This window comes from Diplotaxodon limnothrissa, linkage group LG20, assembly GCF_057381915.1.
Source record: "Diplotaxodon limnothrissa isolate DT_005_m linkage group LG20, D_limnothrissa_male_GT1.1, whole genome shotgun sequence".
Taxonomy (NCBI): Eukaryota; Metazoa; Chordata; class Actinopteri; order Cichliformes; family Cichlidae; genus Diplotaxodon; species Diplotaxodon limnothrissa.
The window spans coordinates 8336769-8479350 of NC_140615.1; the positions used below are offsets into that span (position 1 = coordinate 8336769).

Genomic DNA, 142582 nt, shown 5'->3' on the forward strand with positions numbered 1-142582 from the left:
TCTTCTTTGAGCAACAGTCTGTAAACATCTGGGAACTAAGGGGGAAAAAGCTGCTGAACATCTGGGAAAGCAGTGTTGTCCCAGTCTTGTCTGATATAGTGTTTTAGGTTCTCAGGAGTCCTGTGTCTACTTTGTCATGCTTATCATTTCATGATGCTCCAAATGTTTTCCATTAGTGAAAAGTCTGGACTGCAGGCAGGATAGTTCAGCACCTGGACTCTTCAAGTACAAAGCCATTCTGTTGTAATAGATGCTGCATGTGGTAAGGCATTGTCTTGCTGAAATATGTGAAGCCTTCCTTAAAGAAGGCTTCTTCTGGATTGGAGAATATGTTGCTCTAGAGCTTGCATGTACATCTTTCACAACTGATGGTGCCTTTCCAGATGCACAGTGCACTCTTATACCATCATCAGCATTATGCAGGCTTTTGAAATGAGTACTGATAACAAGCTGGATAGATTTCAAATTCAGATTTGTCTGACCACAGAAGAGTTTTCTACTTTGCCGGAGTTAATTTTAAATGAGGTTCAACTCAGAGAAGATGGCAGCATTTCTGGATTATGTTCTTTGCATAGCTTCTTCTTGCATCATTAAGCTTTAATATGCACATTTGTGGATAGCACAGTGAATTGTCAATTAACTAGAACTGGTTTTATTCAAGTGCCATATACACAGATATGATGAATAATGCTTTCAGCTTTAAGAGATGAGCACTTTCCTTTGGTTTGTGTGTCTGGTTTACATGTTTTGACATTTTTAAAATCCTGGTTGCATAACTACTGTCTGATGTAATCAGAGATCCTTCAGATTGTGTGTTTGGGTTTCTTGTTAAAAGAAAGTTTTTCAACCCAATTTCAATAGAGTTGAATTCAACTGAAAAGGCTCATATTTTCCATTCAACATATTGTTATGAAAAAACTTCAGAGCCCTAGCTTACACACTGCTTCTTATCACCACCAACTTGTAGTAAGTAAGTAAGTAAGTAAGTAAAATTTATTTATATAGCACATTTCACAGATAAAAATCACAAAGTGCTTCACAGTAAAATCAGAAATAGAAATAAAATAATATAATATAAAGCAGTGAAAAAATCAATTAAAAGCTCTTTTGTATAAAAATGTCTTCAGCTGCTTTTTAAAGGAGTCAGTGGAGTCCAGACAGCGTAAATACAACGGCAGAGAGTTCCACAACCTTGGTGCCAGTGCCTGAAAAGCCCAATCCCCACGTGTTTTAAACCTAGTACGTGGGACCACCAGTAACCTCTGACCTGATGATCTAAGTGCTCGAGATGAAGCATGAGGTTTCAACAGGTCAGAGATATATTGGGGAGCTTCACCGTGCCGAGCTCTAAAAGTTACAACTAAAATTTTAAAATGAACCCTAAAATTTACTGGCAACCAATGAAGAGAAGCCAAAGCTGGAGTAATGTGTGAGCTCTTGTTTGTGCCAGTTAAAAGTTTTGCCGCAGCATTCTGTACGGTCTGAAGGCGATCCAGAGCTGATTTATTGAGACCAGTAAAAAGACTATTACAATATGCCAAACGAGAAGAGATAAAAGCATGAGTAATCATCTCAAGTTCTGCCTTTGACACCAGTAGTCTGAGTTTAGAAATGTTTCTTAGATGATAAAAACAGTTCCGGACAAGTTGTTTAAAGTGTTTCTCAAGAGACATTGAACTGTCAAATATAACACCTAAGTTTCTGAGACTCGGCTGAAATGAAGGGTCTAAAAAACTGATATGCTGCTTAATTTCTGAGAGCATGTGATCAGGTGCAATAATCAAGGTTTCTGTTTTATCTGCATTTAACTGGAGGAAACTGTCATTTAACCATTGTTTGATTTCTGACAGACAATTATTTAAACACGACAATTTGTAAAACTCAGAAGTTTTGAAAGAACAGTATAACTGAATGTCATCAGCATAGAGATGATAAGAAATATTATTGTGATGTCTGATAATTTGGCCTAGAGGGAGTATATACAGCAAAAAAAGAGAATCGGACCTAAAACAGATCTTTGAGGTACCCCAGAAGGCAGAACTAATGTTTCAGACAACACATGATTCATACAAACAGTAAAAGATCTCTCAGATAGATACGACATAAATCATTTTAAAACAACACCAGTAATCCCAAACAAGTCCTTCAGCCTATTTATCATGATGCTGTGATCAACAGTATCAAAAGCAGAGGTGAGATCCAACATAACCAGAACGGAGTACTCTCCAAAGTCTGCTGCCATCAGAATGTCACTAGACTCTTTAAGTAAAGCAGGTTCAGTGGAGAGCGGAAAATGTCCAGAACATTGTTCTTTTCCAAAAAGTTGTTAAGTTGTTCTGCAACTGTTTTTTCCAATATCTTTGACACCAATGGTAATTTTGATATTGGCCTGTAACTGCTTGGAAGAGATGGGTCCAAATTTGTTTTCTTTAATATTGATTCAACAATAGCTTGTTTAAAATAGCTGGGAACTGAGCCAGTATAAAGAGAAGTATTAATAATTTCCAGAATACAGTGGCCAATAGAGTCAAACACACTAATGAAAAATGATGGAGAAAGTACATCAAGGTGGCTTGAAGTCAGTTTCATATGACCAAGAAAGCACTGATGTCCTGTAAGGTAACGGGAGTAAAAGAGGACCAGGTATCAGAGGTAAGCAAAGTGTCAGTGTGATACTGGGAGGATGATGGAGAAATATTTGACCTGACGGCAGTGACCTTATTAACAAAATAATTTAAAAAGTCATTACAGATTTAGTATAGACTGGTACATGAGGAATATCAGGAGAGAAAATGTTCTTAATTGTATCAAACTGCCCCTCCTTGAGCCTGGAGGTTTCTTCTTGTTAAAAAGGTGTTTTTCCTTCCCAGTGTCACCAAGTGCTTTTTCATAGGGGTTCATCTGATAGTTGAGTTTTCTCTGTATTTCTTTTTCTCTGTATCATTGTAGGGTCTTTACCACACAATATAAAGCACCTTGAAGCAACCATTGTTTTAATTTGGTGCTATATAAATGAAATTGAATTGAATTGAATTGAATTGAATTGAATTGAATTGAATTGAATTGAATTGGAGTTCATAAGTCCTCTCGTCTAATACGTGGAACACTGAATAAAAGCTTTATTTTAAAGTCTCACTTTACTGCAAATTTTTGAAATCCTATCAAATCGAAGATAAAAAAAATATGATATTCAAGAAACAATTTGAGTTTTACCGATGGAATCTTAATATTGTATCACTTGGGCTTCCTTGGCCATAAAATGTGGACACAGTAATGCCTGTCATTTTGAAAAGAAAGGGCTCTGTTTGCCCAACCCCCACAAATGTGGCATCAATACAAAGCCCAAGATGTCCTAGTGACTCTACAGTAGGACTAAGATATATTGCATAAATTCTATTTGATGTAGAAGTTTCAGACTCATGTCCTTCATAGAGGAGAAGAATGAATTCTGGGGTCTTGGGAGAATATACAGTATGTAATCTTTGAGAAGCTGACAAAGTAAAGTCAAGACTTTACAAAAATGAGAAATCCAACAGTCTCCCCTTGATGGCTGGTTGAGTGTAAAATCCCCTAGACATAGTGTGCCTGGGTCTCTCTCTCAAGTGGTGTAGATGAAAAGACTGCAAAATAATTACATTTAGAAAATATCTGACATCCTAACGTGTTTGTATAGTACACGCTGCATCGATTTCTAAGAAATGGCATCCTGGGTATAAATCAAAAGAGGCATCTCCCAAAACCAAAACCAATTCCTGGAAGGAATCTTGTGTCTTTTTTTTTTAGTTCAACAACATGGTAGACAGCAAGACAGCAACATGGTCACTGATCTCCAAAGAACAGAGCAGACCAGGACGTGAGATTCAACAACTTTGAGATGTTGCAAGGGTATCCTTTTTTTTGGTACTTTTTCTGATACTGCTAATGTCCACATTGCTGAAATGTGTAAAATAAAAACATTTGACAGGTTAAAGCTATGGTTTGGTGTCTGATTCTGTCTGTGCATTCATCAATCCAGACCTGACAATCCATAACACATTGCTCTTTGTGTGTGGAAAAAGCATTTTCTTTAATTTATTTTTTTTATTATTTTTGCATATATCACGTTTCAGATCATCAAATACATAAACCATCCAAACTTCCTTGCCCCTATTTCATCTTCAAAGCAGACACAAACAGAAAAGGAAATTATACTAAGATCATTATTAGATTATATTAGAGTATACTAAAGTCTCATTTCACTTTGTTAATCGGTCTGTGTGTCCCTCCACAAATAGTAAACAGCTTTGTTTGTGTAATAAAAGAAATGACGCTTTTTTAGCATCAGATGTGGGGACAGTGCGCGTAATGTGCGTATGCTAATGTTTTTACATAGCACCAGCGTTATTTTTATACATGTCGTCAAAGCACTGATGTCACATTTTATCATCTGGGGACGCAAACAAACACGTATTACAATGTACCAAAAAGCTCCCCACGCTTAAACCAACGCCGTTTTCATAAGGCATCTGCGGATTGGGGAAAATCCAAACTTTTTTTTTTTTTTTTACCATGCACGACGACCATTTGACGTCACTGAATCTGTCCCCTGAGCGTCCCCCCAGGTCACGTGCTATAGGAGACAAAAGGTGGATATTCTTATATTTTTATTTGAACTTAAACTAACCTGTCTAATTAAAACACCACTATCAAATAATAAGAAATCAGCCCCATCAAACTGTTATATTGGCTCTTTATTTATTTCAGATGTTAACTGTGAATATCAAAATCTACAATTAAACATGACAATAAATCATTTGAGCTATTTTCTAGTCAAATATTATGCTATGAGCGTTATTTTATTGCTGTTGCCACTGTTATCAGTGCACAGAATGTATTATTTTTTTACACAATGGAATCATGGTTAAAACTGTGTTTGCACATAAGAATAAGTCCATAATGTTATGTTGCTTCACTCCTGACAAAAGACAAAAGGATGAAATATAAATAAACCAACTGAATGAAAGAGCAGCTATGATTGCATTGAGGCAGTAGTTAATGTCGATTTATTAACTGTAACGACTTATTTATTAATTTATTTTATTATTATTATTTAGCTGTGCCCTCTTTAAAATGAAATCTATTGCAGTGCCAAACAGCAAGCCTAGCGTCTTTCGTTTCAGAGGCGGGGAGATATTTTCGTGTAATTGCGCATTGCCCAAACCAAATGGATGGCTCAGACAGGATTTGAATATCCAAAGAAGCCTAACAAAGCCAAAAGCCAAGCTCCAAGCACACATCTGGTGACGCACATTTGTTTTGCTCTTCAAAGTTGACATAGGTAAACTTACAGCGTCTCATTGGCTTCTCCGCCAATAGCTGACGTTTCCAGCTCTGACACACTTTTCTTTCTCTCACTTCAATGCACCAGCACACAAAAACTCGATTGTGCGTCAGTGACATGTCATATGTATGTCCTATAGTATATAGAAGACCTAGCTGTAACTTAAAGACTGTGTCTTTCTTAATTCTTTAGTAAATAGTGAAGTATAGTGTGGATAAGAAACGCCAGCAGCTTCGAGGCAGGCATTGGACAGGCAGGACATGCGGCGTGGTGGCGGGGTTTTTGAATATTGGATTTCTGATTGAGGGAATCCATTGTGCAGCCGTATCAGGGGCACGAGAACAGCACGAGCCAAGAGAACAAAGGCACCAGATGGCTTCCTGCTTCGATACATTATTTTTGAAGTTACACAGACACAGGGGCCATTAAGAGCTGCCCAAAGGGAAATCTAGCAGTGGGCAGTTAATCACGAGAAAAAACGTAGAAAAAAAAAACATTTTTACTACAGCAGTTCCCAAAATAGAGAAGTGGTCTTTACGAGGGGTTTCTTTATGTTCTTTAAAGTCTTTATTTGATTTGCCATTTATAATTTCCGCAGAAAATAATAAACCAGAAAAAATAGCTTAAAAAATAACAACAAAAGGCGAAAACGCTAGAAACGATTCTTCTGCGTTTCTTTATTTTCAGAATGAAAAAGCAAATTAGTACACAATTGAAATGCTGCCCTTATAGTCAAACTGATGAGACTTTAGCTCGTAGTCCAGCGCAGAACATTAAAACCAAACTGGGTTCAACTTCAGAGAGCTTTAAAACATTTAATCTTGTTGCTGTTTTCTATTTTTATTTCATTTCATTTTATTTTATATTATTTTTCTGTACTATTATAAGTTCCTGCACAGTCCTTCAACCAGTGAGTGGGCGTGGTCTGCAGGGGTGCCCGCCCACAGACAGAAGCGTCTCTGTCACTGAGCCTCCAAATCTCGTGTTCTAAAAGGGCGCTCAATACAACCTTAGCCATCAGACTGACTACACGGGACTTGATCCACGAGCACAGGATCGGCGTGTCACACGTGGTATGTTTTTCACTTTTAATTTAAACGGCATCATACCCTTTCTGATTACAAAATATATAGATAAAAGTTAGATACAGTGTAGTAGTGTTGCTTTTTGTAGGAGAGTTTAGCTATTTATAATAACATTTGTCTGCTGTTCTTTTATTTTAATGGATGTATATATTTGAGATATTTGGTGTCACAATTTGAAGTAGACTATGTTGTTTGCGCTGTAGTGATATGACACCTATAACTAAAACTGCTATAACACGTGACCATGGGGTTTTACAGTATTGTACATTATCTTTAACAATGCTTACAAAGGGAACACTGGGAGTCCATCTTTTGAGTTAGTCCAATTATGTTTATCTGCAGCAGAATAATATAGCTGAGCTTAACTTTGAAAATAAGCTTGTCTTTTTATTCGACTCACTAGAGCATCAGAGTGCTGCCAAGGCCTTTTTGAATTTTTTTGCTGCAGGTGTTGCATCGTTAAAACGCCTGTCTTGTCAAATTAGTTGTCCTGTTTCTGTCCGGCACTAATGACCCTGAGTGTGAGAAACTCTGACCGCAGATATTCTCACTGCAGCTCACGGATGACTGGGTCGCTGTGGAGCAGACATCACGGCTGCAGGGTAAGTTCAAGGGGGCACAAGACGTCTACGTTTTGTCTCAAAGGCTGTGAGAACAACAGTAAAGGAAGTTTAAAGAAAGAAACTTTAGCAATATGATGGTAGGACTTGTCAATAATGCCGTATGCTTAATATTTCTAAAAGTGCATTGTTTCAGGTATCATACTGTAATAATGCAAATTATTCAATAACTATTACTATAATAAAAAATGCAGATTATCTTTTAGGGTGTTACAAGCCTGGAGTTTATTAGTCTGAGAGGAAAAAGGTATAATTTTACACAAAATCTGCGCTCAACCGCAGATGTTAAAAAGTAAAAACTCATTTATATATGTTCAAACTGTAGGTGCACTCATATTTAGATTAAAAAATAGGAACATTATAGAAGAATTACATACTTTATGTCTTTAGAGCACAAATGTTCATATTTTCTAAATATATGTTGTCATACCGACTTAAGCTGCAGAAAACTGAATTTTTTATTAGGCCTATACAAAAAACGTGCAGCTACAAATACAAAAGGGTTGTTGTTCATTTAAATATCTGGAGTATGCTCTATTCCGCATTACAATAGTAATTCAATCTATGCATTGTATCAATTTCAAGAATATGCCAGTCAAACCGAAAAGAAAGAAAGAAAGAAAGAAAGAAAGAAAGAAAGAAAGAAAGAAAGAAAGAAAGAAAGAAAGAAAGAAAGAAAGAAGGCATTTGGGGATGGGAGAATGGAAAAGAATAAAGTATTTTCCTCGCTTTGTGTGTTGGTCTTCTTTCAGCAAATAAAGTTTATTTTTGGTGTCTGGTGTCTTTTTTATGATCAGTAATCTTACCACAGTCCTTTCGTGGGTTTTTTTTTTAATATTACATAATTACGTTGTTTGTTTGGGAATTTTAGATTTGACACGATGATGATAAAGACACACCTGTGTTTATGGTTGAGTATGCCCTGCTGCACACCGGAGGAACCTTCCCTGCACGCGCCCGAGTTTACCCAATCCAAAGCAATTCCTCTGTGGCACGCGCCGACCAGCAGGCTGGACAGGGAGCTATTACTCTGGCATATAGCCTAGAAACGGGTTTTCAAAACTGTGCCTCCTCACACGATAAACTGAGACTGGAAACTGAATGAATATATGGTGGCTTTAATAAAGATGATAACGCATTTATCGTCAGTAGGTTAAAATGGTCAAGCTAAAGTTACAATTTCCAGTATTTATTGAGGATTCTCCCTCTTTTTTAATAAAAAACAAAAAACAAAAAAACAAGTGTACTATTTGTGGCAGTCATTGACCACAGTAAACTCTCACGTCTAGGTTATTTTGGGATCTTATTGTGTCAGAAATACTGAATTTTACAGTTGTTGGGTTACAAGAGGTTGGTTTGAACTTGGTAGAGAATATCTCATTTAAATGTTCCCGCGCGGCAGCAGATGTGAACACACAATAGGTTAGATGGGGCCCACGCTCTAAATAATCGAGTCCAATTTGAATAACTGTCGCACTTCTGACGCGTGCAAGAAATATCCCAGCTTTCCCAGGCTCTGAAGGAGGGGGAAACTGTTGGCAGCTTCTTTCCAGTTCAATGGGGATTTGGCTCCTCACTGGTTGAGGTTGTTGGAATGTCTTTTAACAGTCTGGGAAAAGACTCCACAATTTCCTACACTTGATTAAACCCTGTGTTAGACCGATCATCAAAAGCTACAGCTGCAGCACAAAAGTACCCCGTCTTTCACGTCTAGAGTCCACATACCAAAGTGGGAAATAATAAGCCCAAAACAAGGAGATGGGATTAGTGTGGCAGTCAAATAATCTATACCGTATTTAATAAACGGACAATCCAATTTTAGTGAGTAGCTGGAAGTTGAATACTCTACTATAAAAAGGTCGACAGTTTTTGAAATTGTGGGTCTCGTGATAAATAAAAAATAAACTTTATTCAGATTCAGCTGAGGTTATATTCAGTTGAAGGTCATTTTTTCCTGCGAGTCAGGGCAGTGTGTCTGAAAATAAACAAACAGTGCTAGCGTATGGAAATGTGCGAAGATTTAATAGTGCCCATAAAACGACCACAATGTGCTTTGCTTCCGAGCTAACGGACTTGTTCCACATATATGTACTTTAGACTGAGCTAAAAAATCTTCTAGGTTAAATGACCTCTCCTCCCCCCTCGTTTATCTCCAGCCTTTTTGAGAGCTATTACTGTCCATTTCCTCTGGGGAATTGTAGTTAGCACGCTCGTGGGAATTCCCCCCTCCTCCCTCAAATTGGCGCGCGGTGTCCATGACAGTTGGACCTGTGAGACAGATGGGCGGAAGAGGCACGCGCCGAGCACGAGACTCGCTCATACCCCGCCCCCCGCCACCACCTCCTCCAAATACTCAGGAGTGAATCTACCCGCATACTGCAGAAATTGGCTGAGCGGAAAAACCAATCGAGTTAGTCTGGCAGAAAGTTAACCTGGTGTGAAGCTTCATTATTTTTCAAAATTTGCCCCACATCTAATCATTTAAATACCCTAGTCTTAGGCTGTAACTATAGAATAGTCTTGTTTAAATCCGGCAGTGTATACCAAGACTGTATGTTTACAAAGCAGTTAGGGGAGCATATTGCTGAGTTTTGCTTATTTTTTTTAGATAAAAATGAAGACTTTCAAATTTGTCGTTTTTAAGACATGTTATCTGACTCTTCCGGTGTGCAAGCTTATTTAAATTTGTCATTTTTCAAATAACTTGAGGTATCATCACCTGTTCCAGGTGGAGATAAGCTGCAGAATACGAGGCTTTCCTGCCACCGTTTGGTGGTGAAATGTATTACAGTTCTTTGCAATATGTTCATGAAAATACAGACAGCCTATCTGCATCATTTGCATTGAAACTTGACCTTTGAAACTTTTGTTAAAACTGTCAGTAAGGCCACATAGAAGATAATGCTCACCAACATGTGCTTCTATACCTTCCGCAGGTATAGCTGCTAAACGTTTAAAGTAGGTAGCTTTTGCACTATATGGACAAGAGTACTGAACATCTATACATTACACCTACAGGAGCTGCTCAGCCCATGCCGGAGAAGGTTCGCAGCCCTGCAGTTATTGGGTTAGAGCTTTGGAGACTTTTACTCAATGTGCGCCTCAGTACTCGGCGACCCTGCTCCATAACTTTACTTGGTCTGAAACTTTGTCTTAGTTGCTGAAGTTCGGTCAAATTTTCAGCAAAACCACTTACAATTAGTTGATCGTGGAACATCATAGGGGGAAACATCAAGACATTTCAATGGCATCCTGTCACTAATCGTGCTCCAGAAAGCCCCATTGTTTCACAAATATTTGCAAAGTCAGAGTGCGGCGAGGTGGTTGATTAGACACTGAACACATGAATTCAAAGGCTCAGTGGGTTTTCTCCATAAAGTGCACATAGGTTGGACTTCAGTATCGCTGGAAGACCAATTTGCTGTCTTATATGTAATGCAAAAAAAATAAAAAAATAAAAATCATAAAACTGCTTTTGCAATCTTGCACTATGAATATTTACTTTCTCCAAATGTAAAAGATGAAACTTTTTTTTTTAAGAGTCTTGCTGTTGGATAGCTTGCAAGCAGCATTTTGTTGTGGTTGATTAAGGGAATGTTAATTTAAGCTATTTTATTTCATGTCTGGCACCCAAACAATGAAACACACACCACTGGCGTAAATGCACTAAAATGCATAAACGATCATTGGGCAGGACTACTTCTCATGATTTATCCGGTTTCAACATCAAGTTTTTATTCCTCAGAAATAACTTGTTCATCTTTTAATCTGGCATCATTTAAGATGTATAACTATTTCCAATTGACGTATTAACATGCGGTCTATAATAACAATCAATATAGTTATAGTTATTTTTTTTGTTTTGTTTTGGGGGTTTTTTTTTGGGGGGGGGGGGGTTACACTCCCCTGAAATGCCACTAGATGGACCTCTGTAGTGTGCAAAAGTGCTCGGATCCTGTGATGCTGATTTCACTGCTACATGTAATATTAATGCTGTTTGCAAACAGGATCTGGGGTGTGTTCAAAAAGTTCATTGCTGAATTAATGTTTCCTTGTGAGTCTATCTTGACTGGCAGCGACGAGCACCTTCACCCCAGCAGCATAATTAATGTATATCCAGAGTTGTAAGTAGCATGTACGTACTGCTCCTTTAATTTCTGAGCCGATTTCCAGAAAGCAGCAACCTGTAACAGGCTCAGTGATCCTCCCCCTGATGGATTATTTAACAGGCGCTGAGTCCCATGTCGCCATCTGCTATAGGAAGAAAAACACAGCGGAATATTCCCTGGGGCGCATGATACGCGATAGTTATTCAACAGCAAAAAAAGGTTAATAAACTAATTTGGGGGGGAAATATAGTTTAGACCGTCTGGTAACCCAGAACACAACTTGTGCAACAGGTGGATGCTATTGGAGACAGACAGCGGATAACCTACTGAGCTACAACGTCGGGCCAGACAAAGCCTAAGAAAGAGGTTAGTTTGTCAGTCGGGTATGAAGTTTTATTTCAGCATGTAAATATTGCACTACCTGGAAAACAAAAACTTATGAACGATAAAGGGATCTTTCATTTGAACAGCGCTTTGGGAAGACCCATGGAGCGATAACCAAGCGTCTCTCCCACCAACACCCCACCCCAAAATTAACCCGGCTACTGACATGATCCACTCATTTATAAATACAACTCTGACCCTATCCGCACTATCTGCACGGTGATCGGGTCAACGGAGGCAACCAAAGGAAGGAAGGAGTCGCGCAATCTGCAGCAGTCATGGTGGTGGAGGGTGACAAGACCCTGCTGGCCGCAAGGCAGGGGGACATGCAGACTTTAAAAGTGCAATTAGCGGCAAATGCGCTGACCAGCGACGTCAAGGATGCGCTGGGAGCTTCGCCCGTCCACCACGCAGCCCGGGCGGGGAAGTTAGCCTGCCTGCGGTTTTTGGTGGAGGAGGCAGGGCTGCCGGGCGATTGTGTGGCAAATAACGGGGCAAGCGCGGCGCACGACGCAGCAGCAACAGGCAACCTGGCATGCCTACAGTGGCTACTGACCCAAGGTGGATGTCGGCCAGAGGTGAGTTACTACAGTTGTAGCTGGATCGGTCTAAAAGTGTAGCAGACAGTAGCCTAACTCTGCTTCATCCGACTTGGCTGTCATTTCTCATCTGTGGAGCCTACTCCAACCCCCATTTGAATCAGCTCTCCTCCTTAAAGCACATTATATCTATTTTAGTGCCTTAAACCTACACGTTTTTCCTAACATACACATTAAAATCCTTCTCCTTAGGAATAAAGTCTTTAAGCTTTTATTTTAACATAACTTTCTGTGGGGTTTGCGGGTTGTTTTGTGTCACTGTCAGGTATTTTGCTCCCAAGTCCATTTGGTGTGCTCTAAATGTCCTGATGATGTTGTTAATTCTCTTGTAATCTTTAAGGTTTTGACTATAAAAGCAGAAGGTTTAAAAACCCACTGGTCTTTTTCAAAAAGGGACCTTCCTCTTTCACAAGGCCCTGAAAGTTGTTTTCATATTGTTTTGGTAAGACAGTGAAATGCAACAAATTCAAACACTGTTGTAGGTATGAAAGAAATTACATTAAATACCAGAAGTAAAGTAAGTACACAGAAAATTATACTTTTTAAAAAAAAAATTTAATTTAAGGCTAAAAACCTGGTTTTCAGTGTTATGTCATGTTTCTATGGTAATAAAGTATGCAAAACTGGATTTGCAAATCCAATATCTCCTGTACAATAAAAACAGTGACTCACAAAAGGCACAAAAAGAAACACATAATGACAGTGTAGTTTGATATTATAATGAGGGGTGGTGTTTGGTGCTGTAAGGATTGTGGTTGAAGTTTCACATGATGAAATAAATCTTATTAACCTTTTCGACCTTTTATTGTTCCTATTTGTGCACAATGCGTTTTTTCACCTGGGAAGGAGTCATAGTAAATGCTCCAACACAATAACATAATCCATACCATAAGTATTCAGTGGGTTTCTCGTTTTATTAGGTAATACATTAAATCTCTCAGCTTTAATTTGTGGAGGTTTACATCAATACTCAAAGGCCTGTTTGAGGAATTTTCTATCCCTCTTAACACATTTCTTGGGCAGCTGTGTGTCTTTTTAGTGCTCATGCACATAAGAACTGGTGGCAACTAGTGAGTTGACATTTAGACTCAGGAGTTGTCTGCTGATATTAAGAGTAAAGTGTTGACAGTGTCACTAAAGAAACCACTGGACCAACAAAACGATGAGACTCAAAAAGCACAACTCTATCAAAGAGGTATCAAAGATGCCTTGCAAAAATAAAAATTAGACCTCTATTATTAAAAAAAAAATGAAAACAGGAGCAGAAAACTTGTGAGGATGTGCAAAATCCACTCGAGAATGATCTTAGGGCATATTTTCGCTTTATTTGAATCTCAGATGATTCTTAAATCGATTTGCCTTTTACTATTTAAATCCCAAAATGTGGACACCTTGTAAAGGTTATTCTATGTTGATATAAGTCTTTTCAAATTGAAGCTGAACTTTGCCTTATGTATAATTTCTCATGAAATACAGATATCAAGATACAGTTTTACAGTTTAGCGTGGCCCCAATTTACAACACTTAAATGTATAAACACATAAAAGTTATTCTTGTATATATTTATTTGTAGTATACTGCATATTCCAGCATATTCCAGAAAGATACACAGATGTGCATCATTTGTGCCCTTAAAAGGAAATTCAGATTTAGAGTTTACCTATGTAACCAATATGATAATGAGGAGGAGGAGGAGCTTTGCTTTGACTCACCCACATGGGTCTCATTTATCTTCACCTTCTTGAGCAGAGGTAAAAGTGAAACTGACAAAGTGACAAATTCATATTATGTTATTATGAGTACAACACAGTCCTACAACCCTGCAGTATTAAGTTATCCACGTGAAGAACAGTCATAAGCATTCCATCTTCAAGTGACAAAGAGTGCCCACAGATGAAGTGGTAACATGGCTGGTATGTAGTCAAAACTCTCAGTACACTTGAGTGCTTAATGCTTGCTTTCACCTTTGTTTTCTTTTTTTCTTGTTTGTGTTACGAAACTGTGATCATGAGTCTATTTGATGCTAACACCATTAGTCTGTAGCAGTGCACTACCTCAGACCTAAGCATCTGTGTTAGTAAGATGTTAACAGATGACATGTCTGTTCAAGGACCACACAAGTTTGGTCTTTTAGGTTTTCTGTGTTAGCTATTAGTCTGCCTCTTGTTAAAGCTAATTGTTTTATAGCACTGAGATAAATTCTGTGCTTTATATTCTTGCTACTGTGGTAAGTTATGAAGGTTTTTTTACTTATTTCAGAAAATAAAAATTGATTCCCCTTCCCATAACAGTGAACAGGGTGATCGTGGCTCAAGAGTGGCAGTTTGTCTTGTGATCGGAAGGTTGCCGGTTCGAGCCCCGGCTCTGACAGTCTTGGTCGTTGTGTCCTTGGGCAAGACACTTCACCAACCGCCTACTGGTGATGGCCAGAGGGGCCGATGGCGCCATATGGCAGCCTCGCTTCTGTCAGTCTGCCCCAGGGCAGCTATGGCAACAATTGTAGCTTGCCTCCACCAGTGTGTGAATGAATAGTGGCATTGTAAAGTGCTTTGAAGGTCTCGAAAAGTGCTATATAAATGCAATCCATTATTATTATTAACAGTACAATATACTTTGTAGCCAGTAAAAGTGGCTAGAAAAAAGTATGGGTATCAATTATTTTCTGGAGGTTATTGTTTTCTGGAAAAACAAGTAACCAGTTCAAATTAAATTAGTTATCAAATCATCATTTTATAATGCAAAGTCAGGCTGACAGTTGGTCACAGTTATTTTAAAAGGAGGGATTACAGGACTCCCTAGTTCAACATGTTCCTTATTTGTTTGCTTTACAGGCCAGGGACAGTTCTGGTGCCACTGTTCTTCATCTCGCATCCCGCTTCAGTCACCATGAGATCACCGATTGGCTGCTGAAGAATGGTGAGGTAGACCCTGGGACCCCCACCAATACAGGTGCCCTGCCTGTTCACTATGCTGCTGCCAAGGGAGACTTGCCCTCTCTCCGACTGTTATTGGGGCACAGCCCAAAGTAAGACCAACATGATATTGTCTCCACAATTTTGTCTTTATCCTGCTGTTGATTGATAGTCATATATTTTGGTAACTTGTAGGATTTCAGTTGATGTTTTGAGCAGGAACTACAGATGCTCTTTATTTAGAACATAATCTCTAAAAGCAAGTCGGGTGCCACCACCTACATTTTAAAATGCTCAACAAAAATTCTATAATATTGTATTTCAATTGGGGAGGGGCATATGAACTGCGATATGTATACAAATTGCAGTCCACTTTCTTAACTGCATATCCAATCAAATGTTTAAGAATATAAAACAGAAAATTAATGCATAGGGCTGTTGTTTCTGAAATATGTAACAGTAGATCAATTCCACAGATTCAGGTTTCAGACTCAGTAAGACCACTTAGAAAGTCTGACGCTGACAAATGAAGTACTGTGATTTACTAAGGTTAGCGCATCAACTCTTATTTCTTTTCCGAGGTTTAAAATGTTTAAATCTGCTACAGAAATAGCCGAAAACACCAACTTTCACTCGTAGTCTGTAGAGTACAACTTGGCACTAGGGTGAAGTAAGTTGAACTTAAAGATTTAATTTGATACCTGATACTAAATGCTACCTATTACAATGTAAATGCTCATATATTGTTTTGAAAACAAAGGAAAAAAACTCTTGGTGGTTTAACTTTCCCAAAATACTGCACACTACTGCATCATTAATGCTGATTAAGTAATAATGCTGATATTGGTCTGTATAGCTGCATTTTAAGTATATATTGTATATTGTACATATTTAAAAAAAAATTGGTAAACTGTAAGAAAAAACGTGTTTTGATAATGAATTAATCATCAGGTTATTTACTTGATTAATCAATTAACAACACCAGTGCAAAAGTCCTAAATATTGGATTTCCTAATACCTGAAGTCTAAGAAAAACAGCAAATTTGTGAATATGTAACTAGCATTAACTTATATTAATATTTTAAATGTTGTTTTATTTAACAAGACAAGTCCTACTGAGGTAAGACATGGACAGCACCATTACAGGTTTTAAATGCAACACCAGCCTATAGAACAGTTAATTGACCAGTAATTGTAAGATATGTGTGCATATGTGCATGGGTGATTGCCTCCTAATGAATGTTACCCTAATCAATGCAGTGTCAGACCCATCTGTGCCAGAGATAATATTTGTTCATACTCATAACCACTGTATTAGTGCCATGATGAGGGAGTCATTGGTTGAGTTCTTTGCAGCAGCAAAACCAGATAAAATCTTTTATACATGTTGAGATATATATATATCTCAACCAAAGAACTCAACCAATGACTCCCTCACCTATATATATATATAGGTATTGCCCGTAGTGCTGCATTAACATTAACATCATGAGCGGGACACAGAAAGGAATTGGCAAGAATACCAGAGGCGCAAAACACCAGCTACTGGTGGACAGAACAGTCAGCCGAGACTGCAAGACCAGACTGACCAACCTGTGCACTGCCTGGATTGATTAGAAGAAGGCCTATGACTCAATGCCCCACAGCTGGATACTGGAATGCCTAGAATTGTACAAGATCAATGGGACCCTAAGAGCCTTCATCAGGAACTCAATGGGGATGTGGCGTACAACACTAGAGGCCAACTCCAAGCCCATAGCACAAGTCACCATCAAGTGCGGGATCTACCAAGGAGATGCTCTGTCCCCACTGCTGTTCTGCATAGGCCTGAACCCCCTCAGTGAGATCATTAACAAGACTGGCTACGGATACTGACTACGGAACGGAGCAGTTGTCAGCCACCTCCTGTACATGGATGACATCAAGCTGTATGCCAAGAGTGAACGAGACATCAATTCACTGATCCACACTACCAGGCTATACAGCAATGACATTGGAATGTCGTTCGGACTGGAGAAGTGTAGTCGGATGGTAACAAAGAGAGGGAAGGTAGTCAGAACTGAGGGGATTGAACTACCAGAAGGCAACATTGCAGACATAGAGGACAGTTACAAGTACCTGGGGATCCCGCAGGTGAATGGGAACCATGAAGAGGCCGCTAGAAAAGCTGAAACCACCAAGTACCTGCAGAGGGTCAGGCAAGTCCTGAGGAGTCAGCTGAATGGTAAGAACAAGATCCGGGCCATCAACACGTACGCCCACGTACGTGATCAGGTACCCTGCTGGGGTAATAGGCTGGCCAAAGGAGGAGATAGAAGCCACTGACATAAAGACAAGAAAGCTCCTTACCATGCATGGAGGGTTTCACCCCAAGTCCAGCACCCTGAGGCTGTACGCTAAGCGGAAGGAAGGGGGCCGGGGACTGGTGAGTGTCAGCACCACAGTCCAGGATGAGACAACGAACATCCAAGAATACATTGGGAAGATGGCCCCAACTGACCGAGTGCTCAGTGAATACCTCAGGCAGCAGAAACCCAAGAAAGAGGAGGGAGACGAGGAACCATCATGGAAGGACAGGCCCCTGCACGGTATGTACCACCGGCAGATAGAGGAGGTGGCTGATATCCAGAAATCCTACCAGTGGCTGGACAAAGCTGGACTGAAAGACAGCACAGAGGCACTAATCATGGCAGCACAAGAACAAGCTCTGAGCACAAGATCCATAGAGGCTGGGGTCTATCACACCAGGCAAGACCCCAGGTGCAGGCTGTGTAAAGATGCCCCAGAGACAATCCAGCACATAACAGCAGGGTGCAACATGCTACCAGGCAAGGCATACATGGAACGCCATAACCAAGTGGCCGGCATAGTGTACAGGAACATCTGTGCCAAGTATAACCTGGAAGTCCCGAGGTCAAAATGGGAGATGCCCCCAAGGGTGGTGGAGAATGACCGAGCTAAGATCCTGTGGGACTTCCAGATACAGACGGACATAGTGGTGGTAGACAAACAGAAGCAGACGGCCGTAGTGATCGATGTAGCGGTTCCGAATGACAGCAATATCAGGAAGAAGGAACACGAGAAGCTGGAGAAATACCAAGGGCTCAGAGAAGAGCTCGAGAGGATGTGGAGGGTGCAGGTAACGGTGGTCCCCGTGGTAATCGGAGCACTAGGTGCGGTGACTCCCAAGCTAGGCGAGTGGCTCCAGCAGATCCCGGGAACAACATCGGAGATCTCTGTCCAGAAGAGCGCAGTCCTGGGAACAGCTAAGATACTGCGCAGGACCCTCAAGCTCCCAGGCCTCTGGTAGAGGACCCGAGCTTGAAGGATAAACCGCCCGCAGGGGCGTGCTGGGTGTTTTTTTTTTATAGATATATATATATAGATATATAGATATATAGATATAGATATATAGTTTCTACCTCTTCTACTTTCTACCTCTTCTTCTTTTAAAGAAACCAGTCGTCATTTTACAATCAAAGTTTGCCTTAGCACTCATGTCAGATGCATTTAGCTAACACGTACGGCTGTTAGTTAACATGTCCCAGAGCCACATGCATGGATTAGGTGCTCAATCACGTGGCTGTTGTTTGGTTTGTTTATTGCTGTAGCCATCACTAGCTCTATTATTACTTGACATACTATAAAAGTTATAAAACAGAAAACATTAACTGCTCAGTGAAAGGATATTCTTTGTGCTTGTATCTGAACAACTATCAGTAAGAATTACATACTGCTACCATAAAGAAACAGAAATGAAATAATGGCTCAGTCTTTAACCCAAACTCTGTTCTAGAACTAGACTGACTTAAAATGACAAGCATGAGCCTTGTGCATTGACCCTTCAATATTGTGTGTTTGCACCCCAGATGGACGCATACCATCTGAAATTTTAATGAGTCTCGTGGACATGTTAGCTCCCCGATAGCTGGGCTTCATTCACTCTTCTCCACCACCCCTCCCACTGTTGCTGTTTACCACCATCACCATGGTGACACACAGTAGCTCCAACTGGTGATAAGATAATGAGGAAAACAAATCCATCTGAAAAGACAAGCTGCTCTCTAAGCAGTAGCCTCGGGCATTGTTTAGATTGCAATTTTGCAGCCGAGAGATAAAATGGTCGTTTCGGGGTTTATTACAAGCTGCAAATTTGTATTAATGAGTTTTAAGAGGCAAAAAATCACCAGGACTTTTTACTCTCACAGCATTGTTCATCAGTATAAACCAATGGGTTTAAGGTTTAGGAAAGAACTCCTTATACATCATCAAAAGAGTGAATATGTTTATACAAGACCTCATAGAGTATTTCCCCCTATACTTAGTAGTCTTGAGCTACACCTCATTTCTTGGTACTTTGCCTCCAAGGAGTTGCAAGCAATAGTCTTTGAGGCTTTCTGAGCAACCTTTATTTTTACTTTGGAGATTGGCTGCTTTTTTGTTTTGTAAGACACTTAACACTGAAAAATGAATCATTCAAGTATCAAAGCTGTACATAACTCAAGAGATGAACCATTTTTGTGTCTACACATAACAAACAACTTAGCAAAGGAGCAGTTTTTAATTGTATCTTTAAGCACTTTGTTAGTAGTTTCCTGTCACATTATTTGTTCCTATTTCTAGTTGAATCTATGAAAAATAACAAACGTAACACAGTTTGACAGGGATAAATTAGTATTTCTGCACCAGAAAGGCAATTCTCAAAGAGCTTTTAACTGAAAATGCAACAAGTCCTGAAAAAATTTGAGGAAACCAGACAAGTGAAAGACATAAGAAGAAGTGCCAGGCCTTAAAAACTACATACAACTGATGAACAGAAACTAAAAATCATATCCCTGATGAACAGGAAGTAGTTTAAGGAACTGACACAGGGACCTTCAGTTAATCCATCTACTGTCCACTAAACCCTCATCAGAAATGGTCTCTGTGTAGCTCCCGTTAGCCACCACGCGGACAAGTTCTTGTTTACAGATGATTTATTCAATGTTCGGCGACAAGATCACTCAGCGTCGTCATCATCATCATCATCGTGAGAACTACCCAAAGAAAACGATTGCAATAAGCAACATGTTTACAATAACTCTTATCACAGTAAATCCAAACAATAAAGGTATAGACACATAAATGCCCTTTTATGGCACTTTCATTGAAACTGAAATTAACAGAGGCACCCTGAACACACCTCATTGCCTGCTGTAGCCAAACGGGAGAAAGTCCGTTCTTCGCGCGAGCCGCTACTCCTCTCAACGGTGAGTCCACAATTGGGTTTAATTTAACTTAACTTAACTTATGTGTTCTTTAAAACTTAAGTCCAGTTTAAAGCAGTAGGACGATGCAGCTGAACTCACAGAGCGCCATGCTTCTCTGCTCTAGTGTCACCACAAACTCAGTCCGTGCTGCACGTTACTTCCGCTACCACCAATTACAAAACAAAGTTCCACAATTAAAGGAAACTTACAAATATAAACACAAGAAAAACATTGGAACACTTCACTGTTAGTTACACTCCCACCAAATCACCTGTGATTTTCCCATAAAACGTAACATGTATGGATATAACAAGAAATCACATTTAACATTAATTGAACTTGTGGATTGGCAAAGTGACTCTTCAATTAGCCTCCAGTAGAGTTACAGTCTTTTGAATAGGTCTCTCCAGATAGGTTGGTTTTGTGGTGCGCCTTCCTCTAGCATCTAGAGTTGAGTCACTGATCAACAACCTCACACTTCTCACCTTTCCATCCTGTCCCAGATAGACATCTATGATCCTTCCCATCTTCCATTGACTACGTGGAGCAGAATCATCCTTGAGAAGCACAATATCATTGACTTTCGCATTTCGTCTTGCTCTGTTCCATTTTTGTCTGCTCTGAAGATTCAACAGATATTCCCTTTTCCACCGTTCCCAGAAGCTGTTGGCTAAGAACTGTACTCTGCGCCATCGTTTTTGCAGGTACACATCTTCCTTGATAAACTTTCCAGGAGGTGGGGGAATAATGCTTGACTTCATTGTCAGAATGTGGTTAGGTGTCAAGGGTTCTGGACCAGATGGATTGTGCAAATGCTCTGATGTTAATGGCCTGCTATTCACAATTGCCATAACTTCGTAGAGGAAGGTTCTTAACGAACTGCTGTCGAGCCTTTTAACTGCTTGGTCGAGAACGGATGCCAGAACATTACGCACGGTGCGTATTTGGCGTTCCCAAACCCCACCTTTATGACTTGCAGATGGTGTGTTCATAACAAACTCACATCCAATTTTCTTGAGGTTCTCTCCATCCATCTCCTTCATGGCTTCAGCGAACTCGTGCCTTGCACCAATGAAATTGCTGCCTTGATCACATCGAATTTGCCTGACACTTCCACGCAATGCAATAAACGAACGCAAGGCATTGATGAATGCATCAGTTGTTAAGTCCTCAAGCATCTCAATATGTATGGCTCTTGAGCACATGCATGTGAGTAAAAGCCCATAACGCTTAAGCTCCTTTCTGCCATCCTTGACATAGATAGGCCCGAAGCAGTCCATCCCACAATATGTGAAGGGTGGAGACAACTCCGTGCGTTCTTGTGGGAGGTTCGCCATCCTTTGTCCTTCAGTGTTCCGTCTAAACTTCCTGCATTTTGTGCAGTTGTAAATATGAGAGGAGACTGCCTTACTGCATCCAAGAATCCAAACACCATTGGCTCGCAGCTCGTTAACAGTCATACCTCGACCTTGGTGCTGCACCTTTTCATGATGATGCTTGATGAGCAGTGTTGCCAAATGGCTTCCTTTAGGAAGGATAGCTGGGTGTTTCACATGGGGGTGAAGACTGGACATTGTTAAGCGCCCTCCAACCCTGAGTACACCCTGCTCATCAAGGAATGGGTTTAATTTGTGCAATTTATTTGCCTTGTCAATTGCCTTGATTTGCCCATTAAGCTTGAGACTCTTCATGGTTTCAGCAAGGTGTGTTGCTTGAACCAGTTTGATGAGAAAAACTTCTGCCTCCTTACGCTCCTGCAAAGTGGTGGGTTCACTAAACCTTGGTTTGTGGCCTTTAGCTGCCCTTGCTCTGCGTTTCAGTATGGCTACAGCTTGTACTGCTCTTGCCCAATCTGAAAACCTTTCAAGACGATCTAGCAGTGACCTCTCTTCCCTTGAGTGAATTTTGTGGACATGAGTCTTTCGTAACTCTGGGTCATCTTCTGATATTTCTCCCACTGTGAACACACTACTTGGGAGGTTTAGCTGCCACAGAAAATTTGGACCTCTAAACCAGTTAGATGCCTTGAGCTGTTCTGCTGTCTGTCCCCTAGAAGAGTGGTCAGCGGGGTTGTCTTCTGAAGCAATGTAGTTCCATTGGTCAGGATGTGTGCTCTGCTTGATACGTTGGACACGGTTTGCTACAAAAACATGAAATCTCCTTGCATCATTGTTGATGTAGCCAAGGACAACCCTTGAATCAGTCCAAAAGTATTCCTGCAGGCCTTCCATTTCAAGCTCTCTCTGGAGCATGTCACTTGTGCGCACTGCCACCACTGCTGCAGAGAGCTCAAGTCTTGGTATAGTTGTTACCTTTGAAGGAGCTACCCTTGCTTTCCCCATCACAAGGGAACAGTGCACTTCTCCCGATGCGCTTATTACTCTCAGGTATGAGCACTCTCCATAACCTGAGGCACTGGCATCTGAAAAATGATGCAGCTCGTATTTCACAACTTTGCCAAAGCTTCCTGGTAGGTAGCATCGTTGTACCTTTATGGTTGCTAGATCTTGCAGTCCTCTCAACCAGGATTCCCACTGGGGCAGCAGATGGTCTGGAAGAGGATCATCCCAACTAACTCTCTCGAGACACATTTGCTGGAGGATTTTCTTTCCTAAAAGGATGAAAGGTGCGACAAAGCCAAGCGGATCAAACACCGAGGCCACGGTGGACAATACCCCTCTTCTGCTCATGGGTTTTTCTTTCACCACCACTCTAAACTGGAAATCATCTGATGTGACACACCATTGTACACCAAGGGCTCTCTCCATGTGTGGTTCATGAAGAGCCATATCCAAGTTGTTGGCTCCTCCAGCACACTCTTCCTTTGGGATTGATGACAACACCTGCTTACTGTTGGAAATGAACTTATGCAACCTTAAGTTGCCAGTGTTGCAAAGCTCCCTTGCTTCATTCACTAGCTGGATTCCCTTTGCTTCGGTGGATACACTAGTCAAACCGTCATCAACATAAAAGTTTCTGTCTATGAAGCGGACGGATGCTTCGCTGAAATTCCCCCTTGCCATTGCAGCAAGATGTTTGAGGCCATAATTAGCACAGCCTGGAGACGAAGCAGCTCCAAACAAATGGACTCTCATGCGATAGACTGCTGGCTGTGCTTCTAAATCTCCATTCTCCCACCAGAGAAAGCGGAGGTAATCTTGGTCTTCTGCCCTCACGTGAAATTGGTGGAACATACGTTCTATGTCACACATGATTGCAACCTTTTCCTTGCGAAACCGACACAAGACACCAACAAGGGAATTTGTCAGCTCTGGACCAGTCAATAGATGATCATTTAAAGATGTCCCCTGAAACCGGGCTGAACAGTCAAAAACAATGCGGATTTTCCCAGGCTTTTGCGGGTGATAAACACCATGGTGTGGGATGTACCACACTGGGTGTTTGTGGAGATCAGCCTTGGGGATCTTCTCAGCATCTCCACGCGCTATGGTCTCTTCCATGAAGGTTTTGTAGTCCTGGTAATATCTGCTGTTTCTCCTTAATTTCCTTTCTAGGTGCTTAAGGCGATGGATAGCACACACCATATTGTCTGGCAAGCTCGGCCTTTCTCGTTTAAATGGAAGAGGCATCTCAATATGACCATCTTCTTTGTGTTTGATTCCTTGTTTCAATTTCGACAAAAACTGGAGGTCATCTTGAGAGAAGTGATTGTCCTCAGCAACTCTCTCATTAAAGTCACATTCAAGCGCTTTAATTATGTCAGATGAGATGACTTCCTTGATCTGTGTTCTGCATACATAGTGAACTTTCTGTTTGGGACTTGATGGAAGCTGAAGTTCCGGTGTCACTTGCCTTGTGATGACTTGATGACTCACTCCAATAGTGTCTCCACAGTCTACGTATGGGCTGCCATGTCCAATAATGCTCCATCCCAAGTCTGTTCTCTGTGCAAATGGTTGATTTTCTTCACCGCACACCACCTCTCTAGGAAGAAGTGCCTGAGAACAGTTGTAGCCAATTAGTAGACCAACATCACACCCTTGACGAGGAGCAATCCTATCTGCAATCTGCTCAAGATGGGGCCATGCCATTGCTGTCTCTGGTGTGGGTATGTGGTCTCTGTTCGCCGGAATGAACTTTCTTGTGTAGGTTGTAGGAAGAGTTATTTTCTTCTCTGAGTTGAATCCTCTAACTTGCAACCCAGAGATCCTTTGGCAAGCTACAACTTTGTTTGTAGAGGCCATAGTAGATAACTTTAGCTTGACCTGTTCCCCCTTTGCATTTAGAGAATCTGCTGCCTCCTCAAGAATGAAAGTTGTGTCACTTTGCGTATCAAGGAGAGCATACACAAGTGTTTCTCTGTCAGGCTCTTTCATCATTGAAACCCACACAGGAATGATTGTAGATGTCTGAATGTTGGTGTTGTCATGCTGAACTCTGTTGGATGTTGCTTCACTTATTGCTATAGCTTCTCTTTCTTCTAGCTGTTCATTGCTTTGTTCTCTGTGTCTAGCTTCCTGCCTTATTCCTTCAGTCTTTCGTGTCTTTTGTTCTCTTTGATCATCGTGTAAGCAAGTTGGATGCCTTTTCTGGCATGTACTGCAAGTGCTTCTGTACTTACAGTCTCTCGAGTGATGTCCAGGCTTTAAGCAACCAAAGCATAGCTTATTATCTTGAACAAACCTGTGTCGTTCCAATATTGGTCGTTCCAAAAATTTTCTACATTTGTACAGACTGTGGCCTGGTCTTTCACAAAACAGACAACTGCTGGCAGCAATCTTCTCATCAGTGTTTGTTGTTAGAACTTTAGCTGCAGGAGTCTGGTTTCGTTGTGGCTTGACCTTTTCTCCATCGCACTGTTTCAAGGCATGGAGTGAAGTCACAGGATTGCATGCGATCCTGGCTTCCCTTATGAGAAACTGCACAAACTGGCTAAAGCTTGGAAATCTGCCAGTCTCCTCCTCTATCGTCAACACTTTCCTATTCCACCTTGATGTCAACCAATCGGGGAGCTTGGAGAGGATTTTTTGATTCTCATTGCAATCATTAAGAACCTCTAGACCTTTAATCTGGCTTTCCGCAGCTTCACAGCTCCGTAGAAAGTCCACAAATTCCTGAAGTTCCAGACTGTCCTTGGAGCCAATTCTGGGCCATGCACTGAGTTTGTCTCTGAAGGCTTTGGCAATAAGGAAGGAGTTTCCAAATCTCTCATCTAATACTTCCCATGCTGCCTTATAAGCAGCCTCAGTGCCTAACAGGAAATAGTTTTCAACAGCCTTCTTAGCTGGTCCACTAACGTACTTGCACAAATAGTAGATTTTCTCAGAGGCTGGTATGTTTTTTCTTTCGATTAAAGTTTGAAAGGCAGCCTTCCAGTTCTTATATTTTAGCGGGTCACCACTGAATGTTGTCGGCTCTGGCATAGGAAGACGACTGGCACTAATAGAATCTGCTAATAACATGGCAAGTGCTGCAATGCCACCATCATGCTGTGGATGTATAACAGCTTGTTGTGGTAAGTGTAACTCTGGTGAGTTATGTATGTGACTTGTGTGCTGAAATCGGTCCCCTTCCCTTTGGCTTTCAGTTTTACATCCATGCAGTAACTGCTTAATTTCTTCTTCTGAATCTTCATCTTGCTCTTGCTCATACACTTGCATGGTTGCCTTAGCCACCCTTAACTGTTTGAGTGCTTCCAATCGTTCCAGTTCCTTGCGTTTGTCTTCCAAAAGCTTTCGCCTGGCAGCATTTTCAACCTCAAGTTTTGCTTGTAACTGTGCTTCTTCTTCCTCCATTCTTAAACGTCGTCTGCAGGCTTCAGCTGTTTGTTCTGCAATCTGTCTTTTATCTTCAGCCTCCAGCTGCAGAAGCTCTGCTTGCTGACACTGTTGTTCATGAAGGATTTCCAGTGTTGCTTGGGCTGCAGCCATTTTAGCAGCAGCTTCTTGTCTGCTCATGGATGACGCACTGGAGGACTTAGAAGCGACTCTTGATGCAACGTGTGACTGTTTGTATTGACTGGAAACCTGTGAGTGCTTACTGACGCCATATGATTTCTCAGACATTAAAAAAGATTCATCTACATTAAACTGTGGTTTGACTGGTGCCTTTCCTCTCAAACGTCTTTGTGCAGTCTTAATAACAGTTCTTGTTACCTCCTCGCAAGTATCAATTCTGCGGCGTGCATTGTTATCAGGAATGTCCACCTGACGCCAGTTTTCATATGCTGTGTTTAGTTCGCTGGAAGCAGTATTAATATTGTTTATTATTGCTTGCAGCTCTTCATCTGAACAATTGTCAGAAATTGAATGGTTAGCATCCTTTGCTAGAACCTTCCACTTTTCGTACTTGATCTTAAAACTTTGCTCCAACTCCTTAATCCTTTGGTTTAACATTCCTCTTCCCTTTTCAGTTAAGGTTCTTGACCTCTGGCTTTTACGAGGTGGGTTTTGAATTTTTTGTTGCGCACACTTACTTGTTGATGGATGAACATCTGATGTTACTCGAACTTCTTGTGGACCATCTGTATTTTGCAGAGGAGAACTGCACAGTGGAGGGTTTTGCTGAGGCCTGGTCACAGTCTCTGCCTCAGGATTGTCACTCAGTTTAGAGAGATTTGTGACTGACATGTTAGGCTAAGTAAAGGAGTCTGATAACATAAAATAACACTGCTTATAGCTTGTAACAAACTTGGTTACTTCCTTTGAATAAAACCTTGCATAAAATCCAGGACTGCTTTAGTAGCTTATTCTTATAACCCTTAAACACATGTCTGAAATCACTAACAACCCTTAAAGACACATATTTTTCAAACTCATGATCAATTGTAAACTTGAACCTTCTTGCTTGCAGCTACAATGAAGCCACTTCAGGACACCCTTATTAACACTTTAAAGCATCCAAACTTGCAAATGGTCTTCAGGTTAATTTTCTGCAGCACACTTGAGAAGATCAATATGTCCTTTCTTTGAATTGTTAGGATGAGCAAACCCGTTCTTGGCTTCTGGCAGGAGCTTGGGGACCCTTGTAGACACGCTAGAGATGACTTATGTTCCTTTCTTTCTCGCCCACTCACAAGGAGCAGATGAGTTCTCACTGTAGCTCCCGTTAGCCACCACGCGGACAAGTTCTTGTTTACAGATGATTTATTCAATGTTCGGCGACAAGATCACTCAGCGTCGTCATCATCATCATCATCGTGAGAACTACCCAAAGAAAACGATTGCAATAAGCAACATGTTTACAATAACTCTTATCACAGTAAATCCAAACAATAAAGGTATAGACACATAAATGCCCTTTTATGGCACTTTCATTGAAACTGAAATTAACAGAGGCACCCTGAACACACCTCATTGCCTGCTGTAGCCAAACGGGAGAAAGTCCGTTCTTCGCGCGAGCCGCTACTCCTCTCAACGGTGAGTCCACAATTGGGTTTAATTTAACTTAACTTAACTTATGTGTTCTTTAAAACTTAAGTCCAGTTTAAAGCAGTAGGACGATGCAGCTGAACTCACAGAGCGCCATGCTTCTCTGCTCTAGTGTCACCACAAACTCAGTCCGTGCTGCACGTTACTTCCGCTACCACCAATTACAAAACAAAGTTCCACAATTAAAGGAAACTTACAAATATAAACACAAGAAAAACATTGGAACACTTCACTGTTAGTTACACTCTGTGGCTGCCAATAAGCTGTTCTTAAGGAAGGCAAACAGGGAGAAAAGGCTGAGGTATGGCATATTACACAAGAACTAGACTGCAAATTAGTGACAACACGTCTTATGAATCCAAATTTGGAATTTCTTTTTTAAAATCGTCATCATTATTTATGGAGGTTATTTGGTAGTTTCAGGGCCTAACGCCAGTTGCAAACTACAAAATACTGTTCATCAGTTGTCTGTAGTATCCCCCAAAAGACAAATTATCAGCAACCGACCGATGTGGATATGGTTTGATAAATAGTGTGTTTTTGGTTATTCATCCGTATAAATAAAACATTTAGCTTAAATCTTTAAAAAAAAATCAGCTTGATACGCATGAACTCATGAAAGCAAGAACACACCCCTTTGAATGGTAACAAACATCATTGTTTGGGTGCGCAATCAGACCGGGACGCATTAGTGTCTTTACTTCCAGGGTGTCTGTTGGGTTTCAAATACACCTCTAAATTGGTAGTTCACCCCCACCCACGTCCCAGTAAACCAAAACGAAAACCCTCCTGGGCTGTGTCTCTGCTGATAGCCTCAGTACACAAAAGAGTGAATGAATGTAAGATGGTGAAGGAGGGAGTGAGCGTGAGAGGCTACAGACAGGTTATGCAATCTATTAGTGCAGCTTAAGATCTTTGGTCGTGCCACAGTTTCTTCATGCAGTCGAAAAGGTTGCACTTCTGCATTAAGATAATCCAGAAAAGTGGCCGCCTTAACCTCCTCTGGAAACATGCAGAAGGAACAAGCATCAAATATTTGATTACTTTCATCAAATCAGCTTGTTCATTTCTTGCTTTTCACAGATTTGTTGCGTAGCAGTTGCTGAAACAGGAGTGGTTATGACTGAAATGGTTAGCGAAATCCAGAATGTAAACCCATTTCTATTAACAAAGCATGTCCTCTCCCTCCAAGAAGTAACCTTGTGTTGGGTCGGGTGTCGCTCATGTCTCTGATCTGAGCATCAAGAGCACGGGAAAACCTCCCTGCTGAAAAACATAAGAAAAGACAGAACATTATAGCTAGTTTAAACATTTATTTAGACCATAGTACTTAATAAGATTATTGAACATTAAGTGTGTTTTCTAAAGATGTGTACGCTCTCTCATTTTTCTCTGAAAAACACATTTGTTATAGTCCAACAGGTGTAGCAGCTCAAAACTGGTGTTTATTCTGTCTCTGACTTGTTTATATATAATGTTGTTTGAATTCGTGATCAGATACACGGAAAGTAAAGGGTAAACAGGCCAGTGGAGTTTTTTAGTCAGCCTGTGGCTTAGCTGCACTTTTTTTTTTTTTAAATCTTCTTAATAACGTCTTGGTACATGTTGAGTAGACCCACTTTCTGCTCTCTTTAATAAAAACAGGTTTAAACTGAGGGGCAGTAATGTAAACAGGCTGCATTTTTGTAGTGCTTTTCTAGTCTTAGTGACCGCTCAAAGTGCTTAAATTACAGCCCACACTCACTTTCTCATTCACAGATGATAAAAACAAATCAGGTACCCGGTGTCACGTCATCTCACAGACTGCAGTTGGGGATCAAACCTTCAGATTAGTGGGCAACTGAGCCACAGCTTTCTTTGTCAGGCTTCTTTCTTTATCAAGTAGGTAGCACACCTGCCATCAGGATAACATCTGTGCAGTGTGTTTCTTAAAGTGAATCAATAAATACTTTCACAGATTTCAACATGAATGATGTTTGGTTACGAAGCCAAACAAAGTATATTTTATTCAGTTTTCATCATGCACAGTGTCAGTTAGAGATGTAAGCCAGAAGTGTTGCTTATATGTAGAACCACATCAGACATCCCTGTATGTTCCCGCTGGTTTATATCGCTGTTTCAGTTATACCTTTGTGGCTGTGCTGTCAATTACTGTATATAGAAAAGGTGCAGATTAGAGCTAAGTATTGTGCCATCAGATTTCCATTGTGAAATATGTAAAAACATACAATTTCATACAAAGAACTCACAGGTTGGGAAGCTAAATAAATCATATGATATTTTTCATTATTCAGATGGGAAAAACCACTGAGCGGGTAACAAGCTTTTATCAAGCAAGAAGGCCATTAGTGTGACATCAATTACTTTACTAGTAATGAAGACAACCTTGGTCTTTGTTACCGTGTACATGAGTGGCTGACGAGGTAGCGTCCCTTGTGCCACTTGCTAGCTGTGTTGTCACACAAGGCTAAGCACTTTCTTAGCTCTTTGAAATCTACACCAGTTCTCCACTTCTTTGGTAGAGAGAATTCAAGCCTATTCACTTTGAAGAGTTGTGACAAAGGGAGACTGTGCTTTGTTAGCCTGGTAACCATCAAGATTTTCAGCTATGATTAATGATAAATAGACATGGCTGCGTGCAGATAAAATTGTTCCCACTTTTGTTACACTCATGAATAAATAACTTGACTGCCCATTTCCTGATGACAGGAATGCAGATTACTTCCCCTTCTTATTTTGAAATATTTAGTATGTACTTCTGCTTGGAGCTTTTTTCTCAGTCACCCAATAGGCCCTCCTTTTTTTGATCTTCAAAGGTTAAGTTATTCCTTAGCATATACTCTTCCTGTCTCAGAATAGGACCTGACTGATTGTCATTCACATGTGGCGTTAAGTGAGGCAAATCCTTTTAAGGGAAAGCACGACAGGTTTGTGTTTGACTCTGCAGGAACCAACCATCCACTTAAGCTCTGCCTCTCAGTTTACTCAACTTCTGTTGCTCTCTGGCTACTCAGTTTGTCTTTTCTACTTGCACTGTTGGACGAGCACAAAGCAAGCCAGGTAAAGCCAGTGGAGTGATAATCCTCTTAAGAGACTCCTTGCTCATTTGTCAGAGTCCAAATAAAGCACTACCTTATAGGATTTAGTGGAGATATTTTTGTTCACTCTCTGACCTCCCATTGTGACTATAAAGATCTGGGACAAGAAGGGATACAAGCATCAGATGAGGTTTTGCATTGAAGGCGGAGCCAAGGGTAATAAAGGTGAGCAGGATCTGGCTGTGCATCACTGCTGTCTGTTCTCAAAATAGCTGCATGTTGATGCTGACAAGTGTATCTTTTCCTGTCCCAGCTAATTGTTAACTACAGCTTACACTTTCAGTTTTTTTAGATTAATACCATTGCTTACATATGAAGATTTAAAAAGATAAGGCTTATGTTGTTTCAGGTTATTTTCATAGAGTGCTCTGTGCACACATGACGAAACTGATGTTTTGGCTGGCAAATAACGTGCACACCCATCATCTTGTAAGGAGCAGACACAGCCAGGTTTCTTCTCTTCAGTATAAAGACTGCCATCTTTTGTCAGAATTGCCACAAAGAGATTTTTTTTTTGTTTCGTTTTTTGCCTTTGTGACAATTGAAATATAATTTAAAATGAAAAATCAGCAAATCTACAACAGAATGTATTGGTCAGTCATTAACACCTGACTGAAATATGGTGGTGGGACCTTAAGAGAGCTGTGTACAATCAAATACCCACAAATCTCAATGAACTAAAGCAATACTGTAAATAAGAGTGGGGCAAAGTTCCTTCACAACAATGTCAGAAAACCATCACTTCATGTCACTTTTGCTAAAAGCTACTGAATCATGTGGTGTACTTGGCTTTTCTCACACTGCTTCTGAAGTTTGGACTTTTTTTGTTACACAAATAACGTCAAATATCACATGTTGTTGCTCTGCAGCGGTTGTTTTAAACCAATTTAGAACCTGGTATGAACCAGATTATTTTTCTTTCATGATACATTAAAGCATAACATTGAAACAGGGTTTTACAGGTCTGTATTATCACCAATTTGGTTTTTATTTTTCTTATTATGCAGAAGTCTTTCATTTTCCTTACTGATTCACTTTCCTACAGCCTTGTCAACTCCCAAACAAAAAATGGTGCCACACCACTCTACCTGGCCTGCCAGGAAGGCCATCTGGAGGTTGTCCAATACCTGGTCAAAGACTGTGGAGCGGATCCGAGCATTCGAGCCAATGATGGGATGACACCTCTGCATGCTGCTTCCCAGATGGGCCATAACACTGTCATTGTCTGGCTGGTGCGTTGGACTATCAGAACACTGTAGATCATGTCTTAATAATGGAATAGTTTTTCTCCGCCAATTGTGGGGGTTTTTTTTAAACGGAACAAGTGAAGGTACAATACTGATATTTATGATCAAGCAAATTACTTAATATTAGTAGTATTAGTATAATATGCTTGTGATATCTAAAATAGCTTGTGATATCACCAGAAGTCACATCATAATTGAACTTTTAACCAAAATTTTCCTACATCATTTACTTGAAAAATGTGCCAAAGCCACCGTTTACTACTGGAGTCACAAAAATTGGACCAAAAGCAGCTGAAATCTTTCTGATGACTGCTAAGCATTAACCTCCATCTCGTTTCCTGCAGATGAGTTTCACCGAGATCAGCCTGACAGACAGAGATGGTGACGGAGCCACGACGATGCATTTTGCAGCCAGTCGTGGTCACGCAAAGGTCCTCAGCTGGCTTCTGCTGCATGGTGGGGAGATCGTCACTGACAACTGGGGAGGGACCCCCCTCCATGATGCTGCAGAGAATGGTGAACTTGAGGTGTGTGTTAGGTCTTATTGGATCAGCACAGTAGCAGAATATGTGTAAAGAAGCGCTCTTTCAAGAATTGTTGAAGTATATAGAGAAAACTATGTTTTTCATGATTATGTTTTTTTTCTTTTTTTACAAAAGAGTTGATCAGTGTGGACTTTTAAGAAGCTCACTGAAACACAAGTCAATAGGGCAGAACAAAGGTTGCTCAGTCTGAGAACAACAAGCTTATTCCAGCTTCCACTGGTGCTTGGTAGAAAGCTTGTTAAATTCATGCTTTAAACTATTTCCAAGTTTCTGTAGACTTTGAAACAGAAACTTTTTCATGAGAGAGAGAAAAATGAATGATAACTAAGAGAAGATCAAAGAAAAGCATGATACTGCTACATTAAGTATTTTGCTTTTAGCTAGGACATTTACATTAATTAGTTGATCAGTGAGGGAGTGTGGTGATATAATATGGTGTTTTTCTGGTCTGATGCAGTGTGAAACAAAACACAATTTATGTTAACATGTACTCTAAGCCTTGCATTTATCCACTCAATATGTCAAACATTTTACATGTTGAGAGTCTGTCACACTGAACTGAGTGGAGTGTAAACAGTTTTTATCGTTGCTAATTGAAGATGAGTCTAAGCAGCCTGTTTCACAAACACTGACATCAATCCACTCTGGAACTTTCTCTGTCTGCTTTTCAGTGCTGTCAGATCCTTGTTGTTAATGGAGTTGACCTGGGCATAAGGGACCAGGATGGCTTCACTGCAGCAGACTTGGCCGAATACAATGGCCACTCCCAGTGTGCCAAGTATCTGCACACTGTGGAGAACATGGTAAGAGTACATGTCTAAAAAAAATGTAAATGTTGGATGGATGGTTGGATGGATGGATGGATGGATGGATGGATGGATGGATGGATGGATGGATGGAAGTCAGCATAAAGTCATATGTTTTATACACACACACGCATGCACACACCCACAGATAGACAGACAGACAGACAGACAGACAGACAGACAGACAGATAGATAGATAGATAGATAGATAGATAGATAGATAGATAGATAGATAGATAGATAGATAGATAGATAGATAGAATGAATGAATAATGGAGATATTTCAATAATGTTTAGCTTTCTATGAACCTGCCTCCCATGACAGACTTCAGACTCAGATAATTAGTCAAGCTACCTGACACACAGTGCTCTCCATGGCCTTAACCCTCTGAAGTTCCTGAGTGGCCAGGGGAATAATTCTTTCTCACAGAGCTCGTTTGGCATCGATGACATATTTCTCTCTTCTTGTGCTCTTTCTCATGGGGCGCATTCAGCCAATTGAGTCCTGCATTGTGGGAAAAGCAAAAAGATCCCCAGAGCCATTCTCACTAGCTGTGAGGTGTTTCATTAGTGTGCCTGTAATGCTGTTCTTCTCCTCGTTAAGTCACCAGGGACTGAGTAGCAGTGAGATTTAACAGCTGATGAATGCACATGTAGATTTTAATAAGAGACAAATTTATGAGCCTGCCATAATGACCCTGTATCTTTCTAAATCTAAAAATTAATGAACCAGATGTGTTTTATTAATGATTAATAAAGAATTAATTGATGTACAAATGCTTTTTGCTTTGTTTTAGTAATGTGGAAATGATATCTATATATCAGACAACCAAGTAGAATAAATTGAACAATCGTGAAAATTGAATGTTCATAAAACTCGTCCCCTCGCAGAGTGTGGAGCACCGCGTTTTGTCCCGGGATCCCTCGACGGACCTTGAGTACAAGCAGCCAGACTCTGGCCTGTCCTCCCCAAACACCACCATGCCTCCTTCCGCCCAGGCAGCACACTTTGACATCGGTTCACCATCCAGCTCCCTGTCCAACTACGACTCAGCCAACTCCAGTCAGTCCAGCACTGGGGAGAAGAGGAGCAGCTTGACAACGTCACGAGGCCCACCTGCTCAGCTGAGCGCAGTTGCACACACAGGTCTGCTGCTCTTTACACATTAAGGATATAATGTGTATCTTTTTCAAGCATTTCAGAATGACAAATGCCGATCAGATCAACAGCTACATATACTTTTAATCACATCATAATAAGAATGTTGCATGAAAGGCTTGCTTCAGTCTATATCATGACTCTACTATTATGGCATTTCAGCAATAATACAAGGAGTGCAGAATTTTTTGGCAAATGAGTATTTTGTCCACATCATCCTCTTCATGCATGTTGTCTTACTCCAAGCTGTACAGGCTCGAAAGCCTACTACCAATTAAGCATATTAGGTGATGTGCATCTCTGTAATGAGAAGGGGTGTGGTCTAATGACATCAACACCCTATATCAGGTGTGCATAATTATTAGGCAACGTCCTTTCCTTTGGCAAAATGGGTCAAAAGAAGGACTTGACAGGCTCAGAAAAGTCAAAAATAGTGATGCAGCAATCTCAAAATTGCAAAGCTTCTGAAGCGTGATCATCGAATAATCAAGCGTTTCATTCAAAATAGTCAACAGAGGTTTATTTCAGAGCTGCAACATCACTGGAGTGCCCAAAAGCACAAGGTGTGCAATACTCAGAGACATGGCCAAGGTAAGAAAGGCTGAAAGACGACCACCACTGAACAAGACACACAAGCTGAAACGTCAAGACTGGGCCAAGAAATATCTCAAGACTGATTTTTCTAAGGTTTTATGGACTGATGAAATGAGAGTGAGTCTTGATGGGCCAGATGGATGGGCCCGTGGCTGGATTGGTAAAGGGCAGAGAGCTCCAGTCCAACACAGACGCCAGCAAGGTGGAGGTGGAGTACTGGTTTGGGCTGGTATCATCAAAGATGAGCTTGTGGGGCCTTTTCGGGTTGAGGATGGAGTCAAGCTCAACTCCCAGTCCTACTGCCAGTTCCTGGAAGACACCTTCTTCAAGCAGTGGTACAGGAAGAAGTCTGCATCCTTCAAGAAAAACATGATTTTCATGCAGGACAATGCTCCATCACACGCGTCCAAGTACTCCACAGCATGGCTGGCAAGAAAGGGTATAAAAGAAGAAAAACTAATGACATGGCCACCTTGTTCACCTGATCTGAACCCCATTGAGAACCTGTGGTCCATCATCAAATGTGAGATTTACAAGGAGGGAAAACAGTACACCTCTCTGAACAGTGTCTGGGAGGCTGTGGTTGCTGCTGCATGCAATGTTGATGGTGAACAAATCAAAACACTGACAGAATCCATGGATGGCAGGCTTTTGAGTGTCCTTGCAAAGAAAGGTGGCTATATTGGTCGCTGATTTGTTTTTGTTTTGTTTTTGAATGTCAGAAATGTATATTTGTGAATGTGGAGATGTTATATTGGTTTCACTGGTAAAAATAAATAATTGAAATGGGTATATATTTGTTTTTTGTTAAGTTGCCTAATAATTATGCACAGTAATAGTCACCTGCACACACAGATATCCCCCTAAAATAGCTAAAACTAAAAACAAACTAAAAACTACTTCCAAAAACATTCAGCTTTGATATTAATGAGTGTTTGGGTTCATTGAGAACATGGTTGTTGTTCAATAATAAAATTATTCCTCAAAAATACAACTTGCCTAATAATTCTGCACTCCCTGTACAGTCAGCAAAGCGCAGGAAACAGCACGGAGCAGTTTTCTTGCTGTCGCTTGATGTCAAAGGTGCCATACTAGTGCTGCACCCTAGTGGCTTGTGTGCAGACGTCATTAGTGTGACATTCATGTTTCTCATTCATCTCTCAGTTGTGTAATCAGATGTAGACTGGAGGGAATGTTTTACAAATGCACACATTTTCCTTCCTGTAACAGGCTGTTGTTTTCACAGGTGCACCAGAGACAGCCATTTCAGACATGCAGGCATACATGGATATGCTAAACCCAGACATCAGCTCCGATACGCACAAGAAGAATGAGGAACCTGATGATGGAGCCTCCAAGCTTCCGCCACCACCGCCCCCCTTTCCCCCACCGCCTCCCCCAGAGTCTCCTCCGACACCCCCTCCACCCCCCAGCTACCCAGCTCCACAGCCTCCACAAGAGCCATTGGCAGCCGAGTTCCTTAAAGTCAAAAGCAACTTGCGCCGTGTGGACAACAAATCCCAAAAAAAAGAGACGCTGGTAAGCTCCCGGTTCAGCTGAGGAAAAGCTGTTTGTCGGAAGTGCCATGAGGTTGTGCAAATATTTTCTCTCTATGGAGGAAAATCTGACAGAAAAATGAAAGCAACCATATTTATATAAATTAGTGTTTGTGCATTTATCTCAGCAGGGATAGGGTTTCACAGCCTGGCTTATTTATATCGCAAGACCAGCAGAAGATTTCTTTAATGTGACTTCACACAACATCAGCTTCAACATGCTCACTTTTAGTTAAACTTCAGATGTCATTAATTTTGGGAAAGCACCAAAAGTGACATGATGTGACCAAGACTAGAAACAGAAGGAGCGGGATGGGGGGGGAATAAACTAGCCATTAGCTGTTATTTTCCCTTGTGCCTAATCAGTGAGCTATAACTCTTATGTAACAATGTGCCTTGTCTTATACCCACAATGATGTTATTGTGTTAGCATTGCTAACAAGGGCAAAGAATATGCTCATTACCGTAGCAGGGCTCTGGCTTGACGCACAAACAATGGTTGATGGGTTTGATCTTAATGCCAGTAATTAATCTGGCCCAAGATCACTCAAAAATGTTGTTGACAAGAAGCAGCCATTAGGACTGGCATAAACATTAGTGTCTGCAACACTGCAGTACATGTGAATTTATTTAATATATGAGTCTCTCTCCAGTTACAAGTTTACTTGACTTTCACAAAACACTCAAACCAAGCATATATATTAAACAAAAAAATCAATTGTTCAGACAGGGGCCGTGTGTATGGTTGTTGTTCGCTGTCATCAAGTCCACAGTTAGTGAAAGTGTCCTTTCGCCATAGATCATCTCCATGGTGAGTTCTGTGTGTATTTGTATCTAGGAGCATGTGCCGTCAGCCATGTGGAGCTTTTAATTAGTACCCCCACCCGTCCCTCCCTTCTTTGTACCCAGGTGACCGGCCCTGGGCGGCCATCATTAACATTTAACAATGAAAGCACACATAAGATCATTGTGCGCAACATACGTCGGAAAGAAAACAAATTACCTTGAAACAGTGAATGGTGCCATTTCATAATCTAGTAAAGGAACTTCATGTGCAAAAAATTATTTTAAAAGCTTACTAAAAGATATTTTAGGAGGGGGGGGGGGGGGGTGCATCTGCAGTCCTTCTGGAAAAATTTGGACTTTGAACTCTCACTTACATGAGATCTTTGCTGCTAATTCTGGGCCCTGAAAGCTAGAAAATTCTCATAATCCTAAAGCCTGGGAGATTTGCATGTGACTGACCACGGTCAGGGAAACACATGGGTGTTGGTGTTTTGCATAAGAGGAAACGGGCAGAGTTGAGGAGTGGTTGGTCTACGGGTTAGTGGTGACATCACTGCCAGCATTGTGGCCGGCCCAATAGGTTATTGATGAGACCTGTAGGTAAATTGAGAGGGCAGGTAAAGTGACAGGCATAGCACTGAGGAGAGAGGAGGTGAAGCTCTGGATCTGGTGACAGCTACCTTCTTTGCTCTGCTGGGTTTTTGTGGATGAGACTCTGTCTGTACTGGAGGAGAGCTATAAGAGAGGACTCTCAGCGCTGAGGTAAGGTGTTAACAGGAAAAAGTGCTGTCACGTAGTGGAAAAAAATGAAGAAAAAAGATGCTACAAATTGTTTCACATATTATCTCCAGGTTCAGGTTGGAGCAGTTTAAGCCGCTGTATGAACGATGAGTGTGTTGCATAAAAAGTCATGCTTGAATTTTAGAGTTGGATTTACTTTACTTTTTAAAAGGTTATTTGAGTAGTTTGCTTTTAACTTTTAAAGGATGTCAAAATATTTTAATACGACCGTGCCTTTTGCAAGGCTACATGCAAATGTGCTAAACATCTTCAACAACAAACAGGTTAAACAACCTTCAGTAGTCAGGCATACTGACCATCTATCTATCTATCTATCTATCTATCTATCTATCTATCTATCTATCTATCTATCTATCTGTGGGTGTGTGCGTGCGTGTGTGCGTGCGTGTGTATAAAACATATGACTTTATGCTGAGAGATAGATCTATATAATGGGAAGAAAGGTTGTCTGTGTGTATGCTTCTCTGTGGCTGATGGGAGCGGGGGGCAGCTATAATGCTTTGTACAATTGCTATTGTTGACCCACCTCCCTGGAGGATGACAAACCATCTGTAGCACTCCCCAGCTCACATTACTCTCCTACTTGATGAGTGCTCAGGGACCATTTCTGTGACAGCAGACATGAGTCAACAAAGTTAAATAGGCTTATAAAAACTCAGAACATGACACCACAGAGGAGGAGAGGTCAGGGGTCAGCTGTCAATTATTGGTTATGTTAAACACTGTGCTCTTGTCTGGATTTTGTGCGAAGCCATGACCTATGCACGCATTACAATGTAAATGACCGCAAGTCTGTTGCCTAGCCCTGGATTTGAAAGGCAAAGTAATTGTATTTTTTTTCCGTCAACGACTCTCGCACGCTTGTAGCTGAAAGCTTTTAAGGTTCATTTTTGACATTAAACATTAAAAATGTGCTGTGTTGTCTTTTACACACATTTTGTAGTGTACACTTTTGAAAATCAATCATTTCAATTTTAAAAAGTTTTCATTGAACATGATTTGAGTTGAGTAAATGCAAATTTGAGGCTTTTTGCATTAGTAAAATCTGTCCACAGAAAGACTGGAAAAGCATGTTAGTCATAATGCAATGTGATCGCATCCATCGCTACTGTCCAGTAACCTGGTAACTCTCATGTATATGCACGCTTTAACCCACACAGTTTCTTTTAACACCAGCTTTGATATCCTGGCTTTACAGCTCCAATTGTTGGATAGATGTCGGAGTGGAAAGTGAGAGCCCATAACTAAAGGTTCAAGTTAGTGACCTCTGACCTTGCTCTTAAAGAACGGTCTCCCTTACGCTGGTGTAAAAGTTGCATTGCATGTGAACCATTATGTCCTATAGCTCCACAAATTTAGCATGAAATATCAATGACTATTGAACCAAACTAAAGCCTTGTTGTGAAGTGTTGTGAGTGAATAAAGCCACTTTGGTCACAAGAGAAGGCTAATCTGGGAATAAAAGATGGTAAATATGTTGTACATAGCATCGCAGAATGAAAGGTTCACTCCCAAAGCATTGACAATGATTATAAGTCACAATAAAATAATTCAATGCAATTCAGCACAACATAAATGATTATACATTTTTGCATCCAATTCCAATAATCAGTCTATCGATAGCAATCATTCATTGACTGGTTTTACATGCACTTCAAACTAAAAAAAAAAGCGTTAATGTACTCCTGTGAAAGTCGGTGGGTTAAACAACATAAATTATATTTCTCCTTTCTCTCTCTTGTTTGAATCTCTTAATCAGTTGACTCTTGGAGAGAGCCACGACAAATTGTGCCGTGTGGATTCAAACAGGAAGTCAAGGAGTTTCAACAAGCAGCCCAGCACTGGGGACTACTACAAAACCCTGGGGAGCGACACGGCCGAGCCTTGTGGGAGCAAAATCATGGCACCCAACGAGGAGGTGAGCCCGAGCTCTGCCGTTTCTGCAAACTATACATGGTTAAAAATGATAATAATATGTCTGCCTCTTTATATGTTTGTTGTATTATAGGTTCTTATTTTAATGTATGTACTTGTCTATATGTTTCTGGAAATGTGTGTGAAAAATGCTTTTTTGCCCTGGTATGTTTGCTTTTATTTCTTTATGTGACATACCTTTTTTAACACAAGGCAGCTTAATATTGTGTGCATTATACAAAAATATAAAAATAAATATTACTTTGTTATAATTCAGTTATCTCACTATTTTTGGTGACATTGAAAGTCAGTACATGAGCTGATGTCTGATGGATGTAAGGTTAGTAGTGGGTTGACATAGTGTGCCCTGGTTCTTCCATGAAGGCTCCTTTTCTCCTTTTTCCTTTCTTAACTCCTTATAAGGTCATTCCAGTCTGAGGTTTAGCTTGCTGACGATGGCATTCGGTTACAAAACTGGCTCCACTATTTGCCTAAGCATTGCCACTCAGAATGTTATATAATGTTGCGTCCTCTTGAGCTTTTGTTTGCCACCTGATCCAAATTATCCCCTTATTTCCATTGCCTCTTGAGTCTCCACCCCATTGTGTAAACTGTCCAAGAGGCTACAGTAGATCAAACTCAGTATGATCGCTGACAACAAAGCACTTAGCAAGAAATCACCAACGAAAGGGACACAAAAAGGAAAATCCCACTGAAGCTGAACGTATTTGTTAGATAAGTGGCCAGCTTGTATGTGTTAGGCTGTAATAAAATCCCCCACATGTACATCAGACTGCAATGCAAACATTTTGATAATGCTTTTTTATTGACTTAGGCACTATTTATTAGCCTACTCGGTCACCATTGACATAATGCGCTTGCACAACAGAATTTCCCCAGAAAGGACAAAAGGTTAGTCCAAAATTATGTGCCATTGTAGGTGCCCTGAAAAGTTGATCAAGGAAAATTTCTGTTCGCATTTGCATGTCAATCCCAGTATTAAATATAAGCTGTGTGCTTGTTGCCACATACCTTCACAGGCAGCTGAATGAATAGAATCTGGCAGACTCTCACCAACATCCCTAGAGAGGTGTTCTTATAATCTCATGGGTATCAGGGGTGGGGGTGTTTTGGATGACATGGGTTATAATCCTCATTGAGCCAATTAAGGCCTCAGCGGGGCCCCTCCTGGTCTCAGCACAACCCTAGCAGATGGGCTGGCTAATCAGCAGAAGCGGCACGTGCTGCCAAGACCCATCTGGACATGGCCAACCCCCTTCCAGCTCTCTGGGGGGTTTGAAAAGTAAAGGCGGCAACAATGACAAGCACACGTCTGAGGAATAATGGAGCGGTGGAGTCGAGTTAAATGTCATGGTCTATTAATTTGTCTCCACAGGAGGTAAGGCACACTTTCAGAGTGTGTCAGACGTATGCACTGGGTGGGGCAGTGACAGATGGCTGTTTTCCCCTCAGACCTTTCCCCCTTGAGATTATGTCATATTAGCTGTTATTAGCAAAAGGCATTGTGTTGTTATGAGTTAATGAAAGACAGGAGGAAGCTGAGGTATGGTGCCACTATACATTTGCGCCTGTCAAGCCTCAGTGCAGGAATCTCAAGCTTTCTCAGATATTATTTTAGATAAATGTCGTGGCATCTTTTTTTCACCAGTGAATTTTTTTTAATATTTCCAACACTGAAAAAAAACAAACTGTTTTTGTAAGGCGCAAAGAAACTCTCAAGAGTATGCAAAAAAAATATTTAATTTGTGGAGCAAAAATAAGTGTTATTTTAATTCTTTCAGGATAAAGCAGTGTTTCCAGTTAACAACAATGTCGTTTTTAAGACAAAACCTCAGAATGCAGAATGAGTGACATTTTTTTTACTCTCCCTTTTGCTGGTTCAGGGTTCTGTGTTATTGGAGGAGCCAAATGAAAATCCCGCCCAAAGCTCTGAAAATGTGACTACAGAGGAATCTGTCCCTCAACCACCACCTCCTCCACCACCACCTCTTCCCCCAAGCAATCCAATGCCAACACCCCCGCCACCTCCTCCTCTGCCTCCGGAGACACAAACCCCTCAAAATACTGCCAACGCCACGCCCACCAATCAACGACGCCCATCTTCGTCATCAGGAAGTAAGTCAACCAAACCTGCTTTTTTCCCTAATCTCAATACTTTTCCCCCCATCTTTGTTTCCTGCTATATTAGTCCTAGAAAGCAGAGACTGGTGTATTAATGGGTACAAAGTAATCACCCTGGGTAAAGATGAGTTGAGTCTGACCCTAGCATTCTAAATAAGAGATTATAAATTAATGATGTAGCGCTAGCATTACCCTGAGAACTGGTTTAGTGTTCAGCCATTTCCTTAAGTGCCCTGGACGCACTGGATGATGCAGTCTGACGGTGCACATGCCGCTCGAGTTGCAGGGAAATTTTAACTTTTGTATAAGGCTGTTTTTTAAGTGCTAAAAATGTGGAATTTTAAAATACATAAGTGTTTTAAGATTTGTGATCGGAAAAACAAAATATTTATCTTGTTCTAACGTTTATTAATGCATTTCCTTTTTCTAGAAACTCATTAATATACAAGGAAATTCAGTGAAAGTGAAGTTCCTAAATTTGATTATGACAAATCCAGTTCTTGGAGCTGACATCTGCCATTCTTTGCATACATGTCTACATACATAACTTCCTGCTTATACTATTGGTCAGTATACTACAAAAGCAAACTGGAAACTGAGCAAAAATACCAAAAATCTTTGCTTAAAGAATTTGTTAATGATAGGCAGATATCAGTTTTACCTGATAAAGATATTACATGAAGAGTGACACATACAAAATACTTTTTTCTCTTGTAATTCTAAATACATTGATGTCGCCTGGTTATAAACTGTCACTTTCAATTCAGCATTGCTTTTCTGCTTTATACGTTTCTGTTTACATGTTCTTTATCTCTCCTGTTTGCTCTCCATGCACTTCTCTCTGTTTTGTTTCTTTTGTTTTTTCCCTCTTCTTGCCTGCCACCATGTGCTCTGTCAAGGCGGAGATAACTCTGCCTCACAGGCTGAGGGAGGAGCACTTAGACAGATGAAGAGTAAGTAGAGACTGCGAATCAATTGCATTTAAGCTAAATCACTTCATCCTGTTTAGATACGTTCAGAGTTCACAGTTGTCCTTCCCACTTACATGACATTTTATAACATTTGTCTAAATTCTAGAGCATTTTAACCTGTCCATAGCATTTTATGTAAATAACTTTATATGAGATGTTATTTCAAACCATATGTATCCAATTTATCAAAGCAGCTGTTCTATCACCCTTTGAAAACTGAACTGAAAGAAATTTACTTTTAAGTACAATGTGACCGTAATTGCTGTTAACAAAGGCAATGTTTGAATGATTACCTACATTTTTTTATCTATTTTTACCCAATGCCGCATGGTCAATACAGTGAGGACTAGTATTAGTGCAGAGTGACTGTATTCCAGGTAAAACAACATAAAAAAAAAAAAGATTTTTACTAAGATTTCAGAATCAGTGAAACGGCAACATAAAACACAGAATAACAGAAAATTCAACATTACAATCTAATTAAGAAACATTTTGTAACAAGTACAGCAGGCGAGGCGTTTTGTTACCTTAAACAAAGCTGTAAGTAAACGCACCATTAAAATATAACCTGGCTATAGCATAAGTGACAATTATACCTTTTTACAGTCTCTTTATGTTATCTGTACGCTTTGTTCAGCAATTATCCAACTGTCCTATCTGTTCATGCTCCTTCTGCCGACCAATGGTAGGAGAGCAATAAAAGACTTAAAGCTAAAGAGTGGTGTGTGCTCGCTAATGGCATGAGTCGCGTGACACTGTTAAACAAGTTGTTTAGTGGTCATAAAATGAAACACCACCAACTCGTTTGAGAGCTTAAGATAAATTTACAGCTCAAACACTCGTTGTCGCCACAGCAGCAGAACAAGTGGCAAATTCCAAATGCTGCTGCAACAATGGCGATGGTTACGAGTCCTTTATTGTCCTGTTGCTCTTCTATTGAGAACAACCGCTTACCTTTTATATTGTACTGCGCACATTTTCATCTAATGATTTGTTCAACAGAATTAACCAGTAGTGATAAACAGGCCATAAAATTAAAAACCTTCTATTAATCTTGGAGCAACAAACCAGGCGGCTGAATGAAGAGGTTTGTGTCCCTGTGGTTTTCTGTTTGTAAGGGTGCAAAGGATCCTGCTTTTTATATCATAGGTCATAGCTGACCTTAACAGCAACACGCCATAGGAACATGTCACACTGTTTGCCCACTGTGTGAGTCTCTTCATCAAACCTCCACCCTCTCTCCACCCACATCCCAGGCTAAATACAATCGTACTAGCAAAGACTCAAAAACACACATTTTAATCTCTTTTCAAAAAGTTGCAAGCACACCAACTTAGAATGTGTCTTTTTTTTTGAAAGATACAGCTGTTTAATGTTGTTTAGCTGTTTTTAAGTTTGAAAAAGCATTTAATCATGCTTATGTGCAACTGATCTAGTTACATTTTAGCCCAGGATATTTTAGATTTGTACCTCTCGTGCGATGTACTGAGCTTTTTAAAATGAATTTAAATAGCTGTCAAAGGTGTTTCAGCTCTTTCTTTTTTATCCTGAAGCTTTACACAGGCCACAGTTTCAATCAAGCACACATTGTAAAAAGGCTTAGTGGTGTCACACACAGGCAAATCTCTCTCTCTTTCGCTCTCTCTCTCTTTCTCTCTATCTCTCTTTCTCTCTCTATGTGATGCAGAAAATATGAGGGACAGCTGTATGTGTCTCGAAACAGTTTATCAGGTCGAGCGAACTGAATCTTGGTCTGGCTGTGGGCACTGAGAAGCCGGGGATTGAAACACGGTGTGTGTGTGTGCGTTTGTGTGTGTTAATTCCTAGCTGGCTTGCCAATGGCTGGCTGTCACTTCCAGTTACGGGTGATTCCTTTAGATTTCCCCCAACTGTGATGATAGGTCTTTAATGGAAAGCTGTTCTCTCCTCCCCACGAGAGAGACAGAGAGAGCAGGGAGAGTGAGGTGGGGTGGCACGCTAGCGAGTCTTTGTGTCCGGCCGGAGCATTGCGGTTGTCTCAACAGGGAGCACTTTTTCAGTAGGACTCTTTTTTGTTTTGTTTTTTTCCATTCTGCACATAGAGGATGAGTAAACAATGAAGGATTGAGGATATTTATTTTCCTAGAAAAAAACATTCGCAAAAACAGGTGAGGTGTCCTTTTGTGCGTTTGCTTCAAAATATTCTACATTTAAATCCTGGTAAAAAGATATGCGTAACTGTTTGTTGTGCACTACAGCATCATCTTTGAGCTTTTTCCATTTACACTTTAAATGTTTTCTTGCTTAAGAACTCAAACGACAGCTGCAGTGGTGCTTGCATGCAGTACTTTATGGTTTTCTTTATGGTTAGTATAATCATTTTGAAAAGCTGATCTATATGTATAATTGCATAAATTAGCGGCATATTTTGACATTGCCTGATTGGCATAGGACCAATTTTATTTTTCCTTTAAAAGTGAAAATGAAGTTAATTTTCAATTGCATTGAAACAGAGTTTGAAGTTGAAGTGTAGTTAAATTTGTTGAAGGATTCATTCAGTAGATTATTGTAAACGGGAACTGAATGTATATCTTTTTAGGGTGTTTAACAGCAGCTGAGCTGTAACGATAATGGTCAGATGACAATGAAAGAGAATGTGTGTCTCTGTTCTTTGAGTTCACTGTAATGAAAGTATATTTAATTGCTCATCCTCATTTAATCCTGGCTCACTCCAGCTGTTGGCCGATTTAACAGTTGCCCAACGATATTTACGTCTCCAGCAAACATTCGACCCCAGCAGGAATAAAGGCAGATGCCAACCAGAGTAATCAAATCTAAAAAGAAACGTATCTAGCTTATCCATGAGTGAGGTTTAGAATACCATTATGACCTCCCATCATTGTCCAACATGCTCCAGGTCAGCATTGTTACCTTGCTGATTGGATGAAATATTTAACAGTGAAATGCCACTCAAGCCCTTCTTCTCCTCATCAGTCTATCTCTCTCAGTCTGTCTGTATCCATCTCTCTCTGCTCAATCTTTCTACCTGGTTTCACTTGCCTGCTCCGTCCTTTTGTCCGCAGGCGCAAAATCTTTCAACATGATGTCCCCCACCGGCGACAACTCGGAGCTGCTGGCAGAGATCAAGGCAGGGAAGAGCCTCAAGCCCACACCTCACAGTAAAGGCTACACCACTGTGTTTTCCAACAGCGGGCCCACAGGAAACAATGTAGGTCACTTAGCTTCCTTAGCTACAGACAGTGACTCATGCAGAAGGGATCGTTCTGAAAGTTAACTCACAGTTTTTACAATCAACTGTGGATTTGATGTCACGCTCTCTATTTTAAATGAACTATATGTGAATCTAACCACATTCTGGCCTGATTTGTGAAAGTCAAAATCTCACTCTCTTTTAGCCACATGTGTTAAAATTTATGTGACTCCTGTTTGTTTGTTTTTTTCCATCTGTGCCTTTATTTCTCTTCAGGAAAACTCTACATCTCCAGAGAGTCGATCATCTAGCCCACCAGCCAAACCGCCATCCCCTCCGCCAACCAGCACACCAGTGACCTCACAACCCACCAATCCGAGCCCCAGCCCCAGTCCCAGTCCCAGCCCCAGTCCCAGCCCCAGCCCCAGCCCCGCTGGCTCCGGATCTGGCAGGACCGTGTCAACATCTGGGAGCAACGAGCAGCTGTCCTCCAACTCTGTGATCAATGGGAACAGTGGTGGAGGCACAGCAAAAGCGGATTCAGGGAGGAAGACGAGCCTCACAGATGTTGAGGCTCTAGTGCCTACTCACGATGAACAAGGGAAAGCCATCCCTGAATGGAAAAGGCAGGTGATGGTGCGCAAGCTTCAGGTCAAGATGCAAGAGGAAGAAGACCACAAACGCAAGGTAGGCATAATGGCTGAGTGTCATTAGCTATCCCATTTGTGGGCCTATAAATTTAACAGTGTACAGTAAAAATGACTAGAAGTGACTTCAGATTCAGATCATGAGCAAAGCAAAGGGGATAGCTGTTGCTTGGATTTGAGCGTGGAAGTTTGTGATTTTGAACCACAGACAGTATAAAAGATGGACGTAGCTACTGTTACATCACCCACTGCTTCTGCAGTCTTGTTTTGAAACCTCAAGATGAGCGTTTTCTCCATCACCGTCTTGATTTTGGGAATAAAAAGGATGTGATGAGGAGTTTTGACTGTGAAACCACATACTCACTGGCAACCACAAGACATTTTCACAGATAATCTGCCATTTTGAAACATGGTATGAACAAGATTTGCAAAAATAGACTTTTTAGCAGGTTTAAAGCACTTCCTAGCCAGAAACTACATCCATGTTTTATACTGTCTATGCTTTGAACACTGGCATTGTGCGAAGGCATGTTTAATTTAGTTCCATTTTTGCATGAGATCATTCTTGCTCTTTGTGTTAGCTTTTCTTAGAAGTCGCTAGTTTAAAGCTAAGCATTCAGTGGGGTCATATTTTTCTCAAGGACTACAGCCAGCATACACTGATGCACAGTCATAGCACTATATTATGACTATTTAGACAAGATGTTTGTACCAGAACAATCTGAACACTTGCTAATCCTGTGTAATACAAGAAGGACCCTAGTAGTATGTAACATGCTTGATTAAATTTGACTGATTAATAATTTACTGCTATCTAAGGAATTGTAATGTTGCACCACTAAACAACAAGCTTAAACACACTGCTCACGTGCAGTGTTTTAATTGTTTAGTTCCATTTTTTTCATAAAAACATTAAACTGGTAACACATAAGCTAATAACACATGAAAACATGTTCACGTCCACAAAATGATCATCTCCTTGTTCTCACATTTTTCAATTATTTATCCACTTCTTTTGCATTTCTTCACATGTTTCTTGTTCGTATTTGTACTTCTTGCCAATAGCAGACCTTTTTGGAGTGCACTGAATTGAATACTTGGCTACAACAACCATCACAGAATTTGGCACACTTGACTAATGGGTTCACAGTGTGGGCTGGTGTTTGATGGTGGAGTTTTGCTGTTCCAAGTTCTTACATGCTGATTCAGTGGTGTGATGCCGAGTCCATTCACACTACAAGTCAACCATTATTGATACCAACAGTAACACAAATAGCATATTAACAATACTGAAAACTTGTGTCCATTGAGGATTTTTTTTTTATTTAAATCATCTCTATCTAATCATTGTAGCAGTCTTTTTTTTAATTTCCCCAACATCTTTTTTGGGGGGGAGAAGCTGGCAGGGTGCGAGCAGATCATGATCTCATAAAGAGTAACGCCAATGGTTTGCAGTGTCAGTGTCCTTGTAGTAGAAGTGTTGTGTAGATGCATAAAAAAAATATCAGACAAAAGTAAACACTGGCTCATAAAAACAGAATAGAGCCTTTTAAGAGGCATTACGCAAATGTTGTGAAACATCTGCAGTGTTAAGTGCCTAAAATACAAATACTAACATGTTGTAACTCTTGCATGCCAGTATTGGTCTAGCTAACATATAATTTCGCATATAACTCAACAAAGTAGTCACTGTTCTTTGACTCAAAATTCCATTGGAAAGCTTTGTGCTTGTAATCAGGCAGTGCCATTGCACCACTAAATCCATGTAAATCCTGTGTGTTAGGATGGATTTGCACTGAAGCGTGTGTTCGTACCAGGAAATTCAAGCTGAAGGAATCCCTCCCTCCTTCCTCCTTTTTTTTTCCTTGTCCTATTGGTCTCCTTTGACCTCTGATTTAGTTTGCATCAACTGGGCAGTACCAGCCTCTGGAATGGCACTACTCCCACGCCCACAATGCCATTTTGGGCCCATTTGGTGAACTGATGACTGAGGCCGACCTGAACCGAATTGAGAAGCAAATTGAGAACCTACAGGTTATGCATAAGGTATCAGAAGTCGAGAAGGAACTGAGTGAATTGGAGCAGGAGCTTCACCAGCTTCTACCAGTTTCTGCTGCTCTCAATCAGGGGCACTTCTCAGTCAATCCAAAGCAGGTGCATGGCAAAGCTGAAGATCTTCCAGCCTGGTGCAGCAAGATTTCTACCCTCCTAAAGAGTATGGCTATCCTTCTTGCCACTCTGGGAGGCAAAGAGATAGACATCTTGGATCTTATATGTCCTGGATATTCCCAAGAAGACACAAGAAATGTGAGCACAGGTCAGTCAGTGGGATCAGCTGGAATTATGGGACGCTCTCAATCCTTTTCAACAAGAGAGGATGTAGAAAAGGAAATAAAGCAGTGCGGCGTTTCAGTGAAGAACCTAAAGGCTAATTATGAAGTTCAGAATCAGCCGCAGTCTGCAGATAACCAAGCAAATAGGGTTTACAAACGCAAGAGGTCACTCCCTGTGGTAAGTGAGTCTAGTTATCATCCAGAGACAGTCTGTGAGGATGAGGTCCCTTGTTCCTCTGCTTCCATACTGGAATCCAATACCAATGGTGGTTTAACTTCAGTGGAGGAATCAGTCTTACCACTTGTTGAAGAACCAGCTATCACCGCATCTCATGCTCCTAAGACATATATGTCTTCTGAGGCAATGGCACCAACTAATATTGAACAGTTCAGCCAGGTTCTTTCTGCAGACCCTGTTTTAAATAATGATCAACTAACAAGAAGCTTGGAGGTGCAGACAGATCTAAGCTATGTCCAGGAATGTATTGAAATGAGGAAAGAGAGAATTGTCTTCCTGTTCCTTGAACATTGGCGGAAGTATACAGTCTCTGAGTCTTATCAGACTAGATATACTGGCAGGAGGCGAAATCATTTAGATGTGGACTGGGAGGACTACAGCCAATTTAGTGCACAGATTGGTGGAGAGATGCACAGTGAAGACGATAAACTCCTCCTATTTATGAAATCAAAGCAGGTAGTAGGGAATCTGATTGGCCACTGGAGGGCAATCATGAGTCAAGTGCCCACACGCCAGATCCGCCGGCTGAGTCGTGCTCAGATGATCTATTGGCCACAGCATTTCCTGCCGCACATCAACGGGTTAACTGTGAGCTATGAAAGCCTAACTCTTGACCTTTTCATGCTTGGCTATTTCCAGCTATTGGAAATGAACATGTCTCGAAGTGAGCGGAAATTCCGACACCTTTTATGCTATGAGATGTTTGACCGTCTTGGCAGCCACAAATGGGAGGTCATAAGGCAGTTTCACAAGGAGGTCATGGAGGAAATTGAGTGCGAGAAGCGAGATTGGGCGGATGGTTTTGAGGACATAAAAGTCAAGTACTTTGGAGACTCGGGTGAGGGAGGAGGCATGCTGACAGCATCGCTACATTCCATGTCTCCTGACATGTCCATAATGTCAATGCAGGAAACACTCCCTCCCCCACCATCCCACCCACCACCTCCTGAACTCCCACTTTCGAATGCACACTCTGCACCACCTGCACCATCACAACAACCCTCCTTACCAGTCTCACATTCGGGGGTTTCTGAAGGTTCGTCACCTGCTGTGGCTCACGATGGTCAGTGTGTGGAGCAGGGACCCCCCAAGGACTCAGTGGAGGACAGTGTTCAGGGGAATGTCAGTTTAAATAAGCCTGCAATTTCTAATGGGAAAGGTTCAGAGCCGGACCACATGCAGGACTTGGCAAGCGTGCAACATGTTGAAGCAACAGCTAAAGTTGAGACACTTCCAGACACAGCAACACCATGTCCAGTGAAAGATGCCCAACCTGTTACTGTTAAAGTCAAAGAAGAACCCCACATTGATAAACCTCCACCCAAAGAAGAACCCAATGAAGATTCAATTAAAGTCATCTATGAGCTTAAAGAGTTCAGCAATGAGGAAATCATCAAATACATTGACCGAAGCTTTGCTTTTTGGAAAGAAAAGGAAGCTGAACTTTTTGATATCTAATAGCTATGTAGGCTAAGGTTGTGCTGAAGGTTCACTGCTAAGATCAATTGTGGAAAACTAGCACGCACAGTGCAACATGCTGACAAGAGAACCTAATCTGCTTTGTTAATGTTTAGGTCATGTCACGTAATGGACTTAACTGCAGCAAAGAGCATCCATGCTGCTGTGCTAACATTACCGCTTCTGTATGTTTAAGTGGAGGAAAGTATGCATTGTATTACAAAAGATGCACATATTGTGTGAAACCAAGAGCTTTTCAGACGAAGTATGATTGATTGCCACAAAACACAAAGGAAAAAAAAGTTTAAAAGGAAAAGATTTGCCATAAAAATCAATGCTGTTTGTTTCTTTGGGTCATCTTTGTAATGGGGATGATTAGTAAAACTCTGCATAGTTGTTTTACACTGAATATTTCAGACTGCGTTTATGTGAGGGTTTTATCCCATCTCATTTTCATACAGTAGGTGATTAATTGGCACTGGTATTAGTAATGTGCATAAGAAGATGTGGCTCACTTTTAAGTGACAGACTCAGGTCTATAGATAACATCCATATATTCCACCGACTTTAAAAAATGACATGGAATTGCACACAGTTTTTGCTACATAAAAGTTACATTTCCATTTATCTTTCTTTCTATGCACATGATCAAACGTGTCCCTTTTTCTCCTCTTTGTCACATTTTTAGCCAGTGAACTCACACAAAAACAGCAAGTGACAGCGAGTGAGCAGCATCTGGCCTCTGTTCTACCTTCATTCTTGATAATTAGTGAAGGGGAAAATGGCCTTACTGTCTAAATGGTTCCTTTTTGCTTGAACTGAAAGAGAAAGTAGCTCAGTCTTTAGTGGGTTTGAAGTTTAGAACTACTTAGTGGTTCACAAATGTCTTTGTTTAAATTCAAGTGGATTATTTACTTATAAGGTGTGCCTTTTAATAAACATTACAGAATTGGTGAAATATGGTGAAAATGGTTCAAAAGTTACAATTATTTTCTCTGAGCATATTTAAAAGTATTCACCAGTCAAAGCTTTAACTTAAATAAAACATCACATTAAAATGTTACAACTGCTTTATGGTGTTTATTCCATTGTTTGCTTATGTTATTATATAAGTATATTTCAAATATTGGCTCAGAGTTTCCATAATTGATTTCATGTTCTTCTATTTATTGGTTTCTAGGTTGGTGTTATAAGTAAATAAAACTGTCATTTTTGGGGATTAGCAGATTTAAGCAGCAATTAACCATTTGGAGTTTTTGCACTGATGCACCTGTGTGGCAAAAAGGCCAAAACAATAGATTACCTAAGATATTGTTTCCATCCTTTTGAGAACTTACATAACGACACTGATTTACCAATGAAAGAGCAACTGTCAAACACACACTCTTCAATGTGTAATCCTCAAGTGCAGTGCTTGTCGATGCAATAAACCGCACACTGCACACTATTCTCATAGTGTCTGTTCTATTGCATCAAGATTACCTTGGAATAACCCTCTTAACACCCCCTGCTGTCCTTCTATCTGTGGCTTACAGGAGCCATAAGGAGGTTACAGTGAATCTTTATCAACTTGCAGGTCGCACGAGAAGGCAGTCAGCTGGTAAACCTAAAGCCACTTTCTATCAAACTTTTTCCCCTTTGCACAATATTTCAGGCAGAGTTGGAGCACGTACACAATGCAGTAAAGAGTGATGTTAGTAACAACACTGCCTTAACAGATGGGCAAAACTATAATAGGCTATGATGTAATCTGCTGAGCTTGCACAATGCGCTCTTGCATATATGGAACTGGAGGTCAAGTTGCTGTAGTAATTACAGTATCAACAGAATTAGTCTTGACTGAACTACAGTTTATTTGTTTATTTTTCTTTCATTAGACAAAAAATAATGCTAGATTCAATAAAATTACCTAAAACTATTATTGATTATTGAAATAGCTGCTAGCACAGCAAAGTCTAGGCAATAACTTCATCTTAATAATACAATGTCATTTTCACACTTCCAAATTTATAAATCTAATAGCCTACAATTGTTATAATCCCAAACAGTATGCAGGCACAGCAAAGGGTTGTGTGTTCTGACCCTTGTGGATGTCCACTGACACTACAAATATGGCCCACAAAACCAAAAAACTTTATTAAGCCCATCAAGAGAGCTGCTTAATTCGTATTTTGCAGCTTTTTCTTTTTTAATTGGTTGGCTTAACTGTCACTCTTACTTAACTGCCAGTTGACTTGATCACACTTAGTTTAAACCTTTAATAGCTACTATCAGCTACTTTTTGGTGAAGAGTTTTGGTGGGGGGCGGTGTAAATTTGTTTATTTTGGTTTGTTTTCTCCATGTTTTTTTCTTTTTCTTTTCTTTTTTTTTTTTTGAGGCAAAATTCCCAGGGGACTCATTAAATATTAATTCCATAGATAATCTTACCTGGATTCACACTGGCTAGGGCAAGTGAAATCCTTCAGTAAAATGAATGCAGAAGGGTAATGTGTCTAGTTGGGCGAAGATGAGAAATCCAAGATGGCTGCCTTCTTTCTCTCCCGCTCCACCTCCAGTTACAGCCTGAAAGGGAAAAAAGGGATCCAGTTACCATATGTGTACACAGAGAATATCCTGTAAAACACTGTCCTTTTCAAAGGCTTTGTTTCATTTTAAACAAACAGCAGAAGCAGACATTTTGTGAGATCTGTTTGTTTTGGTGAATTCATACATTAGTTTCAACTATATTGGGTTACCATTGTTTAGGTTCTTAAGTCTTACATAAAGGCCATTTGTTTAAAACTGACATTTGAGAATCTGCACAAACAAACAGACTGGACTAACATTTCATTACAGTTGTTCTTTATGCAGGTGCTTGCCTGCTTTAGTGATGATTTATGCAGTGCTACCGACATAAATCATCTCAATATCACCTTTAATTTAATATAATAGACTCAATAGTAATTTCCAAATATTTCAAATGTTAACACATCTATTATTATATCCAGGTGTATTATAACCAGATATTTTAAAAATGATCTCATGGGGCACATCTGTTCATGACTGTGTGCTAACCTAAAGGTGAAGACTGAGATTACTACTTTTTTAAAGAAGAAGGTTGCACACAAGATGATGCAAGTGAAGTCTGTAGCAGAGTTAGCTACTTAACTGACTGAAGAACTTGCTCACATTTACCAAATACATGTAGTACACATTTTGCACTCGCGATTTCTCTTAAACTTGACACAAGTCTCCTCACAACAGAAGATACTTTAAAAGTACAAATTCATTGCTGACTGCTATGGGCCCCTATCTCTGTCTCTCCCCGGACCCCTCTGTCCCCTTACAGGCTGAGGAGGAGGCGGCACGCTTGGCGTCAATGCCAGCCTGGAGGAGAGACATGATGAAGAAGAAAATGGATGAAGAGAGGTGAGTAGCCAGTGTTACTCAGCACATCTCATTTTTGGTGGCAGGTTAGTAGTGCTTAACCCAAATGGATGACATAAAGGCGCTCTGGGCTGGAATAAGTTGGCAGAAAACACTTAGTGGCTGTGATGCCACCAAAACATCCAACCAGTTGGGGGGTTTTGTTACTAGAGAGTTTTTTTTTCACAGGAAAGCACTTTAAATTCTTGCCATTGCAGGCCTTCTTTATTAATTTACTGTTTATTTGCATTTCAAGAAGCTCTTCTGCTCTTCTGCAAATATTCAGAAATACCCAGCTTACTAAATGTATTTTTTGTGTTTGCATTGGGAAAATGTTGGACCTAATCAAAACTGCAGGTGCGTCATATGCTCATATGCACTAAAAGTAAAAGGCTAGTTTTGTATCTGTTTTTAAATCCATAAATCAGAGCCTGGAAGAAGTAAAAGAGTCGAGAACTTTACATGAAAGGTTTCATTCATTTTTTTCCTCCAGTGGAAGCAAAAATATATTGACTAATTCAGCTTTACCTCAAGATTTGTGCGATCTTTAGCCTTCTTTGTGACATTTATTGTTGAACAATTTGAACTTGATGTTTAGAGTATAAAGTGTACTTCCTATTTTGTCACTTGCACGTGTTAAAATTATCATTTAATTGCTTTAACTTGTGAATTAACTGCTGTTGCTGTTTAAGATATTTAAACCTTGTCTTCTTGTGCTCACCATCTCCTGATGTGACAGGGAACAGAAAAGGTAAGAAAATTTTATTCATTCTGCTTTATACAACACATAACACAAAATGTGTTGAATGAGAAATTTGTTAGGTGCTGTGAGTCTGAGATCAATGGATTAAAAACTTCTTTAATTACGTTTAAAAAGAGCAAAGAAAAAAAATTTAATATACAGAAAATACAGTACTATTCTTTTAACAGTAAATACTGCCCAAAAAGTGAGATGCCTTGGTGGTGGTTTGTGCTTCTGAGTGCTTCGTGTCTTGAGATGTGGTCATTTGCATATGTTAGAAGTAACAACTATAAACTGAAGATTTACTGTACAACTCTAACTACTGTGAATTATCCTTTATGGGTGCACGTAGAAAAGAAGTGGAGCAGGCCAAAAAGGTGAAGGAGATCGAGGAGAAGACGGAGTTGGAGCGAATACGAAACCTAGGCTATGACGAGACCAAACTGGCGCCCTGGCAGCGGCAGCTCATTTTGAAGAAAGGGGATATACCCAAATAGTAAACAGGATCATCTCCCCATCCTCTGCCCTGCAGCGCTCCCCACCCCAACTTATACCAATGCCTCCCCCTCCCTGATCCTGCATCCCACACTGCACAGGTCCACAGGGGAAAAGCTGGTCTTCCTTTAAACTGTGTGTTACTCTTTGGCCTCCAGACACACAGGGCCATGCTGTGGCTGCTGCTGTCCACACGGGCTCTGAGGCTCAGCTTGGGATGACCCTGCACCTGTTTTATTGACACAAAATCTTGTTTTTTTTCTTCATTTTTTTAACATTAACAACAGTTCTGAGATGCACTGATTCTTGTGACCCGATAAATGTATGTGTCCTGAACTTAGCATCTATCCGCTTTCCTGCAAATCACTAGACTAGACAAAAGTTAGAACATTTAACAGACTTATAATAGAAAGAGACTACTTTTAAGCCTATATGCCAGACTCACTCACCTTTATGTAATGAATGGGGAAAAAATACTCATGAAGCAGCTAATGCATTCTATATGTAGATAGTGTTACATCTCCATCATGGCTTAGTCATGACATTTTTGTACCAGTCTCATAGAAGCGTTTTACTGCCACGGTTGCAATTCTTTTCAATTTTTTAAAGCAAAATCTCTGCTCAAACATATCAGCGTCTCGTAGTTAAGCTTGTCGTGCTTTCTCAGCGGATTTCAAAAGATGATAAAATATCCTATTTTTCAAAAAGAAAATGCAAAATGATATAGATTGATTTTCACTGGAAAAGGATAAAAGGATCCAAATGAGATTTTTCAGCGTGTGACCTAAACTTTAAACTTTAAGCTGTTCTGAGCACGAATGTTACATGTTGTGTGCATGTGTTGCATAAAGCGTATCAAGTTGTGTTGTTTTGTTAAGCATACTTGACCCAGGGGTTCCTGGATATTCTCAAAGGAAGAAAAGAAAAGACACAGAAAGTCTTACTAGGCATCCTCTATGTGAGCATAGCCTTTAAAAGAAATGCACATCGGCAACTTACAGCAGTCGTCATCTTCACACTAAATATTTCAAAAGTTAGAGAAAAGACAACATTTTGTCCTGTGTCATGTTCCGGTCTTTGTCCCACTAACCTGGACTCTAAATCTTTGATGAGCAGATCTGCTTACACACATAGTCACGATACAAATTTTGTGAAACGACAGTTTCAGTAGTCGACACCAGTGACTACAAAAAAGCTGATTTTTCTTTTTCAAGTATTCTTAATGATTCGCACATCTGTTGGGCACAGTTTGGCCAACAAATAGAAATTTGGAAAAGCTGTGTTGAATACTTTCGGCAGAACTGAGGAGACATACATACTGCAAGTTTTACCAGTTCACGCATTTGCACAGTGGAATTTAAGTGAGAGTAAAGCTCTTAAATGAAATTAAATCATGCTGTGTTTGTCCGGTGGTTAAAAACATGATGTTTCATTTTTGTTGGATGGACATTTTTACAAGTATGCACACGATGTCACATGAATATCATGGGACTGTTTGATCACTTGGATATATTCTAATTCACTTTCATCGGATGCCATATGATATTGAAATTGAGGATGGTGTAAATGTCATTGCCATTTGATTTTCTTTATATATAAACTGTGTACATAGTGACCCTCAGCATTTTGTCACCTCATTGTTTCCACATTGCATTATAATACATGTCTCAGCCTTGCTTGAATAGAATATTGGTTAATGTGTAATCATATTTTCAGACTGTTAAAGTTGAAGAAATTAAATCTTAAATTACCAAAAAAAGAGAAAATGTGTGCTTCGTTTTTTGTGTTACTTTCCAAAAAATATAATACTTGTGCAACACTAATTAATTCCCATACAAACTTGTCATGTATACTTTTTTTGAAGAAGCTTAAAATCTTATATGGACGGGAACACACTGGCTCTACACAAAAAATGAATTGTCCTCTAAGCCTAAAAACTGGTTGTCCCACTGCTGGCTGCAAGAACTGCAATCAAGCATTTGTGATAACTGTTGGTGAAGCTTTTGGATTGTTTTGTTTAAGCCACATTGGAGACTTGTTGAGCATTCAATCCAATTTAAGTTCTGACTTCGAATGGGCCACTTCATTTTGGGTTTTTTGAGCCATTCAGAGGTGGACTTGCTGGTGTGTTTCAGATTGTTGTCCCTTTGCATATGCTTGAGCTACGGGGCGTGAACTGACAGCCAGGCATTCTCCTTCAGGATTTTCAGGTAGAGCGCAGAACTCTCTCATGGATGCCATTTTTGCCCAGTCTCTTTTTTTATTGCTGAATTGTGAACTCTAACTCTAACTAACTGAGACATTGAGCCCTGCAGTTCTTTAGATGTTCCTGTGGGTTCTTTGGTGACCTCCTGGATGAGTCTTCAGTGTGCACTGTTTCAGGTTTCTCATAATGGCTCTCACTGTAGAGTACCAAAACCAAAACTTCACTTTATCTGTAAGGTTCTATTTAAGTGATTTTTTTTTTTTTTTAAATTAAACACATCTGGTAGCAATCAGGCCTCAGTGTGTCTAGTAAAATTCAACTCAGTTTGATTCATCATGATTATACATGATGATTTAACAAAGGAGACAATTACTTTTTCACATAGGACCAGGTAGGTTTAAATAGATTTTTTTCTTCAGTAAATGAAATCATCAATAATCATTTGAATCATATTAAATGTGTTTGTGTTGGGGTTTTTTCCTCACAGCACTGTATTTTACAGCACAGCACTTTACTCAATTTGAGTGTTTAGTGTTTCTTTACTTCCAGACTCATTCACCCACCAGGCTTGAAGTAATTCATGCAAGCACTTCTTTTAACCTACCCTAACACTCCAGTGGGTGCAATCCTGGAAATTCAGGATTCAGTATCTTGCTCAAGGATACTTTGACATAAAGGGTGAAGGAGCCAGGGATCAAACCACTGGCCTTCAGATTATGCTCTACTTTCTGAGCAACATGAGTCTGAGGCTGGCTCAGCTTTAGTGACTTGTGGAGATATTTGCTGGTGATATTTTTAATCTACAAGGAAAATGAAATGGAAATTGCAAGTTCAAACACGGCTTAAACAAGAGTTGTTTTTTTGATGATTTTAAAATGATTTGTACATAAAACAGATTACCGCACAAAAATGACTGAAATATAATAATAATCATTTTAAAAAAAACAAATGTATTACTTATTAATGACTCATTTGTGGTTAAGTTTGTGAAAATCTGGATTTATGCTTGATGAACACAGTGTCATGCCTCTTATTGGTCACTAGAGGGGAACAACGAGCTACGTAGCTATGTGTTACCAATCAGGTATACAAAAATCAGAAAAAAATTTTTTGTCATTACAAGTTTACGCAAAAGGGAACACTTTGTCTTTATGTATGCGCAAACGGATTTCAGCTACTCAAATGTCAAAATTCTACTTGATGCTCTATAATAATGTATATATATAGCCTATATATATTTATTTTTATTTTTTTTTTCAAAGTCAAGGTTTGTATGACCGAGACGAGACTGGTAAATAGGATAATCCAGCATCACAGGGGCAGGTGTTAAATATGAATGGCTAAATATAAGGCTGCTTATCCGTGAGAAGCTGTCTCGCGAGCTGTGTCCTGCTTTCATCGAAACGGTCGCTTATTAATGATTGATTGACGCTCACCTGTAGTGACGTAAAGGGTTCGCTTTAATGGGCGCCTGCAAACACAGGAGGAAGTGGGCGAGTAAAGACGGAGAATGTGACAGAAAGCGGCGGAGGAGTACAGCTGCAGCTCAATAAAAGCTGCACTCTTTCTGCGCGTCGGACAGCAGCTCCGGAAGCACCGGCGGACTGACCCGTGCTGTCAGCGAGCAAACGAGGCTGCTGTCAGAAGCTCTGCTCACTCAGGTAGGGCAGTTTGTTGGACCTCTCTCGGTGTTGCTTGCATTGCGTGTCATCTCGCTGTTTTGAACTGTGGGAATGCGAGGCAGACATTTTTTCCCTCTCCCACCCTAATCCGTCTTACAGGCAGCGAAGTTATTGGAAATCAATTTGCGAGTAAGGCGAAATGCACGGGAAAAAAACCCCCAAAACACTTAAAGTGGATTTACAGCAGCGGGATTTTATATTTGAAACCCACATGCAAAGCTGATTTCTCACTGGCTGGTAGGAATGCCACTTAAAGACTTTCGCCAGGCTTATTTATAATAGAGATGTGTTTATAAGAAGTACGCATGTATTAAAACGGGCTTATGGGTCTGCGCTGGACTGTTCACAGAACAGGACAGGAGTAGCCAGCTTATTAAAAAGTTTCTTTTCTTGTGGTTACTGCAGCGTACAGATTTACAGTCCAGCGTAGGAGTAAGTGGTGACTCATGGGTTAAGTCCCTTCATATGAGTTTGAAGGGTATCAAAACTCTGAGTGCTTGTGTGAGAGCGGAACTGGATCACAAGGTGGGTCACTGGAGATTATTTAGGGCCAGACTGTTGCCTTGTTTCTGTTTAAGGTCCTGCTTTATACATTATAACTCCTTTCAATTCTGTACTTTGTCCATTGTTGTAGTTGCTGAAGAGCCCAGACCAGCCAATATTAGGACAGGAGGACGCCATGTCTCAGAGCCAGTCAGAGGACTGCCAGGTCCCTCAGATCGTGGAAAATCAGTTCGCCACAGAACTCCATATATACGAGTCGGGTGATGAGTGCCCTTCGCCAGGCTCTGCAACACCCGAGCCTGAAGCATCCACACCCAAGGAGCAAGCGGAGGATGTGGATGATGATAAAGTGGACAGGCTTGTGGTGCCTCAGCAGGTGGTTCTGAGCACAACAAGTCCTGCTGCGCTGAAGGTTGGCAAGGAGCAAATGATCCCCAAGAAGTTAGCAGTGTCCAGCCGGCCTAAAAACCGACACCACACCACCGTGGTGACATTCCCAGTAGGACTGGAGAACTCCAGCAGTGCGAACCAAAGCCGTCGCTCGGATGTGTCCTGGGACGATTACGACAGTGATGGAGAAGGTTTTGGTATTAGGAGGAACCGCAGGAACCAGTCATACAGAGCGGCAATAATTAGCTTGAATTTTGAAACCTTGGCGACAGAACAAGCAACTGCAACCGAACTGAAACCTGTTAGAGAGGGCAGAGCACCCAGTCCTGCCCCAATTCGCACCCATGGACGTAAGGTACATAAGTTGAGGCCAGGGGGTCTAAGGATAGTGCTCTACTCTGCCCATCTGCCACAAATATATTGCAAATTAGATGAGAACTTGTATGCATGTCACAGTTTGATATTAGCTTATGAATTGGTTAGAAAAACAGGCATCCGAGCTAGTCCTTCTAATTAATCATACTTTAACTTATCCAATTACTTGGAGCATGTGCAGCATCATTTTCTTTGTGTAGTTGTGACCTTTAAACACATACACTTCGACTGGGTCTGTCAAGCTCTTTCAGTCTGGTGTAGCTACCAAAGTTCTTAAATGAGCAGAGCTGATGCAGTCTTGTCCTTTTAATAGGTGACAGGGGGAATACCCAATAGTGTCAGCAACATTCAACTTTAGTAATAAAGATGATGGCGTTTTTCCACAATCGACTAGACTAGTGTTCAGGAAGTTTGTTAAAGGCAGAATGAGGAAAGAAAGGAAAAAATATCAGCATCAGTGACACACATTTATTCCACAGTAACTTCAGGCTGCACTGCTGTTTTGTCTCTAGGGAACCCTGGGGAGAAAGAGGAACCAGAGACAACGTGGATCATTCAAAGATGGTATGTCCACCCGTGCGCCGCGTTGTCTGCGTCTCTTAATTGGGTTAAAGGGCTACAAATACTCAGAAAATACCAATTACATTTGACATTTTGAAACTAGATTGCAAATTAATCGTATGCTCAGTCATGAAAACCTCATGCAGAGAAAGCTATAATTTCCATGCCATAGCTTGGAAAGGAGGGGACCGAAACGGAAATCGTTCTCCCTGAACACTCCTGGCATGTTAACTACTTGCTGGGCCTTGAAGGTTGTCCCGAACCGTCAGGCACTGCGACGTCTCCTTTTTGAGATGTGATTTTTAAAGTAATCTCTGAGATCTAGTTATGTGGAATTGAGAAGAAAACTCAGTTTATAAAACTGATACTGAAGCAGCTGATTGAGAACTGCCTAAACAACACTTCTGTTTGCTTGTTTGCTTCTTTTTAAGTCCTCGAGGATCATTCGATGTTTAACCTGCTCTTTGATCTTTAACCTGCACATTTAACACACTCTCTGTCTACCGGCTGTCCACCTAACTGATACATTCTCACCTCCCTCGTTTTCATTCTCAAATAATCCATCTTAGTATGGTGTCACAATCCAGCTTTGGCATTTTTGTGGCATTTGTGAGTGAAAAACAGCAAAATCCACACGTAAGCTGATCATGATAGTAGATACTTTTAGAACTGTGCATTTAGGACTCTATGACTATAAAATTTTCTGAGTTCAATTTGATGTTGATGTTGTCCTCAGCTACACCACGCCTCTACCAGGAAATCCGTGAGCGGGGGCTGCAGTCCACCAACCAAGATGAGTCCCTTGATGAGTCTGTGGTGGCAGAGCCTGCTGCAAATGATCAGGGCATTGTGATAAAGAGCTACCGACCAACCCAGCTTACCTGGAGCCAGCTGGTACATGTCCAAATGCAATGAGGGAATCAAGTATAGGCTAAGAGCAGTCTATAATAATCTTCAGTTATCAATAAAGCAGCGTGCTAGTACAGAAATCATTTTCAGTCCTCACTTCCTTCCGCAGAGAGCACTGTCTGCCTTCTGGGGGTTTTTTTTCCATTGTTTTGTTTTTTTCAAATCAATTTGAATTAAAGTTATCTGATATAAACACTTACTCTTACTGTACTGAATATGTTTTATATAACGGTCTCAAAAAAATTATTCAAAGAAATATTAGTTTCAAACTATTGATTATTTTTTTTATATCACTTTTAAAGGTGAAGGACACCGGTATTCTGGACTCGGTCACACCTCAGGAGCGAAAGCGACAGGAGGTAAGAGTGTGCGTGCTTACATAGCAGCTTACTATATCAGGTTGGCCTGGTAAGGTTAACTTTACTGTGTAACAAATCTCAGATTAAGTTGTCAACAAGAGATGACACAGAGGAAGGTGACAGATTATGGTCATTGTTAAGGACCAGAAGAAATGTAAAAATTGTATGAGTAGGTTTATTCGTTTAATATGGCAAGCACTGGGTAGGTGCATATTGTCTTGTTGAAGGTATCTGGTTTATGTAATGAAATCTCTTTAGCAATGAATAAAATGTGCACTGCAGGCTGTGGAACTGAGTAGTTTGTGGTAAAGATTAATGAACTAATTTGGTCAATCATCATTAGCTTAAATTTAAGATGATGCTGCTCCTTACGATCACTTCACAAACTCAGTCTTTGTAGTAGAGGTATGGGTAAAAGACAGCCACGATATGAGCTGATGGTGGATGGTGCAGTTGGATGAATCCAGAGAGACCAGTAAACCTCTGTGTCACAGCAGTACAGATCAGGTGATCACAAAGCCTGGCCATGAAGAAAACAAGTCCACGATGATTACAATACAAACCAATTTGGTTATTTTCATGTGAGTCATTACTCTCCACGACGCTGCAACACTGGATTTACCGGTTCCCTCATCTTCCAAGTACTACTGACCCCTTTTCTGAGAGGGATTGTGGTGTGCTTCAGCATGCTACAGAAAACCGCACACCACTAAAACTCCGTGGATAAACCATAAATGCAACCATAAAACATTTGACAAGTTCAAAGCATTTCACCCAAAATGTTTACATTAAGAATGACAACTTTTTTTGCTATATAAAATGTTTTAGGAATATTCTTGATGACAGAATGGAGAGAAGAAGAAAAAAACGATGATATGATGATATGATGATATGCTGCTTCCGTTCACTCAGATAAAGAGAAAAGCTGCCACAGCCTGTGGTTTCAATAAAAACTGATACCAGAATAAGAAACCCCCACACATGCAGTGACTATTAATAGTTTTTTTTTAATACTGGATCGCAGTTTATTAATGCAATAATTATTATCATATTTTATAGTTTAGTAGAATTGGGGACATACAGGGAATTGTTTTTTGGTTTTTTTTGTTTTTTTAAAAAGATGATTAAATGGATTCAAGCACAACATGATTACTGAAGGTTTCGTAAGAAAACTCTGATTTAGCCCAATAGTTTACAGAGTTTTTGTTTAGGGGGAAAAAGTTCATCCTGAATTCATTTCCTGAATGGAAACCTGTTCTCAGAGAATTTGTCTAAAGGCTCTCTAAGCAGGTTAGGATCCCGCTAAGGTGGGTTCGGGTGAAGTTAATGTAACAACAAATCCAGTTATATTTCATTCCAGAAACTTCTGAAAAGCCAACAAACATCACAAACTGATACTATCTGTGCAGTGTAACACTATCCCAGGGTGGATTTTTCCCTCACCAGCCATCTGAGATGTCAGCTGTTGTGTCAATAGCAAAGGTCCACCCTGTATGCACTACAGTCCCTGAATAAAGCCACACCCTGTGAATGTAATCATTCTCTGGCTACACAGGTGCTTATCATGCTCCTTTGTACTTTTGGTCAACTCATAGGTCTACTTTAAATGGTGAACCAGTTTCCTGCAGTCGTTCAAATCATGTTTTAGGAACTATGAAAGCATTTTATTGAAGTTCAGGATTGCTGAGGTTAATAAAAAATGCTGCACTCCTTGTGGATAGACTGTAGTGTAATGAAGATTTGAGATTCTTGCAACAGAGATCTTTACTCAGTCCAGCACGCAGTGTTACTTATTGACATTTCAAGCTTCAAGTCAGAACTTGTTAGATTTAGCTCAGCTCATGCCCTTTGGTCATTCCTGGAAGGTGTGTCGTTCCCACCTCTTCGTTCCTCCAAGGTTCTAACCACAACACTAGTGGTAAACTAAGATAATGTAAAACATAGTGTTTATTTTGTTATACAGCTGAAAACACACAGCTACTAATCAAGCAGTGGTGAAGTGTCTGCTGGTTTTGCATTCATTACACTTCAGTGTTCTGTGAATTTTAAGATGAATATCTGCAATACTAAAACTGCATTTAGGCATTGCTCCCTTTGAACCGCCTGGTTTTTTGTTTTTTTTTTTTTGAAAACCACAGCAGCCTTGATAAACCAGAATGCACAGCAGCAAACGCTCATGTTTTATAATGTTGTCACATGCTGCACACTGGGTTTTCTGGCTGGTTGTAATGTAGTGAAGCAGAATGCCGTAAGAAGATGCTATCTCTCTAAAGGAATTCTGGGATATGTAGGAACTCACTACATCACACACATGAAATAAGGAACACGGTGAATTAAAGTGAAAGAACTTGACAGCAGCAAGTACATGTTGCAGAGTGAATGGCTCATTCCGATTTACTTGGTTGTGTAACTTGTTGTCTTCACTTGATAGGCCATTTTTGAGATCATCACCTCAGAGCATTCATACCTGCACAGCCTGGGTATCCTAGTACGCAACTTCAAGGAAAGCGAAACACTGAGGAAGACAATGACGGCCACAGAGCACCACCACCTCTTCTCCAATATTGCCGTCATCCGTGACGTTAGTCAAAGGTTAGCGCATGACTCTTAAGGATCTCATAGTCATCATTACTGTATTTTGCTAATTTCAAAAAGACCTTCATTTTTATTTTATTTTTTTCTGGGGAAAGCAGTGATGTCGAATTCATCTGAAACATATTACTTGTAAGGAAAAAGGTTGATTCAGGTAGAGCATTTGCCATTAGCATTTCTGTAGTGTCCTGTAGGCCCCATAAACATGTTAAAACTTGCTAGTCAAACTGGTTCTGCTGCCTATCTGCTCAGAGTGGTATTCCCAGGCTTTATAATGATAATGTGTTTGAAACCAGCCTGTGTGTAATGCAAGTAACTTTATTAACAAAGAGAAATGCCCTTTCATCTTTGAGCCTCTTCTTCGGTTTCCAAGTAAAACAGTATCTGTGAAACTACTGAACGTGTATTGGAAGCTGCTGTCTCAGTTAGAGTGTGTGTGTGTGTGTGTGTGTGTGTGTGTGTCCCCTGTAGTTGGTTTGTTGGCTGGGCGGTTTTCAGGTTTCATTCATTTTCTTTTTGTTTGTTTAAAATGCACTTTTCAAGAGTGGGGCTAAAAGTCATTTTTCATGTTGATGTTTGTTATTTATCTGTTCGAAACCGGTGAGGCAAAGGTCAAAAGATGTTTCTTCCTGTTACTAAGGTTGCTTAACATTGCCACAAACTATTTCTGTGATCAGTGATAGAAGTTATATCCCAAATACTTTGATGTAACTTAAAGGTCATTTTTGATTTTTAGATTGTGGTGTGAAAGTCATAGGATTTTTTTTTTTTTTTTTTTTTTTTTTTTTTTGTACTAATATACAGTTCTGTGCAAAAGTCTTGAGCCACTTCTTTGTTATTTTGTTAGAAGAGTTAGGTGTTTGTGCAGTTCTTTCCTGAAACATGTACGCACATGGAAATACATTATACACGGCAAAAACCGTTTGTACTTTAATGTGCTAGAAAGGAAAGCTTGAGTATGGCCACCTTAGTTTTTCAACATAACCTGAACTCTCTTCTTCTCATTTCTTTAAGTAGTGTTCAAGAATATGTTGGCTGCCTTTTGCTCCGTTCTCTGTCAAAATGATCCCACACTCCATCTGTCCAATCCAAGACCGTGTTTCATTGTGGCTTTGTCTGTCTAGATGTGCTTTTACTCCGCTGGTAGTGTGTTTGAGATCATTGTCATGCTGAAAGATGAAGTTGTTGCTGATCAGATGCTTTCCAAATAGTATTGCATGGTGGATCAAAATCTGATGGCATTCTTTTGTGTTCATAATTCCATCAAGCTAATAGCTTGACAATCACAGCTAATCTAATTTTTCCCTAATTGCACTGTTGGGGAAATTTTTTTTTCTCTGTCAAACAGTGTCATCACAGTATTTTTCATTGCTTCAACTAAAGAAATGGTAACAACTGGGTTTTAGTTTGTTTTTGCAACAGGCTCCTAGTAACAAAGTGCCCAATCAGTTTAAAATGGGTTCTTTGCTAAGTAGTCTGTTATGTGTGGATAAAACACTGGTACTACCCTTGAATTAGGTGAATATTTTTTTTTTTTTTTTTTTTTTTTTTGTGCTTGAATAAATCATTGGTCAGTGTGGGGTGGGGGGGGTGTGCATTAACTATTTAACTACTTCTCAAAATTTCAAAGAAGTTTGGTTCATTGGAGTCAGAGAAATATTTCATCTGTGCATTGATTGATTTGTATTACACATCAGAAATGTAAACTGTTCAGTGGTCACAGTCAGTTCAGCCTGAACACCCTCTGTATATGTCCTACAGAGGTGGGAGAAATAACATATCTTTTAAATTGTTACTGAACTCTCCCTCAGGTTTTTTGAGGACCTTGAACAACGTCACTCTGACAACCCAGTGATCATGGACATTAGCGACATTGTTCAGACCCACGCTGCTAACCACTTTGAGCCGTACATTAGCTACTGCTCCAACGAGACCTTTCAGCAGAGGACCCTGCAGAAGTTATTGTGAGTAGAAGAACAAGCAAGCTATTGAGTTTCTCCAGTAACATGGCTAAATGAGCTGAACATGTGTCTTTCTGCATCTCTTAGGTCAAGTAACAGTGCGTTCAAGGAGACCCTGAAGAAAATCGAAATGAACAGTGAATGCAGAGGTCTCCCCATGCTCTCCTTTCTCATCCTTCCCATGCAGCGAGTAACCAGACTGCCACTACTGCTGGATGTCAGTTTAAGATTTGCTTTACTATATGAGTAAAAGTTTTTTTGTTTTGTTTTTTAAGAGTGGAACATACAAAGCAACTTAAAAGGGACATTTAAAAAAATATGGGTTCATGGTCAGCAGGTTCTGTGTGTATTTTCTCTTTTAGTGAATCAGAATCATACATTCATTAGAGCCCGACTGACACAGGTTATGGTAGAAATCCAATACATCAGCCGATATTTTTTTTCTTTCAGACACATGAAACATAAACAGAAGCCTGACAATGCAGTTTAAAAATAATCCTGGTTTACTATTTCAACAAGTTGTGGATTACTTGTTTATGCTCTGCCCTTCTCTGCTCAGATCAGCTGATTGTTTTTGTAGCATTGCAAGATAGTCGCAGAGTGCCCTCTGGTGGACAAACGTTTTTGAAGGGTGTTTCTACAAAGTCTTTGTGTCTATCCATCCATTTTCTTTAACATTTTTTTTATTTAAATTATTGACTATATTATTATTGAATTATAAATGCTGATACTAGTATATCAGCCCTGCCAGTATATCAGTCGGACTCTTATGTACTAAGTGTTAACTAATACACAAGAGAGTAACTGGTATTTGTTTGCTCCTCAGACAATCAGCCAGAAAACTACACAAGGAACAGCGCAGTACTTTGCTGCTATCTGGGCATTGCACTACATCAATAAGGTACTGAGCACACCTCAGCTAGTATGCATGTAAAGCACTCTGCAGCTTCACAGTTATCATCTGAGAGCAGACTGGGACATTTATGCTGCTATTGTTAAAATTATTATGCCAACAGCTGGTCACTAGCTGCAATGATGGAGCTAGACGGATGGAGCGAACTGAGCAGATGTACACCATCGAGAAACAAATGGATTTTGGTAAAATCAAGGTGTGCTTCCACACAGTCAAGAAAGAATACACTGATACATACATATGGTTACATTGATTAGTAAAATATCATAAATGATTGTAGTAATAAATAACAATGTCATTTAAAAATTCATATAAAACCTGAGTCCACTTTGCTAACCTGGAATGATAAATCTGTTGATGCTGACAGGCATTCCCACTGGTGTCATCATCGCGGTGGCTGAAGAAGCGCGGTGAGTTGCGCCTCTCACTTGAAGAGTTCAGCATATGGAAGGCTTTCAGCACCAGAAGCTACTACCTGTTTGTCTTCAGCGATGTACTGATTGTCACCAAGAAGAAGAGGTGAGTGGAGTGCCAACAATCGTATTCACCTAAAATACTATTATCTGGATACAGTGGGAAATTTTGAAGCTGAGTATGAAGATGACTGTCAGAGTTAGTTTAAGGCTTTCCCCGTGTAATGATTGAGTTTTTTCATTGATTTTGATGACAAATATTCAAATGATGTATCTTAAGATGATTCCTGGTGGACCATAAGTAGTGGACACCTAAAAGATTAATGGTAGAGTACAGTAGAACATGCCTGGACATCTGCTAAAGTGGGCAAGAGAAGAGAACACTTAAACCCACAAACAGTTTAATTCACTTGCTTGCTATTTCCTTGTGACTGTAGTGGATACGAAGTAGATCCAGCTGCTGACAGATTATGAGAAACAGAAGAGAGGAGGGAAAGGGACAGAGCATGGAGAGAGTATGGATGTGGTGCTTGCATACTTGAGATTCTTCGATCCTGCATTCAGCGTGTCAGCTCGACTGACTACAGCTTTCTGTTTTGAGTTAGGGAGAAAGCAAACAATGTCAGCTCAGAGGAACAACACTGGAGTCATTTAGACACTTTTTTAAGTCAAGTGATAGTATCTAGGAGAGACCATTATCAATCAAGTGATGGAGTTTTAGCTGCTTGGGATCTAGGTACATTGACACATGCATAAACTAGGTTTCACAGCAAGTTTGGCAAGACAACACAATAAGCTTAAAACTGCCATGTGATGGACTTTCTTTTTTGTTTTTTTGTTTGTTTGTTTTCTCCCAATTGTTTGTCCAGTGAGGAGAGTTTTGTGGTGTTGGATTACGCTACTTTAGAGAATATTGAGGTGGAGATGGGTGAGGATGGAGAGAAAAGGGCGCCTATGTCTCCCAAGAACAACTCCAGCTACCTTTCTTTTAGACTACTGATGAGCAAGAACAGTGAAGGGAGAGCAGAGCAAATCTCCCTACTGGCTGAGTCCAGGTACTGTGACTTTCAGACTCCTCTTAAGCTCAGCTATATATATCTCAAAGAAAAGTTTACTTACCCAGAGGTCTAACAACTTCTAATGCTTTATATCACAATGTGATTCTAAAATATTGCTTTCTTTCAATACTGATAGTAGTTCTTTATTCAAAATCACATTTACATTTACCACCTCGAAGACCACATCTAATAGTTTGTGTCTGGCGCTCTCTACTGCCATGAATCTTAATGGCAGCCTAAGATCCTCCCATGTTATGAATTTCACTGTAGAAAACACTGGTTTGTAGTCCTTTTTTTTTTTTTTTTTTTTTATTAATTGTGCTTTTTTTATTTTCTATCACCAAGGGTGGACCGGGAACGATGGATAGTTGCTCTTACAGAACACAAGGAGACAGCTGGCTCCAATAATACTGATGGTAAGCTTGTATTATTATAAAGAATAATAAGTTTAATCACAGTGTTTGTTTTCCTGAGATGTTATTCATTTGTTATGAACTCCTCAGCACAGTGCAGCACAGAAAACAGATGATTTGCATTCAGTTTTGCTGTCTTATTTGTTTACACAGCTGCAGTGTTTATTTCTTCTTCGGTTGAGCTTGTTAGATTTCCTTTGATCCATAAAGAACTTGTAAGAAAAGCTTCCAATAATTCAAACTTCCTACCATTTAGACTCAAAAGCATCAAATAGTAAAAGTATTTTGTTTTTTCTGTCGACACAGATGTAGCCGAATCATTCAAAGATTACCTGGCCTGGCGTGACCAATGTCTTTGTTGCTATAAGATCAGAATAGATACAGACATTAAAATGGTATTTTAAAAATGAAAAGTTCCAGAAGAACCAGTCCGTTTACCACACCGACAGCAAAACTATTAGAGGTGGGGTTGCAGCTTGTGTAGTTTAATAGCAAGCATAGCTGTTGACATTTGGGTTTGTTATCAAAGGGTGTGCCACTCCAAAGAAGTTATGGTATGTACTTTGGTGTAATTTTACACCCTGTTGGATATAAGTTAGCTTCCTACTCATTTGTAGGACAGTAAGCTGTTCAACATAGTTTTATGAACTTCACTGCCTTGTGCTTTTCAGGTCTGCCACAGTATGAGGCCACCAAATCCTACATGCCAAAGGAGCCAGATGAACTGGGCCTGAAAGAGGCAGAGCTTGTCATTGTCTTACAAAAACAAGAGGGTGAGACCTTAACTTCTTTCCAATCTGTAATACAATGCAAATTTCACACCATCAAACACAAGAGTGTCGCTGTTCTTTTGGTTAAAAGCGCAAAATAAAATGTAAGGTGCTTTAAAGTTGACCTTAACAGCGATCTTCTCCTAGGATGGTGCTATGGGGAGAGAATGCGAGATGGAGTGAGGGGCTGGTTTCCTGATAGCTGTGCCACAGAGATCACCAACCCTGACGCCATGGAGAGCAACGTACAGCGTATGAAGCGTTTGCGCAAAGAGACCAACGTCTGAGACATTGCACTGCTGATGAATCGTACTAAACATAAACTATCAATTATAGTAGATGTGGTCCAGCAGTCCATTACCGACTGAAAAACATTGACTGGGCACAGAGAAAACCATAACCAATCATTAATGCTATTCTCTGGTCTCGGATGCAATGATTCAGGTTCATATTTCTACCTTGTGCCTTCCATTTCTCTCTACCATCAGGCTATCAAAACACATTATTTGAAACTGTGTCGATCTCTTTCAGGAACAATTGAACAGTAAGGATTTTTGTCCACCTGTACGAATGTGCAGCATAAAGACTTCTTGGCCAAGTGTACATTTTAGTCACCTTGTACAGCCCACTCCAGCCATTTTCTGTTTAGCTGGTTTTTAAGCTGCATTTTAATTTACTTGCTGCAGTAAAATGATCTTTAGATGTAGAACACATTTGTGGATAAATACTGGTACTACACTGTCAATGTCTACAAAGGGTTTTATTACTGTGCTGTGAAAAAGTGACCAAAGTTCTGATTAAACACTGTAAATATAGTTGATGATAACCACACCATTGCTTAAGTCCCTCATCTTTATATGAAATGGGGAATAAAAACAAAACCTTAAACTGTGTCCTCTGTAAATGAAAGATTGTGTCTTTTTCCATATCCTGTATACTTGAAATAAAAAACAGCCACCACTCCAAACATTTTTCCTGGTTCTGGACTTTTATTTGAGCTTGCATTTTGTTAAAATGTTTGAATACATAAAAAGTTATTTAAAAATGTCAAACTGACCAGATATCAAATTCCATTTTATCTTTAAAAACCATTTGGTGTAAAAACTTAGGACAGATTTAGAAAAACATTTGCTGTTTCCCCAAAACGTTTTGTAGCTGTCACATAAAAATAATGGAAAAAAAACAAGTCTGCATAGATTCTGCAGGCCATCGGTGGTAATCTGGTCAAATGCATGGTGCAAGCTTGTGACGATCGTCAAGTCAAATCTTTATTGCTCAGATCTTATTTGATGTTGTTTCTTGTTGACAAAAAAACTGTAAAAGAAGAAAATTAGCAATTAGTCCACTGTAAGTTTTTATTAAACATTCCTAGCCTGTTGGATTTAGACATTTTGCATGGTGTATAATGAAATGCCTAAAAATGTGCATCACCAGAGACACTATTCAGAGATGCTGTTCAGACAAAAGACAAAAGTGATAGAGCTCAGTGGTGCCAGACTGTTTGCTTAATCAAATCCACTAGATTAGGCTTTCGGACTGTCCACTACAGAGCCAAAAAGTGTATAGGACAAGCTATTCAGCTTTACACTGCTGTAATGCTGCCTAGTTATTTTGCTTTCAGTCCCAGATGCTGAATCTAATGAACACATGTAAAATCCGACATTATGAATATGGTCAAAGCAGACTCACCCGGACGATGGTAAAAGATGGTAGGTGCCGGTGGGCAGGTTATTTCCTACTCAGCCCCACCCTGCTGGGCCTCGGGAGCGGACGTTTTCTCTGCCGATGTGTCACCTCCTGTCTTGGCCTCCTTGTTTTCCTGGCCAGGTTTGCCACCAGTCTGTTGGCGTCTGCGGCGGTAATTGAAGTTGCGGCGGTAGCGGCGCTGGCGGGGCTGCTGATTCTGACCACCTTCACCGCCCTGATTCTCCTTGTCCTCCTCAACGTCCCGCACCGGTCTGGGACGGGGTGGACCCCTAAAGTTAACAAACAAAAAGGAAGAAGCTATAAGCAAACAATAAGGGTACCAACTACAAGGCAGAAATACCATGCAGAAAAATACATCTACTAAAACAAGATGCAGGATTCAAGTGACTAACAAATTGCAGCTTTTCAGCAGCAATTTGTGGATAGGCTGCAACAAAAGGAGAGCTTCTCTATCCAAACATGTGGAGATTACTACTAGTAAAAGAATCAAATAGAGAAATCTTAGTTGCTGGACACAAGACCAGGATGGAAACAGCCCAAATGTTTATTCGCCCATTGTTGCAGCCCTACATCAGTGAAGCCAACATGCAAACCTTGGTCTGAACCTTGGTCGGAAGCCTCTGTAGTAGTTCTGCCTCGCTGGTTTGTTGCCCTGGTCTTGACCTCCCTGGCTCTCATCACCCTCACCTCCCTGAAAGCAAATGGATCAAACTGGTCAAACGCCTTAGAGTGACATGCACCACTCTAATGAAACTAGCAAGCTTAAAGAGTTAATATTGAAATGATGAATGAGCATTACCGGGTAGTTCACCGTAACAATCATGGGACCCTATTAGAGTCAGTTTGTAAAATACTGGCAAGGCCCCCGATACACCAAGATTTATTGGTCACAACCACGTGAGGGTTAGGAGAGGGTTAAGAGCCGAGTATGACATAATCATATTACGGTCCCGACTTTAGGGACAACTGGGTGTCTGTTTCAGGATAGTAGCCTGTGACAGCATACCTCAGTCATCTCTCCGCGTGGTGGGTTGGTGTACGGGGGCCGGCGGCCGTATCGTCTACGTACAAAGTATGGTGGGTAGCGCCGTCTGCCAGGGTACGTGGGTCTGCGCTGCTGTTGCTGCGAGTCTCCTTCAGGGGCATTCTCTCCACCCTCTCTGCTTTTGTCACGTCCTCCGCTGCCTTGTTCACCCTCTCCATCACTCTGGTAGTTCTCTGGATAGTCTCCTCCACGGGGAGGGCCCCTCCTTCGGGGGTACCGCCTATAGCGGTTCCTGTCAGCAGCATACTTGCTTCCCTGGACTGCAACACCTCCTGGGCCGGTGACATTTGCAGCCTCTGCTCCCTGTGTCCGCAGTAAGATGTTTTTTATTTTTTTAAACTAGAGAACATTCATGGGATGTTTTCTTTAGAAGCTGGCAGACTACAAAACCAAATTACTAACCAAAGAACAGCTTACCTTCTCTCCTTCGACTACATCAAACTCCACAGTTTCTCCATCTCCAACACTGCGAAGATATTTTCTCGGGTTGTTCTTTTTGATGGCTGTCTGAAATCATAATGGTTCACATTTGAAATGTTTCTAATCATCATAATCATCTGATGTTGGTTTAAATTGTGAAAAGAAAAAAAACAACATTGCAAAGCTTACCTGGTGTACAAAAACGTCCTCTTTTGTATCATTCCTATGAATTTAAAGAAAAAGGAAGAAAAAAAAAAAAAGAAGCAGAACACCATTAGAAGTATCCTACTGAGCCACAAAAAGCAGTTATGCCTCTGCAGACTACAACAAAGCGAATGAGTGTAAGGATTAACAGATGCATGCAACCAGAGTTTGGAGACGTGTAGATAATTCATCTGGGCAGCTTTGTAAGAGAATCATAGCCATAATAGGATTGGGAATGTTGCTTCACACACTCACACTGTTGTTATCAGGGTCTATGGAAAGAAGGGATGGGTGGAGTCAACTTACCTGTTGATAAACCCATATCCATTCCTGACGTTGAACCATTTGACTGTACCCAAGACTTTTGTTGCTGTAAAGAAAACAAATTATGATATATTACTGATCATTTTAGATGCATCTTGGTATTTAATAAGACTTCTAACAATGACAAAGTGTAAAATAAGAACAGACCATGAGAAAGTGACACATTTAATGTGTAAGTTAAATATAACTCCCAACTGTCATTCTTATTATAGATCCTGGCGCTTAGGAGTGTCTTGTGCCAGCTGCATTTGGTGTGAGGTAAGCACCATGAACGAGTACCACGAACGACTACCGACTAGATTACTTCTCGGGTAAATTTCAAGACTGCCCCTATTTTTAATGTCCCCGTCTACTGTAATGCCACCCAAATCAAAGATTTCAATATCATCATAGCAGGCCGCTGTAGCTAAACACATTGACTTTTAACTACAGCAGACCTACCGCCCCATTTTAGACGCACTACTGAGCGTTCACACGTGGTAGAGTCGCGCCCGGATATGTTAGCGAGCCCAGCTGGCTTGTTAGCATAGCTATGTAGCTGAGATGGTCTGAACCATGTGCTTGGATTACTGCCAGCAGGCGGAAATGAACATAACACATCGGACAGCTTCTATTGTGACCAAATGCTTAGAACGTTAAAAAAATTAAAATAAAATAAAAATGCCACGGTTATACTGGTTTTAATTAACAGCCAAGGAAATGGCGAAATAAATCAGCGGAATACACGGCGGACATTTTGGATGGCCTCTTTAGCCATGTAAATAGCTCAAGCTAGCTGGCTAGGCTAATATAGCTTCGCAAGCAACCGTCGGTCGATCACTAGGCCCCATTGGGACCTCATCAATTCCACCGAAAATAGTCGACCATTGACAGTTGTGCTATGGTGCTTTTCTGATCAAATCCAAATATAAATCGCTGCTAATTGTAACAGTGAAAAGTTTGAATATAGTTTCGACTGTTTTAGATTTTTTTTTTTAATCTTTCACCGGGGAGCAAGACTCGTGCGAACAAAGGATGGCAAGTCGCTAACGCTAGCTTGATTTCGATATAATTTGTAACCGGTTAAGCCATTTGATATCTCGGTGTTCCACAAATATGGCATTAAAGTTCACTTTAATACATCATTTCCCATTTCCTGCCTGCTTAAAAGGAGCACCGACGTTGGCATATACACACAGAATCTGATAACGGGCAGAAACCTTTTAGTTTACGTGACGGCCGACCGGTACCAGAGCATTCTATGGCGTACGTTAGACGCGAGGAGGCCAATGAACATAAGGGATTAAGTCTAAAATACCTCATTTAAAAAGAATACTCACATGTCTTCTAAAATTATTTTAATATGAAGGCCAAAGTGTTAGCTATTAAAGAATGAATAAGCAGCGGTCTATAAAAACTATAAAAAGCTTGCGCCGTCTAGCTTCCAACCGATACTTTAATTCTGTATCGCCAGCACGTAAACGTTTAGCGTTTTTAGGCACCAAAAGAAAATTATTAAACTTTAAGAATGCTTCTCGTTAGTAAAAGCCAATACACTGAATAGAACACAGCCCATGAAATAATAATTTTAGCCAAAGGGACCAAAAAAATATACTGGGTCCCGTTGGCAAAATAAAAATTTCTCTAATGTTAATGTAACAGTGTAATTTAACATGTGCTAACGTTGTGTGGCTCAACGGTCGTGTCTAACGAACGTTTTTTAGTTTATAGTATACTGAGCTGTGGATCGAGTTGACAACCTTACCTGCCACCACTTTTGCGCATTGCCCCTGTGCCATAAAATACGTTAGCTATCTAGTTAGCTTAACTAGCTCCAGCAGTCTTACCGATGACCTTCTTATCCCCCGCGGAAGCTGCGGCTGCCGGGCTGGATGGGCTCTCCGCATCGGCAGCAGGCGGCGGCGGTTGTTGCTGTGTCTCGGCCTCGCTGCTCATTGTTACTTGTTGGTAATGGCTTCAGCCGGCGGCGGCTCTTTGCTATAGTTCCCGGTGCTAGATGGTAACCTGGGCCGGCGGTGGTGGGGGCTACTGCCTTCGGGCTCTCTACTTTCCTCTTTCCGCTCCCGTTGCCGATCGAACTGGGCAGAATGAGATGAGGTGCCGGAGAACGTTCCTACTCGGAGGTCCGCCCAACTGCCATTCTAATTGGTTGGAAAGTGTAACAGGAAACACTCGCGTTCCAATTAGCCTGAGCAACTGTCAATTTCGCTTCAGAAACGCGTTGGGTAAAATGATTGGGTAAAGGAAACCGTACCTGTCCATTCTCACCACCCCTTCATGATGTCAGAGCCAGACGAATCAGACCACATAACCGTGACAGTTTTGGAACAGTGTCTACTTGGTAAAATCATGTTCTGCTGACGGACCTGGAGCTAATATACATATAGTTTAAAATATAATTGTAGTTATCATTATGCAATACATAAAACTGCATGGAAATATTTCAAAAGACTTGGCCAAAATAGTAGGATTATCGTGTGTTAATCGCACAGGGGGCAAAGGAAAGTCAACAGCTGAATATTCTGCTTAAGAGATCTAGAATCACGGGTCCATTAAGAAGAAAAACGATGCCTGAATGTTTAAACTATTTTCAGTTTCATTGTGCACGCTAGTTAAATTAAAAATAAAAAGGTGCATATATATATATAAAAAGAGGGGTAACTGATAAAGTAATCCATGTTACTTATTACACCTAAGCATTTAAAAAACTAATAATCATTTAACATTTCTGGAAATCTTAATTACCTTAGTCACACCATAATTATCTTTGACTGTCAAAAATTACATCACAGTTTAAATAAGCTGTTTCTGTAAATCATTTAATTATTAACCTTAAACCAAATCTTAGCAGAAATAATGACAAAGTAAGTCAGGTAATTTTCTATTTTAACTGGTTAAAGCCAGTCATCATCCTGTGTGAATTTAGAAACCCCACTTCCAGAGCAGCCGGGCCCAGACTGAGTGTAGGACAACCCCACCACAGCCTCCCCCCCTTCCATTGTCATGTTAATGCTCCACTGGCACTGTTTACGAGCACTGGTCGATGTGTGAAGAGCTTGCTGTTAATGTCTGAGCACCGTTGTCCCATACACAAAGATGGGCTTTAGCAACGACCCCAGAAAGCTTCCCAACAGAGATCCCCCTTTCAAAAAAAATGGGGGGGAAAAAGCCTCCTTCCTGCCTCCATAAGAACAGCGTCTCCATCTGAAAAGCTTCTTTTATGCCAAGGGAACGATGTCCAAGGCCGAGGAGGGAGAGCATGGATGGGGGAGGGGGTCTGTGGAGGCTTAGATCTGTATAGATGGCTGAGATAGAAGAGGTAGCCATAAGTTCAGCAGACGAGTGCTTGGCACTGGAGTGCTTGCCATGGAAGATGTGTTTCACTGTAAAGTGGTCCTCTCATTTCCTCCATAACTTTGAGGTTAAGATCAATTTTTAATCAAAGGCACTATAAGGAAACAGAGCTAGTAACACTTACCAAAGCAGCTCAGATTACTCTGGGTACACAATGTTCTTTCAAAGTTTGGACACTGCTACAGTTTCTCAAACACACATTAAGTTGATAAAGTTTAATCATCAGGTAAATCTGATTATTACAGATGTGAATTATTGAATTATTATTAGAGGGACTATTTATAGTTGGCTTTCACTACTTTCTAGACCAGGGGTATTAAACTAAAATTTGAGGAGGTCCAGTTGGAGAAAATCTTCTCAAGCAGAGGTCCGGGACATCATAATGTCTAACTTACGTTATGATTGTGATAGAGAAGCAACCTTTTTTTTTTTTTTTTTTTTTTAATTTATATCTGAACGTATGAACAATAGACTGTCAAATCAATGAAAATACAAGTTAAAACATTTCAACAAAATTTATTGTTAACACTGAAACACACAGTAGGCCTACATTAGAAATAGGGCTGCTGTTTAAAATGAATTAGAGAAAATAAATAAAATGGCTAAATTGTGCATCTTAAAACAAAGTGCTTAATTTCAGAAAAAAAAAGTTTCCCTTTTTCTTTACATTTTACATCTCGACTAAACAGTCTCAATACATTTTCAACAGATAACATCAAAACATTTTAACAATTTTACAGTTTCTCTTTCTTTCCCCCTTATATTCCACGTCCCAACTTTCTGTTGTTCAGTGAGAGAACTGAGCTTTAGTTCGCTCTACTAGGATTTTAAATCTGGGCTGGAATGGTGTCAGGGCCATTCTCATACACATGTGTAGGTGCTCATTGGTGATCCTGGAACGATATTTAGTTTTTATTATGTTCATTGTGGAGAAAGCTGCCTCACAGCTGTATGTGGAGCCAAACATGGTCAAGATGTACAGGGCTACTTTCCTCAGATTTGGGAAAGCTGTCTCAGAGACCAATTGGGGCCAGAAAGTGGCAGGTTCAGTTCTTCCAAACTGCTCTTTCAGGGCCACATCTGCTTGGAGATCAATTAGTTGCATTTGAAGAGGCCCAGCATTTGCCCACTTGAAGTGCTGTGTGACTTCCTTTGAGAACCCTCTGACATCAGTGATGGCAAATGGGTTCTTTATGAACATGGTGAGCTGCTGTCCAAAGCTGAAGCTATCAAAACGTTTGCTGAAGTTTTCAATCAGCTTATCAACAAAGTCAACAAAAGAGGACACATCTCTCTGTCCCTGAGCCTGTTCCTTCACTGTTGGGAAGTGTGCATAGTCTCCTTGCAGGTCTTCTTTGAACACTTCAAGTTTCCTCTGAAAGCAGTGGACAGCTGTCATCAGTTCACAAATTGAATTGTCCTTGCCCTGCAGCTTCAAATTCAGTTCATTCAGGTGTGAAGTGATATCAACCAAAAAGGCCACAATATCCATGTTTTTCCCATCATTTAAAAAGAGAGAAAAGTTTGTTGCTTTTTGACTTTCCAGCTCTTCCAAGAAAGCTGCTACTTCACTTCTGATGGACCAAAATCGCTCCAATGCCCTGCCTTTGCTAAGCCATCTCACATTGTTGTGAAGCAGAAGATCATCAGCGTGTGCATCAACTTCTCTGAGAAATTCCCTGAGCATGTAATGCTGACAAGAAGAAGATGCCCTGAGAAAATTAATCATTTTCATCATTGTTTTCATCACCTCAGCATACTCGTCTGACAGGGTGGAGCATAACACTGACTGATGAATAATGCAATGATAAGAGATTAGCTCGGGATTGTCCTCTTTCATTCTTGCTACAGCTCCTTTCTCTCTCCCCATCATAGCAGGGGCTCCATCTGTGGTTATTGAAACCACTTGGTTTGGCTCTATTCCTCGCTTTGTTAACATTTCCTTAATGGCCAGGTAAATATCCTCTCCTCTTGTAGTGCTGTGAAGGGAAGTTACACCTAGCAGGTCTTCACAGAACTCTTTCTTATCATTGTTGAAGAACCTTACATAAACTAACAGCTGAGCATTGTCAGACACATCAGTGGACTCATCTACAGCCAAGCCTACACATGGTGTCTTATGAATAGCTTCTTCCAGCTGGGATAGCACATCCTGAGCTAATAATTCACTTCTCTTTGTGGCTGTTGATGCTGACATAGGTATTTGCTTTATTTTGTCATGAAGCTCTTCTTTTTGTTTACCCTCAAGTAATGTTTCTGCTACTGAACTCATGCACTCTTTGACAACACCTGCATCTGCAAAGGGCTTTTTGTGTTGACCTAAAATCCAAGCAACTCTGAGGGAACATTCATGAGCACGTTGTTGGGCGGTGAAAGAACTGGTTAAGATCCTTGTGGACTGATCATATTGGGCTCTGAGACTGCTAATTTTCTGGGACCTGAGTTCAGACTTGGGTGGGTATGATTGTTCAAAAGCTTTGTGCTTTGTCTCATAGTGGCGTTTGACATTGCCACTTTTAATCAGTGCCACGGTTTCTGAACATATGAGACACACTGGTTTGCTGCTTGCGGCCGGAAGAATGAACATATATGCGTCAGTCCATTCAGTCTTGAAAGTTCTATTTTCGGTGTCTACTTTTCTCTTTTTTGAAAGCGCCATAGTTGTTTTACCTCTTGTGACTCCCGCTCACGTCTTGTCTCACTGTATCGTTAATCGTCTCGCTTGTCATTCACCTCTCACCATGTCTTTCCTCTGTCTGTCTGTGTCTGCACTCAGCGTTGCGATCGCCTTGAATGCGCAGATGTGATTGGCTAAGTAGTGTCACGTGGGTGGCGTAACTCGCACACAATTGGTTAGTATGTTCCCTGGTCTAATACAGCATGTTCCCTGGTCTAATACAATGTAAGGTTACTGCTTAAAATTGAATCGCCCCGTCAAAATTAAATATAATTTAATATTTTGTTAACTATAGGTCCGGGTCCATATAGGATGGCGACTGGGTCCGGACTCGGACCCCGGTCCGCCTGTTAGTGACCCCTGTTCTAGACTATATCCAATGGTCAGTATTGCAACATTTGACACCCTTTGACACTTAATGAAATCCTTTTGAATAATTTGATATAAAAAAAAATCTGCAGCATTTATAAAAATGTACAGAAATTTATTGATTGGAAATAACACAAAGTATGACCACCATCCAATTCTTTGTTCAATTAAAAAAAGAAAAAAGGTACACAAACAGTCTTAATTTGGACTTGACAGAACAACAGCAATGAAGCAATGAATTTAAAACAAATGCAGTCTGAAACCAAATAAATACATCAATGTCCACTACTGGTCATTGTAGGAATCAGTGTGTTAATGTTTTCTGAAGAATAACAAGTCACAATTAAGACATTAAAAGTATACAGAGGCTGTGTAATGTTGGCATGGTGTTTAGCACGTGTCGGCTCACATCTCTCCACACTGTGCAATGACGATGGGGAGTTTAGGCTTGTTGTTGGGCCCTGTTGGGACATTCTGTAGGAAGAAAGTGACACACGTTTAGAACAAAAATGCCACTCTAAAGCTGTAATCTAAGCACTACATCCAACTACGGTGATTTATATGGACTTGTACGAGTTACAGGTTTAATTATTTGTTACATAAACATTACGTTATAAAAGATTAAACTGTAGGTGTTAGTATTAGGCTGGATACCTGCTTTAAAAAAAGGTCTTGAAGCCTTAAACATCACAGATGTAAAGTGATGAGTGTTTACAAAAGTCAACATTTTATTGGGTTGTGTTCATTTATTTCCCAAAGAAAGGCATTTCAAAATTAATTTTATGTAAGAATTTATTCATTTTACTATTATTATTTGAGCATTTTGGCTCTATTAGATAGCACAACAGAAAACAGACAGGAACATGCAGAAAGAGAGCGGAAGAATTGTGAGAATTTCTTAAATTTAAATGGTAATACTACATTTTAGCTTAAATTTTTTTCATGGCTATTCTCCCCCTTTGAAGTTTTTTAGCTTAGTGTACAATGTCTCTGTCAATTTACTCCTACCAAAAGAACCACAAATACAAATCTGTCCGTTTAAACAAATATGGTAGATTTATAGGGAAGATAAGTTCTTACCTCAATTTTTCTCATGACCAGCAAGCCATCAACCAGTTTTCCTGTAATAATTACAAGTAAGACAATTCAACTCTGACACAGACAATACAGTAAAAAAATGCAATACTGTTGATTTACTCACCAAACACAACATGTTTCCCATCTAGCCAGTCACATTTAGTGCAGGTAATGAAAAACTGACATCCATTTGTTCCTGGACCACTGTTTGCCTGTAATATGATACAATATTAAAACAGACACATTTTGGTTAGGGTGATTTACCTGAAGTGTATCCGTGGAGATTAAGCCATCCAGTAGGAGTTTAACCCAATCAACTGGTAACATTTTCAATCACTATACTGCAAGATAAAATGTAAGTAGATTTATCAAAACACGTACCATTGAAAGAAGACCGGCAGCAGAATGCTTTATTCTGAAGTTTTCATCTGCAAATGGACCTCTATAGATGCTGCAGATACCTGTTCCATCACCCTGCACAAAAGATTAATAGTACATACAGTAGTAAGTAGGGGCTCATAAAGAGAGCAATAGATTAGGAAATTTTAAATGTGTTGTAATATGCTGCATAACCACCAGAGGGGGAAACACCAATGTGGTATAAATCTGTTCAGTTCAAGTCAATAGTTACCATGGCAAGATTTAATCAACAAATTCTCAAATTCACAAAGCGTTTGTGCAAATCTTCCAGACACAGTCAAAAGACAACCATTAAACTATGGATATTTGTGTTGTCAATCCAGTCTTCCATGTACTTACATTTACAAAGTCTCCTCCCTGTATCATGAAGTCTTTGATCACCCTGCCAATGACCAATGGAAAAAGAAAATATCAATTCTGCTAAAGAAAACCTCACAAAAGTTAACAAATATATGAAAAGTATTACAGTCTAACTGTAATAGACAGCAGATTACAAATGTATGCTGTCAAAGGAGCTTGCAAAGAAAAGCGTCTGGACTTCTTTAAGTTGCTTGAAGACGTTTCACCTCTCATCCGAGAAGCTTCTTCAGTTCTAAGGTCAAATGGTGGAGAGTCCCAGATATAAACCTAGTGGGAGTGTCCCCCCACAGAGGGACAAAAGGACCCCCTGATGATCCTCTAATCGCCTGAGCCAAGGTGTGAAACTGGGTGTGGGTCCCAATCAGCCAGAGTTTCGGGTGTGTTCATTGTGAAACCTGGCCCCACCTTATCATGCGAATTCCTGAGGTCAGATGGCCCAGGATGTGAGTGGGCGTTAAGGCGTCTGGGAAGGGATCTCAAAACTGGATTATAGATGGCAGAGAGTTGGTGTCGTAAACCCCCGCCTCTGTTCAAAGATGGTCGCTCACAGTGGACATAGATGGCTTCTTTCACTCCTCTTTCAAACCATCTGTCCTCTCTGTCCAAAATGTGAACATTGGCATCCTCGAAAGAGTGACCTTTATCCTTAAGATGCAGATGGACTGCTGAGTCTTGTCCTGTGGAGGTGGCTCTTCTGTGTTGTGCCATGCGCTTGTGAAGTGGCTGTTTGGTCTCTCCAATGTAGAGGTCTGAGCATTCCTCGCTGCACTGTACAGCATACACCACATTGTTAAGTTTGTGTTTTGGCGTTTTGTCTTTCGGGTGAACCAGTTTTTGTCTGAGCGTGTTGCTGTTCTCTGCAAGCTCCTTTGACTACGATGACCTGGATGACTGAGAACCTTCACAGACACAAATGTATGCTCTTTTCCATTTTCGAAGAGGCAGTGTAGCATTGCAAAAGTTTTCTAAATGACACTATGAATCACATAACAGATGTGCTAGTCTTGTCATCATAGACCCTTCGTTAACACGGTACATTTCTTCTGTAACTATAGCGCAGAATATCATCTCAGCTTTGCTGCTGTAGTGTACACACTTCATAAGTCAAACACCAGAGTTTAATGTAAGCTACAGAAGTCAAGCTGCCATGTGAGTACCTGTGGAATGTGCAACCTTTGTAGCCAATAGGAACGCCATCTTTCCTAAAAAGACAGGAGTCAGTGAGAAAAGAAAATGAAGTAAGCAGTAAAATACTTTAATGTACAAACTGTGTCAACTGTCTCCTTGAAACGAAGTAGATTTGTCTATGTTTGTGATTCAGATTTTCACAGTAAATGGGCCAGCATGAAATATAGTACATCTGGAAAGTATTCACAGCACTTTCTCTTGTTCCACATTTTCTTATGATACAGCCCTATTTCAAATATTATTCTTGGAAATTCATTTAAAAAACAAAACAAAAGTATTCGCAGCCTTTGTCATAACACTCAAAACTGTTATGGCAAACCAGGAGACTAATCAGGTTTGAAGGAAAGACGAATGCAGCATTGTACAGAGTCATCCTTGATGATAACCTGTTTCAACAGAACAGCAACCCAAAGTACAAAGCTAACATATCTCAACCCCTCATTAGGCTAGCTATCTTAACTGTCCATAGACAGGAGTGATTTCCTAACTTTTCCTCACCGGCCGCTAGCTACCTTATGGTTGTCTATCCTGAACCCGAGACTTCATCACTGATCGAGCATCATACCACTTACTTTTCAGTAAGGCGGGGGGTTTTTTTTGTACAGTTTAGCACACCAGCTAACTGATTGCCTTTGTTGTAAACATCCCAGCAATCAAAGATATGCACTTTTTTCCCCCTCACACCAGAGGAAGCAGAGAAACTAGGGCTCTACTCTTCGTTTGTGGCAACAAATTTTCAATTACGGACACACACACCAGGTCTCAGACCACCAGGTCACATTATGAAGGGAAGAAATTGCCCCAGGCCACCAGGGCGGCAAAGCAGTTACTCATGTAACATGGGGCTTCTTCCCTGGATTTTGAGGGCACAGAGAAGCATGGCTTACTTTCACTTCCTATGATAAGTCGGAGCCCACCTCCATCCACGGCTGGCTACGGGCTCCTCCAGGAGTTCCACATTTTCATTGTGAATGAAAGGGCCTACAAAGTGGCGGCTTTAGCGGTAAGAGCACTGAAAATTACCTCCATGTTAGCTGCTTACCAAGCAGAGGTCTATGTGAGGCCAATGCGACTAGGACTGACTAATGTGTGGGAAGAGATCACTGTGATCACAGACATTTATCTTTGCATACAACGCTGCACAATCCAAGCCACATTTCAGGACTGTTCTGGGTTCCATAAGGCATAGATGTGAGACGGGGAAGCAGGAGGATGAGGTCTCAATCTCCATCTTCCCAGAAAACTGAGCCGACACCACCTCCGACCCCATGAGGGATGTGAGATGGGCAAATGAACTGAATCATTTCTTCAACAGATTTGACTCAGCCATGAGGCAGTCTGCAACATCGGCTGCAGACTCACCCACCCCCACTGCTGCTGTTCCACCTCAGACACTTCACACCTCCTCTATTCACCCTGCTCACTCCCCCCCACCCCCAACAACAGCATCCAATACACACTCAACACAAGGCTCCAGCCTGTCTCTCTCAACCACCCAGGTTAGGAGGGAACTGAGGAGGATTAATGGCAAGAAGGCAGCGGGTCCAGATGGCATCAGCTCGAGGGTCGTCAGGTCCTGCGCGGACCAACTGTGTGGGGTGATGGAGCACCTCTTCAACCTGAGCCTGAGGTTGGGAAGAGTCCCACAGCTCTGGAAAACCTCCTGTGTTGTACCAGTGCCAAAGACTTCACGCCCCAAGGACCTCAACAGCTACAGGCCGGTGGCTCTGACATCCCACCTGATGAAGACCCTGGAGCGGTTGGTCCTGGCTCAGCTTCGGCGCCTAATAAGCTCATCACTGGACCCACTTCAGTTTGCCTACCAGCCTGGCATTGGAGCGGATGATGCCGTCATTCACCTCCTACATCGTTCCCTCGCTCACCTGGAGACCGCTGGAAGCACTGTGAGAATCATGTTCTTTGATTTCTCCAGTGCCTTCAACACCATTCTTCCCTCGGTTCTAAAGGACAAGCTGGTGAACTCTGGAGTGGACCATCACCTCACTACCTGGATCCTGGACTACCTCACCGACCGACCACAGTATGTGAGGACTCAGGGCTGTGTGTCGGACAGGGTCGTCTGCAGTACGGGGGCCCCACAGGGAACGGTTCTGGCTCCGTTCCTCTTCACCATCTACACTGCAGACTTCTCCCACAATTCCACCCAGTGCTTCCTGCAGAAGTTCTCTGATGACTCTGCAATAGTCGGCCTCATCACTGATGGGGACGACAAGGAGTACAGAGGTCTGACCCAAGACTTTGTGGACTGGTGCCAGCTGAACTACCTCCAGATCAACGCCAGTAAAACCAAGGAACTGGTGGTAGACTTCCGCAGGCACAAGCATTCTCCACTGCAACCACTGAACATCCAAGGTATGGACATTGAGGCTGTGGACAGCTACAGGTACCTTGGTGTTCATCTGAACAATAGACTGGACTGGACTCATAACTCAGACGCCCTCTACAGGAAAGGGCAGAGCAGGTTGTACCTGCTGCAGAGACTCAGGTCGTTTGGAGTGGAGGGCCCACTCCTGAAGAAATTCTATGACTCTGTTGTGGCTTCTGCTATCTTTTATGGCGTGGTCTGCTGGGGCGGCAGCATCTCTGCTGGGGACAGGAAGAGACTGAACAGGGTGATCCGAAGGGCCAGCTCTGTTCTAGGATGCCCTCTGGACCCAGTGGAGGTGGTGAGTGACAGGAGAACGGCGGCTAAGCTGTCATCCCTGATGGACAACATCTCCCACCCCATGCAGCAGACTGTGACAGCACTGAGCAGCTCCTTCCGTGGGAGACTGCGGCACCCACGGTGTGGGACGGAGAGATTTCGCAGGTCTTTCCTCCCCACTGCTGTCAGACTCCATAATAAAGACTTTAACTGATCAAGCACACACATCCATACATATGCAATAATACTAAGTGCAATAATCCTTTCTGTCATCGTTGTATTTTTACTCAGTTGTATATAGTATTTGTATTTGTATTCTATTTTTATCTTATTGTATATTTATTTTATTTTATTCTACTGTATATAGTATTTTATTTTATTCTATTCTGTACAGTTGTGTACTGTATTTATTCTTATTGTATTCTAATTTTTGCCTCATAACTTTTGCACTGTCCACTTCCTGCTGTGACAAAACAAATTTCCCACGTGTGGGACTAATAAAGGTTATCTTATCTTATCTTATCTTATGACAGACCTTTGCTCAGGCAGTCACCCAGCTTCCCACTCAGTTCAAGATCCCAAAACAAGGGCTGGTAAGCCACAACTCAGACAGCAGTTCCACCGGAACAACCCGCGTAGCAGGTAAGTCAGCAGCTCAGGAAAAAGAAGAGTGTGGCCTGACATTCCCCTGCCATTTTATCAAAGAGTACTCCAAGTTACTGCCTGTCTTCTGGCCTCGTGCACTCAGTTTGCTCTAGGGCAGACCAGGGTGTAACTGAAGCCCAATCTGGCCTATGTGGAATCTGGAATCTCCGTTTTCCATAATGGGACATCAAAACAAATGCTAGGAATGAGAACTTTAGGCTACTTGTGTAACCCCAGTTCTCAAAGTAAAATGAGTAAGATGTCTCAATAGACAAGCCCTTCTTGCTAAGGAAAGGCAAGAAGAGGTGCTTATCCTGAATAACAGCTACGTAAGCATAAGTTACTAAAGGATAGGTGGTTCTGCCCAACGTGGGTTTTACAATTAGGGCTGGGCGATGTGGCCTAAAATCCATATCACGTATAATTTGAAGCACGTGCGGTAACTATATATATCGCGATATATTATTTTCTTCTGTATAACGTATTTTCAATAAGGCACACTTAAAATCCTTTAATTTTCTCAAAAATCAAGAGTGTGCCTTATGTATGAATTCTGATTGTGCTTACTGACCTCGAACCGATTTGGGCGTGCAGAAATCTGTTAAAAAATGTTTTAGTACAACTTTGGTAAGCCGCACTGCTTAATGGATTGTCAGAGCATTACGGCTGCCGTAGTGAGGAGCTTCGCGTAGTAATCTGGGTCCAAAACGCCATGGGTTCAGGTCCCAAAGTCAAACGAACACTGAGAGTTAAAAACGGTCTAAATCCTTTCATCTTTAATAAAATCATCAGTGTTGCTGCTTTACCAGGTGTAACAATTAAGTTTAACATCCAGGCATCCATGAAAACAGAATTTATTAAATTTAACGGAGTTAGAAGTTAACAGGAAGTTAGCTCGCTAGTTTCCACCTAAACATTTCATACCATGTTCTGACAGAAATTTCTGAAACTAATTAAAACGTACAGCTCTGCTACCACTTCCAACATAAATGAAGACAGAAAACTAATCAGCAGTGGCGTTTTGCAGGGTTACTGAAGTTGAACTACCTGGTATATGTTGTGCTATGTGATTGCTAGCGACACAGCTATGTTAGCATAACATTAGCACAGTGAAGCTGGAGGATGAACGCCAAACGTTTTTTCCACTCGATAAAAGTTAACGTGAGGGATTCTGGTGGTTAGGGACAAATGCAATCACATAGCAGGATTCTATAAACTTCAGTCAGGAGAACAACTGAGATTTTTCATCCACAATACAAGGTTAGTTATTAATATACTGCAACAACATGGGAATAGAGCAGCTGCGAGAGAATTCAACATTAAGGAATCAATGTTACGGAAGTGGAGGAAGCGCAGTTTTTGGCTTTCCCCATATTTCAGAAGTGCTTCATCTCTTTGCTATGACTGTCGCCCAGCATAATTTGCAGACGATAATGGTTGTAGCCGCTGCGATGCTTTCGACCAAAACAGGCGCAGCTGGATGACATCATCAACATGCGCTATTGCGGTAGAGCGTATAGTCAAAATCTCTATCGTTGGCCAAATTTATATCGTTTCTATCGTATATCGTTTATATCGCCCACCCCTAGTTACAATCACCAGCCAATCAAGATTAGTGGAATGAGATAAATGCTCATCTCAGGGAGGCACATCCCATTGTGAGACATCTCACCCATGCTATTCTGGGAACTGGGGTTATGCAAGTAACCCAAAGTTTTCTGCAGCAGGAAACACTGCATCAAAGCACAGGACACACCTCAGTTCTGATAATGTTGATATGCGCTTTTTTCTTCCTTCAGTCACCAGATACTTACTCCTTCTCTAGTACACTTACCACGCAGGCACACATTTCAGCCCGAAAATACAGTGGAATTTGTAAAATGCAAACCAATGAGCACCCCAAAGAGTTAATTCTGTTCATCTTGATGTAGCAATGTCAGTGGGAGAAGCGTTTCTCAATTTGCATATTAATGATCAAGAAACTGACCTCATAGCCCATTGTTCATTCAGTGGGCTAGTTTCAGTCATTGTGCAAAGGTACTGTTTATATGGTTGGGGAAACCTGCAGTCAGCTTAGACTGAAGAAGTCACTTGAATGAGTGACGAAACATTTCTCCCACTGAAAAAGTTACGTCTAGATGAACAGAATCAGCTTTTTGGGATTTACTTAAACGGATGATTGAGCATGCATCAAGGCAAACGAATGAGCGGTTCAGTTCGCAAAACCTTTGCTTTTCTCTTAAGAATATTATGCTCATTATTAAGACAATAGTATTTCTTATGTGATTACTCGATAATTGATGGAGTACTTGATCACTAAAATAATCAATAACTGCGGCCCTGCTAACAAGTGCTTTCAAGAAGAGCATGTAAATGTTATGTCAATAACTGTACAGATTGGTGATGTGGTATTTGCAAATATGCATCCACCACACATTGCCTTACCTGAACTCTCCAGTACAGAACTGCCTGTAAGAGATTATGAAACTGTTAAAGTTTGATTTCTGTTAACACATACTGTATATCAAACAACAACAAAGAAGATTATATCATATAAGGCTGTGAGCAGTCTGTGATTGTGTGACTTGTTCTCTACCGGAAGTTCTCAGCTGTCTTTGGAACCACATCAGCAAAGAGCTCAAACTTCATCCGTCCAACATCCTGTCAAACAGTAAAGCAAAGTTAACAATAATTGATCAACAGAATTATCAAAGTTCTCGCAAACTTTTTTTTAAAAACAAAAACAAGATAATAAGTTTGATGGGGTGGTCCCAATTGTCATGAATACACAACAAAATGTCAGTGCTTGGGAGGAAAAGAAGAGCAGACACATGGACAAATTTCAACTTTTATACTGAATATTTTAGTCAACTGAATCAAGTTTATAATTAGTCTACTAAAATCTTATGACATTTAGGCAACAAAAGCCAGACAAAAACAAAGAATTTAGATGTTTAATTTAATGACTTAAACTAAATAATGTTTTAGTCAAAAGAATATACAAAACTACATCTAAATTTCATGTCAAAATCAACACTGCAGTAAAGAAAACTACTGGTTAACCAACCAAAGGGTAACCACACAAAAGAAAATACCTCGCGGAGATTTGGCACCAGAACACAGAAACAGGTTATTCTTGTCTAAATGATAATGTACACTCACTAACACCCTTTCAGAGGGAGCTGAAGTTACACTTTCTACTTTCTACTTCTGGTTTTTAATTTGTGTCGACTTCGCTGAACACTTTACATATTCGGCGAAGTTGAACATAACTACTGTTGTTTAAACAACACAAGCTCTGCTGTGTCTCAGTTTTGATGTCATGCAGGTGTGACAACAGAAATAATGAGATGCTACAATCTTGATGCAAAACGTCACTGGACTATAAATTATCTTAGCCTTGTATTTACATATATACATGTAAATGAGTGTGGCCATCTCTCCGCCCAGTTCTCTGATACTGTTGAATTCATGTAAGTGGCCCACTGTTACAACAATGTGTGCAAGTCTGTGTGAGAGAACAGTCTAACATTTGGAGTACAAGGAGCGGTTTGTCCTCATGACATCACTGCACAACTCGTCCTCCACTCCATGTGGACAAACCACAGTGGCCTCTAGATGTCCTGTGCTTGCCAGATAAAAGAGATAAAACAGTATGCTTAAGGTTTCCAGACAAAGAAATGAAATCAGAAATTGTGTTGATAAAGAACAAACAAGCACAGCACATTTTATCTGGTAAGGGTTTTCCCTTGTTGGAGTCTGGTTTCCCCTGACGTTTTGTACCCAACAATAGGTAAGACAGCTTTTAACTTTCTTTCTTAACAGTGGACTACTTTTGTTGTCATCCTATTACTAGGGTATCAACTTTCCAAGATTATTTCCATTTCAAGGGATTTATGCTACTTGGAAAAACCAGGTCTCAAGTGCACCGACTTAGACATAAGGCCAAGGCTTTAACTAACAAACAATGTTGAAATTTTCCAATCCACAGCGAGCAAATTCACCACACCTATATTAACTGATCAGGAGGAGTAAAAGAAAATAATAACAATACCAAAACTGAGAATAAAACCACACAGCAAACTAATCAAGCCAAACCCGAGGCTACAGTGTTGACATAGTCCACATATCAACTTTGCAACAGGAATAATCACCAGTCTATTGTGGTCAAAGACAGACGAGTTGACATTTCTGTGAACCGGCCATTCACTGGATCTTGAGTCCCAAGAAACGAGTGTAACTTGATATACATGAGGTGTAGGCAAACAAAATAATTTAAAGGGAGTAGTTTCAAACACACATTGTGAGCATTCACTGGTTGTCGTGGCTGCAGGACATGCAAATTGATGCACCAGGAAGTCGTCACTTCCATGATACATGTGGGAGGGAAAACAAGCCGAGTTCTTGGAAAAAAGAAATAGAAGGTGTGCCTCATCAGGTGTGTGCATCAACAATGGGGAAACAGGATCATGAAGAGTTGCCTACCTGCTCATAACAGTCAGGTCAGAAGCAGGACTTACATTACTAAACAAGAGTTATCCACCTCTGCTGAAGCTTACGGAACTAATACAACACAGCATAAAAAGGTAAATTCAGAGCCATTTATTATTTCGTTCTCATGACAAACACAGGATTCTTCAATGGCAGAACATGATTTAAATCTAAAGGAACATAAAGTTTATGTGTGTGCTGTATTGTGCAGAAGTGATTCTGCGGTGGCAAACTGATTGGTCAGTTTGAATACAACACTTTAGCATGTCTTAAAATTACAATAAAAGGAGTTTACCATACCAAAATAACAACTGATGCTTATTTTCATTAGCGATTTCCCACTTTCTTAGGTATGTAGGTACATACAAGATAAGCAGACTGGTCATGTTAATCAATGAGGCCCTTACAATTTTTTCTGGGATGCACATCAAGTACTGTGAGAGAAACTGAGAATTTTTGCATTTGTTCATTTTTAACACTGCTTGGTATCTCGTTTCCTCTTTTAATCTAATATTTTAATATTAATAATTTACCAGTGCATCAAACGGATACACCCCAATTTATTTTCAGGGTGTATGGTTTGTAATCATCTCAGTCTTAGCGACCTGTAAGCAGGGTAACACAGCTTTTAAGCTACGACTACACCAAATTTGATAATGATACATATCTATAGTACTACATGAATGCATTTTGCCAGTCCACTGTGACCCCTTAACTGTTCAGACTTTACAAGTGCGGTGCATACTGTAATTATCAGGAGAACGTTTTCTAAAATGAAATTGAATGTAAACAAGAAAAGACATTTTATAACTTGCAGGAGAAAATTATCTTTATAGTTTAATGAACTTGAGATTCATACAATGTATATGTATTCCCTTTGGTGGAGTCTTAAAGCAGACCTCTAAAATACCCTCTTCATATAATGATCAAAGTTTAGAAATACAACGATAATCTGAATAGGGGCAGGAGCAAAGGTATTCAATAAAATAGATCTGCAACAATTTACTCAGTAACTCAATTATAAAATATCCTGAAGGCAATATTTTTTTATATGTTTTACAATTAATTATTAACATCTACACCAGGAGATCATCTGTAGCAGGAAAGATTGCAGCTACTGATTATTCTATCTATTATTCCTTCAATTAACCCTTTCATGCATAGTGGTCACTACAGTGGACAGCTACTCAAAGGCTGTTTTATTGTGTTTGTGTCAGTGTTGATGGTATACTTGCACATAAACTACTACATTGGATACTGATATGTCACTCCATACCTTGCCACCCACTGGTTGTTTAATATTACTATAGATGCATGGCATGTTTCATTGTAATTATCGTTATTTAACCCTGTCATGCATGAATCAGGATTTTTTTCTCAAGTATTTTTATTCATCTTTTCAAACTTGGTGTGTGTCTGTGTTTTTGTGCATGTGTGCAATGAAGATAAACAAGTTTATCGACATTCTCAGAACTGAGGCGTGCCCTGTGCTTCAATGCAACTCTTCCTCCTGTACAAAACTGAAGTTTTGATGCTATAGATGTTAATAATTAACAATAATATTTCAGTGTCCAACCTAGCAGCACTGGGTCAGTGGCTCAGTGTGTTACATATTTATATTAATATAATCCAGAAAAATAATCCTACTAAAACCGTGAAATAAATATGATCCAACTCCACGCCCTTTAGACTCACACTGGTTGTTGCAGGTATTGCTGCCATATAATGTAGAACAGCGGCCAAAAGCCTTCAGCGAGCTTCCTGGTTTAAAGATTATATCAAACTAACTTTACAGTTCATCTCCGTATTTTATGTTCTGTAGCTCTACTGTAGATTTTAACTGAAGAAAGCAGCAGACGGGAGTGGCGAAGTTCGCTTTTATTCATGTTGAAACTTGTTTATCGAGTGGTTTCAGAAAAGAGTCCCACCAGCTTTTTCCTAGTAAAGGTGTAATGGTGATTACAGGAACAAGCGCTGCTGTTTTGCAAGGCAGAACAATGTTTTCTTTCATTCCACGTGAGCTCACCGTCTCGCTAACGACCGCAACTCTTTGCGTTAAACTATGACAGCATTGTCATCATTTCTGCTGTTGTGCTATCTAGGGGCAACATGGGCTTAAGACAGTATGCTTGCTGGTTAGTAAAAGGCAGACATCACAGCTCCCCCTACCAAATACCAAGTGTGTGGTTTAGGTTGTGATAAATAAGTAAAAATACAATGGCATGAAAAAAAAATGTTTTTCCTTTTTTGTTAACTACCATGTTATTTTATTTTTATATTTATCTTTTATTATATTTTCTCCCCGTTTCTGTTAAATCAAATCAAAGTAGTGTTTTTTTCTCTTGTGAATATTTACTATTGTTCATTAATAAAGGCATAAGTACTTCTTATCAGATGACTTGATTAATTGATAGAATACTCAATAACTACAACAATCAATAGCTGTAGCCCTAGAACAAAAGCCCTAGAAGAGTCAGAAAATAGGTGGTTTCTCACCTTGCACTCACAGCTAAAAGCTCTTTTGTGGTTTTTTTCTCCCGTATAAGCTTTCATCATGTCTATACAATTTCTGCTGTCTTTCACAGAATTTCCTGGAACATCTGAACACTGCAGTCCAAGTCAAATGCTGCCAGAGTTGCCATCTTTGTTTGACACAAGCCACACTTTCAGAATGATGGCCATTATACATGAATGGGAGGGCATGTCTGCCAGTCACACAGACAACACTGGAAAGTATGTTTCACTTTTAATTTCCAAAGCAGGCCTGGAAACAGTGCTCTTTTATTTATGGTGTCAAAAACGGTACACCATCTTTATGAGTGCGTGCAGCCTGTCCATCATACTGGCTGACTGGCTGATGACCATTTTAATGGCAGCTGTGTGGTTACTGGGTCCTGTCCACTCATTTACACCCTGCCTCATTTTGACTAATGCCTCAGCAACATATGCAGCATTACCACTGCCCATGATATGCCTGAGTTTAATGGACTACCTTTTAAGAGACAAAGCTCTTAGCAACGGCAGAGCCTTCTTAAAAACCCTCGGAAATATACTCCTGACACTTCTCGTGTGGCTGCTAGCTTTTATGTGCTCTTTTAGCCATGCTGATGCTAAACTGATGGATATGAGTTGCGGCAAAGGGTTGAAGAAAGCTCTGGTGTGTGAAGTGCAGGAGTCAAAACTGGTGATCAACTTCATTGCTGGGATTTTCACTGCAATCCTTTTAGCACTGCTACCATTTTGCTCACATATTCCCCAGTGGGTAAGAGATGCTGACAAGTTCTGTGAAGCAGTGGAAGAACAAGAGAAGGTGGGGAACAACTTGCTACTCACTTCAACCCTCTGCCCAGAGACAAAAGGTGATGAAAAGAGTTACCTGACACATACAATCCACCATCGACCGCCTCTCTGGATCAGTCTAATACTGGGCTTTGCCACATTCTGGATGCCTTTTCTTGCTGTGTCTCTGGCCTGTTTGGTTTTTGGCCTTGGAGTACCTGCATACATCTCTGTTAACCTGTTGTGGCTGGAATGCACCAACAGTTTACTGCTGGGTGTGCTATTCTGGGTAAAGAGCAAGACTCTAGGGCCACACACCAATTTACCAGAAAATCTGTGCTCATGGCACATTTACTGGCATATAAGCACAGAAATGCAACCCAAGCTGATGGTTCCTGAGCTCAACCCATCAAAAGAGAAGAGAAATACTTACAATGTGTAAGAAAAAACCTGAAAGTAACAGACATCATAAGCCTAGATGGAAAGTCAAACTCATTGTACAACGTGGGCCACATACAGCAGACTTTGATGCTAAGTGCATCGAATCCCTATGCATGGGACAAGTTTTTCTATATGATAAAGAAATATTGCTGTAGTAAATAAAAGAAATCTGTCAACACAGCTGGACTTAAAGTGTAAGAAATGTATAACATTACAGAAAGGTTTTGGCAGCTCATTGGTCAGACTGTCCTGTAATTATAAACAGAGTTTATGTTAATTCAAAGAAAATGTCATTTTTACCCCCGTCTAGGTTTTTGATAATGTTTGTATATGTAAGCATCATTCTGTCTTTAAACACACTGACTAAAAAAGCTTTGAATAGCAAACTTTGTAGGGGTCTAGAATGAGGTCCTATTAACAATCTATTCAAATCTGACTTATATCCATCAAGCTATTCAAGGTCAGCTTAATGTTTTATTGGTCAAAAATTGCCAAACAGACTTATAACTTAGAAACTATGACTGTTAAAGTTGTAATGTGTATTGCAAACATATACAAACAACAAAAAAGGTTAAAACTAACTCACATTTGACCTCTGACATCATCTTTAAGGTAAATAGATTCATCTGAAGGTCAAAGTGCTAAAGGCCGTTTTAAAATATCTTACAGCCACTGTTTGCACTGCCAGCATAAGCGATATAGGTTACCAGAAGTTTATATTATATTTACTATACTATGTTTTAAAGCAAGTACTTTAAGAATTAAAAAAAAAAAAGAAGAAAAAAATAAATAATATATTACACAAAATACAATACTATTCTAATAAAAGTAAATACTGCTCAGAGTGTGAGCTGCCTTGGTGACGGTTTCCACGCTGAGTGCTTCTTGGTTTATTGGGGCTTTTTTTGGTTTTTGTATTTGGATTTTTTTTTGTTTCTTTTTTATTTTATGTAACCGTAGCCCCTTCGTAATAGTTGTTGTAATTGTAAATTTTTTTTTCTTCTTTATCTATTAGTAAATTGGTGTAGTATGAATGGCAATTCACCCCTGGTCTACACTACAAGAAACGTGATGTGATGAGCCACTAAGAAAGTTTCACCTGTGTCAATGCTGCAGGAAATGTCTACTCTACTCTAAGTTACACACCTGATGCTATGACTGAATGATTGATTCTAATTTATTCCTTCTTCTGTTAGAATCAGGTAACATCATAAAATTTTATTTTACAATACCTTCTTTTTCCCTCTTACCACTCCTGCTGCTTGACTGTTTTGTACAAATCAAAAAGGTACAAAGTTTCTTCTGGATGTTCATGAACATCATTAAATATGATCAGCAGCTACAATGGATGTAATCTTTTTTCTATCATATGTTATTTCCAAGTTGGAGAATAAACTTAAACTTGACTTAAAACTAAGCTTTTAATCCGACACTGACGCCATCTGCTGACGAAGCTGAGATAACACAACTGAACGCACTGCAACACCAACACTGACCTCACAGTGGCATTTTGTAATTGGCTGTAACTAAAATGCATCTTTTCTTTACTTAACCATATCATAATAATAAGGCTGTTTATTATAAGTAAAGGGGTCTTATGAAGACTTTTTTCTTTTGTTGTAATTATTTTAGATGACAGATGTGTCCTAAAAACTACAATATGCTGGTACACGTAGTTCAAACTTCATACCACCACCATTCTATGTAAAAACAGTCGCTACTAGCACTACTGACATTCTCCTTTCTTAGGCTAACATATTTTTCTCTCAAAGTCTTAAGCAAACCTAAATATGGAACAATCTTCAACTAGAAAATTCAGGAAAATGAATTAAAAAAAGAGGACTTAACTAACATGTTAACATAATATGGTACTTAGAGTCTGTATATTATTTTAATGCTTTCAAAGGCAAGTTATGATAATAGCGGTTCATTTTTAATGTTAAAGGGAACTTCTGTCACTTTCATTAAAAAAAGAAAAAAAAAATATGACTAATCAATGCGAGAGTCTGAGACAATGAACCATCATTAATCAAAATGAAAAATTAAAGATAAACATAGAAAATAATTCTTGGTCTCTCTGTTTTAAATAGCTTTTGTCTTTTTATCTTTTCTCTAATTTCTTTTTACATTGTTCCTGCTTCATTATGCAACTGGGGGCGGTGTCTTTAAAGGAGCTCATGGGATCAAATTTCCACCTATTAGTTATTAAGGGGCAGGCTCATAAAGCACCACAGAAAAAAGCTAAAAATAATATTGACTTTCAGGACTATTTACTTCTTTTTAAAACTCTAAAAATATATTAAATAAATCTGTCTAAAAATACATTAATACATAATGTAAGCTTGAATGGCAATGCCAATAACACTTGATGCAGAAAGAAGTAAAATACATATTAATTTATAAATACTTGTATTTCAATACACACACTCGCATACATATATAAACTTTGCACAAACAATATTTGTGATTGGTCAATTACTTCTTTGTTGTAATGATTTTTTTGGCACTAAATCTTAAACTGTCAGAAATCCTGTTTATTTGCCCTTAAATGGTGCCACATCTATAAGGAAAATGCTTTTGTGGGTTGAGCAGCAGGTAGAGTATGTCTTCTTTTTCAATGCCAAACAGCTTATTCTGCTATTGATTCTAGTTTTGATTCTCAGGTAAAGGAGGTCCTGGCACTCAGGTGCCATGGGCAAATGATTAGAAGCACCCATAAGCAAGAACAGTGATCAGATGTTGTCTTTTCCAAGCATGCTGTGCTTGACTGCTCTAGATATGGCAACTTCAAGATGGCGTTCTGCAAAACAAGCAATACTTAGTGTGAGCAATACCGAGTGAGCCCTAGCCCCCTACCATCTCCAAGTTGAAGGCCAAGATCTGTATAATGGGGGATGACAGAGACGGTGGCGAAGTGTGCATCTGAGGGCAACAAGACCACACGAAGACCGTTTCCTTACCTGTCACCATAACAGTATGTGACCACCATGAGGTGGAGGTGCCAGGTTGGTGTGGCTGTATGGGTCTTCCACATGCTACTGAGGCTGCTGTTTGTTCAATGAATAAATTGTTAAATTGCCAGGATGTATTGATTCTTCAGATTTTAATCATCCAATCTGATAAATGACACTAAATAAAAGTGAAACGCAAATAAGATATTTGGCATTGGAAAAGATTTTAATGGGCACAACCCACATACAAAATTCTCCTTCTCAAATCACAAATGTGGTACCATTTAAGTGAAAATAAATAGGCCAAGAAGCATTGTTACAGGATAATCCCCAAGTTTACATACACACCAAGTCTATACATGTGTGCGTGTGAGAGACACATCTAAAGTTTTCAAAAAGTCATTTTTCCAAATGCAGCTTTTTCCACGGTGTCAATAGAGGAATAACAGTCACATAACAAATTTATCGTACCATACTGATATGCATTTAGTTGCGAGGGTTATTCTTTTGAACAACATCGGGATATCTTCGATTTGAAGTCAACGTGCTTTCTCTGTCCGCGTCAACATTAGTTCAACAAACTCACCCGTATATAATGAAAAGGATTATAAATGTTTTGCCTCCCTTATTGTATATAATGTACATCAGGTGTGTATGTTTTACAACAAGGTCGTTTAACAGGGTTTAACCAGACTATGAACTTTATTGTTGCCACTGATGTGACGCGGTAACGTTGCCCGGTTAGCTTCAAAGTGTCTTTATGATGCTACTCACCTGCCCTCCAATGGTAATGTCGAAGAACACAACCGGGTTGTTGGGGTTTGAGGCTTGAATCGACATTGTCGTGATTTACCCGCTTTCTGAGACAACAAAATGCAACGTTTGGCTATTTACACAGCAATCATTTGAACCACGATCTGCGCTGTCGGAACTACGGCGTCTCGCGAGAGACGTGCTACAGATCCCTTCTGCGGACAAAAGACTTTCGTCACCAAAAGCGCGATTGTACGGAAATAAATGATAATGGCGACATGCCTACTGATAGCAGCGTAACAAATGAACAGTTTATTTTAAAAAAATAAATAAAAAAAAAGGCTGAATTTGTCTTTACTTCTACCTAAAAAACTGTCAACGAAATTACTGCATTTAGTAGTCCTTTCCATATCAAATTCATTAAGTGAGTATCAACTGGTAAGGTAAAGGTCTGGAACTTAGTTTTTCTTTTATTAAAATCTATACCATCTATAATCTCAAATCTATGCTTATAAATACAGCAGCAAAAAATCTTTCACACGTGAAATTTCCAATTTAGACTAATTATACAATACAAAATGAAAATGTTGGGGGTGTAAATCACTTGAATTCCAGAGTGTCAGTCCTGCTCTGGTATCTGACATTTGTGAAGAACATCACATAAAGCTGTCATGGGCCGCATCCATAAAGGAGGAAAAAAAAAAAAAAAGAAAAAAAAAATCACTGTTCACAAAAGTCCAGGAAAACTGATAATCTGACCTTCACCAAAAAACAAAGCCTTGTCTGATGGGTGCAGTAGGTTTCATGTGGCTCTAGCAAGGGCTAAGAGGAACTGTGTCGGCCAGGATGTATAGAGATGTAGCTGCATGACTGTAGTTCAGACAATATTTTAAGACAGCATTATAAATGAAACCTTATATACTTAAGCGAGGCTCCCAGTCTGAAGAAGCTTTGGAAGTGGGGAAGTTTCCAAAACGAAAATGATCCCAGACAGACCGACAATTACCAAAGTTGTTTTAAAGAAGAAAAAGGAGAAAGTTATGACAAAGTATGTCCCTGATCTGAATCCAGTAAAATACATTTGAAGAAATTTGAACTGTAAGGCAGAGGAACAAAAGTCATACAGAAAAGATTAGCTTAACTAATTTTGACACCTTTGTGGGAAAATGTTTCTGTTAAAGGTTTTATTTTCACAATAAAACATTTTTACAAATTAACAAATTGCAAAGACTGCACCACAAAACAAATGACCAAATGCAAATTGACTGCAAAGATTTCTCAAAGTTGTTCTAACTCAAGGTGAGAAAAAAAAAATAGCAATACAGGTTGTCACAAACTCTGCTGTGCAAGCAGGCAGATAAGTACTAGCAATAGCAAAAAGCTCTAAAGAAATTGTTTTATGTAAAGTAATAAGGTTTCTTCACATTCACACCATATTCTGCGAGGGCAGGAGTCAGGTCCTCCATAGTCAATGTGTACTTCTTATCCTATACACGGGAGGAGGAAGAAAATTATCAGGAACAAAAATAACTGAAAGCAGATGAAACCTTCCTCTTCTAGCAACACTCACACAGCGCTCTCTAAATATTGTACATCATATTTAAAGTGCCTGTTAAAATTAGACAAGCTTACCTTTGTCTTACTTCTTGAGCTTCCTGAGGCAGTGCCTTTCATTTTGCAGTACTGCAGCGCATCATTGGCAATGTCTGAGATAAATTTCTGAGATGCGAGGGAGATCAGACGAATTCTATGCATGGAAAAAAGAAAATAATTAATGACTTCTTCCCTTAATGGTTTACAGCCTATCTGTATCCTTACTTTGAAAAACACCACACACATAAACCTCAGATTTTCTCTGATCTTGTTCGGAGTGATCACAAAGCTGACATTAAAGAGTCTTACAAGGTTAGAGATGTTGCATTTTGGTTAAAAGGTTAAAGCCAGTTTGTTTTAAGCAAATCTAATCAGCCAACACTCCCTTTAATATCAGAAAGCACAGTGCTACCTGACTAATACAGTATTAAGATAAGAAATGCTGTATACCATTGGGAAATTCTTTAAATTAAGCAGGAGCATAGAAATATTTGACAATACAGTCATCTATTTGTGACTTCAACATGTTCCCAATGCCAGATTACATTAATTTCCGACTCATTCAGTGCCTTGAACTCGGGTTTTTAATGGTGAACTCATATTATATAAAGGCTTTTAAGTCATAGGTTTGTTAAGTAAATTGGTGGCTATCAATCAAACCTCTGAATGTACCAACTGAGCAGCCTTATGATTTGTGCTGTTTGTTTTGTTAGTCACACTCATATCAGGATTATGTACTCCTCCATGCGTGCACACTGACAGACACAAAGCTGTTCCTAGTATACAATTTCCCAGTCTATTTAAAGGACACATGTATAGGTGGAGCCTTTTTGCTGTATTTAATGTCTAAACTGACAAGTCCATGACATTAGACCAGAATTGAGTGTACTCACATCCTTGGATCAGAAGCCTCAAAGCCAGCCCGGTTGAGGTAGTAGCCTGTGACTGCATCAGGAATCTGATGGGGGGGGGGTTAATAACTACTTATGTATATGCCAATCAAGCACTGATTAAGAAACATTACTGTCAAAAACATGTGAAGATATGATGTAGCAGGGTTAACTGACTTACCGTGGGAGTGTACTCTTCCAGCTGCATGAGGAAATCAGCCAGTGGCGTGGTGGAAACAGCAGGCTTCACATCTCCATTGGTGATGCCACCAGGAACATACACTCCATTGGAAACAGATGTGTCTGCAGACGGTGTCACCACAGCCGATGAGGACGAAGCTATAAAAAGAGACATCAAGAAGGGTCTATTAAATGCTTGGAAAAAGGGTGGCTTTACCCCTCTGGAAAATTAGGCAAAAGGAGGCCAACTGAACTTCTTTAAGTTTGTGAAGATGTTTCACGTCTTATCCAAAAGCTTCTTCAGTTCAAATAACGAAGGTGGAGAGTCCCAGATATTTAAACCCTAGTGCAGAATGTCACCTTTGGAGATAATCGTTGACCTACTATTAATCGTGTGTGACATGACATGAGCCAAGGAGTTAAAAAAGGGAATGAGTCATTAAACCAGAGGTTTCAAGTGAAATTAAAGTGAGACCTTGCCCCTCCCTATCATGACCTATTGAGGTTACCTGAGGCAAGGGTTGAAGTGTCTGGAAAGGGATCTCAAGATAGCATTGAAGGTGGCAGCTTGTGTTCAGTGATGTTTGTTGACACAGGGCAAAGATGGCCTATTTTACTCCTCTTTCAAACCATCTGTTTTGTCAGTCCAAAATGTGAACATTTGTATCATCAAAAGAGTGTAGCTGTGCATCTGCACCTAAAGGATAAGTTGCACCTTTTGCCGCTTGGTTATTTGGCCAGTGGTGTTGAGGATTTAGGTAAACTTGATTAAATTATAAACACACATGAATAGGGTCAGATTTTGATATCCACCACAAAAAACTATCTGGACACAGTTTCATCTTTTAGCATGACAATGACACCAAACATATTGCTAATGCATTAAAAAATACCTGGAAAGAAAAATATACAATTAAGCACTATCACTCATGGATCGGGATCCCAAAGAACAAACTTCAACTTTACTGAAGAATAGTTGGACCACCTTGACAGACAACATAGCAAAAGGCAGCCAACATCCAAAGAAGCTTTAGATGTCCTTCAAGAAGCCTGGAAAACTATTGCTAAAGACTACTTGGAGAAGTAGTTTCCCATTTTTACATAAAAATTAAATCTATCTTAAGGATGGGGCCAAAGGGTCTTTCACCATCTCACAATGCTGTGACTGCACCAATTCCCCAACTCTCACTGAACGGTACCCATGGCCATTAATTAATGATCATGACAATTTCTATATTAGTAATCAGGAAACTGACCTAACAGTTAGTCAGTTGTGTTAGTTTCAGTCTTTATGCAAATGTAATGTTCACAAGGTTGGGGACCCCACAGTCAGCTGAAACTGAAGACGTCACTTGAATGAGTGATAAAACATATCTCAACAGTCAGATAAATAGAATCAGAACTTTCTGTGACGACTTAAAGAACCTACAAGAAAGCTTGCCTGAGAGAATTCAAGCTCTTTTAAATAATAAAGGTGATCATATCAAATATTCACTTTATTTTCAAGCTTGTGAGAATTGCACAAACTGTTTTTACCTTATATACTAACATTTTTGCAATACACTGTACCCATTTCCAATCTTCCCTGGCAAAATATAAGGAAATCATGGATGGCTTGAGACTTTTGCAAATTACTGTACTAACAATCTAAAAATTGCTACAGTGGTTAAGTTAGTGATACGGACTTAACCTGAAACATGGTAGTTGGTAGGTTTTGTAATAAATATGTTTAAATCACTTTAGTGTAAGACGGCAGCCAGGTTAGTACGCGTTTCTCTCAGTCAGGCTTGGTAATGTTGACAAAGTCAATGTACATCGTGGAAAATTCCGACTTCCACAGCGAGATGAAATCATCAAATGCTCTCAGAATAATAACAAAGACAATAACAAAGCCACGTTACGTTACCATTACTTGTGACCGACGGGATGCTGCTCACGTTGGTTGTCGTATTATCATTGGCAATGCAATTACTTGCCGTTGACGATGTGGTAGAAGGCACTCCTGTTGTTACAGACTGATTTAAGTTGTCCATGTTCATGTTGGCGTTAGCTAACGAGCTAACCGTGGTTAACTAGCACCGAAATATGCAAAACACCACAAATCCGCGATTTATAGCTGTAAGACAAATATTTTACAAAATTCTGTTTTAGTATAACTCTACCCTTTAATTCAACGAAATGAATTACCAAAACTAAAAAAAAAAAAGTATAACTCGTAGCAGAAGTGTTCCTAAGTCCTTTGCAGTAAAACGCTGAGCCACCACTGTAAAGTAGATCGCTTCACGTGACCTATAGTCATCCTCTTCTTCTATGTGTTTTATTGCTGACTGCACACCGCCTCCTACGCCCCCTGCCGTAGCGGAGACTGTAGGTTATAAATTAATACACTTTCTTCGTGATATTTAAAGCATTTAATTCAGATTTGTTCAAAATTATATTGTACTCACAAATATAAAATGATTAGTGTGTAATTATGTCTTCCAATAAATTGATGCATTCTCATAAACTTAAAATGAATCCATTATGAAGACATGGGATCAGGCTCTGGCTTGAATAAGCAATCATGTTGCCCTGTCAGAAAATTCCTGTAAGAAATCAGCATTCAATTGATTGCAGTCTGCAATCTTTTGACATCTAGCGGTGCGATTTTATACCTTTAAACAGAGATTCACCTCTACTGGCGGTGCGAAGTGGTAGTTTACGAGGTGCACTGAATACAGCAGAGCGATCTCGTGAACACTGCAGGGGGCGTTAAGGGAGTGTCAGACATTTTCTCGGTTGATATTCTTGTTCGAAGAAGTGAGTCTCCGTTTTTGTGGTCAGTCTTTCACTGCAGTGGACTGTATGCTGAGCTCTGGACAAATTTTAGTCCTGTATTCGTCTGACCAACGCGGGAGACGGACGTTTGTGACAGTTGAATGGGACAAAACAGGTACTGACAGCCTTTATAAACGTGCAAGTTAAATTCTCCACAAACGTCGATTAACGACTTTCACAAAGTTCCTCTCGTCCCCTGTTCAATAATCACTCAGTTTAGTCCACTTTTAAATGATTGGCAATTTTGTGCCTATCTCTGTAGGTTTAACGTGTTTACATATCGCCGTATTAAGGGAAGTATCGTGCATCTGTAGAGGACTGCTCAACCTGTAATCTCACGATTATGTATTTTCTTCGGTTTTGTGGCGGTGTACCTACAAGCTTTAATTTGTATCAAAGTTCACAGGCTGGCAAAATGACTGCTCCTGTCCGTGCCATCGTGGTAGGAGGAGGATGTCGGGGTGAAATCTACTCCCAGTATGCGTCTATTCATCCCGAACGAATGAAGGTTAGGAGAGGCTTGTGTTTCTGAGGGAAACATTTGTCAAAACGTCAGCATGTCTTCGTCTGTCGAAAGGAAATAGCTGAAATCTGAAATTAGTCTCCTAATTATAACCCTTCTATGCTCAAGTCATTGATGCAAGCTGTTCCTACCAATGTCACGTAGTAAGTTGTAATATTTAACGGGGCGTACCTTGATTTATTCACTTTGACCTCCTCAGGTTGTTGCAGTGGCTGATCCACGGAAATTTGCAAGGACCAAACTTCAAAAACAACACAAAATCGTGGAGGAAAACGTATTTGAAGGTGAGAGGAAGAGAGAAAAAGTGTCAAATCCTTATAATTATCTGCCTTGTCCTTACTGAGTCCTCTTTTATCCAGACTGGCAGGCTGTAGTTGAAAGAGACAAGTTTGCAGACGCTGTGTTAATTTGCACCCCAGATCGCCTCCATAAGGTAAACATTGTCTGCAGCAAATATTTATTGGTTTAAATTACTTTGAGATGTTCTTAAATTAATTATTATGGTGATCACATTTATGCTTCCTAGGAACCTGCTGTGGCCTTTGCAAAGAAGGGATACCATGTTCTTCTGGAGAAACCAATGGCAGTGAGTGTTTGTGGATGTTATTGATGAACTGAGTTTACAGTAATAATGAATCCCTGATTTGCACCAAAAGTTTTATTGTCTGAAGTTTGGACACACAGTTTGATTTTAGCTTCTTTTTAAAAAAATACTTTTTAACTTGTATTGTTTAGAAAAATGGCCCATTGAACCTCTCTCAGACCATTTATTTTAGCATTCTAAAATCTGAGGCAGTGTTTGAACAACAGTATCAACATCAAGCAAAGATATTTTCTTCTATCTTGAAATTTGTATTTAGAGAAGACAGTTTAAAATATAATGTTAAAAGTAGTCTGTGTTTTCTTTTAATTTTCTTTAATGTGAACTTTATTAGTGTGTGCTCAAATATGGAACTTTACAGGACACCATAAACTGGCTAATACTTAGACATTTTTTATGTATCTGTTCAAAATTACAGATGGCAAGAAAGACCAGTGAAAATTTCAGGCTTATCTTGAATAGTGTTTTAAATATTAAATATCTTCAAATAGGTCTTTAATGTACAAAAAAAAAAAAAACTTCTGAAAGTGGGTCAACAGATTATTTTTTTCAAAGAAAGGACATCTGGAAAAGTATTTGATACATGAAGCTAAATTTTTACAGCAATTGTTCTACGTGTCCAAACTTTAAAGCTTTAAAATCTGCTGATTTGAGCTAGAGTGACCCAACAGTTGTTTGTTTTAGTTGCTTTCACGATTCACTATTCTGAGCAAAAGCTTTAACAAAACCACACACCCTCAGTATTTTACATCAAACTGAAGCACAGCGTCCCTCTTTTAATGTCCCCACATGACTTCAGACAACTGTAGAAGACTGCACGGCGATCGTGGAGGCTTGCATTCAGAGCGGCGTGATGCTGTCCGTGGGTCACGTTCTCCGGTACGATCCAGTCATCCACAAGATAAAGGTGAGCATTTTCTAGTGCACTTTATCCAGCTGTGACAGTTTTCTTCAGCAGGTAGTGGAATCTATTGTGGGTTCAAACACTTAAACTTCATCTGCCTAAAATCTATAGGAACTCTTTCTCATTCAAAACAGCCACACATTTACAGAATCAGCAGGATTGAGGAAAAATAAGCAAACAGAGCACTCTTTTGTGTTTGTGAAAGTGCAAAAAAAAAAAACCCATCAAAAACAGCATTTTAATCAAGAGTGCTGAGGCTGTTTTGACTTGATTAAGTCAAAACTACAATTTTCTCATACTTGGGAAAGTGGTAAAGAAAATTTACAAAATCTGTATGAGGGTTTTGCTGTTTTTTTTATTTATAAAAATAAATGGTCTTTTACAGAAGCTCATAGACGCTGGAGTCATAGGTGAAGTGATCCATATTCAGCACCTGGAACCGGTGAGCAGGCAGATACGATAGAAACAATAATAATAATAATAATAATAATAATAATAATAAATTATTATTATTATTACCATTGTTAAATTGAATTTAACAGACACATGTTGATTTTTCTTTTGTTGTTAATATTATATTGCAATATAAGACATAGTTTCATAATTAACATATTCATTAAGAAAATCATAATTTGGAGACATTTGCACATAGTTGTGGCCTGTGGACAAAATTTTGTAGCATTGTATGTTTTTGTTATGTTTTGGGTTTTTTCAGGGTTTTTAAAGTGTTATTCAATGTTAACATTTCTGCAGCATGGTTAAAAACAGAATCGATCTTTCTTCCAGGTTGGGTTTTATCACTTTGCTCACTCGTTTGTTAGAGGGAACTGGAGAAACGAAGCAGAGAGCTCTTTTGCTCTTCTCACTAAATCTTGCCATGACATTGACCTCATACATCACTGGGCTGGAGGGCGCAGGTATATCATTAGACAGTAGTCAGTGATTAAACTCAAGGCTCAGTGTTCAAAAGTAAGATTTTCTTTCTCTTTTATTTTGGCCTAAAACAGCTAGAAAACTACATGTTTAGCCCAATTTTGTTGGACTAGAGGTAAATGGGGATGTTTTTTTGTGTAGTTTGATTATTTACTCTGGCAGTTTGTTCTTGGCAGGTGTGTGAAAGTGTCGTCATTTGGATCCGTCAGCCACTTCAATAAAGACAACAAGGTATGTTGTCTGTTCAGTGATCAAATGAAGATAATCAGTAGCCATGATGGGTAGAAATCTCTGTACTAAGCATGAATATAAAATGTGACGTTACTAGTTTTGTGTCAGCCAGCAGGGGCTGCAGATCGCTGCCTTAACTGTTCAGTAGAAAAAGACTGCCCGTACTCAGCATGCAAAATCTACTTGGACAGTGTGAAGAAGGTAAAAATTTCACCAATTTACTTTCATCATTTATGTACTTTTTTTATATACTTCTTATAAATAATTTTTGTGTTTTGTATGTTTGTGTGCTAGGGTCACACTGGCTGGCCAGTATCAGTCATATGCCCCAATTCACTCCCAGACATTGAGTCAGTAACAGAGGCATTGAAGACTGGACCGTATGGCCGCTGTGTCTATGAGTGTGACAATGATGTCTGCAGTAACCAGGTTAGAAAACACTGTGAAATCTGCAGCACTGACCCTTTCTGACTCAGTTATGCAGTATTAGGTTCCTATCAGGCATCAAAGATGCATTTAGAATATACAGAATATATTGTACTTCTACCTGCACCATTTTCATTATGTGTACTTTCTTTTTTCTTTAATCTCAACAAACAGTTATCTGCATATGAGTTAAAATAACTTAAACACAGTGAAATTTATTATTCATTTATTTATTTTTTAGCACAAGAAGCTTTCTGGTTTCTGCCGTTTTGCAGTTCTATACTGTACCTCTCATATTTAAGCAGGCTTTGTTGCAAGCAGGAAGATGGTGTGTGTGAGACTAAAAGACAGGTTGAATTTGGAGGACTGTAATTACAGAACCATTAGTTGTTGCTGAGATTAGTTTTTGTTTTGTAATTATGTGCATTTGCCCAAAATATTGGACATTGTCCCCATAGCTTAAATCAGCTGACTGACATACGAATTCCCAGACTGCACTTTGTTTATTTATTTATTTGGTCTGTGATTCTTTCCTTTTATCTCTTTTAACTTTTCTGATCTCCTGAGCAGGTTGTCAACATGGAGTTTGAAGGGGGTGTGACGGCAGCCTTTTCCATGGTGGCATTCACTGAGGAGATTTGTAAGCGAAAAACAACCATTTACGGCAGCAAGGTAGGACTGTAATTAATGTCTCTGGGAAAGATGAGAATGAGAGACTGAAGAAAATCACATAGAAACACATTAATTAGCAAATGAATTATATAAAAGTAAAAGTGTGAATGCTTACAGATACAGCAGGTAAGAAACATATATCACAGCACTGTTAATCCTTATAGACCCTGTAACAGTTCAAACTGTTAGAAGCATGTTATTTACTTCATAGGACAAAGGCACTCTTCTGCATCATAAAGCAGAACCGCAGACCAAAATCACCCATTCCATAATATGTTGAAAAATGGTTTAACAATGATATGTTATTATAATTAGGGATTTCCTGCCTCGTCATACATTCACAGAAATCTGTGTATTTCCATGTTTTTTTGTTTTTTTTTTATGACCATTTGATTTAAAAACTATTATATTTTAGCAATTCCTTATTTGATAAAACTGATTCAGTTGTTTTACAATACTTTCAATTTTGCTTTGGACACCCTCAAAAACAGGACAAAGTTTCAATATTCAGACAAAAACCTTGTTGATAAAACCAGTTCGATGAGCTATCATTCATACTACTGATGTGCGACTAATGAAATGATATCTCCTTGAATCTTTAGTATTTGATAAACATAGAGTTAAGTATTTTACTAAAATTCAGCTCTTTCCTACATAATGAACTGGGTCTTCTCAGGGCGAGCTCTCATGCAATGGCCACGAGATCCATGTGTTCAACTTCCTGACCCAGAAATCCAGAAAGCACACAGCAGACTACAACACTACCAGGCAGTTCGGTATGAGTGGACATGGTGGAGCAGACTACTGCCTTATGCATGCCTTCATTTCTGCTGTGGCAGTGAGTGCTCATTACACTTTTTTTTATTTTTTAAAATATCTAATTTTAGATAAGATTTGTTGTTGCTGAGTTCTACTTCCACTTGAGATTGTCTGTATTTGCTTTTCTTGTACCTGTGATGCAGGACTTAAAGGATGCATGTGTCGTATCTATGTGTATCTGCTCTGTGATGGCTAATTTTTGTTTTCATATATCTTTATATGCATACAGAACAATGATCCATCACTGATACGGTCTGGTCCTGTGGAGACACTGCAGAGTCATTTGCTGGTGTTTGAAGCTGAGCGCTCACGACTAGAGAGCAGAGTGCTGCACTGTGGGGACATTAAACATTATTTTGTTATAGCTTCTTAATAAATCAGTGTAGTAATACCTATATTGTTAGTTATTGAACAAAACTATTAAACTTTCTCATTTGTCAATTACTAGATTTATATCCACACACTGACATATATAACAAGGACTTTTTTCTAGTGAAGCAAAGATGTCCTGAGAACGTATGATGATTAATGACAATGACACTCACTTCCTAAAATGATTACATAACTGATTCATGTCAGAAAAAGAAATATTAATTTCAAGGGACTGCCTGGTTTAATAAATGCTAAATAAAATCTGTTTTTAGTCTTGTGTCTTTAGTTTCCACATTTTTTTTTTCTTCCACACACTATCACGCTACAAAGCCTGACACTAGTCTTGAGGCAGTAGGACATGGAAAATATGTACTATTTAAAGAAAAAAGTAATCTTGAATTTAATGGCAACCGCACTCAAATTTTGAGACTGTGTGTCACATCCAATCTTCAGCACCTGGACTCTTCTGCTCCAAAGCCATGCTATTGTAAGACATGCTGTTTGCCATCGCTTTGCTGAAATGTGAAACCTCTTCCATAAAAAAGATGTTTGGATGAAAGCGTATGATGCTCTGAAACCTGTAATCTTTTTTTTTTTTGGTCCCAATAATTTATTACATTTTGACATCAGGACAAATGGAGTACATGAGACCTCAGTTATTAATGAAAACATGAATTTCACAACTTATCACACCACTTTACAACTGCTCATTGAGGCAAATAGGTAGGGAAATATTGGGTGAATGATCGGGCACAAGCACAGGACTCTGTCAGATCTTTATGTAACAAGAAAGCTTATTTACACAACACCAAGACACTGAAGAAGTCACTTGGATGAGTGATGAAACGTTTCTTCCAATGAAAACGTTACATCCAGATGAACAGAATCAACTTTTGGGGATGCAGAACACCAAGTGCAGTAAAAAGTGATATTTTTTTAATTAAAAATAATTTTTTAAATGGAGGCTGTATGATAAAAAAAAGTATTTCTATACTATAAAATTAAAACAAAAAGACATTTTAAAGTGGCACATGGCAGCAGGTTTCCATGTAACAAAATTATGTTGTGATTCCATTTTTGCTATCGTTACCATTTAAAGTAACATAACATATATGAAACATAACAAGCAAAGGTCTTCACCATTTCAATCCAGAGCTTGGAGAGAAATTGACTATCACAGCGGTTGCAAAGCAAGGATTTACTAGCAAGCAGAAATTTGTTGGATTGCAAAACCACTGACCATCGACTGACAGCATGGGAAAAGTAAGTGCATGAATAAATGAATAAGTTCTTCAAGTCATTTGTTTTTGAATCAGGTGTTTAAACTTGAAATTCATATTTGCAAATCTAAAGATTGTACAATTTTTTTTTACATTCCTGCATTTTTTCTGTGCAGTCCTGTGAAAGGAAACCTTTTGAATCACTGTTTTGTTGTAACAAGAGTAAAAAGCATCTTTTAGTTATTGTATTTATTTTGAACCTTTAAAGCAGCTTGTGGTAAATATAACAGACACTCTGTCACGGTCCTCGGTCGGTGACCCAGTGTTTTGTGTTTTGTATTATTATTGTTATGAATTGAACTTAAATTTTTTATGATTTTTCATTGCTAGTCTCTTGGTTTTTGTTTCTGTATTTCTAGTTCTGTAAGCTCTTTAGCATCTCCTTATTTCCAGTCTTTACGTTTTGTTAATGTGCCTTCCCTCTGTTCACTGTCTTGTCTCTCTGTGCCTTTACTGTGGGACACAAATGTCTTGTTTTCCAGTTTCCTGAGACCTTACTTTTTTTAGCTTCTAGTTATTATGCTTTATTTTCTGTTACCCCTATTTCAGCTCTCTAGAGCGTAAGCTCATTTAGTTCATCCCTCTGTGTCCTGCAAGTCCTGCATTTGGCACCTATCTCCTTCCTTCCACACAGCTGTAGCCTTTACACACAGTTACTGAATTTGACTCATTTAAAATTTTAAAGGTAAACAAAATAATAACCACTGACCAAATTTAAAAAAGCAAAACAAAACAAAAATAATATTAATAATGATAACAAAAAAACGCATTACAAAACTTAAATCTTCAGATAAAATGAACTGTTTTCATTTTGTTTATATCTATGTAAAAATGAAATATTTCTAATGCTCTGCTTTTTCCTTTAAATGTGGTGTCATATCATAATAAAAATTACTTGAAATGTGTATTGAAACAGAAAACATAAACCTACAATATATTTTTCACTACAGTTAACATTTTAATAACAGAACAGTGGTTTCTAGAATATATTTTTCATTTCATTATTGTTTAATCCACAAAACTTCTTTTAGTTCTTTAAGAAAATGTCTTACAGTGAAATAAATACAACTAAATCTTTTTTTTTTTTTACACCTTGAATCCTGTCTGGCAGCTTTGGCAATCAGAATTATGATCTCAGTGTCAGTCACTGTCATTTATTCAGCACCAGTGTTTTGATGGGTATCAGTACATCAACACTGAAATGGTTTAACTAAATAATAGCAAGAATAAAACAAAGCAGATCACAACAAAACTTGTACCATGACTTCATATATTTGAGTATGTTTGCCCTTTATGTTTACCTGGTTGTTGAATGTCCCTGACAGGCAAAGATGAAGACAAAGTGGCTAGAGGACAGCAGCCCTGAATCCCTCCAACACCCTCCCGAAAAAACATATTGGACCACATTTGGTGCTCTGCTGGCGAGAAGCTCCAGCCCTCAGCCCTCCACCTCTGGCTTCCAGCATAGACGACCCAAGTATGCCAATCAAGAGGTGAGTAGAAAGCATATTCATAAGCTCATAGACAATGTAAATGTTTTGACATCTTCTAAATCCTACAAAAACAAGAACTGAGCGGTGAAAAAATACAAACTGGCATTGTAGACAAGCCAAGAGTTTTGACACACATTACTCCATCTCTAACAGGTAAACACTGCCCAGCCAGTGAGGAGGTCAAGCCCCCAGCCCTCCACCTCTGGTTTACACTTGAACCGTGACTGGAGAGCAAGGAGATCCAGCCCTCAGCCCTCCACCTCTGCCTTCAAGCATGGGAGAGAGGAGGCTGACCAGGAAGAGGTGAGTAAGCACAATGCTGTAAGCATCAGTGGTGGATATTTCAAGAAAAAAAAATACTGTCATGTATTCACTGTATTCACTTCAGCTTTAAATGTTTGTTGTCTGATCTCACTGTGCTGCACACACACCATACCCGCAGTCATTAGTGGCTTATACAGTCTCTATTTCTGACCCCTTCTATGCACATTACTGCCACCTTCTGGCACTAGCAGCATGTAGCAGCACACTATATTTGAACTCATGTTGGTTACATAAAGGTACATTTTGTTGCACTTTGCTAACTATTTCAGTATTCACAAACCAATTACCACCCCCAGTGTGCATACAGAACTGACTTCTGTTGAAGTTATCTGTAGTATTTTTGAAAAAAATAAAAGAAACTGCTAACGTAAGAATAATAGTTAGCATTTTCGGTGCTTAACATCAAGTGATATCTCACAGCTACCCCCTGGTCGGCGAGTGAGGAGATCCAGCCCTCAGCCCTCCAGCTCTGGCTTCCAGCATGGACGACAGGTGGGTGCTCATCAGGAGGTGAATAGAACGTATATTGTATGCTCACAGAGAAGTACATGTTTTAACATTTTCTAAATTCTACAAATACAAGATGTGAGTGATAAAAAAACAAACACTTGTTTCTAAAACTGGCATTTTCAGATAAACGAAGATCATGTGGTCCAACCAGTCTTCTACCTCTTTTTACAACCCTGGAAGAGAGGAGGCTGACCAGGAAGAGGTGAGTAATCACAATGCTGTAAGCATCAGTGGTGGATATTTCAAGAAAAAAAAATACTGTCATGTATTCACTTCAGCTTTAAATGTTTGTCCTCTGATCTCTAATGACTGGAGCATTTTTAACCTGTTTGTTCCTTTTCGTTACTGCAGCAGGAACGCCAAAGATTCCGGAGCGGGTACTACAGAGTCCAGACTGACACCGACGGGTCCCGCCCCACCGTGTGCTTCCCTTATTGTTTTCTACCAAAAATTGTTAATGTTAATATTGTATATTGTATTTTGACTTTTCATGTTATGACATAAAACAAACAAAATAAAAACCAACTAATCTAATGGACCAGTTTTAGATTTTTATTGATTTGATGGGATGTTTCCAAAGGGTCGCGCCTATCTGTCTTTTAATGTTTTGTTTTATGTTTTCATTTATTTGATGTTTTTTAAGGTTAATAAAAATTTGCTAAAAGATTCAGTAAAGCCTTAACATTGTTTGCATTAAACTAATTCATTGTTTGGATTTTGAGAATATGGTTTCACTTCTTTATCAATCTGCAAACTGCCACTAATGAAAGAAAGCTCATGCTCAAACCATTATCTGCCCTGGTTTATTGATGAGTTTTGTTGTATTGCTAGTTCATTTTTCTCTCGCTCTCACAATGATGTGCGGTCATTCATTGACAAATGTACAAAGTAGAGAATGCCGCCGCCCGGTACACATTGCACCTGACCCCTATGGCGCCTCCTGCAGGAGGATAGGCCCATGTCCCTTTTTCAGGCTGTGCCCCGGCCGGGTCCCAAGGACTAAGGCCCGGGTACCAGACACTCGCCCTCGGCCACCCTCCCTGGGCCTGGCTCCAGGGCAGAGCCCCGGTAACACTATCCTGGGCAGGGTGAACTGTTCCCTTGATATTGTATTCATAGGGGTCTTCTGAACCTTTGTCTGGTTCCTCACCCAGGACAAATTGGCCATGGGAGACCCTGCCGGGGTACCAAAGCACCCGGGACAACACAGCCCCTGGGATCCCTGGGACACAGAAACCCCTCCACTACTATAAGGTAGCTATTCGCAGAGGGGATGGTGTAGAGCGTAGCCTTAAAAAAATCCAGCAAAGGCCTATCTATTTTAATTAAAATCCTTATCATAAATGTCCTTTGTTTCAAAGTTCGAGGAGTCAATTTTAAGGAAGGGAAAAAGTGAGTAAAGGCTGAGGTATGCCAAACACAAGAATTGGACTGAAAATCAGTGAACTCAATTCCTGTGGTAGGATATATATATTAACATGTGATTCAGAACCATAACATTTGAAAAATACCATAATGCAACATTAATAGTGAAACACATATAACAAAGTGGGAAAGGGTATAAAATCAAACAGGAAAAGTCAATAAATTTAGCCAAGTAGCTTTGGTATAGCAGCTAGTTATGTACAGAAGTTCCACCATTTGTGGGGATAGCAGAATAATACAACTTTGTACAGTCAGACAAGTAGCACTGAAAATGTCCAACTGCTGAAGTCATGAGATTAACTTTAACTTTATTACCATTACCTTTTCTGTATACTCTCGTTGATGTGTGCAGTATCCTTTGTGTATGGAAAGCCTGAATATTGCAGTAATGGGAGATTGTTTTGTTTCAGATCGAGCTTCTCTTTGATGTGCTGATCCACATCGTTAGCATTCTGGTTCAGCAACATCCTCTGTTTTTCCTGATTCTTCACACTAGATGGAGCCATCTAGTGTGAAGCACTCCAAGCACTGAATGTTGTTCCAAATTTGATACTGAAATTAGAGATCAGCAGGTATAAAATCACCGCCCACTGACCATTCAGTTCTTTGGAAAATAGTGTCACCATTCCTGGAAGATCCCTCTGACCCCCTGCAAGCAATTTTGTTTTCAGATCATTACACAGCTCAACAGATAAAACTGTCTCTTAAAGATTGATTTAATGAAATACTTGATAATAATCCTTCTAATTGCCCTGTGCCTTAAAAACAGAGCAGTGATATTAAGTCTGCTAACTTAAACAGCATTTTTGCCACTTTGCTTTCCTGGCTATCCATATATTTCCAGTCTCGCTGACCAAAGTCCTTAAACACATTCAGAAATTCACACACCTCTTTTGTTACTAAACTACTGTAGAGCCCTTTTCCTTTCACACACACGCTCATGTCACTACTTTGTCTGCAGCAGCTTTATTGTTTTCCGCCTGTATTGTGAGTTTAATCTCTTAAGATTTTTCGGGTAGTATAGTTTTATCTTCCTTTGAAAAATCAACTGCTCTGCTGCCACTACACTCTTTCATGTTTGTGATTGGTCAGATGCTACCAATGCCACTCCTTACATGGAAACGTGCAGGGGAAACCCTGGATTTACTCAACAAGCTGTTAACTAGCTTTGTGATCACTTTTTTTTGTTGCAGATGTTAGGGTAAGTGAATCCAGATAACAGAGAGACACCCTGAGTATATTGAAGGGAGGCAGGCAGTGTTGGACCCTTTAATAACTCTGCTGGAAAACTGAACTCATATTTTCCAGCAAAGATTTCACATGTAGAAACTGTTTCTTCTCCATCAGTAGTGCATACAGCTCCCCCTTCAACTCACCATTCTTGGTTATCAGGCTATTTAAGCACTGGCAAGCCTTAAGTTAAAAAATATCTTAGCGTTTGTTTTTAAAAGGATTCCAACATCAAGGGGACCTAATACCAAGCACAACAGATATCTATTACTTTAGAAGTTGGCAAAATCACAGTGAAACTGACAGTAAAGTGTATTCTCTGTGCAACACTAACCCTGAAACACTTGTCTTCAGTATGCTGCATAGTTTTTAGAAATTTCCTGTTATCAAATTTATCAGATTTGTCAGGTATGGTTGCCCTGACAAATCTGATAATTTGTCAGGGCAAATTAAATCTCAATTCTGCTAACTTCTCTCCCATTCAAGGATCTGAAAACCAAACCAACAATGAGGGACAATTTTATTAAGAAAGGTTGACTCAAATGTGCATTTAAAAGAAAAATATAATGGACAAAATAATGACCACTGCTAGTGCTAGTTCAACCTCTTAGTAGATGAATTTAAAAATCCTTAGTGGCTTCCTTCTTGCGTGATTCATTGGAAGAAAACTTGATCTCTGATTTTAAACCTTGAGATCAAGGTCAGCAAATTGTACTTAGATTTTTAGTAGATGTACCTATGGTATTAATTTGAAAATCCTACATCTTCTCATTCTTGAGTCATCACAAAGTTGGATGTCCATGCCGAACGTGTGGCCATCCACCACCCGCCTGTTGGGGTGACAACAATACCCTATCAACCGTTTATGACTGAAGGGAGAAAAGCAGCAAAGGATTCACAAAAGATGCCAACATTTAAATTTGAGAAAAAAATTATTTAAAAAAAAAATGAAAAAACAAAAGTCTCTGTAACTGACAGGTTTTTAACTCCATCCATCCATCCATCCATCATCCATCCATCATCCATCCATCCATCATCCACCCATCCATCCATCCATCCATCCATCCATCCATCATCCATCCATCCATCCATCCATCCACCCATCCACCCATCCATCCATCCATCCATCCATCTTCTTCTCCATATCCAGAGCCAGGTCTCGAGGTTTTTAACTCAATATGTGAAATCTGTTTCTATCATATTTAGAATTTTAATGTAAGGGGTCAAAATATCATCCAGCCTCTGTAAAATGTCTCTAGAGCAGGCAAACAGGTACAGCCCCAGTCAAATATATGCACACACCCGAAGACAGGGAAGTTTCTCATTATCCGAGACAAGTCATAATAAAAACCAACACGAAACTCTTTGACTGTTTACACAATGAACATGAAGTCAGTGCAGGAAGCTTACTGCATCAATTCGGTTGATGTTCTTTTGTTGAGTGTTTCATTATAAAATATGGGAAATAATGAAAAATAAAGAAATACTCCTTTTTAAAAATATATTTGTTATCCTTTTAACAGCTTTATTTGACAGAAACAGTGAAGATCGACAGGAAAGGCATGCGGCAAAGGGCCACAGGTTGGACTAGTACCCAGGCCCGCCACTTTCAGCCATGCGGCATATGGTCACCTGCTCATCCAGCCGAGCTAAACCGGCATCCAAGAAGTACTCCATTTTGACTGAGTGTGTCCAAACCTTTGACTGATACTGTAAAAAAACAAAACAAAAAAACAACTTACTCGTCTCTGCTGGTGATATCTTTGAATTTCTCAGTGCATGGCTGCTTGGCTGCCTTGGCTTTGTGACGCTGCCACTGCAGGTTTTTCAGGTCTGCTTCAGCCACATTAAAAGTATACTTCAGCAATGAGTCTTTTCATAATTACAGTGTAATGAATTGTGATCGCTGATATGTGAAAGATGTCTGTGTAATCAGGATTTACTGGTTATTATTTTGTGTTGCATCTTACAAGCAGCTTTCAACTAAAATTATTTAAGGAAAAACAAATGTATTTTTATTCTCAGTTAACTTACTCACAAAAATTATTCATCAGTCAGCATAGACACTTGAAGAACAAAAGCTGGAGCTGCATACCTGTGTGATGTGTTCTCATAGATATCATACATTACAGCCACAGGCATTAGTGTGTGGAACACCTGTACAGATGAAGTTAAGAAAGGTACATCTATACAAAAATGTACACAATTGTTTAAAAACAATAAATTTTATGAATATAGGAAATGTTCCTCTTAGTGACTGAGATGTCCTATTGTGTTATAATAAAGCTTTGTCCTGATTTTTATTGATTAAGCAAAGCGTAACCCAAACTTAAAGTATTCATTAAGGTGTTTGTCACATAGGCATAATTCCATATGAAGCAAATTACAAACATCATAGGGTGTTTAGCTTAGGTAAAAATGTAGTTTGTTGTTGTTTTGGTTTAAGAGCTTAAATTGTTTCATGTGTGTATTGTATATGAGTTTAGACTTGTATACAGTTAAAAATGTATGGATCGTTTAATGTCGAATTTGGAATATTGATTTGTAAACAATGGAATTTGAAATAAGAGGGTAGGAACAGAAAATGTGAAACTTCATCTTACTTCTTTTTGAGCATAAACATTGTGTAGACATAGAAATATTCATGAAAATATAATGTTTTCAAGTTTTTCATTCCTCTTGTAAATCTTGAAATATCTGTGTATCATTTTCAGAGCTTCCTTGTTCTTGTTAGACTTCAGTCTCAGTTTTAGAGTTTTGATTTGTGTCACGGCTACCGGGGCAAGCCATGTGGTGTTTGTTGAGAAAGGACCCAATATGCAGGAAATGGCAAGATGCAGGTGAGCGTTTATTTACAAAATGGAAAACAGGAAATGAGGCACGAGAGAACTACTTAAAACCTAAACTGGGAAAACTAATAAGGAGACCTGAAATAATAATAAAGCAAGATGAAGACCAGAGAGACGCAGGACGAATGAAGAGAACACCATGAAATGCAGATGGAGTGACAACCAGCATAGGCAACACACTATATATACATATATATGTTGTGGGAAATACATCATTTTTTACAAAGCTTTAGTAGTGGCATATTGTGAAAACTTTTATAACATAAGTAGTGATGATCATTTTATACACACATTGCAAATGTGCTCATGAAGAGTTAGCATTCAGTCTTCTGAGGGTCATAAGCTTCATCTGGTGGGACTGTCCAGATGACATATTGTGAAAGGTGACTTAGAGTGCAGTAGAGGTCAATGCAAACACGCTTACAGACACAGACAGCACGTAGATTCACTTCTAGGTCAGAGGTAAGCTACATTTCCTTGCAACTGCATTTTGTGCCTGCACAATATGACACACATATCTGTACAGACACAAGGTAACGAGGGAACTAGACACAGGAGGGAGACACAGCTGAACCTAATGAACATTACGAGGAGGAAACAGCCAGAAAGCATGAAGCTAGATCCAGAAAAACTAGACATTACACAGAGACATGACAGAACTGGAGCAGAGGGAGTACAGAACCAAAACCAAAGATAATATATAACAATCAAGACAAAACCACTGAGTCCAGAGACTCAGGACCATGACAATTTGTTCCCTCAGTGCTTGCCCATTTCTGCATCCTACATTTTTGCCCAGATTCCACAATACCTAACAGACTAGCTGATAGGGATACCTTAAAGTATATCCAGCTTTAACTGTTGTTACAACAGTAAAGAAAAGGACAAAATGGTGACTAAGACAATGAGTTCATTAAAAAAAAAATAACTTTACCGATGTATGTATATATATATATATATATATATATATATATATATATATATATATATATATATATATATATATATATATATATATATATATATACATACAGGGCGTTGTTGGAATGTTACTACGCAAGTAACCCCGGCGGAAGGGGCTACATGAATAGGATGAGGGACCTATGGATTCTTCGATACCCAACATCCACAATGACGGCGAAACAACTAGTAGCTCAGTGTTCCAACATTCGAAAGAAGGGACTGCTCTCACAGCTAGAGATTGACGAGGTACAACACAAATGCTACGGCAAGGAGGAGTCAGGACGCCAGGTCAGGGGGGAGATATCATCACCCCCACCCGAGATTGGGTACATAGCCCCAAGTGCGATAGGAGAAGGATCGTTGAGTGCGAGAGGAACTGACCTGAAAAATAGGATCATGGCCAAGCTTGAAACCTGGATCCCCCGTAGCCGGTTACCAAGATTACGTGAAGTACCCTCAGAAGGTCTGCTAGATGATGTTAATGCAGCACTACGGGCAATACCTACAACCACGATTACCGACACTAACAAGCTGATCTACAATACGGCAACAGTGATCAGTGAGATGCTTGGCTACAAGTTGAACAGCGACAAGGGGCAGTACCCTCCATGGAGAAGGAGGCTAGAGGGCAAGATCAAAGTAGCACGGAGGGAGGTTAGCCAACTAACGGAGTTGCAGAAAGGTGCGACAAATAAGGTGCCTAAGAAATACAGCAAGCTGTCCATACCTGAGGCCTTGGAAACTGCCAAGCAAAGACTCACAGCCTTGGCCAGCCGCTTGAGGAGGTACACCAGAGAGATAGAAGGCAGGAGAATAAACCAGCTGTTCTCCACAGAACCAGCAAAGGTGTACTCTCAGTGGCAAGGGAACAATAAGAGAACAGCACCACCAAGGCTGGAGACGGAGCAATACTGGAAGAGCATATGGGAGAAGGATGCAACCCATAACGGCAATGCTCAGTGGCTAGAGGATCTGAGGGCTGACCACAGCGACCTCCCTGAACAGGGTCCAGTAACCATCACAGTGGCAGATATCCAAGAAAGGGTCTCCAGTATGAAGAGTTGGACAGCACCAGGGCCCGACATGATTCACGCCTACTGGCTGAAGAAGCTGACTGCACTCCACGAGCGTCTGGCAGCACAAATGAACCAGCTGCTAGTTAATGAGAGACACCCGGAATGGCTAACCGAAGGTCGGACGGTCCTGATCCCCAAGGACCCCAAGAAGGGACCGGTCCCCTCCAACTACCGACCAATAACCTGCCTCAGTACTACATGGAAGCTCCTGTCAGGCATCATATCGGCTAAGATGAACAGGCACATGGGTCAATACATGAGCGGGACACAGAAAGGAATTGGCAAGAATACCAGAGGCGCAAAACACCAGCTACTGGTAGACAGAACAATCAGCCGAGACTGCAAGACCAGACTGACCAACCTGTGCACTGCCTGGATTGATTACAAGAAGGCCTATGACTCAATGCCCCACAGCTGGATACTGGAATGCCTAGAATTGTACAAGATCAATGGGACCCTAAGAGCCTTCATCAGGAACTCAATGGGGATGTGGCGTACAACACTAGAGGCCAACTCCAAGCCCATAGCACAAGTCACCATCAAGTGCGGGATCTACCAAGGAGATGCTCTGTCCCCACTGCTGTTCTGCATAGGCCTGAACCCCCTCAGTGAGATCATTAACAAGACTGGCTACGAATACCGACTACGGAACGGAGCAGTTGTCAGCCACCTCCTGTACATGGATGACATCAAGCTGTATGCCAAGAGTGAACGAGACATCAATTCACTGATCCACACTACCAGGCTATACAGCAATGACATTGGAATGTCGTTCGGACTGGAGAAGTGTAGTCGGATGGTAACAAAGAGAGGGAAGGTAGTCAGAACTGAGGGGATTGAACTACCAGAAGGCAACATTGCAGACATAGAGGACAGTTACAAGTACTTGGGGATCCCACAGGCGAATGGGAACCATGAAGAGGCCGCTAGAAAAGCTGTAACCACCAAGTACCTGCAGAGGGTCAGGCAAGTCCTGAGGAGTCAGCTGAATGGTAAGAACAAGATCCGGGCCATCAACACGTACGCCCTGCCCGTGATCAGGTACCCTGCTGGGGTAATAGGCTGGCCAAAGGAGGAGATAGAAGCCACTGACATAAAGACAAGAAAGCTCCTTACCATGCATGGAGGGTTTCACCCCAAATCCAGCACCCTGAGGCTGTACGCTAAGCGGAAGGAAGGGGGCCGGGGACTGGTGAGTGTCAGCACCACAGTCCAGGATGAGACAACGAACATCCAAGAATACATTGGGAAGATGGCCCCAACTGACCGAGTGCTCAGTGAATACCTCAGGCAGCAGAAACCCAAGAAAGAGGAGGGAGACGAGGAACCATCATGGAAGGACAGGCCCCTGCACGGTATGTACCACCGGCAGATAGAGGAGGTGGCTGATATCCAGAAATCCTACCAGTGGCTGGACAAAGCTGGACTGAAAGACAGCACAGAGGCACTAATCATGGCAGCACAAGAACAAGCTCTGAGCACAAGATCCATAGAGGCTGGGGTCTATCACACCAGGCAAGACCCCAGGTGCAGGCTGTGTAAAGATGCCCCAGAGACAATCCAGCACATAACAGCAGGGTGCAAGATGCTAGCAGGCAAGGCATACATGGAACGCCATAACCAAGTGGCCGGCATAGTGTACAGGAACATCTGTGCCGAGTATAACCTGGAAGTCCCGAGGTCAAAAAGGGAGATGCCCCCAAAGGGTGGTGGAGAATGACCGAGCTAAGATCCTGTGGGACTTCCAGATACAGACGGACAAAATGGTGGTGGCTAACCAACCGGACATAGTGGTGGTAGACAAACAGAAGAAGACGGCCGTAGTGATCGATGTAGCGGTTCTGAATGACAGCAATATCAGGAAGAAGGAACACGAGAAGCTGGAGAAATACCAAGGGCTCAGAGAAGAGCTCGAGAGGATGTGGAGGGTGAAGGTAATGGTGGTCCCCGTGGTAATCGGAGCACTAGGTGCGGTGACTCCCAAGCTAGGCGAGTGGCTCCAGCAGATCCCGGGAACAACATCGGAGATCTCTGTCCAGAAGAGCGCAGTCCTGGGAACAGCTAAGATACTGCGCAGGACCCTCAAGCTCCCAGGCCTCTGGTAGAGGACCCGAGCTTGAAGGATAAACCGCCCGCAGGGGCGTGCTGGGTGTTTTTTTTTATATATATAACATCTGTGCCGAGTATAACCTGGAAGTCCCGAGGTCAAAAAGGGAGATGCCCCCAAAGGGTGATGGAGAATGACCGAGCTAAGATCCTGTGGGACTTCCAGATACAGACAGACAAAATGGTGGTGGCTAACCAACCGGACATAGTGGTGGTAGACAAACAGAAGAAGACGGCCGTAGTGATCGATGTAGCGGTTCCGAATGACAGCAACATCAGAAAGAAGGAACACAAGAAGCTGAGAAATACCAAGGGGTGAGAGAAGAGCTCGAGAGGATGTGGAGGGTGAAGGTAACGGTGGTCCCAGTGGTAATCGGAGCACTAGGTGCAGTGACTCCCAAGCTAGGCGAGTGGCTCCAGCAAATCCCGGGAACAACATTGGAGATCTCTGTCCAGAAGAATGCAGTCCTGGGAACAGCTAAGATACTGCGCAGGACCCTCAAGCTCCCAGGCCTCTGGTAGAGGACCCGAGCTTGAAGGATAAAACCACCCGCAGGGGCGTGCTGGGTAAAAGAGTAGATAGATAGATAGACAGATAGACAGATAGATAGACAGATAGATAGATATAATAGTAGATAAAATAGCTCTCCAGTTGTTATCAGGAAATTGCATTCCATTAAGGAGCAAGGTGTCCTTAATTGTCCTCTCAACATAATAATGTCAACAACAGCATCCCAGCTCTGGGTCTTGCAACACATCCAAGATGACTAATCCTGGAGCATGTCCCACAGTCCATACTTCCAGTGGATCACGTTGTGTCGATGGCAGTTGTAAGACTAGTGTGGTAAGAAGGGTGTGTAGAGTAAACTCAAGAGATGACGACATGCTTGAATCACAGAAAAACTTTGACCTCGTGCCAGAAAGGGGATTACAGCAGCGCTGTGATGGGCACTCCTTCGAGCAAAGCCTCATTTTCCATTAGATGCAATCTGCTTTCTTTGAGCAGTTTGTGAATAAAGGAGTACAATTGTAGTTTTTTAAGAATGAAGCCTTTATTAGTACTATAACCTTTTCCTCTTCTCTTTTTCACAGTGACAATGATCACCTGGGAGGAGTTGTCTTCATGTCATAGTCAAGATATTAGTCCCTCAAAGGAACAGGGTGGACGCACACAAACACACATAATGCCACATAGGCTGGCGACGTGCTTCTGGAGACGAGTTTGCAAACTGAGTCAGCAGCTGTATTTCTGAATGACTCAACCGGTCCACCACAGAGCCCTTTCATTTCTCAGAGCCCTGCCTTCAACCCTGCCTAACACACAGGCATGCACTGAATATGTTAAACACTAGTGCTGACCTCACTACAGCATCACTTCCTCCCAAATGACCAGGGTAAGTACTCAAATACCAAGGCGCAATATGGACTTAATTTCCAAGGAAGTAATTCATCTCAGTGATCAATATTAACAGACAGTTTGATGCTTTAAGGTAATTTCTTAAGGCTACATCTTTTGTTTTTCATTGCTGCTGGAAACTTTTTTTGGCATTAATGCTGTATACTGATGACATGTTGTGGCAAGTGAGGTGGTGAATTATCTGTAGAGCTAATAATCCTTTGATCCTCCAAGTCATTTACTGTATGAATCAGTCAAGTTGCCAGGAAGAGACTTGTACATCTGCTTTGACTTTTCCAAAATGCTGCTTGGAAGGCTGTTGTGGGCCGACGTTGTGTTTCATTCCCCTCAATTTAAAATGATAGCCATCTTGTGAACAAGGAAGTGGAGGAGGAAAGTTTAAAAAAAAGGGGGACTAATAAAATGTAAAACATGGTGCAGCCTGACTGTGACTCAACAGGAAATGATGGAGTGCGCGTAAGTAAGGTGAGAGAAGAAAAGGAGGAGGTCTGGAGTGGGAGGAGAGACACAGTGAGGAGGAGGGGGAAAAAAAGGAAAACTGCCTCAGGACTCCAAGTTAATTTTTGGGAAAGGAACAGACTATAGAGCATACCATGCCTTTCTGGGGAAAACTGTGGGTTGTATACGTATATCATTTCTCAGCCTTGCTACTCAATAGAGCCATGACGTGGACAAACACACACACGCACACTCACTAAATAATCAGAACAACAATTTGACCAAATTTGACTAGTTTCCACCGTCCTCCTTAAGATGACCCGGGATGACGCAGTTGTGCAAAAAGACTTCGACCTCAGAACAAGTTGCGAAAACTGTGCAAACATTCAAATATTGACAGCGCCTTCGTGTCTCCTCTCTCTACCCAAAATGTCCTTGTTAGCTAATTTGCATTGATGCCTGCAAATGTTTTTTTCCACTCCAGCAAAAGTGTGATTTATCAAGAAAAGCTGCCACGGATGAGTTAAATAACGGTCAAAGATCAGTCCAAGGCACTCTCTGTATTCTTTTTATCTGGATTCTACACAGAGCCTCCTCCGGCCTTCTGTTCCCTTTTCTCATTTCAACTGAAGCTCTTAATGAACTGAAGATGGACTTCACAGGGCTGCGGAAGTCCTCCTGCTGGGTTTGCAGAGCCTCTGCCCACACTGAGGCCTGATGTAATGGGTAGAAAAGCTGGCCAGGCGTCCAGTTCAGTATCCTAGGAAAAGAATTGCTCTTCTTTCATGCTCAGATCTCTGCCATTCATTGAAACTGTCACCATGACATCTGATGTTGCTGCGTTTAAATCACTTTAACCCTTGATCCCTTGGTGTACTTCCTCCATCAGTTTGCCTGCTTACTGTGCTTTGTTTTTCTCTGCTGGTACTCTGGGAAAAGCTACGCTGCTTCATTGTTTGTTTGTTCTGTGTTTTAAAGAAATCTGTGTTCATTTATGTGTGTTTGTGTGTCATTTCTCTCTCCATTAAGCTCCATTGTAGCTGGATTTTATTCACAGAAAATATCAGTTGCTATTATTATTTTTTTAAAAAGCACTTTAGCATCAGATTAGATTACACAGAAGTCTTTGTGCACATCCAGATTTGTCCATTATTAAAAGGTAGCAGAGGCATGATTCTTCCATCTGTCCTCCTCTTCCTCCTGATGACTGTTGTTCCTTTGATAACTAAGCTAAGATGTGGTCAAAGGCTGTGGTGGTGAGCCCACACAGACATTTGAGGAGCCCAGCTCCCAACTTGTCAGATCTACCCGTAAAGCCATTAAATGAAACAAGGACTAGGTGTGGGGTGTGTGTTTCAAATCACACACAGCGTTGCACACAGCAGCACAACATTCAGGTCTTAATCACTGTCCGTCTACTTTGAAGTAAAGCATCAAACATAAATATTACAAATCAGGCTGAAGGAAGCAGTAGGTGGCAAGAGAGGGGTGCAATGCACTAAATATGAGAATTTCATAAGAATATCTTTCTGTTTTTTCTCAATTACAGCAACTCGAATCCAGAGTTAAATGACGACGCTCTTTCAGTTCTGGTGACCCATCGTTTACTCATCTCTGAACAATCTTGATTTTTAACCTCTTACACATATGGCAGCATCAAGTGGACATTGTTTTATGCAATCACATATTTAAAGTATACGGCTCATAAATATGGCCGCCATATGCGCCTGTAGTTATCACAACCTCTAACACAGATTCGCTGGAACAAGGAATGTGAAACCTAAACACAAGACACGTCAACCGCGACTTTGAAAACAGCAGCCCTGTAGCGGCGCTCTAATTGCTATTACATGTTTGTACACAGCTGGTTCCTCTATAAGAGAATTCCCTGTGTCACCGTGTCAGCACATCAACCTACACGAATGTATTTACCATAGAAAACATATGTTAACACCTACCTACTTCATTTCCTTTTCCAACTTGAGACACTGTTAAGCGCTGTGCTTCACACACACTCATCGTTTTAGTTTTCTATTCTCAGACAGATGGGGAACTGATAGATCAGTTTAATATAACCATAAGTCTTGATGAGTTTTATTATGATCTTGTACTTTTTACTCATTCTTGCATTAATCCTGTTCTTTTCCACAGAACAATTGATTTTTATACACACACACACACACACACACACACACACACACACACACACACACACACACACACACACACACACACACACACACACACACACACACACACACACACATATGTGTATCATAGTCCACCTGGTATTCCTGCTCATTTTTTGCCAGTCTGCATTTGAGTCAGGCCAGCTCTCGAAGTCTGACATATATGTATGTTTGCAACATTAAAAATAAGCAGTCTTCTTTATCTTTTTTGATAAGGATGTTGGGAGGTGGAGTGCTGCAGATGTGGAAGGTGGGCTTCTGACTGCACTGACATCTGTGAGGGACGGAGGTCTCTCAGAGCAGGAAATGACTTGACCTCCCCTGTAGGAGACTGGCCCACCCTGGCAAAAACCCCCACAGCCCTGAGCATCCTGGGTCACCACAAGCGCCCACAGAGGACTGCAAAGCAAGAGCAGAGCTGCTGGTAAAAGTGGCAAAAACTTTGAATTTTGCATGGCCATCTTTATGCAATTTATTAAAAGATGATTAGACTAAGATTTTGATTTTGAAGGGACAGCAGGTGGTATATTTAATTTCTATATAGTTTGGTATTGTTAGTCTTACAGTCTTAACTGTAACACAAAACGTGTACTTGGTTTAGAGCTGAATGACAGTGGTGTGACTGGACATCTCTGTGTCACTTTGAAATTCCACATTGCACAATGTAAAGTTGATACATAACAGCTTATTTGTTGAAACTATGAGTATTCCTTTAAGCAAACAAGTTAACGTTAGTGGGAGAGGGATGGTTGATGATTGCAGCAATGTAAGCACGTTACATGTGGCGTATTTATTTTATGGGTTTGTGATTTACAGTCAGTATATAGGTATAAGGCACTCCTTAATCCGCATATGACTGTATGTGGGCTTTATTGGAGTAGTACAAGCAGAGGAACTACTCAACAATCTGCACCAAGGGAAGAAAGAAAGGTTACAGGGTCACTTGGCTTACAATTTTACGATTTGGTTATACAGTGTACAATATTTGATGGGTCACTTTGCCTAAGGATTTATTTGTGCTGTCACTGCAGTAAAAAGATCAGATGGCAGTCTGGGGGAAGACTGTAAGCTCAGTGTGGTCTGGACCCTGTGGTGAAAACAAGAATAGCCTGCACTCACTTCCCTGTTATTTTCTGGTAAATGGCCTCTCATATTGTCCTTCTGCCTCTCTCAGCGTGGGTGAGGACAAACACAGGACAAACACACACACACAGTCAACTCTTTTGTGACATGCAGGCTTCAAAACAAGTCCTCATCCTTCATGTCTGGTCTGCCAATCTAGTGCTTGTAACTCTTTATCAGTGTTATGTTGTACACACGCCAATATCCACCCACACACTTTCTGACTCCCACACAAGTCAGGCCACAATTGCTTGAAATGCAATTTCCTGTACACGCATTACAGGGAACAAATAAAATAAAGGACATTTTTGCTTTTTGACCTGCTGAGGCATACTTAGTGTAGGGTAAACGATGTAATAAAATGGGAGGGGAAATGCTTAATAGATTTAAGCATAGATCCTTAAGCTCTACAGAGTCTTAGTTCCACTGACTGTAAGGAAATAGATTTTGTGAATGGTGTCCTGAAACCTGAAAGTTGCGCAGACAGGTTAACAACATCTTGTTAGATTCACACTGCAGTTGAGAGTTCAGGAAGGTGAGTAAAACCGTACAGAGGAGTATAGAGATGAAACGTAAGAGAAACGTGAATTACTGCTGATAGCATAATGCGCAAGTACAATTTCAATGTTATTCCTGGTCAAAGGGAGACGATTTGTATAGTTTAATTGAGAACAAATAATCATATTTTATAACATTATCATGTGTATGTAAAAATGTAATATGAAAAGTAATTTCAGATTATCAGTTACATTTAATAGAGTCAAAACTATGTTGGACAGAATTGGGTTCTAACTACATACTCAAAAAATACATTTAATTAAAATTTTAAAAACCAAATAGTAAAGTAAACTTAGTAAAGTATTCAGTGCATTTCCTAGTAGAGTGATGTAAAAAGAATTACAGGCATTTTTCCCCTTTAAGGCAGCCATGGGTGGAGTTACAGTAACGCGTTCTGGGTGTTGAATTCTTTTATAAGGAGATGTGGAAACCCGCGTCACTCTGACAAAATGAGTTTCACCTCCCAGTGTTGTTGACAGAGGAGGGTCGATGCACATGGGTCAGGGTTGACTGACAGACTGGATTTTAGCCTCACGGGTGTCATTTCTCGCTTGGGACTGAGGGCGATCGAACGAAACCAGCTGTACGTGACGGATAAGCAGCATTTGCATGGTGAGGCTCATCACGTTCTCATAAAAGTTGTTTGATGAACATTGGCTCTTTTTTGTTGCCTTTGCCTTTACCACGGGACGGTCAGATGCTGTGTTGTATGTGATGTGAATGTTACTCTGTTACTAAGTGTATACGAGTGTTTTCCACACTGGGACGTCACGAAAAAAAAGAAAAAGAGCCGGTCAGAAATCACTGAGGTCTGTTCTCTGAGTAGAGCCTGTATAGTTCAGATGTGTGTGGACAGCATTTTGTAAGCTGGACATTTGTGTGAGTAGACCAGCTAGAGGAAGTTATTTATCTAGTGGAACGCACTGTACTTCTGACTCAATGAGGGATTTCACTCGCGTCCGCCGAGGGAAGTCACGTCGAGGCGGGATAGGTCTTGGACTGCTCGGCACTTCCATTTTCACCCACTAGTAGGCGATAAAGAGTAAACCAGTAATTCTATGTCTGTCTGACGTTTTCGTATAATTTAAAGCGCAAAAATAAAACAAAACGAGGGAGTCAAAATTGGTTCACAACTATCATTCAAAAAGTGTAAAAAAAAAGTGACGTCAGTAATATAATGTAAAATAATTTACAGTAAAAAGCGCATGACCCAGAGTTAAACATAACTCGGTGTTATCAAGAATAGAGTGCGATAAAGGCCAATAACAGAAAGTGACAATAAGGGTTATGGAAATTAATTATAATAATAAAATAAACTATAAATATATAGTTTAATAGTTATGATGTGAAAATGTACTACATGCCGATGTGGCCCATGACCAGGTGGAGTTGCGCTTTTTTCAAACTATAAAAATGTGAAAATCTTCATTTTCTGCACACTATCTAGACTTTAGTTTATTAGAAACAAAACATTTCGGACATGCAAGTAGACTATAAAGTCTACCTACCATCTTGTTACATATTAGATATGTAACAATATTAGATAGGTTGTTACATATATAATATTATGTAACAATATTAGATATGTAACAACAAAAGATTTTTAACACGTTTATTTAATTATTTTTTTTTAAATATTTTTTGTAAGTAAAAAGCAAGTACTAAAACTGCATTTTTTTCAGTTAAATATCATCACAAACATCTTTTCATATGCCTCTTTTATTCCCCAGGTGAATGAAGTTAAACAGTGGAAATGTCAGGATCTAATGAACTGCACTAAACTGTCACATTTACAGCATGGCCTTCGCCTGGTGACCCATTAAAAATCAGTACACGCAGATAAACCTAAAGGTCTGGTTTGTTAGTGCAATGGAAAAAAAAAATTGAAAGCTGCAGTCACACATTGAACCTAGATTAGTTTGGTGAATAAACTTGTATTTGGGCTGCGGATCTTGTTGTTAAAACGGTTTCTCTCATTGAATCAAATGCTTTATTGTTTAGTTTTGTGGCGCGCAGTGTTGTAGTTAGTCCCACAGCTTAGCAGACCTAATTAGTGTGTATGTATGTGTGTGTAAGGTGCAAACTTCACGCCATCAGGATAATCAACTCGTGCTTAAAGAAGGCCCGGTCACTGAATGGTCTATTGCCTGAAAAAAAGTTGAGGTGGGGACTGCCAAGGACAACACACCAAGGACCCTGCATGTACTAAACAAACTGTTTTCTCCAGCCTCTGGCTTGTCCTTCCAACTGTGCCAACACACGCAGTCCCCCCCGCAGGGGACTTTTTGTGGCACAGACTCATACCTTGGCCGTGGCAGCTTGTCTCCATGGCGTATCTCTAGTCCTAACCTCATGGGAGAGTTTACTTGTATTTTCAGGCTTGCTTCGCTGTGCACCAAAGTGGTACAAAGGCCCATTCATGCCCGAGAGTGGCTCCATTCATGGACACTGAGTAATTGCCGGTAGAATTCATAATTAGTCTGTGTCTTCCATCTCCGAGGCTCACGGGTGGAAATGACGCCACAGTTGGTTGTTTTAAGGATAGCATTAATATTCAAATCCACGCTTGAGTCACTGTTTTGTTTGTAGTTGGGTTTCCTTTGCATGCTCTGCATTGTTTGCTTCCCACTTCGGCATTGGAGTTATCATGGACAGGAAACAAAGCAGGTCTTTGAAGCGAAAGATTGCAGTGATAGTAGAATGGAGACCTTGGGTTGCCCTCCAGGCAGTGTGGTGCTTTCATTTTAATGTGAAATGGGTCTTTTTATTTCATTGCATAAGCACAGTATGTGTCCGCCTTATTGTATTTTAATTCTAAATGTTGCTTTCAATGCAAGAAGAAGCACAAATATGTAAAGTACAATATATGGGGAGAACAAAGATTTAGAGGTATGTCATTGAGTCAATGCAGCTGGGTGCTTTGCTGCGTCACTGCTGGGAAGACACAGGGGCACCACTCAGTTTTAAACTCCTTCAGTTGTCTGATGGTCTGCTTAACCTGAGCTGCACATCTGACCGTAAGCCAAAACCGCAACAGCAAGGTTGACATCATCATCTATCATAAAAAAAAAAAACCAGGATGACCTTCACCTTTGCCCTGATACAAGTGTCCATCGCCCTGGAATGATATCAGTTGCTGTGCATCATATCAGGAGAAACAGTCATCATCTTTATAGATATATGCTAGTTGAGAATCTTAATCATCAGCATGGATGTCACGTACAGTCTTTGTACTTATTTCATTGCTTTGCCTGTCTGCACAAAATTCTCTCTCACCTTAACCCCTTAAAATATTTTAACAGTAAGACATTTCCTAGTCATTCGCAGTGTGCCACTTTTTAAGTGCACTTTTGTTCTCAGCCAGTAGGCTAACAAGGTTAGGGCTTGTGACCCTGTCAGACTTAAACTAAATTTTCCTTCAAGTGCATCTATAATCGCGGTGCTTTGGGGCCGTCTCAGCGGTGGAGTTTGTCATCCAGCATCACAGGAATTCTGGACAATAAGCCCCTTTTGTGAGGGCAGATACTGGAGCGTTGCACAGAGACGAAGGAGGGTGCAGGAGTACTGTCGCCCTCCCACATCTGACCCAGAGGTTGTGTAATACCCTGCTCATCAGACAAATAGCTTTAAACTGGATACATATGGTGGCTGAGAGAGCAGGCTGAAGCAATTTTCTTGGCTTTTGTTGTTACTCGTTTCCTCAAGGCTCACCTAAAACATGCGGGGTATCGCAAGTCGTTTGTTTACTGCGTCTAGTGAAAAGTGGCATATGTTCAAAATGTAAACGTTTCTTTTGCCCTGCTTTCATAACCTTTTTGAGAATAGGAAAAAGCTATTGGATATAGTTGTGTAATGATACTTTTACTACACTGAAATGTGAATGATATGAATGTTTTTCACAATCCTGCAAATCTACATACTAAACATAAAGAATGTCATGAAATGTTACATCCTTTGAACTTTGTTATATGTTACTTATTCAATGTAAAATACTTTGCTTTATATACAATTTTCATGAAGTAGTCCATCTGTCTGTAATATATGCTGTATGCTTGTGTATGTGCAGTTATCTTGTATTGTTTGCTGCCTTTTGCCTTGCCTGGTAAGATAAGAACGTGCAGCTGAGTGTGATGGACGGTGATGAGATCCAGCTGTACCCTGCTTATGGGCATTTCACACCAGCAAAGGTGTGACCTGAATGATGTGATGTAATGCAAAAGCCAGATGTGAATGTAAAAGATAGCCAGATGAATCCCCTTGCACTCTAATGTCAGTGTTTCTTCAACAGCTTACCACTGGCTAGAATGAAGCTGTGATGGGTTTGACGGAGCTGACTTGTGTTGGAGCTTTAGATCGATATCAAACAGAGCTTCTTATAAGAACACGATCTCTTCTACATCATGGCCAGGAGTCAGAATAATTTGTGGAGACAGCATGACCTGAACAGGTACAATTAACACTACACAAGTCCTAATACTAATTTTTTAAAAAAATGTAAATAATCTGTTATTATTATCTGTGAATCTGTGGCAGCTTTGCAAAATGTTGAGCATGTAAATCTGACCAGGAAAAAAAGAGAAATATAAGAGAAGGGATAAATGTTAGCATGAGCAACTACATGTAGTCATGCAGGATTATAATATATGTATATAGCAAGATAATATGAAACTAAATAACAGTGTCTGGCAATCATAGACACAGAGTCTGGCTCAGAAAAGAAATCCAGTAACTTGTTACTGTTTTATACTGCAAATAGAAAAAGGACAACTGAACATATGTCCTGTTAATGCATTTGTTAGGCTCGTCTTATAAAGACTGATTTGGAATGATTTACCATCGTGCACAGCTCTGTATGGATTTCTCAACCTGTCCTGCTTTGCAGAGTGCAGAGCTTTGGCCTGAGGGCTTACACAGAGCAAACCCTGAAGGAGCTTCAACAGCAACAGCAAATGGCCAACGAGTTTAACTGTGAGTCTTTTTCAGATATTAGTGTTACATGTATGAAGGAAACGGATTTAGCATGGATGCATGAACTTTATCAAAGCTCCTCTGCTTTGAATTCGTATGTATCAGGAACACTATCAGTATGTATCTGCTATTACTGTAAATTGTAGAAATTCTGGCAATTTTTTTTTCATTGTTTTGAAATTTTGAAAGGATGTGAAGAGTTATGTTTGTTAAATTAGGTGAAGTTATGCACTTTTTTTTATTAGAGAAAAAAAAAACCTTTAAACCTCATTTGTCTAGTAGAACAGTATTTAGACAGGATGCAAGTGAGTTTGCCATCACAGTACTAAGCTGTGTACCAGAGGAAAGAGATCGGGGTGTAGGAGGAGGGGAAGCTATCGCTCCCCAGTCACCAGCTGTTCCTGCAGTCTGGGGCACGTCGGATGTTTCCACAGAGAAGGTTATGGGAAGCTCAGTTAAGATTGTGGCCTGCCCTGCAGATAATGACGATTCCCGTGTTAATCAGGGTGTTGTGGCTGATGTTTGACGAAGAAGGCGATAGGTTAAGCTGGTGTTTTCAGGATGTTTTTACTCCCGTTTCCTGTACAGTATCTTCAGTAAGTGCGTTTTTATAAGGCGGTTGGGCAGCAAGTTGTTTTCCATGTTTCTTCCTCTGAGTGTTGTTTCTGCACTGGAGGGGACAACAGCGATAGCAAAGCCTTACATAACAATTTGCTTTCTCAGTATAAAAGCAAACGTAGCATTTTGTGTGTTTTAACACATTTCCTTTTTTTGCCCCTTTTTCTCTCCGCAGCCAACCCCTCTCTCTCCCAGCCTCCATTTTTTTCTGATTCCTACCACCTAGCATCAGACAACATGCTGCTGCCCATTGAGGGAGACCAGGTGGTTCCTTCTTCCCAGAGACAGGCAGTGTTCGGGGTTGATCAGAGGGAGGCCAAACCCTTGCCACCTCTGCCAGACCCCGAGGAGCTTATGTCAGATGAAGCAGCTGATAGTGAGGTTGAGTTCTTTACCAGTGACCGACGGCCCCTTTTGCCCAAGAGCTGCCCTAAGCCTATCTGCAGGAACAGCAGCAAAGACTTTGGCCAAGTAAATTATGCCTACCAAGAGAGTTCATTGAGGGCTGGAGATGCTGGCGTTGGATCCATGGCATTCTCTTGGCCAAGCAGAGAGGACCGGCCAACATTTGGAGGAGGCAGGTTTGCGGCCGACATTTGGTGCCTTGGTCACCAGACAGATGAAAACCAGCCTGTGGTGTCGGAAGCTGAGGATACCTTTGGAGCCAAACGGCCAGAGCAGAACCTATTACCTAGAATCCAATTTTTTGGCTCGGGTCCTTCCACCCAACCACACGCCAGCACCTCATCATGGTCCACTGACAGGCCACAAATCCCTCCTCGTATCCCCATCCCACCAAAATCAAAGACTGGGACCGATGAAGACAAACCTCCCAAAATCCCTCCTAGGGTGCCTTTAGTCCCACCCTGTCCACCACGCACCCCAAGCCCTAAAAGTCTTCCAATTTATATCAATGGAGTGATGCCTGCCACTCAGAGTTTTGCTGCTAACCCCAAATATGTCAGCAAGGCGTTGCTGAGACAGATGACAGGTGAGCCACCTGCAACCCAGTTTTCTCCCTGCATTGTTCCGATTTTGAAGGATGGCAGAAAGGCCAGCGGGACACACTACATCCTGCTGCCGCCGGGCCGACCGCCAAACACAGAGAGAAGAGAAAGACTCCTGAGTGAACCTGCTAAGACAGGGAACAGCAGCTTCTGGCAGAAAAGGTAGAAATCATCTCACCATGTCTGAAACTAGACGAGTACAAAACGGTGACTGACGTTATTAATCACTCTGTGATACACAACTGTACAGTGTGCGATGATATCTGCTCACATGTGTAACGTATTGGTATTTTCATTGACTGACATGTGTTTGGTGTAATATCCACGAGGTTTTTTTGACTGAACATTTTACCAATCAGTATTTTAGAGACGTCTCTTCTACTTCGACCACAACGACAATACACAATAATATAGTATTTTCACAAATAGAGAACAAATATTTATTTTCTATCACCATTTGTCAGTTTTTGATAACTAAGATACTGCCGTTTCCTTACTAAAAAAAAAATAGTATGATCACTTATAAATTTTTAAAGTCTGACAGTCGTATGCTCATACCACTAAAAACAGCCTTAGCTATGCAACATATACCTTACAAGAGAGCACGTCTTTATAAATGTACAAGCTGGGCTTGTGCCAAACTGTTCCACGTCTGTTATTTTTTATCACAATGCTGCTTGAAAAATATAATGTGTTGATAGATTTGATGTTTTTCCAAATAATTAAAGTACTATTTGAATATTTTAGCATCTTTTCAGGTAAACTTAATAAAGTGCTCCATTAAAAAATACCAGATTATAAAGAGTTAGCCAAGTGCAAGTCTAAAGATTCTTGACAAATTTTATAGTAAATTTGCAAATGAACATGTTAGATCACCCCCCCCCCCCCCACACACACACACACACACACACAGTCGATGCAGCTAATATTGGGTGTTTGCGCTTTTGAATTAGCTTATGATTTCAGTATCACAAAGCTGATTGAGATAAGATAGCCTTATCACTCCCAAAGTTTAGAAATTTACATCAAACTACATTAACTACAGAAAAGTGTCAATTTGTTCATTTTAATCAGTGTGTATTTAAAGCTAGATTCTAATTCATTTTCATTAGAAACTTTGTTGAAAACCTGCAGTCACACTTATGTTCACAGGTCTTTAAACATATGAAGAGCAAGTCAGAAGTTTTTACTTGTTGCATTTGTAAATAGAGCTGAAAAATTGTCATTAGCTGATCCTCGTGAAATTTTTTAATGATGTAAATCTGATGTTGTGTATACTTTTTTTTTTTTACTGTGTGGGCATGGAAGTCATGTTACGTTTACACTGCTGAGGTGCAGGCCCACATTTACCTTTGTTACACCAACCTCTATGAAGTTCTCATGAAGGTTCTGTATCAGACTTGGCCCATTCAAAGGCTGTTTGTAAGTTCATAATTCTGTGTCAATTGTAAAAATTGTCTTTAATCTATTTATAGAAATAAATAACTTATTCATTCTAGGATTGCTTCATTCTCCACACTCAAGCTATGATATGGAGAGCTTTCTCTAAGTTTGACCTCCTTTTTTCAAGATAAGATAAACTTTATTGTCTCATCCATCTATAATCTGGGTTCAGGTCGCAGGGGTAGCCCAGACTTCCCTCACCCTGGTCACCTCTTGCAGTTCATACAGAGTTCATCTCAAGCCAGGTGGGGAATATATCTCTCCCATGAGTCCTCGATCTGTTATGGAGGAACTGAGAAACCTATGAACATATATATTTTTATGGCATTAGGGTGAAACCAGGCTGCCATCCCATGTCTAATTGAACTTTCAGGCACTACATAATAAAAAAGCACATGTTGTTATTTAGAGTGGATCATGTCACAAGCACCTGGAATATTGAACTAATAATAATAACACTACTAATAATACTATAATACTACTAATAATAATAATCAAAAGCAGAGAGTTGGTGTGACCGAATATAGGTGGATGGGGGCAGATGATCAGCTGTGAAGAACCCTAAAAGGAGCAGCTAACAGAAGAAGAAGAACAACAACAACAATAACAAACTAAAGCGCTCAGAATGGAGTTTTGGGAGAAATTTTAATGGAGCATCAACAGTAGCTATGTGGAAAATTTCTCATAAAAGTATGAGCTACAAGATGAGAGATGTACATAAAAGAAAGGCTACTGTCTCTTCCCATTCCCTTGGTTCATCATGTGATGGTGGCAACAGTGTAACAGTTCATTTGGTGGTTTTCAGACATCTCAAAAAACCATTTCTTGTACATGCTACATTATCACCTCACAGCTCATATTCACAGCTCATTTGCCAACAATCCAAACGGGACTGGAGTATCAAGGTGATTCAGCAGGCTAAAAAAAACCCAACAAACCCTTCCACTATGGTACTGTTCGAGTTCATGCTCACATTCACGCATTTCTCCTGACTATTCCCTCAGCTCCACATTTGTTATCGCTTTATATTAGATCAGTCCAGTGATGCAGAAATGTCTCAAAAAACAAAAACAAAAAAAGGCCCAGGAAAACTAAAATAACTGTCACATGAGCAGAAGTTTTCAAGCTCCATAGTTTAATAAATTGGCCGGTTTTATCGGTTCATAATTAGCTGTGTTAAACATTTAATCGAAATGACATTTCACAAAAGAACAATTATTCTACTATGAAATAATTCATTTTTGCAAAATAAGTTAAAAAATAAACACAAAAACTTTTTGCTAACCCCTCATTTCACCCCCTCCCCACTGTCCCCTCACCCCTGCAGTTCCTTATGGGCCTTATTGAACTTTGACCTGTGTTCTTGGACAGGCACGGCCTCAGCGGTCTCATCTCTTGGAGCCGAGGTCCTTCGTGCAGCCACAGAGCTGGCAGATGTAGGAATTTAACCGTCGCCTTACCGCCAAGCCCGGTTGAGCAGTTTAACTTCTGCCAGGCGTTTGCTGATCATGGTGGCAAAGAAAAGGGCAAGAAGCACGCTACTGATCAGCATGTAGTCGTAGTCATCTTTTAGTACGTCGAACTGCTTCGAGGGATACACACGTGTCTGGTAGATGTCAAGACCATATGCCACAACCTAAAAAATAAAATAAAATTGTCATATTAAGATTTTATTTAAGTGGGGAGGAAAACCAAGTGGTGGCAATACATTTCCAAATAAGGAATCATCTACAGCCCTGTTTCCAAATAGTGATGTGATGAAAATGTACATGCAATGATTTGAAGATGCTTTAAATTGGACGGTAAACAAGAAAAAAAAATGTTCTGAACTCATTTTGAATTTGACGTCAGCAACACGGGGAAGGGGCAAAAAAACAAACAAAAAAAAAAAAAAGACTGGAAAAGTTGCGTAATGCTATACCAAGAAAAAAAAAAAAAAAAAAGATCCGGTGGAACATTCTCACAACTAATTAGGTTACTGAGTAACATGATTTGCTATACAAAAAAAAAAACATCCTAGAGAAGCTGAGCCTCACAGAAGTAAAACCAACGAGGATTTCACCATTTGCGAAAGACAGAGACTGAGTGGGCAAACGTTTTTTTAAAACCACTGTCAATTTAATTTAAACTGGGGGAATTTCTCATCTATGGCAGATGATATTAAAGGATCCAAATAATTCCTTGTAAGTGGGGAAGAAAGTCAAAAGCAGATACTGAATAGCCAAGCTTTGGTTAAAAAACAAGACAATATTCCATTGTGGAAAATTGTGCATGAGCTCTACTGAACATAGTTCACTGCTGCGTCCACAAAAACAAGTTAAAACTTCACTATGTGCAAAAAAACCAAAAAAAACCCCAAACATAAACAAGACGCAGGGGCCAGGACATTTGCGAGGCCAAAGCTCATGTAAGATGGACTGAGGCAGAGTGGAAAAAAACTGCTCAGTGGCATGAAAAATCAAAATATGAAAATATTTTTGGAAACCATGAACCTGGAATACTACAGGCTTAAAAAGGGACCAGTGGGTTTGCTCTTAGTGCGTGGCTCACAGCTTGGTAATACGGTTGGAGAAAACGTGCACAGAGCTTGTGCACTAAATGATATGAAAATCTCAGAGCAACATGCCCAGTCTTTTTTCCAGGGAATGTATCAATTATTTCAGGATCACAACTCTAGTAAAGTACGCCATTAACTTTTGAGCAGCTGAAATCAATATATCTACCAAGGATGGGAAAACACTTCACTTTTAAAACAACAGCGTTTGTTTCCCCTCGGTTATGAACCCCATAGAAGAAATGATGCAACACGATATTAAACATGCTCCGATTGCCACAGTTACATGTTATATCCACTCACTGACCACTTCATTAGTTACACCTTGCTAGTACGATGTTGGACCTCATTTTGCCTTCAGAACTGGCTTAATTCTTCATGGCACAGATTCAACAAGGTGCCAGAAACATTGCTCAGAGATTCTGGTCCAAGTGGCACCTGGTGTGATCTACTCCTGCTTTAGTCCATCTCCTTTAAAGTTCGATGTGTTGAGTTACTGTTGCTTTCCTATCAGCTTAAACCACTCTGGCCATTGTCCTCTGACCTCTGACATCAATGAGACATTTTCACATAGAGAGCTCCTGATCACTGGATATTTTGTTTTTGTTTTTCAGATTATTATCTGTAACCATACCACATTCAAAGCCACTTAAACCACCTTTCTACCCCATTAAGATGCTCAGTTTGAGCATTACAATGCTGCCATGTGATTGGCTTATTAGATGTTTATGTAAACAAGTAGTTGAACAGGTGACCCAGTGCGGTGGCCGATGAGTGTGTTGTTCAACCAATAAAATTTCTTCATTTCAACATTTGATAGGTTGTCTTTGTACCATTTTAAACTAAATATATGTGATGTAAATGATTTTTAAACCATTTTATTTTAATCTTACACTGTGCTGTCATGTGCTTTTCATTACTTTGAAGGCAGACTTACCAGGCAGGTTGACTCCAGTCCAGACGGGGAAGTGTGAATACCTCGCACTCTTGATATACTCTGATTGTAGTTGATAAACCACTCTGTACGGATCATTAGCTCTGGAGCATAGGGTATCAGGTTCTCCTCACTGAAGATCAAGTTAACAAGTCAGACACATAACAGTAAAGAAAAATCTGACTTTCATTTTCACACTAAGCCTGACTTGAGGACTGACCGGCTTTGCTCAGATACTATTTCTGGCCTTCGTGGGTCGAGGAACATCTTTGGTAATGACAAAATCCCTCCAGACGGCAAGCCAACTATGACAAAGCAAATTCAAACAAACATATTACAAAAAGGGCAGCCCGGTTCTGAAAATACTTTTTATTTCTAACATATTATGTAATAACTAAAAGCCAAAAAACCACAGAAAACAGCAATATAACCGAGTAGCACTTACTGAGCAGATGGCGGCTGGTGATGCCCTTTTCAGTCAGCGTGGCCTCCATGGTAGAAATGGCGGAGGGGAAAATGTAAGACTGCTGGAGAACCTGAGGAGCGTGTGGCCGATCCAGCGAGCTGAACACGGTGCTGTTGTAGAGCTCCATTCCTTCATACAGTTCAATTACAGAGAACTCGTTCCTACGTGACTTGGTGCTCCAGTATTCATACTGCGGAGTCACACAGGGGAAGGAGACACAATAAATATAACCCTCAATATTTCTCCTTTTTTCCTCCATTTAGTTATGTGCTTTGAACAAATGGCCTTCAAACTGTAACGATGCAAAAAGCAAGACAACAAAAGGTGGTTGTAATTATTTCAATCCCTACACATGACTGTAGCAAACAAGCGTGCTCACCACCACCCAGTTTTCAGAATGCACAATATGCACCGGTCCTCTGGCTTTTCTCTGAACAGCCTCGTGGATGATGCGGCCGGTCACACCGTCAATCAGGATGATCCCGACAAAGCTGCGCTCCTGATGCGTGTCTGTGCTCTCAGTCACTACAGCCAGTAGATTGGGGTTCAGGTACTATAAAAATTAGTTAGAACACAATTGGACATTTAAATTAATATAACAGCACAAAAGTACATATCTCGTTAATTAAGATAAATTTGTTGTCAAATGAAGCAGAGCCTCACTCAAGCTACTTTTGGGCCACTCCGGATGTTTGATTTGGCAGAGTTTTACGCCAGATGCCCTTCCTGACGCAAACCCAAACTGGGATTTGTGTCTCCGGCTGGAGTCCAACCAACAACATTTGCTTGCCAAGCAAATGTGTAAAGTGCAAACCACTACAACCAAGTAGGACCGCATTAACGCACTGACTTTTTCTTTGTAGTAGGGAAATAAGTTGGGGGTTTTTTGTACCTGGTTTCATTTATGAAAAAAGGTTGGAAAATAAATTTTTCAGTCCATAAACGAGGGTTCTTGACTATGTTAAGCTACATTTGCCTTCTCAGGAATCTAGCTTACAAAAAATATGACCGGAAATACTTGCAACAAGGTCTCAAATATGGCAGTCAGCTGGCCATCAGCCTATCCAGATCAACAATTCTAGGAAACCTCAAGCACTACTCGATGTACCGCTATAAACTGTCCTAGTGAATGATTTCTAATGTGTTTTTATCCTCATCTTCTTGTGCTACTCTCTGAAATAATGAATGCAAGAGCACACTTCACGGGTGATTCATAAATCACAACAAAGGCAACAGTAAGGAGTACTAGCAGTGAATTCTTACTAAAAGAGGGCAGTCGAAGGGAGAATGTGATTCACTGGGAAAACAGTGACATGGGTTACAAGATTTCTTGGAAAGATGAGTTTTTAGTTTACGTCACAAGACGGGGCGTTACCGT

At 40.2% G+C, this 142582-nt stretch overlaps 10 protein-coding genes across 15 annotated transcripts in view; 5 read left to right on the plus strand and 5 right to left on the minus strand.

The window, feature by feature from the left end:
- Positions 1-11796: 11796 nt before the first annotated feature.
- On the plus strand, positions 11797-55799 carry espn (espin). 2 transcript variants are annotated; one of them, XM_085344528.1, is made up of 15 exons: positions 11797-12096; positions 14949-15142; positions 31813-31999; positions 32359-32541; positions 33231-33362; positions 34257-34512; positions 36365-36657; positions 40021-40179; positions 42080-42311; positions 43217-43270; positions 46351-46496; positions 46755-47165; positions 54484-54562; positions 55290-55311; positions 55655-55799. In XM_085344528.1, the coding sequence occupies exons 1-15, from the start codon at positions 11797-11799 to the stop codon at positions 55797-55799; spliced, it is 2793 nt and encodes a 930-aa protein (XP_085200654.1). The 2 variants fall into 2 exon arrangements, with proteins under 2 accessions (XP_085200654.1, XP_085200656.1); XM_085344530.1 differs by lacking the exons at positions 11797-12096; positions 14949-15142; positions 31813-31999; ... (9 more) ...; positions 55290-55311; positions 55655-55799 and adding an exon at positions 49025-51154 and having other exon boundaries at positions 47040-47165.
- Positions 55800-59572: 3773 nt separating this feature from the next.
- arhgef16 (Rho guanine nucleotide exchange factor (GEF) 16) lies at positions 59573-71280 on the plus strand. The gene is made up of 15 exons (XM_085344571.1): positions 59573-59664; positions 60320-60934; positions 61467-61518; positions 62252-62409; positions 62727-62783; positions 65215-65375; positions 67187-67339; positions 67424-67553; positions 68163-68237; positions 68353-68445; positions 68617-68768; positions 69532-69717; positions 70066-70136; positions 70805-70906; positions 71051-71280. The coding sequence occupies exons 2-15, from the start codon at positions 60365-60367 to the stop codon at positions 71188-71190; spliced, it is 2100 nt and encodes a 699-aa protein (XP_085200697.1). The 5' UTR covers positions 59573-59664; positions 60320-60364; the 3' UTR covers positions 71191-71280.
- Positions 71281-71854: 574 nt separating this feature from the next.
- ybx1 (Y box binding protein 1) lies at positions 71855-76599 on the minus strand. 4 transcript variants are annotated; one of them, XM_085344408.1, is made up of 8 exons: positions 76430-76599; positions 74586-74649; positions 74265-74298; positions 74073-74162; positions 73680-73958; positions 73216-73301; positions 72593-72879; positions 71855-72217 (listed from the first exon to the last, which is right to left on the minus strand). In XM_085344408.1, the coding sequence occupies exons 1-7, from the start codon at positions 76536-76538 to the stop codon at positions 72639-72641; spliced, it is 903 nt and encodes a 300-aa protein (XP_085200534.1). In that variant the 5' UTR covers positions 76539-76599; the 3' UTR covers positions 71855-72217; positions 72593-72638. The 4 variants fall into 4 exon arrangements, with proteins under 4 accessions (XP_085200534.1, XP_085200533.1, XP_085200532.1 ...); XM_085344407.1 differs by having other exon boundaries at positions 73204-73301; XM_085344406.1 differs by having other exon boundaries at positions 73617-73958.
- Positions 76600-78744: 2145 nt separating this feature from the next.
- On the minus strand, positions 78745-80154 carry LOC146610474 (SCAN domain-containing protein 3-like). Its single transcript, XM_085344992.1, has one exon. The coding sequence runs from the start codon at positions 80152-80154 to the stop codon at positions 78745-78747; it is 1410 nt and encodes a 469-aa protein (XP_085201118.1).
- A 1158-nt stretch (positions 80155-81312) lies between these two features.
- On the minus strand, positions 81313-99415 carry ppih (peptidylprolyl isomerase H (cyclophilin H)). The gene is made up of 9 exons (XM_085344224.1): positions 99295-99415; positions 89955-90019; positions 89804-89827; positions 84018-84062; positions 82840-82882; positions 82462-82554; positions 82205-82292; positions 82084-82124; positions 81313-81477 (listed from the first exon to the last, which is right to left on the minus strand). Exons 1-9 carry the CDS (start codon positions 99358-99360, stop codon positions 81409-81411), a joined length of 534 nt encoding a protein of 177 aa, XP_085200350.1. The 5' UTR covers positions 99361-99415; the 3' UTR covers positions 81313-81408.
- Positions 94473-95570, plus strand: LOC146610476 (uncharacterized). Its single transcript, XM_085345428.1, has one exon. The coding sequence runs from the start codon at positions 94473-94475 to the stop codon at positions 95568-95570; it is 1098 nt and encodes a 365-aa protein (XP_085201554.1).
- Positions 99416-100514: 1099 nt separating the features above from the next.
- On the minus strand, positions 100515-104201 carry taf10 (TAF10 RNA polymerase II, TATA box binding protein (TBP)-associated factor). Its single transcript, XM_085344524.1, has 5 exons — positions 103843-104201; positions 101938-102095; positions 101760-101824; positions 100906-101020; positions 100515-100760 (listed from the first exon to the last, which is right to left on the minus strand). The coding sequence occupies exons 1-5, from the start codon at positions 103973-103975 to the stop codon at positions 100671-100673; spliced, it is 561 nt and encodes a 186-aa protein (XP_085200650.1). The 5' UTR covers positions 103976-104201; the 3' UTR covers positions 100515-100670.
- Positions 104202-104739: 538 nt separating this feature from the next.
- On the plus strand, positions 104740-110401 carry LOC146610478 (uncharacterized). The gene is made up of 14 exons (XM_085344391.1): positions 104740-104868; positions 105153-105261; positions 105476-105560; positions 105636-105709; positions 105803-105862; positions 106677-106784; positions 107167-107223; positions 107568-107698; positions 107891-107945; positions 108054-108146; positions 108240-108374; positions 108942-109043; positions 109720-109881; positions 110092-110401. The coding sequence occupies exons 1-14, from the start codon at positions 104855-104857 to the stop codon at positions 110233-110235; spliced, it is 1329 nt and encodes a 442-aa protein (XP_085200517.1). The 5' UTR covers positions 104740-104854; the 3' UTR covers positions 110236-110401.
- A 19088-nt stretch (positions 110402-129489) lies between these two features.
- errfi1b (ERBB receptor feedback inhibitor 1b) lies at positions 129490-137302 on the plus strand. 2 transcript variants are annotated; one of them, XM_085344691.1, is made up of 4 exons: positions 129490-129826; positions 133503-133661; positions 134097-134182; positions 134976-137302. In XM_085344691.1, the coding sequence occupies exons 2-4, from the start codon at positions 133615-133617 to the stop codon at positions 135971-135973; spliced, it is 1131 nt and encodes a 376-aa protein (XP_085200817.1). In that variant the 5' UTR covers positions 129490-129826; positions 133503-133614; the 3' UTR covers positions 135974-137302. The 2 variants fall into 2 exon arrangements, with proteins under 2 accessions (XP_085200817.1, XP_085200819.1); XM_085344693.1 differs by having other exon boundaries at positions 129490-133661.
- Positions 137303-138575: 1273 nt separating this feature from the next.
- Positions 138576-142582, minus strand: part of emc1 (ER membrane protein complex subunit 1) — a 10652-nt gene continuing 6645 nt past the window's right edge. Inside the window, exons 18-22 of the mRNA XM_085343805.1 lie at positions 141584-141757; positions 141184-141394; positions 140959-141043; positions 140742-140871; positions 138576-138886 (exon numbers count right to left, since the gene is read on the minus strand). Coding sequence (XP_085199931.1) covers positions 138707-138886; positions 140742-140871; positions 140959-141043; positions 141184-141394; positions 141584-141757 — 780 coding nt within the window. The 3' untranslated portion in view covers positions 138576-138706. The remainder of the gene's footprint in view (positions 138887-140741; positions 140872-140958; positions 141044-141183; positions 141395-141583; positions 141758-142582) is intronic.

What these genes read in the sequence shown, in the direction of transcription:
- espn (XM_085344528.1), top strand. Translation starts at nt 11,797, where the DNA reads ATGGTGGTGGAGGGTGACAAGACCCTGCTGGCCGCAAGGCAGGGGGAC. An exon ending in TGCACACTGTGGAGAACATG is followed by an intron (nt 33,363 to 34,256) that starts GTAAGAGTACAT and finishes GTCCCCTCGCAG; the next exon opens with AGTGTGGAGCACCGCGTTTT. An exon ending in GCGGGCCCACAGGAAACAAT is followed by an intron (nt 46,497 to 46,754) that starts GTAGGTCACTTA and finishes ATTTCTCTTCAG; the next exon opens with GAAAACTCTACATCTCCAGA.
- arhgef16 (XM_085344571.1), top strand. Translation starts at nt 60,365, where the DNA reads ATGTCTCAGAGCCAGTCAGAGGACTGCCAGGTCCCTCAGATCGTGGAA. An exon ending in TTCGCACCCATGGACGTAAG is followed by an intron (nt 60,935 to 61,466) that starts GTACATAAGTTG and finishes TTTTGTCTCTAG; the next exon opens with GGAACCCTGGGGAGAAAGAG. An exon ending in TCCCTACTGGCTGAGTCCAG is followed by an intron (nt 69,718 to 70,065) that starts GTACTGTGACTT and finishes TCTATCACCAAG; the next exon opens with GGTGGACCGGGAACGATGGA.
- ybx1 (XM_085344404.1), bottom strand. Translation starts at nt 76,538, where the DNA reads ATGAGCAGCGAGGCCGAGACACAGCAACAACCGCCGCCGCCTGCTGCC. An exon ending in GGGGGATAAGAAGGTCATCG is followed by an intron (nt 74,650 to 76,429) that starts GTAAGACTGCTG and finishes TTTTCTTTACAG; the next exon opens with CAACAAAAGTCTTGGGTACA. An exon ending in GGATATGGGTTTATCAACAG is followed by an intron (nt 74,299 to 74,585) that starts GTAAGTTGACTC and finishes TTAAATTCATAG; the next exon opens with GAATGATACAAAAGAGGACG.
- LOC146610474 (XM_085344992.1), bottom strand. Translation starts at nt 80,154, where the DNA reads ATGTCAGCATCAACAGCCACAAAGAGAAGTGAATTATTAGCTCAGGAT.
- LOC146610476 (XM_085345428.1), top strand. Translation starts at nt 94,473, where the DNA reads ATGCTGCCAGAGTTGCCATCTTTGTTTGACACAAGCCACACTTTCAGA.
- ppih (XM_085344224.1), bottom strand. Translation starts at nt 99,360, where the DNA reads ATGTCGATTCAAGCCTCAAACCCCAACAACCCGGTTGTGTTCTTCGAC. An exon ending in AAGACAGCTGAGAACTTCCG is followed by an intron (nt 89,828 to 89,954) that starts GTAGAGAACAAG and finishes AATCTCTTACAG; the next exon opens with GCAGTTCTGTACTGGAGAGT. An exon ending in CTGCCGGTCTTCTTTCAATG is followed by an intron (nt 82,293 to 82,461) that starts GTACGTGTTTTG and finishes ATCATATTACAG; the next exon opens with GCAAACAGTGGTCCAGGAAC.
- taf10 (XM_085344524.1), bottom strand. Translation starts at nt 103,975, where the DNA reads ATGAACATGGACAACTTAAATCAGTCTGTAACAACAGGAGTGCCTTCT. An exon ending in CCCGTCGGTCACAAGTAATG is followed by an intron (nt 102,096 to 103,842) that starts GTAACGTAACGT and finishes CTCTTTTTATAG; the next exon opens with CTTCGTCCTCATCGGCTGTG. An exon ending in GCTCAAGAAGTAAGACAAAG is followed by an intron (nt 100,761 to 100,905) that starts GTAAGCTTGTCT and finishes TCCCGTGTATAG; the next exon opens with GATAAGAAGTACACATTGAC.
- LOC146610478 (XM_085344391.1), top strand. An exon ending in CAGTCATCCACAAGATAAAG is followed by an intron (nt 106,785 to 107,166) that starts GTGAGCATTTTC and finishes GGTCTTTTACAG; the next exon opens with AAGCTCATAGACGCTGGAGT. An exon ending in CAACCATTTACGGCAGCAAG is followed by an intron (nt 109,044 to 109,719) that starts GTAGGACTGTAA and finishes GGGTCTTCTCAG; the next exon opens with GGCGAGCTCTCATGCAATGG.
- errfi1b (XM_085344693.1), top strand. Translation starts at nt 133,615, where the DNA reads ATGGCCAGGAGTCAGAATAATTTGTGGAGACAGCATGACCTGAACAG. An exon ending in AGACAGCATGACCTGAACAG is followed by an intron (nt 133,662 to 134,096) that starts GTACAATTAACA and finishes CCTGCTTTGCAG; the next exon opens with AGTGCAGAGCTTTGGCCTGA. An exon ending in AATGGCCAACGAGTTTAACT is followed by an intron (nt 134,183 to 134,975) that starts GTGAGTCTTTTT and finishes TTCTCTCCGCAG; the next exon opens with CCAACCCCTCTCTCTCCCAG.